The sequence below is a fragment of the Aotus nancymaae genome, unplaced genomic scaffold (genome assembly GCF_030222135.1).
Source record: "Aotus nancymaae isolate 86718 unplaced genomic scaffold, 86718_ANA_hifiasm-v0.15.2.pri h1tg000059l, whole genome shotgun sequence".
Lineage (NCBI taxonomy): Eukaryota > Metazoa > Chordata > Mammalia > Primates > Aotidae > Aotus > Aotus nancymaae.
In genome coordinates, this window is record NW_026988473.1 from 42,793,477 (window position 1) to 42,897,871 (window position 104,395).

Sequence of the window (104,395 nt, forward strand, 5' to 3'; positions counted from 1 at the left end):
TTTAGAATGACACCTCTGGACCTGTGGAACATAAGAAACAAAGTCAGTAAGCTACCCTTATTTATTTATTTATTTATTTTTATTGCATTTTAGGTTTTGGGGTACATGTGAATAACATGCAAGGTTGTTGCACAGGTGCACACGTGGCAGTATGATTTGCTGCCTCCCTCCCCTTCACCTATATCTGGCATTTCTACCCATGCTATCCCTCCCCAACTCCCCACCCCCCCACTATCCCCGCTCCCCGCCAACAGACCCCCGTGTATAGTGCTCCCCTCCCTGTGTCCATGTGTTCTCCTTGTTCAACACCCGCCTATGAGTGAGAACATGTGGTGTTTGATTTTGTGTTCTTGTGTCAGTTTGCTGAGAATGATGTTTTCCAGGTTCATCATGCCTTATTTAAAATGTTCTCGTTTTCAGCGGAACCTAATCCTAATCACTACAAATGAGTAAAGGAGCTGAGCCTGTTTTGCTTGGAGTAGACTGGGGGTTTAAGACGTGGACTAGTCTTGTAAGTCTCTGAAAAGCTAACACCTGTGAATGTGAGTACACGTTAGGTGATGTTTTTGAAGGCAAAAGCAAGTTGGAGAGAGATTTTGGCTCAGTATAAGAAAAGCTTTCTGCCGGGTGCAGTGGCTCGCACTGGTAATCCCAGCACTTTGGGAGGCCAAGGCAGGCAGATCACCTGAGGACAGGAGTTCGAGACCAGCCTGGCCAACATAGTGACCCCTGTCTCTGCTAAAACTACAAAAATTAGTCAGGCAAGGTGGTGGATGCCTGTAATCCCAGCCACTCAGGAGACTGAGGCAGGAGAATCACTTGAACCTGGGGGGTGGACACGGAGGTTGCAGTGAGCTGAGGTCATGACACTGCACTCCAGCCTGGTGACAGAGTGAGACTCTGTCTCAAAAAAAAAAAAAAAACCTCCCAAATTTGATAATTATGTAATGGTTATTATTAAAAAAAAAAAAAAAAACTGTTCATAAGAGATGCTCACTCACACATTTAGGGTAAGGGATCACAATGTTTGCAGCTTAATTCTGAAATGCTTCAGTCAAACAAATAATTGTACAGAAAGAGTGAAAGCAAGATATACCAGAATTTGTGAAAGGAAAATATTTTGGGCCCCCAAAATCACTAAGGATAACTCAAGCTGGCAACTGCTTAGGGCAAACCTGCCTACAATTCTATTCAGTCACTCTGCTCACTGAGATAGATGCAGATCTGATTTGCCTCCTTTGGAAAGGTAGCAACTCAAAATCAGAAACTCAAAAGAAGATGGTTAACCCTTTTGTGTATCACCTGTCTGTGACCTGGAAGCTCCCGCCAAGCTTAGAGCCTTCCTGCCTTTGCTTCAAGTTGTCCTGCCTTTCCAGGCCAAACCAATGTACTTCTTACATATATTAATTGAGGTCTCATGTCTCCCTAAATGTGTACAACTAAGCTGTGCCCCAACCACTCGGGCGCATGTCATCAGGACCTCCTGAGGCGGTGTCACGGGCGCCTCCTCAACCTTGGCAAAATAAACTTTCTAAATTAACTGAGACCAGTCTCAAATTTTGGGGGTTCACAAATTCATTGTACTATTCTTGCAATGATTTGATTTTGTTTCAGACAAATGCATACAAAACTCAATGCAATGTTTGATCCCAGATTGGATCTTAGCCCAGAAAAAATTCATAGTAGGATAACTAGCAAAATTTGCAGGCTTATAGAATTGTATCAATGTTAATTTCCTGTAATACTTTTACTATAGTTATATAACATGTTAATATTTGAGGAAGCTAGGTGAAGGGCATATGGGAATTCTTTATACTATTTTTACAAATTTTTTGTAAATCTGAAATTATTTAAAGTTGAGCAGCTAAAAATCCTAACACCCAGTCCAGGACTTTCCACTATACCATCATCATGGACTCTGTCAGTGTGCTATCTTATTAAATGGTTCTTGAATTTAAATGGAAATATTTCTTATTTATTATACAACACTGAAGGGTAGGGAGTGTGGCTGTAAATGCTGTCAATCGCATCTAAATGCCTATTAGACTCTTCATAAAATCAGCCAGGTTTCCTCTTCTTCATAGATTCTCTAATGTTGAAAAAGATTGAAGTGCTTTTCCACATGATTTGCCAGTTCCCAAACTTGTCTTCATATTAGAATCACCTGGAGATGGGACCCAGGTACCAGTATTTTTTTTATCTCTTAGGTGATTCCAATAGGAATCACCTAGACAAGACTGGAAACCACTGTGATTTCCACTTCAATGCTATTACTGGAAGACTTGAAGCAGGAAGTGGATAACCACTTACTAGCCATTCTGGAGAAGTGGTTCCTTCATTGGAAGACAATATCTAAGGCCCTTACTCAGGCTTTATGTCTCTCGATTGTTAGTGTTTTACAAATAATTCATTCTATTAACATTGTCAAATCTCTTTTTCCCCAGAAAATTACAACAAATATTACATATTTTTCTAATTTTACCTTTAATGTAATTAGAAATAAACTTACACAAACAATGACTAGAATAATATTTTCCAAAAAATATTGCACGGGAAGAATTCTTACAATGTATATTCATAAAATGAATTCAAATGTGTAACAAAATTATGTAAAGTCTCCGTTTTTCTAATTCTTTATCACATTACAATCCAATTATGTATTTATAGTTTAAAAATAGGCCAAACAGCTAAATAAGGCCAGAAAAATTAAATCTAAGAACTTTTTCCAAAATTTAAAATTAACATCTTCAGCCACATATTTATAAAAGATTACTTTTTTTTTTGAGATGGAATTTCACTCTTGTTGCCCAGGCTGGAGTGCAATGGCTCAATCTTGGCTCACCGCAACCTCCGCCTCCTGAATTCAAGCGATTCTCCTGCCTCAGCCTCCTGAGTAGCTGGGATTACAGGCATGTGCCACCACGCCCAGCTAGTTTTGTATTTTTAGTAGTAAAGATGGGGTTTCTCCATATTGGTCAGGCTGGTCTGGAACTCCCGACCTCAGGTGATCCACCCGCCTCAGCCTCCCAAAGTGCTGGGATTACAGGTGTTTGAGCCACCACGCCCAGCCAAAAGGTTACATTTTTACTTCAACACTCAATTGAAAATTTGTCAATATTCTCCCCATAATTAATAATAACAAATAAAAAGGTCTTTAAATTTTGACTTTAAAATAGGATATGTAAACCATCATTCTTAAATGGTTTTAAGACATAATTAATATTGGTAAAATGTGGATTATGCAGCACTGGTTTTCTTCATTAAAAGAAAAAGCAATAATGGATAGGGGTTTTGTTGTTGTTGTTGTTTTCATGTTTTAGTTCCAGAAGACAGTTTTTCCAGAAGATACTGAATTGCCTTCCATCCAGAACTATTTTAGTCACAAGCTTACACACATTTTCCATTCAAAAATGTCTTTCAATTAAAAGCTATACAAATTGGTACACAGACAACATTTACTACACAGATTCTGTTTCTAAAGTTGCAAGGTTTCTAATTTTCATGTGTGCTAATAGCTACCAGACTAACAGCTTCAGGAAAGATTAACTCCCCTTTCACTGCCACTGAAATAGGGCTCCGTCCACCTTCCAGTGCTGGAACTGGACAGAGGGGCTCAGACAGAACTATCAAGAAGTCACCAGGGCCATCACAGAAGACTGAAACAGTCACTCTAGGCATTAACTGATTTCAAATTGTTGTCCTTACAAAAATACTTAGCCCTTGTTTGGTCATTTATATAAATCTTTTAGAAAATAACCCTGTTTTGGGAATCGCTTGAACCCGGGAGACGGAGGTTGCAGTGAGCCCAGATCGTTGCACTCCAGCCTGATGACAGAGCAATACTCCAACTCAAAAAAAAAAAAAAAAAAAAAGGAAAAAGAAAAAGAAGGCCGGGCGCGGTGGCTCAAGCCTGTAATCCCAGCACTTTGGGAGGCCGAGGCGGGTGGATCACGAGGTCAAGAGATCGAGACCATCCTGGTCAACATGGTGAAACCCCGTCTCTACTAATACAAAAAATTAGCTGGGCATGGTGGCGCGTGCCTGTAATCCCAGCTACTCAGGAGGCTGAGGCAGGAGAATTGCCTGAACCCAGGAGGCGGAGGTTGCGGTGAGCCGAGATCGCGCCATTGCACTCCAGCCTGGGTATCAAGAGCGAAACTCCGTCTCAAAAAAAAAAAAAAAAGAAAAAGAAAATAACCCTGTTTTAATATAGTAACCTAGTCTTAATTAGTAATACAAAAGACTCCCCTAGAGAAAGATGAATAGCTTGGGATTGTGAGGGAAGGGAAGAATTTGTTTTTAAAGCCTGATAATAGAGTCCCATAAAGCTGGTGGTTATAAAACTTTAAGACTGAAAATGGTGCTAGGACAGCCTACATCCCTCAAAGCTTTCTCCAGTGACTAGGGAGGTGCATTACAAATACAATAGTAGGAAAGTCAATACAAAAGTGGGAAAATGGGAGAGTGCGTATAGAGAGGAAAGAATTTGATTAAAACTCAGGTCATCCAGTCAAAATCAGTGAAGAAGTAATAAACTATGCTACTTTTCTCCTAACCAGAGATTGCTGAATTTAAGCCCTAGTCTTTCCTTATCAAAGATGTTTCTTCCTGTATTACCTGTAAGATGAATAATGCCTGCTGAAATCTATAAAGTACTATAGAAGGGCTTCTGCTTATGTTTAAAATTATTATTTAAGGAGGATACAAAAAAGTCAAAGAACTGAACAAGGACATTCATCAGAGCATCTGACTACTATGTATTTGCCCCAGATGCTGGTTCACTGTATGAGAAGTAAGGAGCCAGGAACCCACGAAACCACCCTATGAGTCAGAAATTCCCCTGCAGATGGCCGGGTGCAGTGGCTCATGCCTGTAATCCCAGTACTTTGGGAGGCCAAGGTGGGTGGATCAGCTGAGGAATTCTAGAGCCGCTGTGCCAACATGGTGAAACCCTGTCTCTACCAAAAATACAAAAATTAGCCAGGCATGCTCTGGTCGGCACCTGTAATTCCAGCTACTCCAGGAGGCTGAGCCAAGACAGTCGCTTGAACCCAGGAGGTGGAGGTTGCAGGGAATTGAGATCAAGCCATTGCACTCCAGCATGGGTGACAAGAGCAAAACTCGGTTAAATAAATAAATAAATAAATTCCCCTGCAGAGATACAAGCATTCTCCTTGGTTGAAACCATACCAGGAACGAGGGCCTAACTGCCTAACTGGCTCTAGAAAAACTGACTTTTTTGCAAAGGTGCTTTTCTTTCCCCCCAAAATCAACCTTGAATCTCAATGAAACATACTATGAACATCAAAGAGAATAAATACACACACATATCAAAAGAAATAAAAAATGATACAGGATTAGGACTGAGATTTAGAAAACAATTAAGATGAAAATTCTAAGATCTATTACTTAATGTCATAGAACAAGAAAGAATCACTACACAAAGTTGATAGAGATTTTAAATGGTCATGTTTGATAAAAATGTTTCAATAAATACCTCCATAAAAATGTTTAAAACATTAAAGGACATGATAAATATGTTTTAAAAAGGAAATCATCTATACATCACGACTTTATTAAGGAAATATTTAGAAAGCTGTCCCACCAAAAACAGAAAGGGTAAAATCAAAAAGTAAAGCAACTCCAAACCTAACAATGGAAGGTCAGCAAGGACAACAAAATAGGCCAAGCAACGCGGTACAAAACAAATACAGCATGGCGCAGACTGTGTATGTGCCTCATACTCCTTGCACAGAAAGCTAAAGCAAGGGCAGGGATTTAATTAAATGACACATACTGTAACATCACTAAAAATGCGCATTTAAAATGAACTAAAATTGGGCAGAAATAACATGTTAAATACAATGATTCATGGGAGATAGCAAAGATAACTAGATGCAATTTTATTATTTTCTCTCTCACTTTTAAATCACTTGGACAAGTCATAACTTTGAAATCATGTGGAAAATAAACCATTACTCTTTTTTTTTTTTTTTTTTTTTGAGATGGAGTCTCGCTCTGCCGCCAGGCTGGAGTGCAGTGGCGCAGTCTCAGCTCACTGCAACCTCTGCCTCCCGGGTTCAAGCGATTCTCCTGCCTCAACCTCCAGAGTAGCTGGGACTACAGATGTGCGCCACTACACCCAGCTAATTTTTATATTTTCAGTAGAGACGGAGTTTCACCATGTTGGCCAGGATGGTCTTGATCTCTTGACCTTGTGATCCGCCTGTCTTGGCTTCCCAAAGTGCTGGGATTACAGGCATGGGCCACCATCCCCGACCGATAAATCATTACTCATTTAAAAATTCCATGTAGCCAGGTGCAGTGGCTCACACCTGTAATCCCTGCACTTTGGGAGGCCAAGACAGGTGGATCACCTGAGGTCAAGAGTTCAAGACCTGCCTGACCAACATGGGGAAACCCCATCGATACTAAAAACAAAAATTAGCCAGGCCTGGTGGCACATGCCTGGAGTCCCAGCCACTCAGAGAACTGAGGCAGGAGAATCACTTGAACCCTGGAGGTGGAGGCTGCAGTGAAGCAACATTGCATCACTGCAGTCCAGCCTGGGTGGCAGAGTGAGGATCCATCTCAAAAATAAAAATAAAAATAAAAATAGGCAAGGTACAGTAGTTCACACCTGTAATCCCAGCACTTTGGGAGGCTGAGGCAGGTGGATCACCTGAGGTAGGGAGTTCAAGACCAGCCTGGCCAACATGGTGAAACCCGGTCTCTACTGAGAACACAAAAATTAGCCAGCCATGGTGGCATGCACTTGTAGTCCCAGCTACTCGGGAGACTGAGACAGAAGAATTGCTTGAACCCGAGAGGTGGAGGTTGCAGTGAGCCGAGATCGTGCCACTCCACTCCAGTCTGAGTAAAAGATCGAGACTCTTTCTCAAAAGTAAAATAAAATAAAATAAAAACAAAAATTCCATGGAATAACCAAAATTATGGGAATTATAAAATAAACGTTGTAACACTTTAATTCTGAGGTATATATTCATAAATCTTGAAAGGCTTGGGAAATATATTACTAATTATAAAATAATAAAAAGAGGTAAGCAGATTTTCCCAGCAAAACTTAAACTATTAACTGCAATTGATTATAAACAATTAGTAAAACAAATTAGTTGACACAGGCATGCAGAGCTTTGATGGAAACCAGAAGGGTGGAACACAGAGAGAAAGGTGCACCGTCAAGGACCAGCTGATAATCAAACTGCTACAGGGGCATTCAGGATCATCAAGAGCATGGCTGACATCAATGAAAATATAAACTGAAAGCTCTGCTGTGAAATATACATCTATAAATATGAAACCTAACTGTTTTTCTACATAATTCTATAGGCAATATTTGAAAAAAGTCTAAATCCTAAAACTAAATCAAAAGTTTGATTGGTTTTATTTTGCTTTGCTTGTCTCAATAAACAGGTTAGCAGTGCTAGAAACAGTGCATGCAAATTTTTCAATTTGGTGTCTTCACTACTTGCTGATGCTGCTTGTTCTGGCTCAATTCTTAGACTTTTAAAGAAGCAGTAACTAATTCATACCTAACAACTCATTTTTTAAATGAATTAAAAAGTGAGTAGAGAAAGGTTAGAATTCTACTAATGATATTATGTCTTTTTAAAAATCAAGGAAAAGACCGGATGCAGTGGATCACGCCTGTAATCCCAGCAATTTGGGAGGCTGAGGCAGATGGATCACCTGAGGTCGAGTTTGAGACCAGACTGACCAACATGGTGAAATCCCATCTCCACAAAAAATACAAAAAATTAGCTGGGTATGGTGGCAGGCACCTGTAAACCCAGCTACTTGGGAGGCTGAGGCAGGAGAATCGCTTGAAACAGGGAGGTGGAGATTGCAGTGAGCCATTGCACTCCAGCCTGGGCAACAGGAGCAAAACTCTGTCTCAAAAAAAAAAAATCAAGGAAAAGGTCTGATTTCCTTCAAATCTCACACTTCGAAAGCAGATAAGCAGATTGTCATTACAGTCTTCTCATTTGTCACTCATAAGGAATGAAAAACTAAATATTGTATTTTACTTAACACACTTTAGTCTCCCAATTCCATCAGAAACAAATGAATTTTAAAAGTATTAAGTTGAGGCACCAGTGATTAAGGGTGAAGGAATTATCTAGCAGGTTCTTCAGGGAATAAAAATACTGCATGACAACGATGAAGCTCATCATCTAACTCTGCCTCTTTTTCAATTTCTTCTTGATTGTACTGCATGGCTATAAAACAGAGATGAAAACTTATGCACTAACCAGAATCAGGGTTGTCAAAACTTTGTTCTAAGTTAACAGATTGTCTAACCCCTCTCTTAAAAATCACAGTAACAGCCAGGCACAGTGGCTCATGTCTGTAATCCCAGCAACTTAGGGGGCTGAGGCAGGAGGATTGCTTGAGGCCAGGAGTTTGAAACCAGCCTGGGCAACATAGAAAGACCACCTCTCTACAAAAATTTAAAAATTAGCCGGCCATGAAAGCATACACCTGGAGTCCCAGCTACTCAGGAAGCTGAGAGAATAAGATTGCTTAAGCCCAGAAGTTCAAGACTACAGTGAGTTACGATGGCACCACCGCACTCCAGCCTGGATGACAGAGAGAGACCCATCTCTAAAAGAAAAAAAAAAATGCCGTCAAAAAAATTTTCTTTATATTTTTCCTCATGAGAAAGATTTGCATTTACTTGTATATAAATATAAGACATAAAACATAAACATAAGACATAAACATATTTGTAGTATAAATAAGTTCAATGCACATAAAATAATGCTGTTGTAAACAAATCTGGGCATAAAAAACATATATCTATGTCTCAGAGTATTTTTTCACCACTACTTTTTTTGTGTGTGAGATGGAGTGTTGCTCTTATTGCCCAGGCTGGAGTGCGATGGCGGGATCTCGGCTGACTGCAATCCTCCATCTCCTGGGTTCGAGCAATTCTCCTGCCTCAACCTCCTGAGTAGCTGAGATTACAGGCATGTGTCACCACGCCTGGATAATTTTTCATCTTTAGTAGAGATGGGGTTTCTCCATGTTGGTCAGGCTGGTCTCAAACTCCCAACCTCAGGTAATCCGTCCACCTTGGCCTCCCAAAATGCTGGGATTATAGGCATGAGCCACCATGCCGGGCCCTTACCACTACTTCTAAATTGTAGTTGTCTTTAGTGATAATTAAATATTCTAGAGAATGATAATCTTTCAAAATCTAATTTTAATTGTATTTACAGTTTGAGCATTTCAAATCCAAAATTCTGAAACCGGAAATGCTCCAAAGTCTAAAACTTTTTGAGTGCCCACCTAATGCTCAAAGAAAATACTCATTTCAGTTGTCTAAATTTTGGATTTGGGATGCTCAACCAATAAAAGTATAACGCAGGCTGGGTGCAGTAGCTCATGCTTGTAATCCCAGCACCTTGGGAGGCCAAGGCAGGCAGATCGCTTGAGGTTAGAGGTTTGAGACCAGCCTGGCCAACATGGTGAAACACTGTCTCTACTAAAGGTACAAGAATTAGCCAGGCATGGTGGCGGGCGCCTGTAATACCAGCTACTTGGGAGGCTGAGGCAGAAGAATCGCTTGAGCCTGGAAGGTGGAGGTTGCAGTGAGCCAAGATCATGCCACTGCACTCCAGCCTGGGCAACAGAGTGAGACTCCATCTCAAAGAAATAAATAAATGAATGCATGCATGAATGAATGAATGTATAATGCAAATATTCTAGAAAACGAAAAAATCTGAAATCCAAAACACTTCAGGTCCCAAGCATTGTAGATAAGGAATGCTCAACCTCTACTTAAGTAAACTATAAAATGTACATGCTTCATGAAAATTAGTATGTGAAACAAAACTTCAAATTCCTAATAAATTCCACTAAGTCAGCTTAACCAAAGACACTTAATAACTAAAGAAATATGAAGAAGGGTATAAACACAGGACCAATACTTTCTAACAGAACTGAAAAGAATAGTGTTTGCACCTTTCTTAGAAATAACATTCATTCACAAATGCCTGGTACTCACAAAAACTAATTCCTTAATCCATCATTTTAGGCTTAGTATTTCTTTTCTGAATAATATGAATTATGTTAGTTTGCTGGAAACTGTGAAATATTTCTACATTAATATCCCTCATTTACTCATGCCAAAAAAGCATTTCAAGAAATTATGTCTTCCAATTAATTCCTTATTTATCCACAGTTTACCATCTAAAAACATTTACCCATAAGAATGTCATCAGTTTCATGTCACAGATAGTAGTCATCAACAAAAGGATATTCCAAACCATTTTTCTATATTGCTTATAATTTAAGCAATAGAGATTCTATTCTATTTCTTAAAAAAGCATAGCAAGCCCTATTACTACATCGAGTGGGTTCTGTTGCGTTTTTTTTTTTTTTTTGAGACAGAGTCTCACTCTGTTGGCCAGGCTGCAGTGGTGTGATCTTAGCTCACTGCAACCTCCATCTCCTGGGCTCAAGCAATTCTCCTGCCTCAGTCTCCCGAGTAGCTGGGATTACAGGACTGTGCCACCACACCCAGCTGATTTTTTTATTTCTAGTAGAGATGTGGTTTCATTAGGTTGGCCAGACTGGTCTCAAACTCCTGGCTCAGGTAATCTGCCTGCCTCCGCCTCCCAAAGTGCTGGGATTATAGGCGTGCACCACTACGCCTGGCTTTGTAGGTTGTTTTAAGCTGTATATAAGAATAACTTTCCTGAACTGCTATTTTTAATTTTGGGATCTATTAAGAAAAAAATCTGAAGTCTGTTTGGAGGAATATGCAATGATTATCTAAAAATTTATAAAATATAAACTAAGAGATTAAAAAATTATTAATATTAAGTGAAACAATGTAAACTTCTGAGGTGCTAGGGTAGGTTTCTTTTTTTTTTTTTTAGATGGAGTATTGCTCTGTGGCCTAGGCTGGAGTACAGTGGCATGATCTTGGCTCGCTGCAACCTCCACCTCCCAGGCTCAAGCGATTCTCCTGCCCCAGCCTCCTGAGTAACTGGGACTACAGGTGTGCACCACCACACCCAGCTAATTTATTTTTAGTAGAGATGGGATTTCACCAGGTTGGCCAGGCTGGTCTTGAACTCCTGACCTCAGGTGATCCACCCACCTCAGCTTCCCAGAGTGCTGAGATTACAGGCATGAGCCACCATGCCCAGCCTAGGGTAGCTTTTAACATGCATTCCTAACACACAGAGGTAGGAAAGTTGAACACTGTATTTCCCAACCTCCCTTGCAGCTAGGGTTTCAGATATGATTGGTCCAGTCAGTCAGATTCACTCACTTGAGACTTTTACTCAGAACCAAGTTACATGGGGACAGAGGCAGGAAGAGATGTATCTATTTTTGCTGGCATAAAGCAGGGCAGAGGTGGTGTGGCTCTGGAACTGGCAACTGTTCACAGCTTCCTAGTACAGCAGGCAGCTTCCTAATCCAGCAGGCGGCTTCTTGATTGTTCTAAAAGCAGCAGCTCCTTTGGCAGCCCACTCTTCTGATGTAGTTCCTAGCAGCTCAGCCTAGGTCTGTTTCTTCAGCCCTCCCATAGATTGTGTCCTATCTATACTTCTTCATCAATCCCCTTCTGTTTAATAGCTAAAGAAGATTTCATTGCCTATAGCCAAGAATCTTGACCTATACAGAATTCGGTAGCTAGAAGTAAGGCGCAGCAAGTCAAAGGCCCTAAATCTGGGGTTGGCTTAGTTGGAGGTAGGGCTTTGGGCAGTGAGACTTCTTGCCAACAGAGGTCAAGGTGAGGTTGAGACTTCCTGCCACAGAGATGAAGGTGGTAGAACTTCAGAGTGCTAGCATGTGTTGGCAGCTTCTTGCCTCTTTTCAGCAAAGCCCTACAAGAGAATTGTGACTTCAGCAAAGCCCTACAAGAGAAATGTGACATGGGCTAAGGTTAACAAGTCTACAGTGATGCAAGGGAAAATAGGTTTGTTGAGAGAATTGCTCTTTATCTGTCACATAAATTGACCAAGTCCCAAATCTGAAGCCCTGAAGAATTGAAAAAGTCAACTACTACTGTACTCCAAACTGAAACATTTATAAGTAAAGGCTCTGAGGGAGCTACTAAAACTTTCTCAACCTTTTTCAAGAAGCTTCCCTTAAGAATTTTCTGCCAAATAATGGAAGAGATCAGATTAAGACTGTTGCCATCCCATCCAAGCCTACCATCTCAAAGGATCACAAGGAGGTACCATTCCTGTAAGAACAAAGGGGATGGAGAGCGCACAGAGGTCAGCAAGTAAATGATGAAGTTCTTTGTTAAAAACAGTGCCTTTTAGCTTTCCATGGAAATGATTAAAGACAACAGTCCAAAAACTTGCTAAATTTTTAGGAATCCACTTGGCCAAGAAACAGAACAAAACAGTAACAAAAACGGAAACCTGGCCTGCAACAGCCTGTAGCTGTTACTGATCTATATATACTCTAATTCCAAAGCCTGCCCCCAGACTCACAATTATAGGAAGTAAACCGCTAAGGCTGCCCAGCTCCAAGAAGAGTATACTTTCCAATGCCCATTCAGATTGTATCTGAAAATTAATGTATAATAAAAACCTCCCAGAAAGCAAAACTAAGGCCCCCGAGGACATTAGATAAAGGAATTCCTCTTAGATAGGTGAATCAGGTGTTGCCTGATGGGCAAACCAAGGAATATATTCATGGACTATAGCAGAGAGATTTATTCATTTTTGGCAAGTGGTACTTTCAAATTGCTATGGATCAGTGACTGCTGTATTTCTAATCCTCTCCTTTTCTAAAAGGTCAATTTTAGAGTGCCTGGGCATGGTGGCTCACGCCAATAATCCCAGTGCTTTGGGAGGCTGAGGCAAGAAGATTGCTTGAGACCAGGAGTTTAAGACCAGCCTGAGCAACACAGCAAGACTCCATCTCTACAAAACAAAAAACAAAAAACAAAAAAAAAAGTTTAAATTAGCCAGGTGTTCATGGCATGTGCCTGTAGTCTTAGCTACTAGGGAGACTGAGGTGAAAGGATCACTTGAGCCCAGGAGTTCAAGGCTGTAGTGAGCTATGACGGCACCACTGTACTCCAGACTGGATAACAGAGTGAGACTCTGTCTCTAAAAAATTAAAACGGTCAGTTTTCCTGCACCTTTGCATTATGCATCTGGTGCTCTTGGGGCAGAAAACTTGTCTTTTAGTTTGCAGGTGGCCAGAACACAAGGAGCCACACCTTAACATGATGGGGAGGACTGTCCCCAGATAGTGTGGTCTTTCATCTAAGATGCAATAATGGGCTGGATTTCTGGTGGTTTCCCTTAGGGGAGAGAGGAGTCAGTGTTTTCTATCTCAGAAGAAGAACATACACAGAAATGTAGGTAGCCAACAAGGCTGACTGAGGTTAAAATTGAAAGCTGTCTACCTATCAGTGTAACACTCTTCCTTCCTTCCTTAGTAAAAGAATCCAACTTTTAGCTGGTCACATTGCCACATGGACTTCTCAGTCTCCCTAGCAGCTAGGTGTTGCCATCAGTGTGACTCAATTCTGGCTGAGACGTAAGTTCATGTGCTGCTGGTTCTGGAAAATGGCCTCAGGGAAGCTAATTCAAGTAGAGAAAGTCCAATTTCTTGCCTTCCCCACTCCCTCCAGGAGCAAACTTGAACAGTGAGAGTGACGTAACCTGAGGATAAAAATCATGCACTGAGGATAGAGCAGAAAGATAGGAACTTGGACACCACCTACTTCTAGACTTCTTTTATGTAAGAAAAAAAACTCCTATTTAGTTTAAACTACTGTTATCTTTGGCTTTTCTGTTGTATATAATAAAACCTAATCTCAAATGATAAAGTATAGAGCAAAATAAAGAAGAATGAAAAATGACCTAAAGTGATAACAAAGGTTATTCAGGTGAAGAATTTCTAGCAGTTGAGGTTGCCAAAAGTAGAAAAAGGTTACCAGGAAACACAGGGAAATGCTATGGACTTTTCATAATTGTTAGTGTCGAAGAGCCATTTATTAAAAGAAGGAATGATAAGCACCCATAAAGAACATCTATGTTTATGAGTAAGTGAGAGCACTCTAATTTAAAAGCAATAGGCAGAGTTTTCTCACTTAAATAGTTCCTAAAAGTTACACTAACTTATGGCATAAAGTCACTGAATTAAATCACTAAAGGAGAACAGAAGAAATAGAAGAGCCGTGTGAGAGTGAGAGCAGAGAGCGGATAGTGAGTTTGTGTTCTTCCTGGTTGTGACAGACTTCAATCCTTTAATATCTGTGTCCAAGAAAAAGTGTTCTCATTTAAAAAGTATTTTCCTTTATTCCAAATATGCTTTTAAAATATTTATTGAGCAGAGAAAAAGGAAGGGAGCTAAAAAGATGAAATAGATGTTGAGTTAACAGCTTTCTTCCAAGTTCTGGTGGACTTCAGACTTTAAATGTCTGTTGGAAAAAAAAAATATGTTCTTATTTTAAAAGTATCTTCCTTTATTCTGAATGTTCTTTCATATACAGATATATTTGTTTTTAAAAATATGCTTAGCTAATCATAGATTACAGTTTTTAAAAACATGTCCTCTGGTAAGATTAATATAATTAGAAAGAATTACAAATAATGTTGAAACAAATCAATTAACCATAAATATGGTTATCAAATTATATAAATGATATGGCTGGGCACAGTGCCTCATGCCTGTAATCCCAGCACTTTGGGAGGCCAAGGTAGGCATTCCAGACCAGCCTGACTAACATGGTGAAACCCCATCTCTACTAAAAATACAAAAATTAGCTAGGCACAGTGGTGGGCGCCTGTAACCCCAGCTACTCAGGAGGCTGAGGCAGGAGAATCTCTTGAACCCGGAAGGCGGAGGTTGCAGTGAGCCAAGATTGCACCATTGCACACCAGCTTGGGCAACAAGAGCAAAACTCTGCCTCAAAAAAAAAAAAAAAAAAAAAAAAAAAATATATATATATATATATATATATATGTATACACACACACATATATATTCTACATATATAAATGATACAGCACTTAAAATTTGCTGCTACATAAAACTTTTGGAGGCATTTTCATTTTTCTGTGATCCAAATTGCTCTAATACTACAAAAAATACACAAAAAATAACATATATCATCTTAATGATATATATAAATGAAATTATATTTGTAATAAATGTGGACTTCAATTGATACAATAATTTATTTTCCTAAATAACTAATCAAACAAAATTACATACGTGGCTCAAACTTCAATTCTCCAGCTGGCCCTGATGGAGGAATTCCTTGTTGTAATTTTTTTTGTTCCATCTGCTGTATGACCTGGTGAATGGAAAAAGAAAAGGTATAATTTGATCTTCTATCATATGTGTGACCTTTGACAAAGCCCAACATAGTAACTGAAAATTGTTTTCTAAAACAAAGATATGCAAACTATAAACTTTAGATTTGACCAGGTGCAGTGGCTCATGACGATAGTCCCAGCACTTTCAGAGGCTGAAATTGGAGGATCACCTGAGGCCAGAAGTTCGATACCAGCCTGGGCAACATAGTGAGACCTGGTCTCTACAAAAAAAACATTAACATTAGCCAGGCACACTGGCATGCACCTGTAGTCCTAGCTACTGGGGAGGCTGAGGTGGGAGGATCACTTGAGCCCAGGAGCTTGAGGCTGCAGTGAGCTATGATCATACCACTATACTCCAGCTTGGGAGACAGGCTATCTCAAAATAAAGTAAAATAAAATAAAATTTAGATTAATATTCCACAAAACAGTTTTAAAGTATTAAAATTTAAAATACTATAGCTACAGTACAATGAAATATGTTACAAAAACACAGGCTTTTAACAAAGCCCCTGAAATCTTTTTTAATGCCATAATCTTTTGACAAAATGCCACCTGATGATATTCCAGCTTCTGAGCCTCCAGTTGATCATGCTGACGCTGTAGCTCTTCTTTTTGTTTCTGAAGCTCATCTGCCTTCTTCTTAAGTTCATTTTCTTGTAAAGCAATAATATTTTCATATTCTTTTAGTTCTTCCTCTGTGAAGAACTGTTGCTGATCTAATGTCTAAAAGAAAAAATAGGAAAAAAAAATCTTAAAACTACAACAATAAAGTCTTATTTAGCTTTAGAATTCTATAGTTAGCAAAGTATAAAAGAGTATCTACAGGATTACGCCTGTGGGGTAAGAAGGAAGGGGAAATAAGTAATATATATTTATGTACTCATTTGAGCAAATGGAAAAACAGGAAGAGAAACTCAGAGATTCTCTTCGAGGAATGGTAACTAAAGGCAAAGAGTGAGAACTGGGCAGAAGTGACAAAGAGAACGTGGGAAAAGAAATAACATTTGTCATTCCCCCCAACTCTCACTGAAACACAAATTTTAACAGCTGTCTGCACACAGAAAAGCCCAAAAAGCAAACATCAGGTGAGCACTCATAGTACCTGGTTTCAACTTCATATCACTGACAAAGGCATTGACAAGGGCAAGAGAGACAGTTTTGAATCACCTATGCCACCTCTCCCCCATCCCCTCGCAGCAGACATGCAGCACAGAGAGTCTGTGCACTCCAGGGAAGGAGCATAGCGACAAGGGGACTTTACATTGAACTCAGTGCTGCCCTGTCACAGCAGAGAATAAAGCTGTGCTGGGCTTCACCAGTGCCCATGATGGAGGGAGCATTTGAGCCATCGCCCATCCCAGCAGTGGATACTGAATTTCCTAGCAACCCTCACCATGTGGGCTAAATGCTCTGGGGTCCTAGGTAAATTTGAAAGGCAGACTAGGAAAGGTGGACTATAATTCCTAGGCAACTCCTAGTGCTAGGCTGGGCTTAGAGCCAGTAAACTAGAGTAACAGGTAACCAGGGGAGACACCAGCTGGTGAGGCTAAGGGAAAGCTTGTGCTACCCCTCCCTGAACCTCAGGTGGTGCAGCTTATAGCTATGAAAGTGACTCCTTTATTGAGGAAAGGAAAGCAAAAAGTAAAGAGGGCTTTGTCTTGCATCCTGGATACCAGCTAAGCCACAGTAGGATAAGGCACCAGGCAGAGTTGTGAGACCCCAATTCCAGGCCCTAGCTCCCAGATGACATTTCCAGACATACCCTAACCCAAAAGGAAAACTGCTGCCTTAAGGAGGCAGTCCTGGCAGGCTTCATCATTTGCTGAGTAAAGAGCCCTTGGGTCCTGAATAACCAGCGGCGAGACCCAGGGAGTAGGCTCTGGGTCTTGGACTCCGAGACATGCTGGCTTCGGGGTGACCCAGCATATCCCAGCTGTAGTGGCTATGGTGAAAGGCCCCTGTTTGAGGAAAGCAGAGGGAAAGTAAAGGCAATTTTGTCTTGCACACTCGTTACCAGCTTGGCCACAGTAGGGTAGAACAACAAGCAGCTTTTGGGGTCCCTGAGTCCAGGCCTTGGCTCTTAGCATTTCTGGACTCGCCTTGGGCCAGAGGGGAGCCCATTTCCCTGAAGGGTGAGTCCCAGGCCTGGCAGCATTTACAAGGTGACAGAAAAGCACTTGGGCTTTCGGCAAATATCAGCAGTGGCTGGGAGAAGCCCATGTGGACCAGAGGTGGTGGTGGTGATGGCCACGGGGAGAGGGTCCTCTGCCTGTGGAAAGGGGAGTGAAGAGCAGGAAGGCCTTTGTATTGTGGTTTGAGTGCCAGCTTAGTCACAGTAAAACAGAACATCAGGTAAATCGCTAGGATTTTTATTAGAATCCCTGGCTTCCAGACAGCATCTCTGGACACACCCAGGGTCTGGGGGATCTCGCCACCATGAAGGAAAAGGCCTTGGGCAAGGCCCAGTGCCATGTTGGCTTCAGGACTGACCCAGCACAGTTCCAGTGCTGATGGCCACAGGGGTACTTGCATCAAAACACCTCCAGTTCCAGGTGGCTCAGCACAGAGAGAGAGAGAGAGACTTCATTTGTTTGGAAGAAAGTAAGGGAAAAGAACAAGAGTCTCTGCCTTGTAACCTAGAGAATTCTTCTGGATCTTATCCAAGACCACAAAGATGGTACTTCTATGAGTCTGCAAAAATCACAGAATTACGGGACTTGGGGCCTAAATCCCATGGAATATCTGGAAAGCTTTTCGAAGAAGGACATGCACAAACAAGCCCAGACTGCGAAGATTACAATAACTAACTCTTCAATGCCCAGACACTGACGAACATCTGCACACATCACCACCACCCAGGAAAACACGACCTCACCAAATGAATTAAATAAGGCACCAGGTTCCAATTCTGGGGAATCAGCGATACATGACCTTTCAGATACAGAATTCAAAACAGCTGTGTTGAGGAAACTCAAAGAAATTCAAGATAACAACACAGAGAAGGAATTCAGAATTCAGATAAATTTAACAAAGAGATCAAAAGAATTACAAAGAATCAAGCAGAACTAGAGTTAAAAAAATGCAACGAACATGCTGAAGAATGTATCAGGGTCTCTTAATAGCAGAACTGATCAAGCAGAACAAAGAATTACTGAGCTTGAAAACAAGCTATTTGAAAATACAGTTAGAGGACTCAAAAGGAAAGAGAATGAAAAACAATGAAAGCACGCCTACAAGATCTAGAAAATAGCTTCAAAAGGGCAAAGCTAAGAGTTTTATTGACCTAAAAGAGGAGGCAGAGAAAGAGATAAGGGTAGAAAGTTTATTCAAAGGGATAATATCAGAAATATTTCAACATTCAAGTGCAAGAAAGTTATAGAACATCAAGTAGATTTAACTCATGTCAGACTACCTCAAGGCATTTAATAATCAAACTCCCAAAGGTCAAGTAAGAAGAAAGGACACCATCTCTGGACACACCCAGGGTCTGGGGGAACTCACCACCATGAAGAAAAGGGCCTTGGGCAAGGCCCAGTGCCATGCTGGCTTCAGGGCTAACCCAGCACAGTTCCAGTGGTGATGGCCATAGGGGTACTTGCATAAAGTTGAGTGTGGTGGCTCGCACCTGTAATCTCGCACTTTGGGAGGCAGAGGTGGGCGAATCACTTGAGGCCAGGAGTTTAAGACCAGCCTGGCCAACATGGAAAAACCCCATCTCCACTAAAAACATAAAAATTAGCCAGGTGTGGTGGCACACACCCATAATCCTAGCTACATGGCAGCCTAAGGCACAAGAATTGCTTGAACCTCGGAGACAGAGGTTGCAGTGAGCCAAGATCATGACACAGCCCTCTAGCCTGAGTAATAGAGCAAGACTCTGTCTCAGGTGGCAGATTTTTCAGTGGAAACCTTACGGGCCAAGAGAGACTGGCATGACATATTTGAAGTACTCATGGAAAAAAAAAACCCACATTTACCCTAGAATGGTATATTCACTGAAAATATTCTTTAAGCATGTAGGCGAAATAAAGACCTTCTCAGACAAACAAAAGCTGAGGGATTGCATCAACATCAGACCTGTCCTATAAGAAATATGGAAGGTAGTTCTTCAATCTGAAATAAAAGGATGTTAATGAGAACAAAGAAATCATCTGATGGTATAAAACTCACTGGTAACAGTAAGCACACAGAAAAACACCGAATAGTGTAACACTGTAATTGTGGTATATAAACCTCTCGACTTAAGTAGAAAGACTAAACAAGGAACCAATCAAAAATAATAACTAAAAACAAATAAAATAACTACAACTTTTCAAGACAGACAATAAAATAAGATGTGAAAAGTAACAATGAAAAGTTAAAAAGCAGGAGGATGAAGTTAAAGTGTAAAGTATTTATTAATCTTGCCTTTTGTTTATGCAATTGGTGTTATCATCAGTTAAAAATAATAGGTTATATTATTTGCAAGCCTCATGGTAACCTCAAATCTAAAAACATACAATGGATACACACACAAAAAAAGCAAGAAATTAGAGCATGCCACAAGAGAAAATCAGCTTCACTAAAAGGAAGACAGGAAGGAAAAAAAAGAAGACAGCAAAACAACCAGGAAAATAACAAAATAGCAGGAGTAAGTCCCTACTTACCAATAATAATAACTTTGAATGTAAACCAACTAAACTTTCCAATTAAGACATAGGGTGTCTGAATAGATGAAAAAACAAGACCCAATGATCTGTTGCCTAAAAGAAACACACTTCACCTATAAAGACATGGAGACTGAAAATAGAGAGATGGAAAAAGATATTCCATGCCAATGGAAACCAAAAAAGAGCAGGAGTAGCAGGAGCAATACAAAACAGAGGTCAAGATAAAACTGAGGTCAAGACAAAAACTGAGACAAAGACAATAATAAATGGGTCCATTCAGCAAGAAGATATAATGATTGCAAACATATATGCACCCAACACTAGAGCACCTAGATATATTAAGCAAATATTATTAGAGCAAAAGACAGACCTCAATATGATAATAGCTGAAGACTTCAACACCCCACTTTCAGCATTAGACAGAAAATCAACAAAAAAAATTGGACATAATCTGCAGTATAGATCAAATGGATCTAACATATATTTAACGAACATTTCATCTAACAGCTATAGAATACACATTTTTCGCCAGGTGTGGTGGCTCACGCCTGTAATCCCAGCACTTTGGGAGGCCGAGGCCGGTGGATCACTTGAGGTCAGGAGTTTGAGACCAGCCTGGCCAACATGGTGAAACCCTTTCTCTATTAAAAATAGAAAAATTAGCCGGGCATGATGGCAGGTGCCTGTAATCCCACCTACTCTGGAGGCTGAAGTGGGAGAATCACTTGAATTGGGGAGATGGAGGTTACAGTGAACTGAGATTTCGCCATTGCATTCCTGCCTGGGCAACAGAGTGAGACCCTGCCTTAAAAAAATAAAAAATAAAATAAAAAAATAAGAACACACATTTTTCTCCTTAGCACATGGATTGTTCTCAAAGATAGACAATATGGGACGGGAGCAGTGGCTAACGCCTGTAATCCTAGCACTTTGGGAGGCCAAGGTGGGTGGATCACTTGAGGTTAGGAGTTCGAGACCAGCCTGGCCAACATGGTGAAACCTTGTCTCTACTAAAAATACAAAAATTAGCAGGCATGTTGGTGCATGCCTGTAGTCCCAGCTACTAGGGAGGCTGAGGCAGGAGAATCACTTGAACTCAGGAGGAGGAGGTTGCAATGAGCCGAGATCATGCCACTGCACTCCAGCTTGGGCATCAGAGCAAGACTTTGCCTCAAAGCAAACAAACAAACAAATAAAAAACTACAATGAGATACCATCTTACCTCGGTTAAAATGGCTTTTATCCAAAAGACAGGCAATAACAAATGCTGGCAAGGATATGGAAAAAAGGGAACCCTTGTACACTGTTGGTAGGAATGTAAATTAATACAACCACTATGGAGAACAGTGCAGAAGTTTCTCAAAAAATCAAAAATAGAGTTACCATATGATGCAGCAATCTCAATGCTGGGTATATACCCCAAAGAAAGGAAATTAATATATCGAAGAAATATCTGCATTTCCACGTTCGTTGTAGTACTGTTCACAATAGCTAAGCGTCCATCAACAGACGAATGGATGAAGAAAATGTGGTACTTATACACAACAGAGTATTATTTCAGCCACAAAAATAAAGAATGAGACTGTCATTTGCAACAACATGGATGGAACTGGAGGTCATTATGTTAAGTGAAATAAGCCAGGCACAGAAAGACAAATATCACATGTTCCTACTTATCTGTGGGTTCTAAAAATCTAAACAACTGAACTCATGGAGATAGAGAATAGAAGGATGGTTAACAGAGGCTGGAAAAGGTGTGGAGTGGGGGAGCGGTAGGGACAGTTAAGGGGTACCAAAAAAAAAGAATGAATAAAACCTAGTATTTTATAGTACAACTGGGGGACTATAGTCAATAATAATTTAATTGTACATTTCAAAATAACTAAAAAAGCATAATTGGATTGTTTGTAACATAAAAGATAAATGCTTGATGGGATGGATACCCAATTTTCCATTATGTAATTATTACACATTCCATACCTGTACCAAAATATCTCACCTACCCCTTAAATATATACATATACTATGAATGTGCATGCATAAAAATTTAATTATAAAAAATAAAGAATACACCTTTTTCATACAGATTCAATTTTTTAGAAATGTGTTAAGGTTTCACATATTTAAGAAAATAAAATTAAAATCCACGAGACAGAAAAATCCTAAAACTTGAATAGAAAAACAGAAGTCAATAAATAGTACTTTTATTTTAAATTGATGAGATAACCCACAGAATGGGGAGGAAAAAAATGAACTAATCCAAGTAATTTTTGATCATAGTATTTGGACAATATGCCCTTGAGTTAAAAATAACAACAACAATAATTTTTTTTGTTTTTTTTTTTTTTGAGATGGAGTCTTGCTCTGTTACCCAGGCTGGAGTACAGGGGTGAGATCTTGGCTCACTGCAACCTCTGTCTACCAGGTTCAAGCAATTCTCCTATCTGAGTCTCCCAAGTAGCTGGAATTACAGGAGTGCGCCACCACTCCTGACTAATTTTTGTAATAGAAACAGGGTTTCACCATGTTGGCCAGGTCTCAGACTCCTGACTTGAGGTGATTCGCCCACCCTGGCCTCCCAAAGTGCTGGGATTACAGGCGTGAGCCACTGTGGCGGCCCCAACAGCAACAAAATCTAAACAAATTTTAAACTCTTATTTTACAGAGGCATGGATTAGTATTCTGAAACTCCTTGTACATTCTAGGATTGAGCAAATAAACGAATTATTTTTAAGGAAAAGGGAGTTAGGTTTTGCATGAAATATGGCAAAAGACAGACTGCTGTGTTGAAATCAAAGTTGTTGCATATATGTTCATTGCAGCACTATTCACAATAGCAAAGACATAGAATCAACCTAAATGCCCAACCTAAATGATTAGATAAAGAAATGTGGTACATATATACCATGGAATACTATGCTGCCATAAAAATGAACGAGATCATGTCCTCTGCAGGAACACAGATGAAGCTGGAGGCCATTATCTTTAGCAAACACTAATACAGGAATAGAAAACCAAATACTGCATGTTCTCACTTATAAGTGGGAGATAAATGATGAGAACACATGGACACATAGAGGAGAACACATACTGGGGCCTATGGGAGGACGAAGGGCAGGAGGAAGAGGAGGATCAGGAAAAATAACTAATGGGTATGAGGGCTTAATACCTGGGTAATAAAATAATCTGTACAACAAACCCCCATGACACAAGTTTATATATATAAACTATATAACAAACCTGCACACGTATCCTTGAACTTCAAATAATTTAAAAAAAAATTAGAGGTATTGGGATTGCAATTGGAGATACCAGTGTAAACTTATGAGTTTTAATATATATTGATAGATATATAAAAATGAATATAAATGTGCACAGGTGTTGTATATGTGTGTATACGTGCACATATGTGTATATATATACATATACATATACACATCTATATTACATATACATATTATTTTAATTCCCGAGCTCTGCCATCTGACAAGACCTTGGAAGCAATCTCACTGCAGTAGCAAGGAGCACATCCAGGGCCCAGATCTTGGTCTGCAGTATCAATCTCCACTAAAAGGAACTAGGGCTTCTCAGAAAAATGGTTCATTCCAAATTGGGTCAGGGAAAGGGTAAGATAAGCCTTGAACATCCTGATATACTAAAAGTAAGGAAGTCTCCAAAGAATGATTCAGACATGTCAGAAGGAAACAAAAGCCAGTCTGAAGAAACTGCCACTGGCCAAGTCTGGGACATTTTGAGCATGGAAATAATGATGGTAAGGATTAGAACTTACTGAATAAAAAAAGAAGACACGAGCCTACACTGATAAACAGAAGGTCAGGGGAAGGAATAGCTTTTCCTTACAGTAGAAAACCAACTAACAAATGTAGAAGGGATGATCAGATTAGAAAATCACCATTTGTTGGCCAGGTGTGGTGGCTCACATCTGTAATCCCAACACTTTGGGAGGTCAAGGTGGGCAGATCACTTGAGGTCAGGAGTTCAAGACCAGCCTGGCCAGCATGGTGAAACTCCATCTCTACTAAAAATACCAAAATTAGCCAGGCATGATTGCACATGCCTGTAGTTCAGCTACCTGGGAGGCTGAGGAAGGAAAATGGCTTGAACCCAGGAGGCGGAGGTTGCAGTGAGCTGAGATCATGCCATTGCTCTCCAGCCTGGGCGACAGAGTGACTTTGTCTTAAAAAAAAAAAAAAAAAAGAGTATCTCCATTAGTCAACCATTACAGTAATAACTCTAGCCAGAATCATCAATGGACATAATAATACATTCGCATTTTCTCAAAGTATAAGCCCACAAGATTAAAAAAATTTTTTTTTTAATTTTTAGAGACAGGGTCTTGCTACATTGCCCAGACTGGTCTCAAACTCCTGGGCTTGAGTGGTCCTCCTGCCTCCTAAGTAGCTGGGCCTACAGGTGGGCACCACCTCTGATACATTTAAAGAGTACACACACTTTTTAATGGTGGAAATATAAATTGGTATAATGCTTTTGAAAAGAAATTTTGCAAAAGAATTCACCCTTCTCTCTCTCTCTACTTATATCAGTGCAGACTTGTGGCTTCTTGTTTTATTCAATAAGCTCTAATCCTTATCCTCATTATTTCCATGTTCAAACTGTCCCATATTTGGCCAGTGGGAGTTTCTTCAAACTGGCTATTGTGTCCTTGTGACATGTCTGTATCACTCTTTAGGGACTTTCTTACTTTTAGTGTATCGGGACGTTCAAGCCTTAAAAACAGGCTTAAAAATATTCCCTGGGTCCTGGTGATGCTACATTGAGAAGCTACCCTATAAAACAACCCTAATCACATAAAAAGCTTTATACAAAAATGTATTTGTAGCAGCATTTTCTTTTTAAAATAGCAGTAAAAAACGAAGTAATCTAAATGTCTAACCCTAAAAAAAGTTTATATACTTCCACAGCTGTTAAAATAAGGCTTACAAATACGTGAAAATACTTTTGATATGATGTTGAATTAATTTTTCTTTGAAGCTGACTTCTGTCTGGGCATGGCGACTCACATCTCTAATCCCAGTACTTTGGGAGGCCAAGGCGGGCAGATTGCTCGAGCTTAGGAGATAGAGACCAGCCCGGGCAACGTGGAGCGGTCCTGCCTCTAGTAAAATACCAAAAAAAGATCCAGAAGTAGTGGTACACACCTGTGGTCTCAGCAACTCAGGAGCCTGAGGTGGGAGGATCACTTGAGCCCGGACGGGTTGTGGGGGTGGGGGCAAAGGTTGCAGTGAGGTGAGATCACATCACTGCACTCCAGCCTGGGTGACAGAGTGAGACCCTGCCTTTTAAAATTTTTTTCTAAAATTATTAAAAAAAAAAAAAAAGCTGACTTCTGTCCAGACACAGTGCCTCACACATTTTGGGAGGTTGAGGCAGGAGGACTGCTTGAGCCCAGGAGTTCATGACCAACCTGGGCAATATAGTGAGACCCTGTCTGTATTTACAAAATAAAAAAAAAGAACAAAACCTGACTTCTGATTCTCTCACTGTGGTGGGTTAGACAAGATACTTTTTAAAATACAAAAGGTAAAATAGTAACTTTACATAGAAAAATATGGAAATATGGTAGACATCACCTCAACAAAATTATCAAAGCTACCATTACTAGTGATGGGGATCATCAACATGTGCCTTCTGATAGGATACACTAAGCATCCTCTTCTGTGGTATTCAAGGGACGTTATACAACGTAACGGTCTGTCGTCTTGAAAAACTGTTTCAGATCAAAGGAGACTAAAAAGACATTACAACTGAATTCAATGTATCATCTTGTATTTACTTTTGTTATAAAGGATATTATTGGGAAAACTGACAAAATTTCAATAAGTCTAGAGATCGGGAAAGAGTCCCATATGTGTAGTACTGACAATTTTACTGTGATTATATAAGGTAAATCCTGTTTGCAAGAAATACACACTCAAGTATTTTAGGTTAAAGTGTTATGATGTGCAATTTACTCCTAAGCAATTCAAAACTTTATATATATATGTGCATATATGTTTATATATACACATACATATACATACATACATTACATGTTTATATGTTATATATACACACATATACAGATTAAAAACGGGGGGATAACAGAAAGATAAAGCAAATGTAGTTAAATCTGAAATTATGTCAAAAATTTTAAAGTATGTAATTATCTATGATCTAGTCTGCCAGATGCACTAAAGGGGATGTATATTCAAATAATCTTAGCATCCTTCTTCTTTACCAAAGTCCAGACACATTTCAAGACACATTTCCAGACAAAAACTCAATACAAGGCCAGGTACAGTGGCTCACACCTGTAATCCTAGCACTTTGGGAGGCTAAGGTGGGCAGATCATGAGGTCAGGAGATGGAGACCATCCTGGCCAACATAGTGAAACCCCATCTCTACTAAAATACAAAAAATTAGCTAGGCATGGTGGCGCGCATCTGTAGTCCCAACTACTCAGGACGCTGAAGCAGAGGAATCACTTGAACCCGGGGGGCAGAGGTTGCAGTGAGCCGAGATCATACCACTACACTCTAGCCTGGTGACAGATCGAGACTCCATCTCAAAAAAAAAAAAAAAAAAAAAGCTTCAATACAAAAAGAGGATGACTTTTCTGATATCAAATGAAAGGGACCAAATATCCCAATTTGCCCAGAAATGTCTGTTTTAGCAATGAAAAGTTCCACATCCTTGGAAATTCCTTAGTCCTGGGTAAACTAGAATAGTTGCTCACCCTTTCTCAAACTATTTTCTGGACAATTGAAATATTAATTTAAATATTAATCTTTTTAGTTTTTATGTAGAAAAAGACTATGTTCTTTCTTCAGTCTATTTTGGTTGGTGCCTCTCAGCTATTCTTTTCAAGCTGTCTGTGCACTCATTTATATACAGCTGACTGTGTTACAAATTGATATACTTTTCTGGAGCAATTTGGCAAGATATAATGAGAAATTTTTAAAATGTTCATAAATCTTAAGAATAGTTCTATTCCTGGGAGTTAATCCCGGGGAAATAACTACAGATTGCCCAAAAATGTGTGAAGAAATGGATAGTCATCATAGTGTCATTACAGTAAAATACTGGAATTTACCCAAAATGTCTAAATCTAGAGAAATGGATTTATAAATTATGCTACAGCCATATAACTGCATGCTAAGTAGTCATTTTTAAAATCATGTTTTTGAAGAATGACATTAAAAAGTGTTTGTGAAATATTGTTAAATTTTAAAAAGCATTTCATCAACATACAAAGTCATTTATATAGTATGAAGCCATTTTTAAATACATAAATATGAATATATATGTATGAATTTAAAATTAAATACATTGTTTACATACTGTATGCTACATGTGCATATACTATATATACAAACTGCATACTATTCCAAATTAACATAATACAATGCATAACTTAAGAGTCTACCTCTGAGTAGTAAAATTATGAGTGAATTCTAATTTATTCTTTCACTGTATCTACATTTCTAATATTCAATACTGAATCCTATTTTATACTTTGAAAAAAGTATAACTTTTAAAAGACTTCTAATTTTATGCAGTGTGATTATAAACAAGAAATAGAATTGCTACAAGCTTTCTAAGAAATCAAATTCATTATTTTATGGTGACATTTACAGAAAAAAACCCAAGATAGTTAAGACTATACATGAAAACATAATGGGGAATAAAAGTTAAAAGTAGAAAAGACTGATGTAGACTTTGTTGAACCATACATCTCATTTAGAGTAGGTTCTATTACCTCCCAGCTATCTGGCTCCAAGAATTCTTTTTTTTCTGTGGCTTTCAAAAACTCCTCCAGAGTCACCAATCGGTCTTTGTTAGTATCAACCTGATTAAGAGAAAATGTATACATAATATAAAGTAAATCTTTCTCATATTACTTAGACACTAGCAACTGTCTTGTAATGGATGCTATTACATAAACACACAGCAATTAGGACTCACCTAACATCCACAGAAACTAGAGGAAAAAATAAAAAACAGAGCACTCAACATTACACTAGAATTACAGAATAAAGACCTTTCTCCTATATAGAATTCAAATTGGAAAATATGAGATATCTATATACCTAACGCCCTGGAAACCACTAAGTTTCAGTCAGCTGATCTGAGTGGTTAGGTGGCTGGTATTATCGTCCTCCTTTACCATAATATGTATAATCCCTCTTGAAGCCAAGTTCTTGAGTAAGAAAAATAACCAATCCAGAAAGAGGACTGTTTTAGCCAAGAATAAAGGAGGTTAAATTAAAACTTTCTCAACTTTTTTTTAAAAAAACAATTACCTAAATCAAAACTAAAGTTGACAACCTCTCCAAATCCTCTTGCATAGCTGTGACAGCCTGTGGCAAATTTCATTACAAAGGTGTACTCTATAATGGTTAAAGAAATTCACTTGATAGTTGGGATGCCAGCAGTCAACAGAGATCCAAATTTAGCATTTACAGCTCAAAAATTCAGATGAAAATTAGTGAAGCAAAATAGTAGGATTCAACTACCCTGCAAATGATGCTTATATCAGAGATTTTTGCTTAAAGGGAGGAGAGGCAGAGCAAGAACTGCAGAGAAAGGCAAATATTTAAATGAGGGCGGTCATTAGATGGACCATAGACATTTAAGCACAGACTCAGTGGAAGTAAGACCTTGTGATGATCTAGAGAAGGTATATTCCAGAAAAAAAAAATTGAGTCCAAATGCCCTAAAATGGGAACAAGCTTGATAAGAGGTAAACATCAAAAGGCCAGTGTGGCCTGAGGAGAGAGAGGGAGAGAGTCGCAGAACATGGGATCAGAGAGCAAGGCAAGGATAAAGTCACGAATCTTTTGGAAACAGGAGGGATTTGGGATCATATCACAAGGAAAAATGCAAGCCATTGAAGTATTTCTGTGCAAGAGAGCACAAGACCTGATTTATGCTTTTAAGAGCTTACTCTGCCTGTTTATGGAGAAGTGTCTACAGTGGGGTAAGGAATAGAAGCAGAGATGCCAGTTAGGAGACTTGCTTGGACTTCACTGGTATTAAATAGTAGTGGAAGATGGGGGAAGTGGTCAAATTCTGCATCTGTTTGAAAGATAGATCAAATAGAACTTATAGAGGAAATGTAAGATATGAGGAAAGAAGTCAAGGATGACTTAGCCTGAGCAATTAGATGAATGATTCACTTGCTGAAATAAAGAAGGTTGGGGAAGGAACAGATCTGGGTCTGGAGAAGATGTGTATTAAATATGCAAAGAGAACTGTCAAGCAGATACAAGCCTGGTACTCAGGGAAGGGAGAGAGCTGAAGATAAAAATGTTGAATTCAGCAAACATGCTGATATAGAGCACATATAGAGACATGAGATTCCATACTATCACCTAAGCAAAGAATGAAGCTAGAAAGGAGAACAAGGCCAAGGGATAGGCCCAGGGCAATGCAACATGTAGAACTTGGAAAGAGGAGGAAGAGCCAGCAAAGAAGAGAAAGTGAGATATGAGGAAACTGAGCAGGTGTGGTTTTCCAAAAGCCAAGTGAAGGAAGCATTTCAAGAAAGAGAGGCATCGGCTATGTCAAATGTTGCTAAGGGGTCAAGTAAGATGGATTTGACAAGATAGAGGTCATCCAATGGGAGGATTTTTAAATGGAATGATGGAGCCTACAGCATTTTCAGCACAGATTAAGATGAAAATGAAAGAAGAAAAACAGGAAGAGGAAGAATAGACAACTCTTTGAAGAAGAACAGAGCAATGAGGCAGTAACCAGAGGTTGTTTTTTGTTTTTCAGTACTGAAGAAAAGGTTTACTTTGGTTTCATTTTGAGATGGAGTCTTGCTGTCACCCAGGCTGGAGTGCAGTGGTGCAATCTTGGCTCACCGCAACCACTGCCTCCTGGGTTCAAGTGATTTTCATGACTCAGCCCCCCAAGTAGCTGGGATTATAGGTATGCACTACCACACCTGGCTAATTTTTGTATTTTTAGTAGAGACAGGGTTTCATGATGTTTGCCGTTTGAGACCAGTTCGAGACTGGTCTCGAACCCCTGACTTGAAGTGATTCACCTGCCATGACCTCCCAAAGTGCTGGGATTACAGGCGTGAGTCACCACATCCAGCTCAAAAAAAGGTTTTATACCTGATATGCAGTAGCATCTTTATCTTTTAGAATGTTTTAAAGTAGTTACAAATTATTTTATTCATACTAAAGGCATCTAGTATAATAATCTGGATCAAAAATGCAAACTCCAGCCTGGACAACAGAGCAAGAACTTGTCCCTATAAAAACATAAAAAGTTAGCCGGCAGCCTGGGCAACATGGCAAAAACCTGTCTCTTAAAAAAAGAAAATCTGCCTGGTGCAGTGGCTCATGCCTATAATCCCAGCTAGCATTTTGGGAGACTGAGGTGGGCAGATCACTTGAGGTCAGGAGTTCAATACCAGCCTAGCAAACATGGTGAAACCCCATCTCTACTAAAAATTCAAAAATCAGCCACACGTGGTGGTACACGCTTGCAATCCCAGGTACTCAGGAGGCTGAGGCAGGAGAATTGCTTGAACCTGGGAGGCAGAGGCTGCAGTAAGCCAAGACCGAGCCACTGCACTCCAGCCTGGGTGACAGAGTGAGACTGTGTCTCAAAAATAAACAAGAAAAAGGCTGATGGCTCACGCCTGTAATCCCACCTATAATCCCAGCACTTTGGGAATCCGAGGCGGATGGATTACCTGAGGTCAGGAGCTCAAGACCAGCCTGGCCAACATGGTGAAATCTTGTCTCTACTAAAAATACAAAATTAGCCAGGTATGATGGTGGGTGCCTGTAATGCCAGCTACTCAAAAGGCTGAGGCAGGAGAATCACTTCAACCTGGGAGGCAGAGGTTGCGGTGAGCCAAGTTCGTGCCACTGCACTCCAGTGTGGACGACAGAGACTCCATCTCAAAAAAAAAAAATTAGCTAGGCATGGTGGCTTGAGCCTGTGGTCCCTCCTCAGTCTCAGGAGGCTGAGACAGAGGACTGCTTGAGCCCAGGAGGTTGAGGTTACAATGAGCCATGATTGTACCACTGCACTCCAGTGCAACAGAGCAAGACCCTGCCTGAAAATTAAAAAAGCAAACTCCATTCCAATACACATTCAGTATATTTTCCATCTTAAAGTAAGATTTATTGCAATATAGAAATAATATATTATCTTAAACTTTTAAAACATACCTCATTCATTACATGTTCCCTCATTCTAAGCCTTTCTTCTTCCATTTCTACCATATCATCCTCTTCATTTTTAGGGTCATATACTTTCTCCAACTAAAAAGAAAAATTTTTTAAATTTTAATTACTTTCCATGAAAGGAAAGAAAGTAATAGAAGAAAAAAAGAGAACAAGAACACTGAATACTTAATAAACTTATTTACCTCTTTAGTAAATAGGGCTTCTAATTCTTGTTCATCCAGGAATCCATCACTATTGACATCTAAAGTTTAAAAGTTACAGATGCAAAAATAGATTTTAATACCTTAGAAAATAAATAATTAAAATTCAATGATTTATAAAAGGTTTACAAAAGTAGTACAGATGTGAAGCATCAATAGATTGCAGAAAAGCATTTCTTCTTTTTCGTGAAGCTTTATATCAGCTCAATTGATAAATATGCTGTATTTATTTGCAATTCATAATCATTTGTGAAGAAAGCATATCTTGACCATTTTTTCCCAAAAATATAAAGTAAAGCAATATTCTATGAGAGAAGTAAAATTTAATATTGTAGTATAAAGCTTATTAGATATAATTTAGCTAGTCACAGTTTACAGTTTTCAGTTTACAGAGAACTTTGCAATAATTTATATAATGACTCAACAGTAAAAGCAGGGATAAAGAACCTAAAATATTTTATACTGAAGGTGAGCAATAAGACTATCATATTAGCCGGGCGAGTTGGCTGACACCTGTCATCCCAGCACTTTGGGAGGCCGAGGTGGGTGGATCATGAGACCAGCAAATCAAGACCATCCTGGCCAACATGGTGAAACCCCGTCTCTACTAAAAATACAAAAATTAGCTGGGTGTGGTGGTGTATGCCTGTAGTCCCAGCTACTTGGGAGGCTGAGGCAGGAGAATCACTTGAACCCAGGAAGTGGAAGTTGCAGTGAGCCGAGATCACACCACTGCACTCCAGTCTAGTGACAGAGTGAGGCTCCATCTCAAAAAAAAAAAAAAAAACCTATTATATTACCCTAGAAAAACTCTAACCATGGCCAGGTGCAGTGGCTCACGCCTGTAATCCCAACACTTTGGGAGGCCAAGGCGGGTGGATCATGACATCAGGACTTCAAGACCAGCCTGGCCAACATGGTGAAACCCCATCTCTACCAAAAATACAAAAATTATCCAGGTGTGGTGGCATGGGCTTGTAGTCCCAGCTACTTGGGAGGCTGAGGCAGGAAAATTGTTTGAACCCAGGAGGCAGAGGTTGCAGTGAGCTGAGATTGTGACACTGCACTCCAGCTTGGATGACAGATGAGACTCTGTCTCAAAAAAAAAAAGAAGAAAAAGGAAACTCTAACCATTTACTCTCACTAGAACTCAATAGCAGACCTTGGGAGAAATTAAGAGGAAAGCAAATATTTTTTCAAACAGCAGATATAAATATCAAATATACATCAAATATATTTGTATCAAATCTGTTATCAAATTTTATCTATTTGTATCAAATAGATACAAATATCAAATATATTTGTATTAAATCTGTTACCATGTAATTTGAAAAATGTCTTGGGGTCAAAGTCATTAGGATCCAATCCATCAGTCTCTTCCCATACCTCTTTTAGTTGATCTTTGCTTCCCTGTGAATCAATTTAAAAAAATTGCTCAAAACAAAATATAATATATCTGTACAAACTCAAAATATAAATTTGAGGAACTCAGGAGAATTAAGAATCAAGATTTAAGTACTAATAACATGATAAAATTCTGCTAATACAAAGAAGTATCTTTATCTAAAAATGGTTTCATAAAGTCACAATCCTTACTGGATGATTAACTTTAGGGTGATTTTCATGCTTTTTCTTCATTTCTTCAAATTTAGATTCTTCTTCTTTCCTCTTTTCTTCATTCAGTGTTTTTAAATATTCTCTCCTTTCATGTTCCTTCATCATTTCATATTTTTTAAATTCTTCATGTCGAGTCTTGTCATAGTGTTCCAGATCACTTGTTGCCTGAAATGCAATAATGCATTTAAGTTAAATAAAAACATGGATTTGAAAAATGTAAATAAAGCCATTCTTGAATATAGAAATTCTTGAATAGAAGAGGTACAGGAGGGCAAAAACATACTGGACTCCTCTTTTTTATTTTTGAGATGGAGTCTCGCTCTGTCACCCAGGCTGGAGTGCAGTGACATGATCTTGCCTCGCTGCAATTTCAGCAGCTCCCAGGTTCAAATGATTCTCCTGCCTCAGCCTTCCAAGTAGCTGGGACTACAGGCATGCACCACCACGCCTGGCTATTTTCAGTAGCAGTGGGGTTTCACCATATTGGTCAGGCTGGTCTTGAACTCCTGACATTGTGATCCACCCACCTCGGCCTCCCAAAGTGCTGGGATTACAGGCAGGAGCCACCACGCCTGGCCTGGACTCCTCTTTTTTAATTCTACCATTTAATTTTGTCAAGTTTATTTTTATTTTTTTATTTTTTATGAGACGAGTTTCACCCGCCGCCCAGGCTGGAGTGCAGTGGCACGATTTTGGCTCACTGCCACTTCCATCTCCTGGATTCAAGCGATTCTCCCACCTCAGCCTCCTGCAGCCTCCTGAGTAGCCGGGATTACAGGTGCTCACTATTTTTAGTAGAGATGGGGTTTGACCACATTGGCCAGGCTGGTCTCAAACTCCTGGCCTAAGGTGATCCACCCACCTCGGCCTCCCAAAGTGCTGGGATTACAGGCATAAACCACCACGCCTGGCAATTTTAGTCATTATTATTACCAGAGATGTAGGTATTCAAAGAAACTAAAAGTTCAAAGCCAGCTCCAACTTTAGGAAGCTCCTCATAAGCAAGCAATATATAAGTTGATTAAAAAAAAAAAGAAGAAGAAGAAAGGAACTATATCAAATCTAGACAGTTTAGAAAATTAAAATGGCTTCTAACCATTTAAGTAAGCTAATACCTGCCAGGTTGGAACTAATTCTATTCACACGAAATGTGAGAGGTCCACAAACTCTTATCTAAAATCCCCGAGGCCAGATGTGCTTCATAATTTTCTACCTTAAAGAAAGGGAACATGGCACATATGCCATGTTATAGAATATCCCTGTAGCATATGTAATCAAACAGACTAGTATTTCTTAAGCAAAATCTATAAATATTCACACTAAGTAGGCTAAATAAAAACTGTAAATGGTATTACTGTAATTGGTTCATTCAAGCCAGATTTCAGTTTCTACAGCTTTTGGATTTAGGAATTGTGGATAAGAGATTTTAGACCTGTATGTCCCTATTAATATCTATATTAATAAAGGTTAAGCTACCTTCCTTTAAAGATCTTCTACAGAATATATAGAAGTTAATTTCCATTTCATTGAGTTTACTTGTCAAATAGCAAAACCTCAAAGGCACAATAAACACAATGCTTTCTGGAGTTATTCTCACCGCTTTGATTAGCATATCTAAATCTGTGGATTCAAACTTGTCAGGATTCAGGTGGTTTAGGTGATCAAATTGTTTTAGAAGAGCTTGGTGGTCCATGCCTATATCTGAAAGTAAATGAGAAAACTGTAAATGATCAATTACTAGAAGCTAGAAACATTATAAATGATAGATAAGAAAAAGATTTCATATTTATACCTATAAGATTTTATAGGGAAATTCAAAATTTTAGAATAAAGGTTTATATTTACTTTATGAATACTGCATATGTTATTCTAGGCAAAGGTAGTGTCCTTGAACCTAGAGTGGAATACAATGGAATACAATTTAATATGTATATATTTTTTTAATTCTCTTTTGTTTTTTGAGACATGGTCCTGCTCTGTCACCCAAGCTGGAGGGCAATGGTACAATCATGGCTCACTGCATTTTTTATCTCCTGGGCTCGAGCAATCCTCCCACCTCAGCTTCCCAAGTAGCTAGGACAACAGGCATGTGCCACTATGCCTGGGTCATTTTTTTTTTAATTTTTGGTAGAGATTGCCCAGGCTGGTCTTGAATTTCTGGCCTCAAGTGATCCTCCCACCATAGCTTCTCAAAGTGCTGAGATTACAGGCAGAACCACCATGCTTGGCCTTTTGCATACTTTAATGTTATATCTAAAATGACTAGTTTTAATTATTGGCATAAGTAATAACAAACCCTTTTTGAATATCTTGAAACTACCAAATATCCTGCTTTTAATTAGATAAACTCTAATATAGTGTCCCTAGCAAAGGTTAAAGTAGAATTTCTAAAAGTAAATGCTCTAAAGCTTACATGAAAGAATTCCCTGCATATTGTGCCAATGAATCCTTTATGAAACAATAAAAATCTAATGTAGGTAAATTCCTTTGAATTATGACTTACTTTTAAGGAAATACCAATTTTTTTTAATTTTTAAAAAACAAGTTACAGTTTACTATAATGAAATGGGTAAAGTGATGCTGGGTTGTTTCAGTTGTATTACATAGTGGAGACTGTAATGGGTACGTAGTGGATATACATATAAAACAGCTCACCAGAAACAACCCAATATGAGCCCTTATAGAATTCAGCAAAACGGGTACATGTGTTGAAGTTGTTGGAAATCAGCTTTCATTTAGGAAGAAGGAATATACAAATATGGAATGGTGAAAGGCAAGAAAGAAATGGTAGAGATGAATGGGAGTTAGCACTATCTGTGTGAACTCAGCATTTCTAAAATAGGTACATTTAACATGTATATGCAAATATTTCATATGTATATGAATATGTATGTGTGTATATATGTGTATATGCATGTCTATGTGTATAGACACACATATTTCCTAACTCCATGGGATTAAAGTGCCAAGAAAATACATTCTAGTAGCAAGGAGCATACCTAGTGCCAGCTCTTGATCCAAAATATAGTTGCCCATTGGCCAGGCGCAGTGACTCATGCCTATAATCCCAGCACTTTTCGAGGCCAAGGAGGGCAGATCACGAGATCAAGAGATCGAGATCATCTTGGCCAACATGAAACTTCATCTCTACTGAAAATACAAAAATTAGCTTGGCTTGGTGGCACATGCCTGTAGTCCCAGCTATTCAGGAGGCTGAGGCAAGAGAATCGCTCAAACCCGGGAGGCAAAGGTTGCAGTGAGCTGAGATTGCACCACTGCACTCCAGTCCGGTGACACAGCGAGACCCTGTCTCAAAAAAATAATATATATGTCATATAATATATATGTTTAATATATATTAAAAAAATAATATATATGTTTTTTCTTAATGGGCTTATGTGCGCATGCGGGCGCGCGCACACACACACACACACATCTATCTATCTATCTATCTATCTATCTATCTATCTATCTATCTATCTCTCTTCAGAGAAATGGCTCATTCCAGAGCTGGGATAGGGTAGGTACAAGTTGATCCTGGAACATATCGTTATGCCAGGAAGTGAAGAACTGCTAAATCTGGTTCAACCAAGTTTTCACTGAATTCTAAGTGTGGCACTGTACTAGCAGTTCTACTTATGAAGAAAAGGCTTGTTTTAAGACAGCCATAAAAAAAAAATATAACCAGACAGTGAAATATATAAAAAGACCCTTAACCTCACTCTAAGAGAAATACATATTAAAACTGCACTGTTACGCTATCTAACAGAATTGGAAAACTCCTAAAGTTTGATGACACATGCCATTAGTAAAGCTGTGAGGATTTATTGATGGTGGGTACGTGTACTAATACAACATCTATGGAGGCAAATGTGGCAATATCTATCAAAATCATAAACATATATATATACATATATATATATATAAATAATTTGATTTGGCAATTTCACTGTGGGGGAAATTATCCTAAAGATAATCTTATAGGGATACACAGTGATATATGTACAAGACAGTTCACTAGAAATAACCTAAATATCAATTGACAGGGGCCTGGCTAAATAAATTATAGTATATCCATATAATGGAGTGCTATGCAGCTGTAAAAACAATGAGATGGTCTTTATGTACTAACACAGAAAGATATTCAAAATAAATTATTAAAAGAAAAACAATGCACAAAAGTGTATATTTCCTTTCGCATAAAAAGAGAGGAACGATTTAAAAAATTATTTGTATTTGCATATATACAAATAAAGAAACTCAAGAATCAGGTACAGTGGCTCATGCCTATAATCCCAGTACTTTAGGAGGCTGAGACAGGAGGGTCACTTGAGGCCAAGAACAGGAGTTCAAGACCAGCCTGGACAACATAGCAAAACTTCATCTCAATTTAACTTACAAATAAATAAATAGATAGATAAACCCAAGGAGGAGGATGTTAGAAGACAATAGAAATTGACAGGATACAAAAATATCAAGTAGATTTTGCTCTATATTTTCTATGTTTGAACCAGGTGAACGGGCCAGGTGTGGTGGCTCATGTCTGTAAACTCAGCACTTTGGGAGCCATTGGTGGGTGGATCACTTGAGCTCAGGAGTTCAAGACCAGCCTGGGCAACATAGTGAGACCCCATCTCAATAAAAAGAAAAAAAAACTGCCTACTTTAAAAATTACCCTCCTCCCCAAAATTAAGACTGTTTAAGTCCTTCCTCAAATTATCAGATATTTCAATTTATACTGAATCAATGAGAAAATATTCCTTAGTTTCTAAGTTATATCAGACTGTTTTGTTTTTCCTTGAGATGGAGTCTCACTCCATCGCCCAGGATGGGGTGTACTGGCACCATCTCAGCTCACTGCAACCTCCTCCTCCTGGTTTCACGTTGGGTACAGTGGCACTATCTCAGCTTACTGCAATCTCCCCCTCCCGGGTTCAAAACTTATCCAGGTGTGGTGGCACGTGCCTGTAGTTCCAGCTACTTGGGGGCCACCACAGCTGGCTAATTTCTGTACTTTTAGTAGAGACACAGTTTCACCATGTTGGCCAGGCTGGTCTCAAAGTCCTGACCTCAGGTGATCCACCCACCTTGGCCTCCCAAAGTGCTGGGATTACAGGCATGAGCCACCACACTCAGCCTAGACTGTTTTCTTTATGTAATAAAATTTAGTACCCATCTTGGAATAAAGAAGATACTGTTAAGACTGAGGAGATGGAAGTTGTCCCAGGCAGAGAAATCTCCACACATCTTAGGCCTGGCTTCAAGGATGGAATTACCTCAAGTAGTATGGCATGACTCAATTTACTTCTCATAGATATCCTTAATTTCGGGATGATGTGTATTTGGTATTTGTTTTCTAAGACTATATGTTTAAAATGTAGATTACTATACTCTTTCCCAGAGCCAGAATCTCTGGAGGTCAGATCTAGTAATCTGTATTTCTAACAAGATTTCTAGGTGATTCTCACGCAATCTGAAGTTTTAGAACTACCATTCCAGGAGTTGAATGTTCAGATGCTTATTAATGACAAAAAACCACCCAGATAACCAACCTATGGGAGCATATCACAAGGACACATGAACCAGCTTGAAAGCTCTCCCACTGGCTAAATCTGCTCCTTGATTCTGACTCATAATTAGAAAGTTCATTACAAGATAATACAAGAAGTTCACCTATCCTGTCACATAGTACTTTTATGATTTTATTTTCCTCACTTAAAATTCATTTACAATTATTCTGATATAGGATATAAGAAACATGGCTTTACTACACCTTTTTCCAAATGGCTAGCCAGTTATACCAACACTATTTAGTTAATAATTTGTTGGGTGTGGTGGCATACACCTATAATCCCTGTACTTTGGGAAGCCAAGGCAGGAGGATCACTTGAGGCCAGGAGTTCCCTCACACCAGCCTGGGGAACACAGTAAGACCTTGTCTCTACAGAAAAAAAAAAAAAAAAAAATTAGCCAGGCATGGTGGCACACTACTGTAGTCCTAGTTACTCAGAAGGCTGAAGTGTGAGACTCTCTTAAGCCCAGGAGTCTGAGGCTGCAATGAGCTATGATTGCACCACTGCACTCCAACCTTGGTGACAGAGTGAGACCTGTCTAAAAAAACTAAATAATAATAAAAAAAATAAAAACCTATCTTCATCCCATTAATAATGAGATACCACCTTTATATTAAACTAAATTCTGTTACATATTTAACCCTACTTCTGGAATTTCTATTGTGTTTCATTGGTCTTTCCACTTTTCTGCCTAAGTCATACAGTTTTAATGACTGAGGCTTAATGACATCATTTGATCTTTAATATTAAAGATTTAAAATATATTAAAGGTCCAATTTCTAATATCTAGTCCTTCATTGTTCCTTTTCAGAGGTTTTTAAGTTTTCTTACTTGTGTCCCTTTTCTTTTCTTTTTTGAGACTGAATCTCACTCTGTCACCCAGGCTGGAGTGCAATAGAGTGATTTCAGCTCACTGCAACCTCTGCCTCCTGGATTCAAGCGATTCTCCTGCCTCAGCCTCCCAAGTAGCTGGGATTACAGGCATGTGCCACCACTCACAGCTAATTTTTGTATTTCTAGTAGAGACGGGGTTTTATCATGTTGGCCAAGCTGGTCTTGAACTCCCGACCTCAGGTGATCTACCCACCTTGGCTTCCCAAAGTGCTAAGATTACAGGCGTTAGCCACCGTGCCCAGCCTACTTATGTCCTTTTTCATATGAGCTTGAAAAAATTCACTTGATCAATTCTAAATCTTCTGGAAAAAAACTAAATAAAAAAAATATATTTCACTTGCCTAGTGCCAGAAAAATAAATGTATATATTTTTATTGGGACTATATTTAAATTATACATTAACCTAGAGAAAACTGACATGTTCATAACATTGAATCTTTGTATCAAAAAGTTATTGTGTCTTCCCACTTGTGTAAGTATACTTTTGCATCCTTCATGAGTATTTTAAAGTTTTTGTCTGTCAGTTCTGCACATTTCTGAATAAGTTTATTCTGGGCATTTAATCTTTGTTGCTATTGTAAATAGAGTCCTTTTCTTCAATTCTACCTTCTAACTGGCTGTTGTGTACATATGGAAATATTGATTACTATCGATTAAGTTTACCATAATTTTCCTATTAAGGGGCTCAATTTTCCTATTGTTTATAGTAAGTTTTTTCATTAATTATTTTGGGTGTTCCACATATACAATCATCATATCATCTGTGAAAAAAGATGGTTTTATCACCTCCTTTCCAATTACTTTACCTCCAATTGTTTTTAATTTGGTTAGTTCAGGCGCAGTGGCTCATGCCTGTAATCCCAGCACTTTGGGAGGCTGAGGCAGGTGGATCACCTGAGGTCAGGAGTTCAAGATCAGCCTGACCAACATAGTGAAACCCTGTCTCTACTAAAAATAAAAAATTAGCCAGCTGTGGTGGTGGGAGCCTGTAAGCTACTCTGGACGATAAAGCAGGAGAATCATTTGAACCTGGGAGGCAGAGATTGCAGTAAGCCGAGATTTCGCCACTATGCTCCAGCCTAGGTGACAGAGTGAGATCCCATCTCAAAAAAAAATTAAAAATTAAAATAAAAAATAAAAGAAATAAATGTTTTGGGTAGCACCTCCAAAGCAATGTTATTTAGTGGTGGTTACAGTAGGCAACACTGTCTTGTTTCTAATTTCAGTCAGGCTACACACTTGTGCTTTCCCATCTTAGTATGATGTAAGTGAATTGGATATAGCTAATCGTGTTACAGAAGTATCTATTAATTAGCATTTTATTACTTTTTTAAAAAATCTTTTTTTTTTCTTATCTTCACTATGGAAGTATTTTATTACTTTAAATCATGAATTGGTGTTCAATTTTGTCAAGTGGATTTTCTGTATACATGGAGACAGCCATATGACTTATGAGATAACTTTAAGACATCCTTGTATTTCAGAAATTCGATTTCATAGCTATTTAATCTTCTCATAGTCTAAAAATACAAGAATACAGGATTCAAATATTTATTCTAATTTATCATTTTTCCTTTGACTTTACGGTTTTTTTGTTTTTTTTTTTTTTTTTTTTTTTGATTTTTAAAGAAACAAAATTTTAAAGACTTTTTTCTCCTTAGGACTATTTATATGATAATTTATAACATTAGATTTCCTAATATTAAGTCAATCTTATATTCCTGAAATAAATCCAACTCTGTTATGAGATATATTCTTTGGAGACATAATAATTTTGATTTTGGCATACTAACCAAAACTTAACAAGAATGTGGAAGCTTTCCTTCTTTTTCTATATAGATTAAATAGAATTGATTAAATAGAATATAGTATAGATTAAATAGAATTGACAATCTGCTCTTTAATGGTTTGACAGACTCACTCAAATCATTAAAGAGCAGACAGAGAGTTTCCTTTATGAAACTATCTCATTCTGAGAGTCAGGCAAGGTGGCTTGCATATGTTATCCAGCAACTCAGGATTGCTTAAGGCCAGAAGTTTGAGACCAGCCTGGGCAACACAGAGAGATCATGTCTCTAAAAAATATAATTTTAAAAAAATTAGCAGGGCATGGTGGTGTATGCCTGTACTCCTAGCTACTTGGGAGGCTGAGGTGGGAGGACTGCCTGAGCCCCAGAAGTTCAAGGCTGCAGTGAGCTATGATCATGCCACTGCACTCCAGCCTGGGTGACAGAGCAAGACTCATCTCCTAAAAGATTTTCTTTAAAAAAAGAAAGAAAAGAAATGGTCTGGATCTGGTGTTTTCTTCTTGGGGCTAGATCTCTGAAAAATTTTCTATTCCATTTAAGAAAATTATTCTAATTAGATTTCTTTCTCTGCTTTCCTTTGATATTATTTTTCCTCCTTTAAATCAGTTGTTTAATTCATTACTTTTCATTCTTCCTTTTCATTGTTGTAATTATGGCTAATTGCACTAACTTTTGAATGATATAAAATGTATTATCTATTCAAAACATTAAATTCTAAAAATTAAGAGAAGTCAAATCAATACCAACATAAAATTTTGACTAGAAAGACATAGATGGCACGTGCTAATATAAACTGACCTCGACAACAAAATATTAAAATTTTCTAGCCAGGCCTAGTGGCTATTGCCTGTAATCTCAGCTCTTTGGCCAAGGTAGGAGGACTGCTTGAGCCCAGGAGTTCAAGACCAGCCTGGGCAACACAGCAAGACCCTGTCTCTACAACTAATAAAAAAATTAGTGAGGTGTGCTGGCACACACCTGTGGTCACATATACACTCAGGAGGCTGAGGATCACATGAGCCCAGGTGGCCAACGCTGTAGTGAACTGTGATTGTGCCACTGCCCTCCAGCCTGAGTGACAGGGCAAGACCCCATTTCAAAGGGAAAAAAGAAAAAAAAAAATCCTACCTTTTGTTTAGCACTTACCTTGAAGGGAATCCAACTTAGCTTTAATTAACATTCTTAATCTTCCTACTTCTTGCCTTTTCAGTTCATCCAGTTTTGTCCTCACATGGTGACTTACTAAATCCAGCTCTTTGCTTAGCCTCCCACTCTGTAAACAAAATTAATAAATTAGTTTTACCTATTACATTCCATTTTGAGACAAATGCAACAGCTTAAAAACAGGGTTATAATACATTAGTGATAAATGCTTTGACTAATTTAGATAAATTTAATATTATAAAAAGAATTTCTTTCAAAAGGTATTAGCTTCAGGGTTGGGCACGGTGGCTCACCTTTGTAATCCCAGCACTTTGGAAGGCTACGGCAGGCGATCACCTGAGGTCAGGAGTCCGAGACCAGCCTGGCCAACGTGGCAAAATACCGTCTTTACTAAAAATGCAAAAATTAGCTTAGTGTGGTGATGCATGCCTGTAATCCCAGCTACTTGGTGGCTGGGACAGGAGAATCACTTGAACCCAGGAGGCAGAGGTTGCAGTGAGCCAAGATTGCACCACTGCACTCCAGCCTGGGTGACAAGAGGGAGACTCTGTCTCAAAAAAAAAAAAAAGATTAGCTTTAATTCTAAAATCAAGATATCTGAAAAACTATGTAATTTAGAAAAGCATCATTAAAGCACAATGCAGAAACTCAAAAGGTTAAATTGTAAAATGGTGTAGCCACTTCAGAAAACAGTTTGGCAGTTCCTCAAAAAGTTAAACATAGAGGTACCATGACCCAGCACTTCCATTCCTAGATATACACCTAAAAGAACTGAAATGTTAACACATAACTTAAACATAATGTTCACAGCTGCATATTCATACTAACCAAAAAAGCAGAAACCTAAATGTCCATCAACTAATGAATGGATAAACAACATATATCTATACAATGGTATATTATTTGGCCATAGGAAAGTATAAAATCCTGACATATGCTGCAACATGAACGAACCTGTAAAACATTATGTTAAGTCAGAGAAACCAGATACAACAAACCACATATTGTATGTATTGTATGAGTCCATGTATATGCAATGTCCGGAACAGGCAAATCCATAGAGATAAAAAGTAGATTTGTTGTGGTTGGGGGAAAGGGTACAATTAGGAGTTACAGCTTAATGGGCACACAGTTTCTTTTGGAGACAATGAAAATATTCTAAAATTAGATAGTGATGATGATTGCATGACTCTGTGGGTATATTAAAAAACTACTGAAATGGCTGGGTGTGGTGGCTCATGCCTGTTATCCCAGCAGTTTGGGAGGCTGAGGTGGGTGGATTACTTAAGCACTGGAGTTTGAGACCAGTCTGGCCAATATGGTGAAACCCCGTCACTACTAAAAATACAAATATTAGCCAGGCATGGTGGCACATGCCTGTAGTGTCAGCTACTCAGGAGGCTGAGACGGAAGAATCCTTTGAGCTGGGGAGGTGGAGGTTGTAGTGAGCCGAGATCATGCCACTGCACTCCAGACTGGGCAACGGAGGAAGACTCCATCCCAAAAAACAAAAAAGCAAACAAACAAACAAAAAAAAAAAACGAATTTTACACTTTAAAAAGATAAATTTTATGGTATATGAATTATATGTGAACAAAGTTTTATTTTATTTTATTTTATTTTATTTATTTTGAGACAGGATCCTGGTCTGTCACCCAGGCTGGAGTGCAGTAGCATGATCATGTCTCACTGCAACCTCAGCCTCCCAGGCACAAACAGTCCTCCCACCTCAAGCTCCAGAGTAGCTAGGACTACAGATGCATGCCACCATGCCTGATTAATTTTTGTATTTTTTGTAGAGATGGAGTTTTGCCATGTTGCCCAGGCTGATCTCGAACTTCTGAGCTCAAGCAATCTAGCCACTTCCGCCTCCCAAACTGCTGGGATTACAGGCATGAGCGACCACACCCAGTCTGTTATTTTTTAAAAAGATAAGCTGGTCAGCACCATTAGAGCAAAAAAGAACATTTAAATTAAATTAAAAGTCAGTTGGCCTCCATAAGCATTAGTCATTCCATATATAACAGCTTTTCAAAATTCATCTTTTTTAGGTCTCCTTTGGTTACTTTTTTCATAGATGAATGATTAGTAGGAAAACTAGGAGAATATACTGTTACAGAATCAAAAAGAGCAGTATATTTCAAGGAGAGAATAGTCATTATTATTAGATAAAACAATGGTTGTCAAAATGTAGTCCCTAACTGGAAGCATCAGCATCACCAGGGAATTTTGGAAATGCAGCCCCTACAGTTACTGAATTGGGCACCCTGAAGGCAGGAACCAGAAATATGTTTTAACAAACCCTGAAATCTGAAAACTATTGAGATAAAATAAAGGAGCCCAGTAGGATGAGGAATCAAAGGTGTTAGGGTGTTCACTGGATTTGGCAATTAAGAAGTCATGGACACCCTCCATGAAGGCATATTCAGTGGAACAGTGAGGGTGGAACCATACCCTTTCCAGTTAGGGAATGTTTGGGAAGTGAAGAAATGAAGTTTTATTCTCCTTTCAAAATGCTTAGCTGAAAAGGAAAGAGAGGCTGGGCACAGTTGCTCACGCCTGTAATCCCAGCACTTTGGGAGGCTGAAGTGGCTAGATTGCTTGAGCTCAGAAGTTCGAGACCAGCCTGGACAACATGGCGAAACCCTATCTCTACTAAAATACAAAAATTAGCCAGACATGGTATCCCACGCCTATAATCCCAGCTACTTGGGAGGCAGAGGTAGGAGGATCACTTGAGCCTGGGAGGCAGAGGTAGCAGTGAGCCAAGATCACGTCACTGTAGTCCAGCTTGGGTGACAGAGTGAGACTCTGTCCGCCCCCCTCCAAAAAAAAAGGAAAGAGAAAACTCTAACTTTTTAATGAGACAAGAGTCTTTGCTTGGTTATTTGTGATGATTCTATTAGTTTGGGTTTTATTGTCTAGTTTTACTCATTTTTTTTCTTTTTTAAGAGATGAGGTCTCCCATCTCATGTAGGCTAGAGTACAGTCATATAATCATGCCTTATTGCAACCCCACACTTCTGGGGTCAAGTGATCCTCCCACCTCAGCTTTCTGAGCAGCTGGGACTGTAGGCACACACTACCACACCCAGCTAATTTTATCTATTTTTGGTAGAGATTGGGGTTTCACTATGTTGCCTAGGCTGCTCTTGAACTCCTGGGCTCAACTGATCCTCCCCCTTGGCCTCCCAAACTGTTGGGATTAGAGGTACGTGCCACTGCGCCTGGCCTCAGACAATTTTTTTTACTTTGAAGGATAATTTTAATTAAATTAATTAATTTTAAATTTTAATTTTTTGTAGTGACAGGGCCTCTCTATGTTGCTCAGGCTGGTCTCAAAATACTGGCCAGAAGCCATCCTCCTGCTTCAGTCTCCCAAAGTGCTGGGATTACAGGTGTGAGCTACTGCACTCAGCTCCTCATTTCTTTTTTATTATATAACTATTTAACTTCATATTGCTTCCCCCAACACTTCACAGGAAACAGGAATTGAAAGTGAAAGAAGATAGTTATAAAAGTATTCCCTGCACCCATCCAGGAAGCTTATTTTCTTCTTTTGCCTGAATATCTCTATGTGGTATTTTCCATGATTCACATTTTCTGTGTTACCCCAAATAATGCTCTTACTCCTGATACAAGACATTAAGAATTCTACATCAGATATATTCACCATAGGAAATTTGTTCCACAGATCGAATTAATCCTTCAGAAGAGCAAGATTATTCTCAAAGACAATTCCGGAGGATTATTAGCATAACACTATTACCTTTTCCCCAGAAAAGCTCGTAGCTTCCAGGAGGAGAGCTGCAAACTAAACGCCAGACCTGAGCACTAACAGATACCACAACCTAACAGGAATCAGTCTTTCAAAGAAGTTCACACCCAGAACAGAAACTAAAATAAAAGGTTTGTTTGAGTCTTTCAAACACAGTTTTCTTACTCTGATTCTAGAAAAAGAAAAGTAAAAAATAAACAAATAAAAGTAACATAAGCAAACAAAATTATCTTATTGAAATTTTAAAATTAACTGGATTTTTTAAAATCACTGAGTCTAAGACAAACCCAGCTAAACTTACTCATTTCCTTTTAAGGAAAGACTTTACAAGAATTTCTCATGTCAGATCTTTACAACTCCCTTTCTTATTATCAGTACTAAAGAGCTGACTATGGCTGGAATTATATCAAATAGTGTTCTTAGTACCGGGGCAAATGGTTAAAACTCTCTGATTGATATAATACATAACCCATTATCTCTTCTGTTAATCTGGACCTGATTAAAACACCAGGACCTCGCCTATTCTAAACCTTTGAATAACTTCCTGCTCTTCTCAGATAATGACCCAAACTCCTTAACATGATACACAGGCCCTCTGTCATTGAGGCTGTGACTCTTTCCAAACCTCATCTTTTGGCCACTCAGGCCTCCACTTCCTACTCTGGGTTCTAGCAACAGTTACTGCTTCCAGTTTCCTATATACCTCTAGCGTCTGTACACTTGCACCTTTGTCTGGGATGCCTCCCAGTCCCTCTCCTTTTCTCAGTTACATCTTTAAGCTCTGGCATAATCTCTATCAGGAAGAATGACTTCTCACCTTGCCCCATGGTTTCGTATTAGATTATGTGTCTGTCTTCTGTATTTCCAGATTATATATTCCTTGTATAATCCATCCCACAATCTATTTCTGGATGATTTTCCCTTGAGGGTTCCTTAAGGGCTGGAAATAACTCTCATTTTTGTATTGCTAGTAATTAGCTCGGTGCCTGGCATGTGCAAATGTATGTTAAATGTTTAAGGCGAGTATGGTGGCACGCACCTGTAGTTCCAGCTACTGGAGAGGCTGAGGTGGGAGGATCACTTGAGCCCAGGAGTTCAAGGCCAGCCTGGATTATATGGAGCGACCTCATCTCTAAAAAAAATTTAAATTAATATATATGTATATATTACTTAATTGCATTTACCTTTATTTCCTCTATGTCTGCTTTCTGGAGCTTTTCTCTGAAGTGTTTATCTGTTTCCAGCACATCAATCACTTGCTTGAGATATTCATCATAATAAAGTCCAGTATCCTTCAAATTAGGAAACAAACAGTAACGCTTCTGCAGGTTTTTCCTTGTCTGAATCTAAAGAGGTCAATCCTGAAAAATAATTTCTAGCAAAATGGCATTGAGACATATTTACTTTGATAGTTTTAACAAAGCAAAAAGTTATATTTCTGAAATGGTTTTATATCAGAACCAATATCGTCTTTTATTGTTACATAAAGATAGATTTTTCTTTTTTACAACACTCTCTAGTACAGTAGATTTTCTATATAGTTCAGAAGATTTTACCATTTTGGTTTCTCCCCATTGTTATCTGTTTCTGCTTTGAATATAATACAGCATTTTCTTGGCAAGTTAGCTCTGCATTGGAAATGTATTATGATTAATTCTTCTAGCTAATATACTAACTATATTAAATAAATATTGTCTAATAGTAAACAGCATATGCTTGCCCAACACCCTTTCACTGCTATTTCAGAAATAGTTCCCAAGTGTACAATTTTATAAGTAATAAATATTAGCAATATTTTTGTGATAATTCCTCCCATTTCATTTTGTTATAATTTCACCTCATTTTACCTCATTTAGTTATAATTATAATTCATTTCATTTAGTTATAATTCCTCCCATTTCACTTCATTTCACTTACTGGTGGTTCTATCTTTGCACTTTCCACAGGGTGAATATTTTGTACTTTTGTCTTGTCTATGTCTATAGGCACAGCTTCAAGAGCAGTAAGTAGACATGTAATCAAGAGAAAGCAATACTGTAGCAGGAGAGTCCTCCACCTCATCTAAAATAAAGGAACAATTATGGTAAAGTCATGAAAAAATTTTTTAACACTAGAGACATGTATTCCATATGTCACATTAATAATATATTTAATTGGGGCTGGGTGTGGTGACTCTCGCCTGTAATCCCAGCACTTTGGGAGGCCAAGGCAGGTGGATCACAATGTCAAGAGTTCGAGACCATCCTGGCCAACATGGTGAAACCCCATCTCTACTAAAAATACAAAAATTATCTGGGCATGGTGGCACGAGCCTTTAGTCCCAGCTACTCGGGAGGCTGAAGCAGCAGAATTGCTTGAACCCGGGAGGCGGAGGTTGCGGTGAGCCAAGATCATGCCATTGCACTCCAGCCTGGGCAACAAGAGCAAAATTCCATCTCAAAAACAAAAAACATTATACACACACACACACACACACACACACACACTTAATCTCAAGAGGTTTAATACAACAAAAAAATTATAGGAAAGGGAAATAGATTATAACTTCTCAAAAATAATGTTTAAAATAGATCACTAAAGAAAATCAAGGGAGAAATGTTTTTTAGCCAAAATTAAAAAGACAGAAAACAATATTTTAAAGTTTAACCTGTTTTTATAGTGTAAGAAAACATTTGGTTAATTACAAAACCTTCAATGTAGTCATGGCCTTTTTTTTTTTAAGGTAACATGTTTACCCACAAAACATCATTTGGTAAAGAATACATAACCTCATTTTCACCACAACCCTAGATGGCACATACTACATACACAGGACAGTGACACATTGTACAAATGAAGAAATTAATAATTAAACCATTTCCCTTATGGAGCACTGTCTTGCCATTAACAAACACTAAAACCCACATTTTACTATCTTTATAGCAATGCTTTAGCATCTTTATTGAGATATATTACACATGTCATAAAATTCACCCATTTAAGTAAAGGATACGTCTAACCTAAAAAGATGCTATGCAAAATTTAGTTCTCAATCTTACAAAATCAGATCATCTGAAAGCTCATCAGAAATGCAAATTCTCAGGCTGTACCCAAAACCTCTGAGGTGGGGACCAGGAACATGTTTTAACAAGCTTTCCAGGGGGTTCCTATATGTACTAAAACCTGAGATCCACTCTTCTATAGGATACTAGAATCTCTAGTAGGATAGTACACTTCACAGAATGTCTTTGGCACTGTGAAACTGCTCCTCTTTCCCACAATTATTTTTAATAACAAAAAGGTTTATTACTCATTCATGCTTCATGTCCACACATATGGAGGTGTACATTTTGGGTTTTTTGAAGTATAACTCATAAGCCATAAAATGTTTTAAATTATACTATTCAGTGCTTTCTAGAATATTCACAAGGCTGTGCAACCACCTCTACTATCTAATTTTAAAACATTTTTAACATCTCAAAAAGAAACCCCATACTCATTAGCAGTCACTCATTGTTCTTTTTTCCCATACCCTGGCCACCACTAATCTACTTTCTTTTTTTTTTTTTTTTTTAAAAGGAAGAAAGAAAGAGAGAGAGAGAAAAAAAAAGAATGAAGAAGAGGAAGAAAAAGGAAGAGAAAGAGGCAGAGAGAACGGGAGTATTACTTTATTGCCCAGGCTAGAATGTAGTCTAAAAATGGGAATTGAAAACCTCTTTTATGCCAATAATTGTGCTTAACAATGGAGACAGGAAGGAATAAGGGAAGAAAATAACAAACAAGCAGCCAACCAATATTTCATTTAAACCTATGAAATGCTATGCAATTATTGAGGAGGGATTTACTTCCAATTATGTAGTCACTTTTGGAATAGGTGTGATATGGTACTGATAAGAATGTATGTTTTGTGTATTTGGAGTGGAGAGTTCTATAAATGTTTATGAAGTTTACTTGTTCCAGGTCTGAGTTCAAGTCCTGGATATCCTGTTAATTTTCTATCTCATTGATCAGTCTAATATTGACAATGTGATGTTACAGTCTCCTGTCGTTGGCCGTGAGATTGGCACTTCTGCCAAGGATCTCTTGACCAGCAAGAGGGTCCTAATACCTGGAAGAGAGAGTGCGCGGAAGAGAAGAGAGATAGAGAAATGGGTCTGGAGGTCTGATAAGAGATATGCTCAGATCAGCGATTTATTCTTTGTGCACATGTTCTTATATATGATTTTACATACAGTGACTGACGTCAGTCTTCTTACAGAATCATTATCGGGGGAAAGAACAGAAAGTTACAAAGTAACCAAAGGAGATACAAAATAACCAAGGAAGGGGGACAACATACAAGTTTACCTAAAGGTCACAAAAGATTCTTATCCTCTTATTCATTGTTACAGAAAATGACGTTAAGACAGGTGGGCAAGCAATAAATCAGGAGGGGAACAATTTTCTAGTGATTCAGTGAATGATCTCAATGCTTCTGTGACTACAGGTAAATAGAGTCATAGAACTAGCCCAGAACATTGACTTCAGGAGAAAAACAATAATCTGGCATTACTTCAGTCATGCCTTAGAAGCAGTGAACTGAGAGTGACTCTCTGCAAGCTTAACATTTCCCACGTCTTCCTGTAGCCACCTCACTCGACTGCACCCAGTGGAGAGAGACGTGTCTGGGCTCAAACCCCGTCATGGCAGAGACACGGAGGGGCCTCTACGCTGGTGGGGGATCCCCACAGTCTCCCACTATTATTGTGTGGGAGGCTGTCTCTTTATAAGTCATTAAGAACTTGTCTTATGTATCTGGGTGCTCCTGTATTGGGTATGTGTATATATAGGATCGTTAGCTCTTCTTGTTGCATTGATCCTTTTACCATTATGTAATGTCCTTCTTTGCCTCTTTTGATCTTTGTTGCTTTAAAGTCTATTTTATCAGAGGTGAGAATTGCAACTCCTGCTTTATATTTATTTTTTTATGCTTGCTCTCCATTTGGTTGGTAAATCTTCCTCTGTCCCTTTGTTTTGAGTCTGTGTATCGTTGCATGTGAGATGGGTCTGGATACAGCATACCTATGGGTTTTAGCTTTTTATCCAGTTAATAACATATATGAGTTTAATACTGCCATTTGATGCTAGCTGGATATATTTTTGGAAAGGCTCATACTGGTTGCTCCTTTATATGTATAGTGCTTCTTTTAGAAGCTTCTGCAAAGCAGGCCTGGTGACGGTGAAATCTCTAAGTACTTGCTTGTTTGCAAAAGATTTTATTTTTCCTTCACTTTTGAAGCTCAGTTTGGCTGGATATGAAATTCTGGGTTGAAAGTTCTTTTCTTTAAGGATGTTAAATATTGGCCCCCACTCTTTTCTGGCCCGTAGGGTTTCTGCTGAGAGATCTGCTGTAAGTCTGATAGGTTTCTCTTTGTGGGTAACCTGACCTTTCTCTCTGGCTGCTCTTAGTATTTTCTCCTTCATTTCAACCCTAATGAATCTGATGATTATGTGCCTTGGGGTTGGTCTTCTTGAGGAATATCTTTGTGGTGTTCTCTGTATTACCTGGAGTTGAATATTGTCCTGTCTTACTAGGTTGGGAAAGTTTTCCTGAATAATCTCCTGAAGAGTATTTTCCAACTTGGATTCATTCTCTTCATCACATTCAGGTACACCTATCAAACATAGATTAGGTCTTTTCACATAGTCCCATATTTCTTGGAGACTTTGCTCATTGTTTTTTATCCTTTTTTCTCTAATCTTGACTTCTCGTTTTATTTCGTTAAGTTGGTCTTTGAACTCTGATATCCTTTCTTCTGCTTGGTCAATTCGACTGTTAAAACTTGTGCATACTTCGCGAAGTTCTCGTGTTATGTTTTTCAGCCCCATTAATTCACCTATATTCCTCTCCAAATTGTCTGTTCTCGTTAGCATTTTTGTCAAACCTTTTTTCAAAGTTCTTTGTTTCTTTGCATTGGGTTAGAACAAGTTCTTTTAATTCACAGAAGTTTCTTATCATCCACCTTCTGAAGCCTACTTCTGTTAATGGAACGCACTCATTCTCCATCAGGGCTTGTTCCATTGCTGATGAGGAACTGTGATCCCCTGTAGAGGGAGAGGCATTCTGATTTTGGGTATTCTCAGCCTTTTTACGCTGGCTTCTTCCCATCATTGTAAATTTATTCACCTGTCGTCTTTGTGATTTCCGACTTTCAAATTAGGTTTCTGAGTAGACATCCAACTTGTTGATTTCCAGCGCCGAAATCTGAGCAATCCACTGTGCTGGCCAAAACAGCAAAGATTGATGGTGCTTTTCTGCCCGGAAATCGGCCAAAAGGAAACCCAGTCCCGCTCACTCTGCACCAAGAACTGCCACGCTGAGGCACCAGCAAAACCGCCGCACCAGCCACAAGAGTCGTGCTGGTGACCCGTGGGGCTCCTCTGCTGAGAATCTCCCGGTCCATGAGCAACAAAAATTCATCTGAAAGTGTGGCGTCCTCTCGTTCTCTGCACTTTCACTGGGAGCTACAATCCCGAGCTGCTAGTGGTCAGCCATCTTGGATCTCTCGCGTCCCACTAATCTACTATCTGTATAGATTTGCCTATTTTTGACATTTCATACAAATGGAATTTTATGATATGTAGCCTTTTGTGTCTGCCTTTTTTCACTTAGCAGTATGTTTTCAGGCCCAACCACACTGTAAGAAGTATCGAGACAGGGTCTCACTCTGTTACTCAGGCTGGAGTGCAATGGCGTGATCTCAGCTCACTGCAACCTCTGCTTCCTGGGTGCAAGCGATTCTCCTGCCTCACCCTCCCAAGTAGCTGGGACTATAGGTGTGTGCCACCACGCCTGGCTAATTTTTGTATTTTTAGTAGAGACAGGGTTTTACCATGTTAGTCAGGTGGGTTTCAAACTCCTGACCTCAGGTGATCCACCCGCCTCAGCCTCCCAAAGTGCTAGGATTACAGGTGTGAGCCACTGCACCTGGCCAACTTTATTCCTTTTTATTGCTAAATAGCTATTCTATAGTACAGATATACCACATTTGTTTATCCATTCATAAATTGATGGACATTTGGATTGTTTCTTTCAGGCAGTTTTGAATAATACTTCAGAAACATTTGTGTTCAAGTTACTGTGTTAACATGTTTTCAATTTTTTTGGTTATATAAATAACTAGGAGTAGAATTGCTGAGTCAATTTGGTAACTCTATGTTTTAACTTTTTGAGGAACTGCCAAACTGTTTTCCAAAGCAGCTATACCATACATTCTCACCACCTATATATGAGGGTTCTAATTTTTCCATATTCTTCCATGTGTTTATGTCACTTCTGCTGTTCTCTTCCTCTTCTGCCAAGTCTAACATAATAAGAGGGCAAGTCAAGAGAATGTGTTTGTATGCATGAGTGTGTGTGTGTGTGTGTGTGTGTGTGTATGTCCTGACAACACCTGACAACATCTTTTTTTTTTTTTTTTGAGACAGAGTCTCACTCTGTCACCCAGGCTGGAGTGCAGTGGCAGCGATCTTGGCTCACAGCAACCTCTTCCTTCCAGGCTCAAGTGATTCTCCTGCTTCAGCCTCCCTAGTAGCTGAGACTACAGGTACCCGCCACCAAGCCCAGCTGAGTTTTGTATTTTTAGTAGAGACAGGGTTTCACCATGTTGGCCAGGCTGGTCTCAAACTCCTGACCACAGGTGATCCGCCTGCCTCAGCCTCCCAAAGTGCTGAAATTACAGGTGTAAGCCACCACTTCCAGCCACTAACAACATCTTGAAGTGACAAAGTCACAAAAAGTTTCCGAGAAACTACTTTAAAACACTAACTGAATTTATGTTTCCTAGAGATTTAATTGATCCCCATGCTTATTATAAATAACAATAGAAACCATCTATTGAATGTTTACTAGGTACCAAGTACCATGCTAAACTTTTAAAAAATATTAACACATTAACTCTTAAAATGACTCTGTGAAATCAATATTATTATCCCCATTTCAAAGTACAAACAACTGAGACATATCACTTCTAGTTCACACAGTGGTCAGTCACAGAGCCAGAGTGTAGACCTGAGAGTGACTGACTCCAAAGCTTTTGCTGCCTTTTCAGGAGTGGTTCTCAAAGTGTGGTCCATGGGCCAGCAGCACTGGCATCACCTGGGAATTTGTTAGAAATGTGAATTCCCAAGGCCTATTCCATATTTTCTAAATCAGAGACTCTGGGTATAGGGGCCTCGATCTGTGTTTTAACAAGCCCTATAGGGGATTCTGATACATGCCAACATTTGAAAACCACTGCCCTAGAACATACTGCCTCCCTTGGCTCTATTATTTACCAACCTCACCTACAATGAGAGACAAAGGGAAAGCCCATCTCAAAGGTAAACTTGGATCTTTAAAAAATAGAAAGTGGGAAAAAATAGAAATAGAAAGTGGGTTTTATATCAAGCAGTAAGGCAGAAATAAATTTAGGTCTATATTCTAATTCCAGCTGCAACACTTACTTGCTGTGTGATCACAGGTTCATCAATTAACTTTTCCCACTTCAGTTCTCTCATTTATAAAAATAAAAAAAAATTTTAAATAAGAGAATTTAGCTTGACCTCAGTGTTAAGTACTTAGATTCTATTATGTATTTATTCTTTTGAGTACAGATCTTCCTGTTACCTCATCAGAAATACTAAAAAAAAAAAAAAAAAAAAAAAAGTTGCTTGTACTCATGCCATTCATTTAAAATGATTAAATTATATGACTTGTAAATGCCTTTAAACTAAATACTGCTTATTCAGCCAGCTTAAAATTATATTGATAAAGCAAGTAGCAGGCCTGAGTGCTGAGATACAAAGATTAGTAACAAGGAAAATCAACTAGCAAAGAAAGTTTATATCTAGATACAGTAAAGCCAGGAAAGTGTCACACTTTGGAAACAAAATATGGAACATTTATCCCCTCTAACCAAATTTAGAACTTGCTTCTGTGGAAGTAGAAACAAAGCTCTTCCTTGATTTCAGGTTTAGAGATTGTCAGACTTACATTTCATTCAAGCTGGATTTATTTTTAACTTTTGCAAGAAAGAGGAAAATGAATTGTGACTGCCATTTCAAAGCCAAAAGTTTTCACTTTTTGATAATTTTAAAGGATAAAAGATTTTTTTTTTTTTGAGTCTCACTTTAGTCTCACTCTGCCACCCAGGCTGGAGTGCAATAGCACAATCTTGGCTCACTGCAATCTATGCCTCCTGGGTTCAAATGATTCTCCTGCCTCAGCCTGCAGGGTAGCTGGGATTACAGGCATAGGCCACCACGTCTGGCTAATTTTGCATTTTTAGTATTTGTATTTGTATTTTAGTTTCACCATGTTGGCCAAGCTGGTCTTGAACTCCTGACCTAAGGTGATCCACCCATCTCAGCTCCGCAAAGTACTGAGATTACAGGCGTGAGCTACGGCACCTGGCCCAAAATACTGATATTTTTAAGGAGAAATCTGTTTAAAAATCATATACAACAGAACTGATTAATAATAAATACAGCCAGAAGCAAGAGGATACATAGTATATGATTCAATTCATATAAATGTCAAAAACAGGCAAATCCAAAGAGAAAGAAAGCAGATTACAGGTGGTTGAGGGCTGCTGGCAGCGGGGAGGGGAAAATGAGAAATCAGTGCTAAATGGGTATAGGGTTCCTTTTGGGGTGATGAAAATATTCTGAAATTAGATAGTTGAGATGGTTGCATAACCTTATGAATATACTAAGAACCAGTGAATTGTACACTATAAAAGAGAGAATTGTATGATATGTGAATCATATTTCAATTTTTTTAAAAAGGAGTAAAAATAGAGCAAAAAAAATCTAAGCTTATGAAATGTAAAAATTTGAAAAAATACAATTTATGAACCACTATTACCTTTCTACACTAGTTATGTTTATAATTTTTCAAAATTATCCCATTTTTTATATTCTTAATGATTTTTGTTTGGTTGTTCTACAATCACTAAAAAAGCATGTGAAAATCTTACATCATGATTTTGTCTGTTTTCCTTATAATTCTGTTCATTTTTATTCAAATATCAGGCATGTACAAATTTAAGATTTTCTAGCTTTATTTAACCTTTTATCTCATGAGTGACCTTTATATCCCAACCATATTAGTAATTTTTAAAATTACTTTTTGGGGCAGGGTCTCACCATGTTGCCCAGGCTGGTCTCAAACTCTTGGATTCAAGAGATCCTCTTGCCTCAGCCTCCCAAAGTGCTGGGATTAGAGGCATGAGCTACTACACCCAGCCTCAATTAATGGAACATTAAAATTGTGATTGGCCACATGGCAACAGCAACATAGTCTTTGTTATGTACACATGCATGAACTTTATTATATTTATTATTATTGTCATAACTTCAGATTGAGTTTTTGCACTGTGGAACTTCTTGTCATTGTACATATCTTCATAAAGATTAAGCTGTGATTTGTCATTAAAATGAAAACTTATTTTGTAAGCATAGAAACAAAGCAGCTGATATTAGTGAAGCAAATACTTGACATTAGAGGAATAACAGCAATTTTACTTTTTCTTATCAAGGAAAAACTAAGTGCTTTACCTGACTTTAGACAGGAAGATACCTGCAGGTAGATAAAGCCATGTTACATTTTGTTAGTGGAACACAACAGGATTACCTATCAGCAGCCAAACAATGCAAACGAAGACAGCAGAAACCAATGATGCCTCCAATAAACATAAAAATCTCAAGGAACATGAGGCTAAATTGATGGACTCATGCAAATGTCAATTTGTCATGAACTTCCTAAAAATACCTTGCTGCATAACCTCCAGCAAAGTATAGTTTAAGGAAAAAAACAAAGCTGAGTTTAGTCAACAGAAATGTTGACAAGATCCTGGTGTTCTTTTATATGCCTCAAAATCTACATTAATGCTAAAGGTGATAAAGAGACTGATATAAGAGAATGGTTACAAAATAAGAAATCACTGTAACATTGCTGTAAATGCCTTCAGCCAAAAGTTGTTGCCATATTAAACATTAAATTATAAAATGATTTCCCCCAAGATATTATATTATTTTTAAGAAGTAGGGGGTTGATGGATGATGGCTGAGCTAAAGGAAGAGCAGCTAAATCTGACGTGAATGTTGAAGAGTCCTACATAACCTGACAAGTATGTTCATTAGTTTAGTTTTTGATGCATTCTGAGAGTGTGTATCTGAATAAAGAATAGGTTGCCTGAAAAGTAATACAAGTTGGTGTGATTCATGAAGGCCAGCCCTCCAGGACTTCATCAACAAATCATTTAAGGAGAGTCTGAGGAAAGAATACAAATCTGAAAACTTCCTGTCATCATGTTCTGATAAGATGAAGAAAGCACCAGCATCAAGCTTGTAAAATTAGTATAGCGGGCTTGGAAGAAAATCTCCGGCAAAAGGGCTTGAAGAGGCCAAGCACAGTGGTTTACGCCTGTAATGCCAGCACTTTGGAAGGCCAAGGCAGGCAGACTGGTTGAGGTTAGGAGTTCAAGACCAACCTGGCCAATGTGATGAAACCCCATTTCTACTAAAAATACAAAAAATTAGCCGAGCATGGTGGGACACGCCTGTAGTCCTAGCTACTCAGGAGGCTGAGGCAGGAGAATCACCTGAACCTGAGAGTTGAAGGTTGCAGTGACCTGAGATTGCACCACTGCATTCCAGCCTGGGTGGCATCTCAAAAAAAAGAAAAAAAAGAAAAAAGATATGTTATTAAATAGACTTTAAGGAAAGGGCTGGGAGAGGTGGCTCATGCCTGTAATCCCAGCACTGTGGGAGGCTGAAGTGGGTGGATCGCCTGAGGTCAGGAGTTTTCGACCAGCCTGGCCAACATGGTGAAATCCCGTCTCTACTAAAAATATTAAAATTAGTCCAGCATGGTGGTGCATGCCTGTAGTCCCAGCAACTCAGGAGGCTGTGGCAGGAGAATTGCTTGAAACTGGGAGGCGAAGGTTGCAGTGAGCCAAGATTACACCATTGCACTCCAGCCTCGGCAACAGAGCAAGACTCTGTCTCAAAAAATAAATAAATAAATAAAAATAAACAGACTTTAAGATTCCACTGGGCTGGGTGCAGTGGCTCGCACCTGTAATCTCAGCTATTCAGGAAGCTGAGGTAAGAAGATTCCTTGAATCCAGGAGTTCTAGGCTGCAGGGAGCTATGATTGTGCCACTTCATTCCAGCCTAGGTGACAGAAACCCCAGGGTAGGGTAAAAGATTCTACTGATATTAAGACACACCACTATATACCATATAGAAAAAATGCTGCCAATTAAACTACACCACTGTGCTTTATCAGTTACGATTCTATTTTATGTTTGCTGAAAGTATTTTTAGGCATATCATAGATTTTTTTCACATCATTTGTATGCACACATAAAGAAATTAAATGAAATAAACTGATTAAGGTATTCCAAGGACTTCTTTACATTTGTAGTCTGAGTCTTTTTAAACACTTTCTTAAATTGTTACCTTTTGTGTTTTCCCATACAACATTGTTCTCCCTACCTGGGAGAGGAATGGTGATTTCTTCCAGCTCTTTCTGTTTTTTTTTCTTTTTTAGACAGAGTCTCACTCTACTGCCCACGTTGGAGTGCAGTATTGCAATCTCGGCTCACAGCAACTTCCGCCTCCCAGATTCAAGTAATTCTCCTGCCTCAGCCTCCCAAGTAGCTGGGATTACAGGCGTGTACCACCAGGCCCGGCTAATTTTTGTATTTCTAGTAGAGACAGGGTTTCACCATGTTGGCCAGGCTGGTCCCAAACTCCTGACCTCAAGTGATCTGCCCGCCTTAGCCTCTGAAAGTGCTGAGATCACAGGAGTGAGCCACCACACCTGGCCCTGAAAGCCTACTTAATAACATACCTTTTTTTTTTTTTTTTGAGACAGAGTTTCGCTCTTGTTACCCAGGCTGGAGTGCAATGGCGCAATCTTGGCTCACCACAACCTCTGCCTCCTGGGTTCAGGCAATTCTCCTGCCTCAGCCTCCTGAGTAGCTGGGATTACAGGTACGTGCCACCATGCCCAGCTAATTTTTTGTATTTTAGTAGAGACGGGGTTTCACTATGTTGACCAGGATGGTCTCGATCTCTTGACCTCGTGATCCATCTGCCTCGGCCTCCCAAAGTGCTGGGATTACAGGTGTGAGCCACTGCGCCCGGCTTTTTTTTTTTTTTTTTTTTGAGATGGAGTTTCACTCTGTCACCCAAGCTAGAATGCAGTGGTGCAATCTTGGCTCACTGAAACCTTCACCTCCAGGTTCAGGTGATTCTCCTGCCTCAGCCTCCTGAGTAGCTAGGACTACAGGCATGCACCACCATGCCTGACTAATTTTTTGTATTTATAATAGTGACGGGGTTTCGTCATGTTGGCCAGGCTGGTCTCGAACTCCTAACTTCAGCTAATATGCCAGCCTCTGCCTCCCAAAGTGCTGGGATTACAGGCGTGAGCCACTGTGCCCGGCCTTAATACCATATCTTGAGTTTTAAATCTACCACCTTTTATATGGCTTTTTGGTTTTTTTGAGACAGGTTCTCATTCTGCTACCTAGGCTGAAGTACAGTGGTGAGCTCACAGCTCACTGCAAGTTTGATTTCCTGGGCTCAGAAGATCCTCCTACCTCAGCTGGGACCACAAGCAAATCACCACGATTGGTAATTTTTTTTTTTTTTTTTTTTGGTAGAGATGGGATTTCATTATGTTGCTCAGGCTGGAGGGCTTTCTATTCATCCTGCCTCTTTGACATTTATTTCCTCTCCTTTCTCATCTTTTTTATTTATTTTTAATGATGGAGAATGTTTTTGATATACTTTTCCTCCTCTACTAGTCTCTAATCTGTTAGTGCTTATTCTAGACATAATTAGTACAATTAATTTAAATATTTACTCTGCTTCTTAATAATGCCTCAGTAACCATCAACTGTATTATTTTTAAAAAAAGAATGGTAAGTATTCTAGCACATTAGGCAGAAAAGTAATGACACAAAAATCTCTTTAAATGCCAAGATGTCAAATGTGTCTGCATTAAAGGAATAACAGCAAGTTTACTAGGTTTACAGATTTTCATGAACAGGAAAATATACAAATATCCATATAAAAGAAAGAGAGATGAGTGATAAGGACAGGCATAGGGAAGAAGAAGGTGGCCTAACCTGCTTTTCTACCACTATCAGGTCAGTAAGAATGGCTTTCTTCTTTCCTTTATCACCCTCTTCTTTCCTAAGAAAGATACAGACCTAAAGAAGAGACACTGGGCTGAACTAAGCTGAAACAGTATCCAAACTAGGAGGGGCTGGTAATTTACTTTCTAAAGTAGGATGATATGAAATTCTATATCACGTAGTCATCTCAAGACAGAATGGGAGGCACTGACCCCAAAGGCATCAGAGCCTCAGGCAAAATTACAAAGTAGGCAGAATTTTTAAACTTCACTTAGTATTCAGTAGATATAATTTCCCTAAATTTTGAAGTCCTAAAAGAAAGCTAATCTTTCTTCCCCTATCTCAACCAAGTCAAAATTTCTATTCTGCTGGTCACTATGGTTCATGCCTATAATCTCAGCACTTTGTGAGGACAAGGAGGGCGGATTCCTTGAGCCAGGAGTTCAAAATCAACCTCAGCAACATGTTGAAACCCCTGTCTCCACAAAAAATACAAAAATTAGTTTGGCATGGTGGCACATGCCTGTAGTCCCAGCTACTTGGTGGGGGATGAAGTGGGAGGATCACTTGAGCCCGGCAGGTTGAAGCTGCAGTGAGCTGTAGTCACTCCACAGCACTCTAGCCAGGGTGACAGAGTGAGAACATGTGTCAAAAAATAAAATTTCCATTCATACACAGAGGCAGGTTTCTTAGCTACTGACTTATACCAGTAGACACACAGACTTAGGTTTGCTTGTTATATGTGTGCGTGTGTCTGTGTGTATGATGGTTTCCTGTTTTGACTGTTGAGCAGGATATCCTGGAAGTCGTTAAAAATAATTATCACAGATAACAGGGGTGAAAAGAGTATAGAAAACTGAAAACATTCTCCTTCCTTGAAAGTAGTCTCTGTTCCTCCCTTAGGTATCTTTTTCTACCATCCTCAACCCTCCTCTTTTGCCCCTCTTCCTTTTCAATTAAAAGTTGAATTGAAGAATGTTTCCTTTAAGCTATTATAAGTATGTATCTATGTATGTATTGAGACTTTATTTCTAAAAACTAAACTGAACTAATATTTATGTATTAGGTACCAACTATGGTACCAGATAGTATGTTAGAAGACAAAGGTAAGTGAGATCAACATAGTCCTTACCCTGACAGGGCTTCAATCTAGTAAGGAAGATAAGCTATTAAATACAATTGCAATTTTTAAAATGCTGCTTATAAAACAATGCATAGCATGATCCTTTTCTATTAATTAAAAAAAATGTAAAAGTCATGAAAATGGTATTCACCAAACAGACATTCTCGGTCAGGAGGTTTATAATGTTAAATATCTCTTAAAAACAAAACTGGGCTTTTTTTTTTTTTTTTTTTGAGACAGAGTCTTGCTCTGTTGCCGAGGCTGGAGTGCACTGGTGCAATCTCGGCTCACTGCAACCTCCAGGGTTCACGCAATTCTCCTGCCTCAGCCTCCCGAGTAACTGGGATCATAGGTGCACACCACCATACCCAGCTAATTTTTTGTATTTTTAGTTGAGACGGGGTTTCATTATGTTGGTCAGACTGGTCTCGAACTCCTGACCTCGTGATCCGCCCGCCTCAGCCTCCCAAACTGCTGGGATTACAGGCATGAGCCACCTCACCCAGCTAAAACTGGGCTGTTTTTATGGTCACAAGGCTCCTGATTCTTTAGTTTATTTGAGGTCAATGAGTCTAGATCAGAAAAAAGGAAATTGAAGCACTAACAGCAAAAGAATTACTGTACTTTGTGCCTACATAATACAGCCAAAAAAATGTAAAAACCTTCAAAACTATAAACATACTGTGCAGAAATAAAATTTTAACTTATTCCCTATCTCCCTTCTAGAAACTCTTAAAGATTGACTGTATCTTTAGACTCTTTCTCACTCTAATTTCATTCCCTGAATTTCTTTTTCTCAATGCTATTTATTTCAGTTTACTTTATGAAATAAAAATAATGACAAATGAATCATTTTGCATGCCAAGTATAGGGTATATTTTTATAATATTCACAAAGAAAAGTCTGAAATGGGGCGGGTGCGATGGCTCACGCCTGTAATCTCAGCACTTTGGGAGGCCAAGGCTGGCAGATCACTTGAAGTCAGGAGTTCAAGATCAGCCTGGCCAACATGGTGAGACCCTGTCTCTACTAAAAATACAAAAATTAGCTGGGTATGGTGGTGTGTTCCTGTGATCCCAGCAACTTGGGAGGCCGAGGCAGGAGAATCACTTGAACCTGGGAGGCAGAGGTTGCAGCGAGCCAAGATTGCACCATTGCCCTCCAGCCTGGGTGAAAGAGCGAGACTCTGCCTCAAAAAAAAAGAAGAACGTCTAGAAGGAAATAAAATATTGGTGTGGCTAAATAAGTTAAGCAAGAACTAGCAGTAATTTTCTTTTTTTTTTTCTTGCAAAACCTATGTGCAAAGAGAAAATTTCAAGACCACTAACAGTTAAGCAGTTAAAAAAAAAAAAAAAAAGGAAGGGGCTAGGTGTGGTGGCTCATGCCTGTAATCTCAGCACTTTTGGGAGGCCAAGGTGGGCGGATCACAAGGTCAAGATATCGAGATCATCCTGGTCAACGCCAACATGAAACCCTATCTCTACTAAAAAATACAAAAATTAGCTAGGCGTGGTGGTGCATGCCTGTAGTCCCAGCTACTTGGGAGGCTGAGGCAGGAGAATTACTTGAACCCAGGAGGCAGAGGTTGCAGTGAGCCAAGATTATGCCACTACACTCTAGCCTGGTGGCAGAGCAAGACTCCATCTCAAAAAAAAAAGAAGAAAAAGAACAAACTACTTTTAGCTAGCAAGAAAGGCAAGTGTTAGTGAAATGTATCTTGAGATGAATTACATTTACTTTCAACATAAATTTACTTCCTGATGATTAGTTATGTGATACCCTTGGGATAACTTATCTCTGTCATTTAGTGCCTTGTTTACAACAAGTAGCTCAATAAATGTTAACTCTTTTTAACACAACCATAAATGTACAACAAATGTCTATTGAGCATTTATGGATAATTTTTTTAAATAACCAGAACAAATCCACAAACAAGACAGAAAGGCTTCTATAATGAATTAAGGGCTAAAAGTAAAAACAGAAACACAATTTATTAGATGAAGATTATTTCCTTCTGTAGTTAACAGTCAGACTTAAATCTCTGCCATGGCAAATTACAGAAGCTTCTATAAGTGGTTATCATGGCTTACAGATTTCAGAGCTGAAAGATAAAAAGATTCATATTGTGTCAGAGACATCTATTTGTTTGCCAATATCCAAATCTTTCCTTTCTCCTCAGTAACAAAAGCCCAATTTTATAGAGGGTAGCCATGCATTCAGCTACATTTCCCTGCTTCCTTATAGCCTCAGACTTGGTTCAGGAGTTCTCCTTAAAGGAAGAGGATGAATCCTTCTTTGTCTATGCTATGCTGCCCGGAACGTGGCAATGAAGGCTAGAGCTCTGGCAGCTATCTTGGGCTTACAAGAACCAGTGCTACAAGAACATTTTAGGGATCATTGATAAAAGAACTGAAAGAAGCTTAAGTCTCTGATAACTCTATAAAGCCACTATACCCATCCTAGAGTGCTATTTCTAGTGCTTTAAGAAAATAAATATTGCATGTTTAAGCCATTTTTAAATCCATTTTTGGTTTTCCCTGTTTTGTATTTTGGTGGTGGTGGTAGTGATAGTCATTTTTCTTTGCAACCAAATGCAATTCTTAACTGAATACTTACGTTCAGGCAGGTAAATAATTTTTATCTCCTTTTTACAGATGAGTCAACTGAGATCCAAAGAGATAAGATGACTTGCACAATACCAAAATAGTGAAGAGATGGGTCTTGGCTCCTAGCCCAGTGTTTTCTCACTAAAAACTGACTCGTAACAGGTTCTAAATATAAACACATAAAAAATAAATAAATAAAAGACACAAAATTACAAATTTTAGCCTTTTTACAGTGGCGATGGTACATGATAGTATATGCATTTGTCACATAATGTGACAAGTACCAAATTTTTATGTGTAAGGAGACTAAATTATATCATATTCCAGTAAGGAGGGGAGAAAGATATATGAAATAACAGAATCAAAAACCAGAAGATACTGGCTGGGAGAGGTGGCTCATGCCTGTAATCCCAGCACTTTGGGAGGCCAAGGTAGACAGATCACCTGAGGTCAGGAATTCAAGATCAGCCTGCCCAACATAGTGAAACCCTGTCTCTACTAAAAAAAAAAAAAAAAAAAAAAAAAAATGCAAAATTAGCTAGATGTAGTGGCAGGTATCTGTAGTTCTAGCTACTCAAGAGGCTTAGGCACAAGAATCTCTTGAATCCAGTAAGTGGAGGTTGCAGTGAACCAAAATGATGCCACTGCACTCCAGCCTGGGCGGCAGAGCGAGACTCTGTCTTGGAAAAAAAAAAAAAGATATTGATTTATTATGCCCAAATTTTACTGTATTCCTTCCCTCTTGAATAACTAATAGAAATTCAGATTAAAAGCTTATTTTTTTCAGCAATGAGACTTCAAGATATAGGGCAACTTTTCCTGTTAAATCCTTAACTGGAATTTTTCTTTACTCTTACCACCACTTTAAAAAAATTAACTTTGTTCTCAGTTTGTCAGAGATCAGTAATAGACGAAATTTCTCAAAATTCTTTTTTGAAAACCCACCAAGTAACATGTAAAATACAAAGCAGCTCATGTGCAAACTCATTAGTGAACATAGCAGTTATTTCTAAGTAGTCTGTTTAAAAAAAAGGCGAATAAAATATTTTCAAATGTCAAGGACACATGTATTTCTTTTCTTTTTTTTTTTTTTTTTTGAGATGGAGTTTCACTCTTGTTGCCCAGGCTGGAATGCAATGGTGCATTCTCGGCTCACCGCATCCTCCGCCTCCTGGGTTCAAGCGATTCTCCTGTCTCAGCCTCCCAAGTAGCTGGGATTACAGGCATGTGCCACCACACCCGGCCAATTTTTTGTATTTTTAGTAGAGACGGGGTTTCACCATGTTGGCCAGGATGGTCTCGATTTCTTGACCTCGTGATCCACCCGCCTCGGCCTCCCAAAGTGCTGGGATTACAGGCGTGAGCCACCACGCCCGGCCATATTTCTTTTTTTATATGGTATATTTAACATAAAATAATCTATGCAGGAGAGTAATGATAGGCATGTTGTATTTTGGAAAGGTATATGACTTTTACTGACACAACATGGTAAAAAATAAACACACAAACAGCAATTAAATCCTAACTTCTCCCATTTACTCGCAAGCTACTTGCCTCTGAGTCTTGATTTTCCGACCTATAAAATTGAACTCATACTTCTTCACAGGTTCGTTGATGGGAGGAAAATAAGAATGAATACAAAGTAACTAGCATAGTGCATGACAATGGTAATTGCTCAGTAAATATTAATGCCCTTCTTGTCTTGAAAATGAAACATAGAGAAATATGAAAATCTATTCGGTAAACATCCGAAGTGGTAGAACTTAAAAAGCAAGACCAGGCTGGGCGTGGTAGCTCATACCTATAACCCCAGCACTTTGAAAGGCTGAGGCGGATGGATTGCTTGAACCCAGGAGTTCAAAACAAGCCTTGGCAACATGGTGAAACCCGGCCTCTACAAAAAAATCAAAAAATTATCTGGGTGTGGTAGTGTGTACCTGTAGTCTCAGCAACTCAGGAAGCTGAGGTGGAAGGATTGCTTGAGCCCAGGAGGTCGAGGCTGCAGTAAGCCATTCACACCACTGTACTCCAGCCTGGGCGACAGAGAAAGCCCCTGTCTAAAAAATAAAAATAAAAAAAAATAAAAGTCTTTTTTTTGTTCGTTTTTGAGACAGGGTCTGACTCTATTACCCAGGCTGGACTGTGGTGGAGTGATCTTGGCTCATTACAACCTCCAACTCCCAGACTCAAGCCATCCTTCTAACTGAGCCTCCTGAGTAGCTGGGAGTACGGGCACACACCACCACATCTGGCTAGTTTTTATATTTTTCATAGAGATGGGATTTCACTATGTTGCCCACGCTGGTCTCAAACCTCTGAGCTCAAGTGATCTGCCTGCCTTGGCCCTCCAAAGTCCTAGGATTACAGGCAGGAGCCAACATGCCCAGGCTTAAAGTCATTTTTGAAAGGTCACATTAGGGCTCTTCCCTGAACATTGCCAGAACCAAAGTCCTGATGCAGTTACAAACCAATGAAAGAAATGTATCCAAAATAATCTCTTGATATTAACTTTTTCTATACAATTAAAGGTCTCAAAAGGAAAAATTTGTTATTTTTATATTAAATATATGCAATTAGTTTATAAACTTTAAAAAACAGGCTCCTGGGCTGGGCGCAGTGGCTCACAGCCCAGGCAGGCAGATCACTTGAGCCTAGAAGTTTGAGACCAGCCTGGGAAACATGGCAAGGCCTCTTATCTATAAAATAAATATTTGAAAATTAGCAAGGTGTGGTGGCATGCACCTGTAGTCCTAGCTCCTCAGGAGGCTGAGGTAGGAGGATCACTTGAGCCCGGCAGTTGCAGGTTGCAGTGAGCCATGATCACACCACTGTACTCCAGCCAGCCTGGGCAACAGAGTGAGGCCCTGCCAAAAAAAAAAAAAAGTAGCTCTGCCAAAAACAAAACCGAGTAACTGCTATCTGAACTTCTATTAGGCTGCTTCACAATTTTAGAATCAAAGAATTCTAAGATCAGAAATAATCTTGGAGATACATAGTCCTCCCTAATCTTTGATATCACTTTCTGCAGTTTCAATTACCTGAGTAGAAGATATTTTGAAAGATCACATTCATATAACTTTCATTACAGTGTATTATTATATTCATTTTATTATTATATATGTATAGCAAAAAACATAGAGTATATAAGGCTTGGTACTATCTGCAGTTTCAGGCATCCATTGAGACCCTTGGAACATATGCCTCTAGGACAAAGGAGGACTACCATAATCTAATTCAGCCCTACTTTTATAAAAGGTTATAAATACAGAAGGAAGTTAACTGACAGGCCAAGATCAATTGGCAGAGCCAAAACTGGAATCTGGCCATGAAATTCTAAGTAAGTATATTTTTTACCACATCAGTTATAAAAATTTTTTTTGATTGAAAATAAAGTGATTGAGGTTTTTCCTTGAATAAATTATTTGAAATTGTGAGGAGCCTGCTTTTTTTTTTTTTTTTTTTTTGTCTTGTTCTGTTTTGTTTTGATTTTTTGAGACTGAGTTTCCCTCTTGTTGCCCAGGCTGGAGTGCAAGGACATGATCTCAGCTCGCTGCAATCTCCATTTCCTGGGTTCAAGTGATTCTCCTGCTTCAGCCTCCCGAGTAACTGGGATTACAGGCACCTGCCACCATATCCAACTAATTTTTGTATTTTAAGTAGAGACGGGGTTTTACTGTGTTGGCCAGGCTGGTCTCAAACTCCTGACCTCAGGTGATCCACCTGCCTCGGCCTCCCAAAGTGCTGGGACTACAGGTGTGAGCCACTGCACCCAGCCCAGGAGCCTGTTTTTTAAAGTTTGTAAACTAATTGCATATATTAAACATAAAAATAATAAATTGTCCCTTTTGAGACCTTTAATTGTATAGAAAAAGTTAATAATCTATCATGCCAAATATAGTCAACTTAATTATTCACAATACTTCAAAGATTATCATTTAAGGGATTTTTTTTTTTGAGATGGAGTCTTGCTCTGTTGCCCAGGCTGGAGTACAGTGGTATGATCTCAGCTAAGTGAAACCTCCGCCTCCCGGGTTCAAGCCATTCTCCTGCCTCAGCCTCCCAAGTAGCTGGGAATTACAGATGTGTGCCACCATGCCCGGCTAATTTTTGTATTTTTAGTAGAGACGGGGTTTCACTGTGTTGGCCAGGTTGGTCTCGAACTCCTGGACTCAAGTGATCCACCCACCTTGGCCTCCCAAAGTGCTGGGATTACAGGCATTAGGCACTGTGACCAGACTAAAGGATTATTTTCAATACATTTATAAATCCTGCACTTGATTCTGCCAGCTACCCAGTACTCAAAACAGCATTTTGTACACCCCAGCCTTCAAAAGCGTCCATAGAAAGTGGAAAGCAATTTCAATATTATTCTAAGTAACACAAAATTAGTTTCGTATGTGTACAGAGATTCATAACATATCCCAAAACAAAAAAGACATCTGAATGGATATTATTGATATTAGTGCCCATAATTAATAGTGTTTTGAAAAGTATCCTAATTGTTTTAATTGTGCATATTATCTCAACTGTTATTCACAGAGCACAAACCAACTTGGCAAAAAGCATGCTGAAAGGATATATACAAAATGTGTGATATGAATAATATATACTTTGGGAGAGCAAAGAAAGGTAAACACAGCATAGACAGATTCAAGACAGAAGATAGGTTGACCAGGTATGGTGGCTCACGCCTGTAATCCCAACACTTTGGGAGGCCAAGGCAGGTGGATCACCAGAGGTCAGGAGTTCGAGACCAGCCTGGCCAACATAGTGAAATCCTGTCTCTACTAAAAATACAAAAAAAAATTTAGCTGGGTGTGGTGGTGGGCCCCTGTAATCCCAGCTACTTGATTGGCTGAGGTAGGAGAATCACTTGAACCCGGGAGGCAGAGGTTGCAGTGAGCTGAGATCATGCCATTGCACTCCAGCCTAGGCAACAAGAGAGAAACTCTGTCTCAAAAAAAGGAAGTTGAGTAAAATTTGGATAGACAGAGAAGGGCATAAGTAAACACATGGAAACAGAAATGAATTTTTGACTCCTTTAAATTTCTATAATTGTCTAGTTAAAAAAATCTTTTTGCATGGTGAAACCCCGTCTCTACTAATACAAAAAATTAGCTGGGCATGGTGGCGCGTACCTGTAATCCCAGCTACTCAGGAGGCTGAGGCAGGAGAATTGCCTGAACCCAGGAGGCGGAGGTTGCGGTGAGCCGAGATCGCGCCATTGCACTCCAGCCTGGGTAACGAGCAAAAACTCCGTCTCAAAAAAAAAAAAAAAAAAAAAAGTTTTTGACCCCTTACTACAAAGGTAGATCAGATCCTGGAGAGCTTGAAGACCACAATGAGAAATGGAAGTTTCCAGGTTCATCCTAATAATGAAAGTGATGTTATTTGAGATTTCATTTCTAATTCTACATTTCCCGAATTTTATTTCAATTTTTGACCCTATTAGCTGGGGAAGATTTGTTGAAATATTTGTTTGTTCAAGTTTCAAAACATAAGAACATTCCTTAAAGCATGTATCTCATCAATTCTTTAAACTTTTCTATAGGGAAGTCCACAATCTCCCTCAAACAAAATTCACTATCAGAAATATTTGCATTTAAACTGTCCTTATTTTTAAACAAAGGTAATATCTTTTAGTGTTCATATTCGTCCATGGATTTAACAGAGCCTTAGTAGTAGGCTTAGATGGTAGCACTAGCTTATTCAATTGCATAAAATGTACATTATTCAATTTAGGAGTTTAGTGGACACAGAATTTCAAGAGGTTCTGTCTCCCAAAAATCATAATAGTTCCCGTTCATTCTCATTCCTTTATATTCCCTCTTTCTCGCTCCCTTTCCCTCTCTCTCCTAGCCCTTTGATACTGTAAAATAATTGCCATCTAAGACCGTTGCCAACACCAACCACAATAACCGCATTTTCTCACTGAGTTACCACTTAGCAGGTGCAAGGAGGAAGTACTCTCTTTCTCATCTCCTATAACCAAAAAGGCTCATCTCGCACCTAATTTGTCACTTAAGGGAAAAGGATATAAGGACTGGCACTAACTTTCTCCTAAGTGTCAGAGGTTGCCAGCTTAACCAGACAAGAGAAGAGCAGGATCCCCGGGCCTAGCTTTGCTCCGCGGCGCAGGCGAGTATCACCTGGAATTGGTAGGTGTCCCTCCTCACTAGTGGGCACCCCCTCGCCCATCGACCTGCCCAGACCCAGCGGGACCCCGCCCGGGTCTCGGTTCGGTACCTACCCTCTCCTGCTCCCCGCCAAGAGCAAGCCACCCTCCTCGACCCCGAAGAATGCTTGGGTGCACTGCTGCGAGTGGAGCAGAGAGAACCCCGCGCCTCGGGCTCGGGATGGGAGCCCCCTCCCCGCCGGTGCCCGCCCACTGCACGGCCACCCGCCATCCTCACTGCCCTGGCAAGGCAGGCGAAGACCTGAGCCTTATCTCTGGACACCCCGCCACCCGCCACCTTCCACCTCCTGCCGCGCCGCTTCGCACCCACCTCGCGGCCACCGGCCTTACCTGGCCGGGTCTCGGCGCGCGAGGTTGCGCCTGCTGCTAGCTTCCAGCGCACAGACCTGTGCTCGGGCCCCCAGCCCACAGTTCCACTCTGCCCCTCCTCCCGCCGCGCGCGCCCGCCCCCTGGCTGCCATGGCGACAGTTCCCAGCTCCCCACGGCCGCTGATTGGTCCGGCTCGGGATCGCGGAAGACGCCGATTGGCGGGAGCGGGGACGAGGCCGCGCCAGCGAACCTGGAGGCGGGCGATGGGGAGCGCAGAAGCTATGGAGCCTAGCGGGAGCCTGAGCCAGGAGGGACGTGGCGCTCTGGGATGCCGGCTGGAGAGGCCGCGCCTCTTCCTTCCCTAGCTTTCCCGGAGAAGCCTGTGGAGCAGGACTTGGGCGGGTGAGGTGTTGTCTCGAGAGCCGGGCAGAGCCGCAGGGATTGCGTCTCCCTTGGCCCCTGGCCTGCGCCTGCAGCGCCCACGCGGGTCGGAGAAGGGCTGTCAAGCCCATTCTCGCCCACAGGCCTCGCTCGGCCCTGACACCCGCGTCCTCCGCCTTGGCGGGAATCTTACCGGCATTTGCAACCGCACACACCCCGGTTATGCTGGGCTCTCTGTCACTGTGGTTTGACTGTGATTACCCCACCTTCTCTCTCCCCCATCCGCAGACAGCGTTTTCCTCTGCATCCTCCCTCAGAGAACAGACATCTACTCCAAACTGTTCATTTTAAAGATAGGGAAACTGAGGCTCAAAGATGCACATGTGTGTCTCGAGGGTTCCAGAAGCTTTTGGAACCACAGATGTTTTCGAAGTTTCATTCTGCCAATTAGTTTTTTCACCTGACAAACTGGTATTATATCTACCTTATGGTTATTCACAAAGATTGAATGAGATAACATTGCCAGAAAAACAGTACAGGACAGGCATGGTGACTCACCCTGTAATCCTAGCACTTCCGGAGGCCAAGGCAGGAGGATGGCTTGGGATCAAAAATTTGAGACCAACCTGGACGACAGTGAGATCCCATCTCTACCAGAATATTTTTTTCTTTTTTATCTTTACCACAATGATGTTTCAGTCTAAAGAAAATTTTTTAAATTGTAGTCCCAGCTACTCAGGAGGCAGAGGCAGGAGGATTACTTGAGCTCAGGAGGTCGAGGTTGCAGTGAGCCATGATCATTGTGCCACAGAGTGAGATCCTGTCTCAAAAAAACAAACAACAAAAACACACAGTACACAACCTGCCACATATTACGTTAGCAATGAAAGCTTCTGTTATCAGGAAGTACTACCAGCCAGGCTGTCTCTGTTGCACAACTGGACTCTGTGTGCCCCTAACTGTATGATTTGCCAGTTATTTAAGTGCTCTGTGCCTCCATGTACTTGTCTGTAAAATGAAAATAATAATAATATGCGCCTACTTACAGCATAGCAAATTAATTTAAAAAGTGACTGGCACATTGTAAATTTTCAATAAATGTTAACCATTCTCAGATTAGTGGCTGAACTGGGACTATAACTTAGGTCTCTGGATTTCAAGCCAATTGTACGTATGTATGTATATAGAGACAGGGTCTCCCTCTGTTGCCCAGGTTGGAGCACAGTGACGCAATCTCAGCTCACTGCAGCCTCAACCTCGCAGACTCAAGCAATCCTCCCACCTCAGCCTCCCAAGTAGCTGGGACTACAAGCACACACCACCACGCTTGGCTAATTTTTTGGCATTTTTTGTAGAGACAGGTTTTTGCCATGTTATCCAGGCTGGTCTCGAACTCCTGAGCTCAAGCAATCTGCCCGCCTCAGCCTCCCAAAGTGCTGGGATTAGAGGTGTGAACCACCACACCTGGCATCAGTTATCTTTACTAACACTTCTCATCCATATACTTAGATCAGTACCTCAACGTTAAACTCCTCTTTGAGGCTCAGGAGAAGAAGACACTTGTCCATTTTATTTAAATCAAGATCTTAATCTATCTGCCTTATCATCATGAAAGTCCAAGAATGTTGTGGCTCTGCCTCTGCTGAAGGTTAAGAGCAAAGGCAAATGTAAAGAAAATAGTGATATTTGGCTCTAATGGATCAATTAAAGAGTAAAGGCACTAGAGAAGAAAGGATATTCAGGAGAATATTCAGGTTAGTGGTGTAGGAAAACTAAATTTCAATTTGAAAAACATGGGAAATTTTATTATCTACGTATTGGTTATATATCATTAGTAACCATTGGTGGTGTCAGATCAGGAGACTATACCACATCCCAACACTGAAAAACACAGACTGTAAACACACTGAAGGCAGAAACTATCTTGTGCATGTTTATTACCTATTATCTAGCACAGATGAACACTCAGTGCCCGAATTAGGTGTTAAAATTTAGACTAGGCCAGGCAGGTGGCTCACACCTGTAATCCCAGCACTTTGGGAGCTGAGGCAGGCAGATCACTTGAGGTCAAAAGTTTGAGACCAGCCTGGCCAACATGCTGAAACCACATCTCTACTAAAAATACTAACATGGTGAAACCCCGTCTCTGCTAAAAATAGTTGAGTGTGGTGATGCATGCTTGTAATCCTAGCTGTCTGGGAGGCTGAGACAGAAGGATTGCTTGAATCCAGGAGGTGGAGGTTGCAGTGAGCTGAGATTGCACCACTGCACTCCAGCCTGGGCAACAGAGCAAGACCCTGCCTAAACAAAACAAAACAAAACAAAACCAAGCAAAACGAAACAAACAAAAACCTGACTTGTGTTGGACCCGGTGGCATACACCTGTAGTCCCACATACTCAGGAGGCTGAGGCAGGAGAATAGCTGGAAACCAGTTCTGGGCTGTGGTGTGCTATGACAACAGGGTGTCTGCACTGTTTGACATTAATAGGGAGAACTCAGCCAGGCGTGGTGGCTTACACCTATAATCTCAGCACTTTGTGGAGTCAAGGCCGGCAGATCACCTGAGGTCAGATGTTCAAGACCAGCTGAGGTGGAGGTTGCAGTGAGCTAAGATTGTGCCATTGCACTCCAGCCTGGGCAACAAGAGCAAAACTCCCACTCAAAAAAAAAAAAATGGGTGAACTTTTGGGAGCATGAGACTGATGCAGGACAGGAAATCCTCCAGCCCCGGGGATTTGTATACTACTCAAGGTCTGTCTATGAGTTATTCCATTATCCTCTCAATAAATCTCCAGCTGGAATTGGTTTCTGTGGATTTAAACCAGTGGTTCTCAACCAGGGGAGACTGTACTCTTCAATGGATATCTGGCAATGTCTGGAGATATTTTTGGTTGTCAACTGGCAATGGGTGTTAGTAACATAGAGACCAGGGATTCTGCTAACATCCTGTATACACAGAACAATCCCCTACAACAAAGACTTGCTCGACCTCAATGTCAATAGTGTTGAGAAATCCTGCTTTAAAACAAGAGTTGCTTAACTGATACAAAGAGGTTCTCAACAAAGCTGATTCAGGGTCACCTGCTGAAAATGAGTGTGAAGGAAGAATGGGAGGTTTGAGGAGCAAGGAAGGGTATGGAATGGTCATTATGGGTGTGGGAGAGAGAAAGTGGAAAGTTGCTGGGCAGTACTTAGGGTTTGTCTGAGATTGATGACCGTGAATTTCAAGAAGTGAGTCAATTGATTTTTCTCTTGCAATGTAGAGCTGCACAGGCATGGACAAGAAGAAGGTATATGTTGGGTTAATCCAAGGTTGGGTTTCTGTCAGGTGAGAGCAGCAGAGGGAAAGAAAGGCAAGGAAGTTGATATTTGTATGGAAGTGATTCTACTGATAAACCAGAGAAATTAAGCTGGTTAAAGGGGTGTGGGGTGGGGAAATGATGGGATCAAGTGGATTCAGGAAACAGCCTTATTGGTACCCCTCAGCGGTTGTCAGAAAACAGAATTTCAGGCTTTCTTGTAGATCTACTAAATCAAACTTTGCGTTTATTTTATTTTTTGGAGATAGGGTCTTACTCCTGTCGCCCAGGCTGGAGTGCAGTGGTGCCATCACAGCTCACTGCAGCCTCACCTTCCCAGGCTTAGGTGATTCTCCCACCTTAGCCTTCCAAGTAGCTGGGACTACAGATTATGCCACCACACCCAGCTAATTTTTTGTATTTTCAGTAGAGATGGTTTTGCCGTATAGCTCAAGCTGGTGTCAAACTCCTGGGCTCAAGAGAGCCACCTACCTCAGCCTCCCAAAATGCTGGGATTACAGGCCTGAGCCAACACACCTGGTTACATTTTAAAACATTTTGTTTTGTTTTGTTTTGTATTTCAGAGACGGGGTCTCTGTCGCTCAGGTTGGAGTGCAGTGGTGCGATCATAGCTCACTGTAACCTTGACTTTCTGGGATCAAGCAAGTGATCATCCTGCCTCAGCCTCCCAAGTTGCTGGGACTATAGGTGTTCAACACTAGACCTCTGGCTAGAATTTGCATTTTAATAAGTTCCTGCAGTGATTTTTATGCACATTAAAGATTGAGGAGCCATGGATTAGCGGATTTGATGAAGGTAACGAATTTCTGCACTGAGAATACTGAAAATATGATACTGGGTGAATTATCTAGTCCAGAGGTTAGTAATTTTTTTTTTTTGTAAGAAGCCAAAGGCCATACAGTTTCTGTCAGGTCTATTCATCTCTGCCATTGTAGTACAAAAACAGATGTTGAAAGTGGATGTGATCCAATAAGACTTTCAACAAAAACAAGTAATGGCAAGTAATGGGTTGATTTGACCCAAGGGCCATTGTTTGTTGATCCCTGATCTTGACCTTAATTTAAAAACAAAACAAAACAAAAAAAGAAAGCAGTAAGACAGTAAGTCTTGGCTCCCAAGAAAAGTTTACCCTGAGTTTTATGGATTCTGACTACTTACGATCTCTTGGGAGTAAGTATTCTGCCTCCCTTTTCCCTCTTACTTTTTTTTTGAGATAGAGTCTCACTCTGTCACCCAAGCTGGACTGCAGTGGTGCAATTTTGGCTCACTGCAACCTCTGCCTCCTGGGTTCTGACTCCTCTCTCAAAACACTTTCCTCTCTTAGCATCTGACACCACTCTCTTCTAGTTTTATTTCTACCTTTATAGATAATCCTTTTCAGGCTTCTTTGCCATCTTCTTTTTCTTCTTCTTCTTTTTTTTTTTTTTTTGAAAGAAAGATAGAAAAAGAATAAAGAAGAGGAGGAAGAAGGAAGAGAAAGAGAGAGAGAGAATGGGAGTATTGCTTTCTTGCCCAGGCTAGAATGCAGTTTAGTAATGGGTATTGAAAACCTCTTTTATACCAATAATTATACTTGATATAAACAGGAAGGAATAAGGGAAGAAAATAACAAACGAGCAGCCAACCAATACTTCATTTAAACCTATGAAATGCTATGCGATTACTGAGGAGTGATTTACTTCCAATTATGTAGTCACTTATGGAATAGGTGTGAGGTGGTAATGTATGTTTTGTGTATTTGAAGTGGAGAGTTCTATAAATGTTTATTAAGTTTACTTGTTCCGGGTCTGAGTTCAAGTCCTGGATGTCCTTGTTAATTTTCTGTCTCGTTGATCTATAAAATTGTTAGCTCTTCTTGTTACATTGATCCTTTTGCCATTATGTAATGTCCTTCTTTGCCTCTTTTGCTCTTTGTTGCTTTAAAGTCTTCTGTATCAGAGGCGAGAATTGCATCTCCTGCTTTTTATTTATTTGTTTATTTTTACTCTCTGATTGGTTGATACATCTTCCTCCTTCTCTTTGTTTTGAGTCTTTGTGTATCGTTGCATGTGAGATGGGTCTGGATGCAGCATCCAATGGGTTTTGGCTTTGTATCCGATTAGAATATATATAACTTTAATACTGGCATTTGATGCTGGCTGGCTGTTTTGCCCATTAGTTAGTGTAAATTTTTCGTTGTGTTAATGTTCTTTTCTCTTTGATATATTTTTGGAAAGGCTGATATTGGTTGTTCCTTTATATGTATAGTGCTTCTTTCAGAAGCTCTTGTAAAGCAGGCCTGGTGGTGGTGAATTCTCTAAGTACTTGTTTGTTCACAAAAGATTTAATTTTTCCTTCGATTATAAAGCTTAGTTTGGCTGGATAGGAAATTCTGGGTTGAAAGTTCTTTTCTTTAAGGATGTTAAATATTGGTCCCCACTCTCTTCTGGCTTGTAGGGTTTCTGCTGAGAGATCTGCTGTAAATCTGATAGGTTTCCCCTTATGGGTAACCTGACCTTTCTCTCTGGCTGCCCTTAGTATTTTCTCCTTCATTTCAACCCTAATAAATCTGGCAATTATGTGCCTTGGGGTTGGTCTTCTTGAAGAATATCTTTGTGGTGTTCTCTGTATTACCTGGAGTTGAATATTACCCTGCCTTGCCAGGTTGGGAAAGTTTTCCTGAATGATATCCTGAAGAGTATTTTCCAACTTGGATTCATTCTCTTCATCACATTCAGGTACACCTATCAAACGTAAATTAGGTCTTTTCACATAGTCCCATATTTCCTGGAGACTTTGCTCATTCCTTTTTATCCTTTTTTCTCGAATCTTGTCTTCTCGTTTCATTTCACTGAGCTGGTCCTCGACTTCTGATATCCTTTCTTCTGCTTGATCAATTAGACTGTTTAAACTTGTGCATGCTTCGCGAAGTTCTCGTGTTGTGTTTTTCAGCTCCATCAATTCACTTATATTCCTCTCTAAATTGTCCATTCTCGTTAACATTTCGTCAAACCTTTTTTCAAGGTTCTTAGTTTCTTTGCATTGGGTTAGAACAAGTTATTTTAATTCACAGAAGTTTCTTATCACCCACGTTTTGAAATTGCTTCTGTTATTGGAACACACTCGTAATCTATTAAGCCTTGTTCCGTTACTGATGAGGAATTGCGATCCCCTGTAGAGGGAGAGGCATTCTGATTTTGAGTATTCTCTGCCTTTTTACGCTGATTTCTTCCCTTCATTATCTATTTATCCGTCTGTTGTCTTTGTAATTACCGACTTTCTAACTAGGTCTCTGAGCAGACGTCCAACTTGTTGATTCCCAGCACTGAAATCTGAGCAATCCACTGCGCCGGCCAAAACAGCGGTGTTAAGATGGATGGTGCTTTTCTGCCCGGGAATTTCCGGACTCTGCACCAAAAACTGGCACGCTAAGGCACCAGCAAAACCGCCACGCCAGCCACGAGTCGCCCTGGCGACACGTGGGGCTCCTCTCCTGGGAATCTCCTGGTCCATGAGCAACAAATATTCTTCTGAAAGTGTGGCGTCCTCTCGTTCTCTGCGCTTTCACTGGGAACTACGAGCCCGAGCTGCTAGTGATCAGCCATCTTGGATCACTTTTTTTTTTTTTAAACGGAGTCTTGCTCTGTCACCCAGGCTGGAGTACAGTGGCACGATCTCAGATCACAGCAACCTCTGCCTCCCAGGTTCAAACAATTCTTCTGCCTCAGCCTCCTAAATAGCTGAGACTACAGGCATGTACTACCACATCTGGCTAATTTTTGTATTTTTAGTAGAGATGAGGTTTCACCATATTGGCCAGGCTGATCTCGAACTCCTGACCTTGTGATCTGCCTGCCTCAGCGTCCCAAAGTGCTGAGATTACAGGCGTGAGCCACTACACCCAGCCCTGGATGCCCTTATCTTTTCTATGGTAAATACTTTTTGATGTTCTCAAAATCAAAAGCAGGCTTCTATTGAATCAATGAAATGTGGGGACTAGACACCAACTAGTCCACTCCCTCATTTACAGAGAAGAAAACGGAGGCTAATGTTGATAAAGTGGTTCACCATAATTGAAATCAAAGTGAGGACTATGTGATGAAGAATTATGCTCTGCTGCTTGCTAGACCTCAAGCCATTATATGCCTGTTGGTTATTATGAAGCAGCCAACAATATTGTGCTTAGCTTATTACACAAGTTTCCTTCTTTATTTAGATAGTTCCCTCTGAAGAAAAGAAAGCCCTTGGATTTGTTGTGATTTGCTTTGAGAGATTACAAGCTTTTATCTTAAGTATTTTGTAATAATTAAAACTTTGAAACTTTGAAGAGCTTTAAACATTATTTGGGGGAATACAAAAATGGAGTAAAACTTTCTGAGATGAAAATTTTCTGTTCTATAATTCAACAAGACATTGAGCTTGCAGAAAAAGGGGATATTAAAATGCCTTTATTTGGATTTAAGAATTATAACAGGATTTCCTTTGTGAGAGGAAAAACCACAGGGGCAAATTTTGTGGACTTGAAGGATTTTATTTTATTTTATTTTATTATTATTTTTTTTTGAGACAGAGTTTCACTCTTGTTACCCAGGCTGGAGTGGAATGGCACGATCTCGGCTCACCACAACCTCCGCCTCCTGGGTTCAAGCAATTCTCCTGCCTCAGTTTCCTGAGTAGCTGGGATTACAGGCACACACCACCATGCCCAGCTAATTTTTTTTTTTTTTTTTTTTTTTTGTATTTTTAGTAGAGACAGGGTTTCACCATGTTGACCAGGATGGTCTCGATCTCTTGACCTCGTGATCCACCCGCCTCAGCCTCCCAAAGTGCTGGGTTTATAGGCGTGAGCCACCGTGCCCGGCCGACTTGAAGGCTTTTATATTTGTAATTAAGTGGTAGTTTATTAGCACGGTGGTAATTAAGTTTCCTCTGACACATTGTACTTTATTCTCATATAACACCATTCATCTAAAGACTATAGATGAATTTTAATCTTGTCTATAATTTCACAGAATCCATTCATTTATTTCCTTCCTTCCTTTCTTTTCTTTCTTTCTTTCTTTTTCTTTTTTTTTTTTTTTTGAGACAGTGTCACTCTGTTGCTCCAGGCTGGAGTGCAGTGGTGTGATCTCAGCTCACTGCAACCTCTGCCTCCCAGGTTCAAGCAATTCTTCTGCCTCAGCCTCCCAAGTAGCTGGGATTAAAAGCACGTGCCATGACACCTGGCTAATTTTTGTATTTTTAGTAGAGATGGGGTTTTACCATGTTGGCTGGGCTAGTTTCGAACTCCTAACCTCAAGTGATCTGCCTGCCTTGGCCTCCCAAAGTGCTGGGATTATAGGTGTGAGCCACCACATCCAGCCAACCCATTTTCATTTATCCCTCATTTTTTCAGATAAGCAAATATAAATTTTCAAAAATAAGATACTCTCAAATGCCCTGAATTGCCTGTCCCTTATTTCAGCAAATTCAAGTCTGAATATAGCTTATAAATGTTATCTATTCAACTTCATCCTCGCCTGTAACAGTAGCGATGACACCACTATGCTAATTTCCAGGTCAGGGTCTATCAGATTCTGCCTCTCTAAGCCAAATAGATTGAGGTCATCTGGTGCTAAAGCAATCACTCATTCTCCTCTCAGGCTCTCTTGTCACTCATCTAGCTCCTGCCCGGTAAGTTCACCAACCAGTTTCTTTTCTTTTTTTTTTTTAAGAGATGGAGTCTCACTCTGTCTCCCAGACTGGAGTGCAGTGGCTCAATCATAGCTCACTGCAGCCTCGAACTCCTGGGCTAAAGAGATCCTCTGGCCTCAGCCTCCCAAGTAGCTGAGAATACAGGTGCATGCCACCATGCCCAACTACACCAGCCAGTTTTGATTCAGCTGCCTCTGCTTTGCCTTTGAGCCTCCCTGAGGACCTGTGATTAACCACTCCTCTTTCTCCCTCAGCTTCAGTCTACCTCAGGCAGTATACCTGGCTTAAGGAGCCATTTAGCCAGTGCCGATCCTGTCCTGGCCCAGAGAGAGGGAGATTTGGACACCTATTACTGCCCTATCCTGACCCTTGTCTAGGTATAAAGGGATGAAGAAGGAAACAAGTCAAAGGCTTGCTCTAAGTCCCTAGATATAGAGTACCTAAACAGCAAGCATTAGGATCCGAATTGGAAATTTATGAGGGGATGATAAATATTATGAATGAAGCCTTGTTGAAAACAGAGGTATGGCCATGCACAATGGCTCATGCCTGTGATCCTAGCACTTTGGGAGGCCAAGGCCAGAGAGGATTGCTTCAGCCCAAGAGTTCAAGGTTGCAACAAGCTATGATTAGACTATGCACTCCATCCTGGGTGACAGGAAGGAAGGAAGGAAGGAAGGGAGAGAGGAAGGGAGGAAGGAAGAAAGAAAAGTAGAAGTGTAACTGGAAGTGACAATGGTTGTTTGCAGCATTGCTGCTCAAAGTGTGGCCCAGCAGCATCAGTATCGACTGAGAGCTAGTTAGAAATTTGGCATTTCAGGCTGTGAGCAGTGGTTCATGCCTGTAGTCCCAGTGCTTTGGGAGGCTGAGGCAGATAGATCACTTGAAGTCAGCAGTTCAAGATCAACCTGGGCAACATAGTGAAACCCCGTCTCTACCAAAAATACAAAAATTAGCCAGGTGTGGTGGCAGGTGCCTGTAGTCCCAGCTACTCAGGAGGCTGAGGCAGGAGAATCACTTGAACCTGGGAGGCAGGGGTTGCAGTGAGCTGAGATCTCACGACTGCACTCCAGCCTGGGTGACAGGGCAAGACTCTGTCTCCAAAAAAACAAGAGGCATTTCAGGCTCCCTCCTAGACCTAATGAATCCAAAGCTACATTGTAATAAGACCCCTCAGGTGATTTTTCTTGGCACTGTCTGTGTTAGTCTAGTAGGACCACTATAACAAAATTCCACAAACTTAAGTGGCTTAAACAACAGAAATTTATTTTCCTGAAATTCTGGAGGCTGGAAGTCAAGATCAAGTTATCAACAGGTTTGGTTTCTTCTGAGGCCCCTCTCCTTGCCTTGCACATGGCGGCTTTCTTTTTTTCTCTTTTTTTTTTTTTGAGACAAGGTCTCACTTCCATGCCCAGGCTGGAGTGCAATGGTGTGATTTCAGCTCACTGCAGCCTTGAATTCCCAGACTCAGGTGATCCTCCCACCTCCACTTCTGGGATAGCTGGGACCACAGGCATGCACCACCATGCCCAGCTAAGTTTTTGTACTTTTTGTAGAGACAGGGTTTCACCATGTTGCCCAGGCTGGTCTTGAACTCCTGGGCTCAAATGATCAAACCACCTCAGCCTCCCAAAGTGCTGAGGGCTCCAGGTGTAAGCCTCCATGCCTTGCTAAGATGGCTGCTTTCTTGTTGTGTCCTCACATGGCCCTTTCTCTGTGTGTGCGTCCCTAGTGTCTCTCTGTATGTCCTAATCTCCTCTTCATATGAGATCATCAGTCAGCTTGCACTAGGGCCCCCTAATCATTTCATTTTCACTTAATCACCTCTTTAAAGGTCTTATGTCCAAATACAGTCACTTTCTCAGGTACTGAGGGATAGACTTCAAAATATGATATGTCAGTGGGGATATAATTCTGCCCATAACACTGTCTAAAGCAAGTCTGATTGATCTGTCCTTTCCTTTGAAAGTCCCCAGCATGACCAGGGCCTCAGAGACAGACTTGGGCTGCCCAAAATACACAGGAGCCAAATGCCAAATGCCAAATGCTAATCCAGTCATCAACAGAGAGATACCACTCTCATAGGATTGATGTACTTGAAAGCTGCTGCCTTCATTTCTCTTTCTTTCTGTTGACTTACCTAGGAGGCTAGATTCTCCTCAGGTCACCAAGTAAACCCGGCATGTTTATGCCTTCTCAATGACACTGTATTTCTCTAGATAGCTTAATGTAATCTAAAAGCAACCCTATGTCTCTCATTTTCTCAGGTTGGGGCACATATCCTGGTAACCCCCAAACAATGTGATATAACTACACACCACTCACATGATCTTGTTTTTTGTTTTTGTTTTTGTTTTTTTTTTGAGATGGAGTCTCGCTTTGTTGCCTAGGCTAGAGTGTGGTGGCATGATCGTGGTTCACTGCAATCTCCACCCCCTTGGTTCAAGCAATTATCCTGCCTCAGCCTCCCTAGTAGCTGGGATTACAGGTTTGTGCCACTATGCCTGGCTAATTTTTGTATTTTTAGTAGAGATGGGGTTTCACCATGTTGGCCAGGCTGGTCTTGAACTCCTGGCCTCAGGTGATCTGCCCACCTCGGTCTCCCAAAGTGCTGGAATTATAGGCATGAGCCACAGCACCCGGCCATTTTGTTTGTTTGTTTTGAGATGGAGTCTCGCTCTGTCACTCACACTGGAGTGCAATGGTGCAATCTTGGCTCACTGCAACCTCCACCTCACAGTTAAAGTGTTTCTCCTGCCTCAGCCTCCCTCGTAGCTGGGATTACAGGTACATGCCACCATGCTCAGGATGGGTAGCGTTTTGCCATGTTGGTCAGGCTGGTCTCGAACTCCTGACCTCAGGTGATCCACCCGCCTTGGCCTTCCAAAGTGCCAGGATTACAGGCGTGACCCAATGCATGAAGTACTAGTTCAGAGTTAAGAACTGATTCTCTGGGAGGAAGAGCAGGAAAGTTCTGATTTGTAACATTTGCAGGGGTAAATACTTCCACCATTACCAATCTTGCCATGTCACTAAGTGCAGAATTGGGAGATGTGCAGTTACTGGACGCCATTACATAGGATTTCCACCATACAGATGTAGTAGATATAAATAACCTCAAAACATAGATCACAGTGAATTGTAGCAAAAATAAGAAGTGATAAGTTTTGGTTATGTTTTTGCCTTTGTTCTTAATTTGTTTCATTTTCCATGTATATAAGTTGATTTTTTGGTTTTTTTTGTTTTTTTTTTTTTAAGACAAGGTCTGGCTCTGTCGCCCAGGCTGGAGTACAGTGGCACGATCTCAGCTCACTGTAACCTCTGCTGCCCAGGCTCAAGCAATCCTCCCACCTCAGCCTCCTCAGTAGCTGGGACTACAGGTGTGCACCACTATGCCTGGCTAACTTTTGTATTTTTTGTAGAGATGGGTTTTTGCCATGTTGCCCAGGCTGGTCTTGAACTCCTGGGCTGAAACAATCTGCCAGCCTCAGCCTCCCAAAGTTCTGGGATAACAGGCATGAGCCACTGTACCTGGCCACATAAGTTAATTGTTTTTTAAATTTTAATTTTCATGTATTTATTTTTGAGACAGGGTCTTGCTCAGTTGCCCAGGCTGGAAAGCAGTGGTACCATCATAGCTCACTGCAGCCTTGAATTTCTAGGCTCAAGAAATCCTCTTGTCTCAGCTTCTCGAGTAGCTAGGACTATAGGCACACACCACCTTGCCCAGCTTGTTTTATTTTATTTTATTTTTATAGTAGAGATAGCGTCTCTCTATGTTGCCCAGGCCAGTCTTGAACTACTGGGCTTAAGTAACCCTCCTGGCTCAGCCTCCCAAAATGCTGGGAATCTAGGCATGAACCATTACACTCAGCCAAGAAGCTTGCTGTTAAGGAGATCCACTGTTTACTTTGTTGAGGGCAATCAAGAGGGAAAGTTTTTTACATAAGGAGGATTCCAGCCCTTTGTTAGAACCAGCAATATAGCCTGAGAGGTGAAGGGTTTAATATCTGAGGAAATGACTGAATCAGGATTCTGATCAAGAACATCTTAGCACACCCTCAAGGTTCTATATGTATTGAAAGTTCTATATGTGCTGTTGTGGTGATGCGCTCCTGAGAGAGAGAGAATAAAGATATGCCCAGAGCATAGGCTGTTTTCTTTGTGGTATGTCAGAGGACAGAGCACTTCTTACCTAAGAGGGCTGATAAACATATTTTGGTTTTTACCTGTAGCATTTCTGAACCATTTTAACCTGGGCATCTTTTAGGATTTTACATCTTGGAGAAACAGAGAAAGTTCACTTAAGAGGCTTCCTCTTTCTGTTGTGAACCATACATACTAAATCTGGATGGGTAGCAATTTAATCATTTCCCATCAAAGATGGCTGCATTCAAATGAAGCCACTAAAGAGTATGAAATACATCATGATCATTTAGGTATAAGAATTTCAGCCTGTGAGTATGCATCCTTAAAGAAACATTATATTTCATATCCTTAAAAATCTTCATATCCTTTGACTGTGTATAATTCTGTATAAAGGAGAGAATCCCAAATAAGTAAAAAGTTTTATGATGGCTGGGCACGGTGGCTTATGCCGTAAGCCCAGAACTTTGGGAGGCCAAGGTGGGTGAATGATTTGACTTCAGGAGTTCGAGACCAGCCTGGTCAACATGATGAAACCCCATCTCTACTAAAGACACAAAAATTAGCTGGGCGGGGTGGCAGGTGCCTGCAATCCCAGCTTCTTGGGAGGCTGAGGCATGAGAATCACTTGAACCTGGGAGGCAGAGGCTGCAGTGAGCCAAGATCATGCCACTGCACTCCAGCCTGAGCAACAGGGTGAGAATCTGTCTCAAGAAAAAAAAAGCTTTATGACAAAGTATTTACCAAAACATTATTTTTAATGGTAGAAAATTGGTAAAAACCTGAAGGTACAATAATAGAAGATCTATTAATTATGATATTTTAACTGGGTGGGCTATTAGGCAAGCATTTAAAAAGATGTTTCTGGCCGGGCGCGGTGGCTCAAGCCTGTAATCCCAGCACTTTGGGAGGCCGAGGCGGGTGGATCACGAGGTCAAGAGATCGAGACCATCCTGGTCAACATGGTGAAACCCCGTCTCTACTAATACAAAAAATTAGCTGGGCACGGTGGCGCGTGCCTGTAATCCCAGCTACTCAGGAGGCTGAGGCAGGAGAATTGCCTGAATCCAGGAGGCGGAGATTGCGGTGAGCCGAGATCGCGCCATTGCGCTCCAGCCTGGGAAATAAGAGCGAAACTCCGTCTCAAAAAAAAAAAAAAAAAAAAAAAAAAAAAAAAAAGATGTTTCTGAATAATTTATAAACCCCTAGAAAAACACTTAATATGACATTGTTATTAAAAATGTAAGACATAGGCTGGGTGTGGTGGCTCACATCTGTAATCCTAGCACTTTAGGAGGCTGAGGTGGCCAGATCATGTGAAGCCAGGGGATTGAGACTAGCCTGATCAACACAGCAAGACCCCATCTCTACAAAAAAAAAAAATAAAATTATCTGGGTGCAGTGGCAGATGCCTATAATCCCAGCTACTTGCAAGGCTGAAGCAGGAGGGTCACTTGAGTCAAGAAGGTTGAGACTGCAGTGAGCTATGATGACAACATTGCATTCCAGCCTGGGCCACAGAGCAAGACTCTGTCTCCTAAAACAAAATAAACCTGGGTGCGGTGTCTCACGCATGTAATCCCAACACTTTGAGTCTAGGTGGATGGATCACCTGAGGTCAGGAATTCAAGACCAGTCTGGCCAACAGGGTAAAACCCCATCTCTACTAAAAATACAAAAATTATCTGGGTGTGGTGGTGTGTGCTGGTAATCCCAGCTACTCGGAAGGCTGAGGCAGGTGAATCACTTGAACCCGGGAGGTGGAGGTCGCGATGAACTGAGATCACGCCACTGCACTCCAGCCTGGGTGACAGAGTAAGACTCCATCCCAAAAAAACCAAAACAAAACAAAACAAAAAAAAGCCTACAAAACATAAAATTGGATATATAATATGATCACAACACATACACACACACGCACATACAAACCTAGGCTTAATTTTTAAAAAGCCAGGGGGAGGAAATAGACAAAAATGTTAAGAGAGGTTACCTTTGGTTATGAGAATACAAGAGGATTGGAATTATTTCCATATGTATTTTACTAACTTTTTTGTAATGAGCTTACTGTGGTTTCCTGTTGTTTCTTCACCTGTTTTATTACCCTATGTAACTCTTAGAGCCCTGGGCAGCAGTGGCCTTGTGCAAAGCACCTGGGCTGTGGAGGATTAGTATAATACCAAAGGAATGGAGGCTGGAACTCACCATCCTAAGAACCCAAGGAGGACTCATCCAAAGCTAATATCAGACAATGCTTCTCATGTGAACTTTTGCTTATAATTTGTAAAAGTTACAGAAGTCCCTAAATGACAACTATGTAGGAGGCTTAGAAAACAACCTATCTACATTACAGGAGCCTAAGGACAGAGCTCCAAGATCAGAGCATCTCCAAGAAAACAAACTGTCTGATATGTTTGACTCTAAAAGGCTGCAGTGAGAAGCTGTTGGAGTTTATGGGAAGAATTAGCAATAGATAAACAGAAAATTAAGCCAGGCACAGTGGCTCACACCTGTAATATCAGCACTTTGGGAGGCTGAGGCAGATGGATCACCTGAAGTCAGGAGTTTGAGACCAGCCTGGCCAACATAGTGAAACCCCATCTCTACTAAAAATACAAAAAATTAGCTGGGCATGGTGGCAGGCATCTGTATCCCAGCTACTAGGGAAGCTTAGGCAGGAGAATTGCTTGAACCTGGGAGGCGGAGGTTGCAGTGAGCCAAGATTGCACCATTGCACTCCAGCCTGGGCAACAAGAGCGAAACACCATCTCAAAAAAAAAAGAAAAAAACATTAAGCAAATTTAAAAATGAGGCAATTATTAAATCTGGAGAAAAACAAATGTTAAGGAAACAATTTATGTACAATACATGGCTCAGCAGTAAATGATACTTAGTCATATTGAATTAACTAAACATGTTTACATAACTATATTGGAAAAAAAGGGAAGAGTGGAACAGAGCGATTGAGGATGCTAAATCGTTGTCTGCCACAATTAGAAAATAATAATAATTTTAGAAGATAAATTACTAGGTCGGGTGCAGTGGCTTATGCCTGTAATCCCAGCACTTTGGGAGGTTGAGGCGGGTGGAAATCCCGTCTCTATTAAAAATGCAAAAAGTAGCTTGGTGTGGTGGTACCTACCTGTAGTCCCAGCAGGGAGGCTGAGGCATCAGTATCACTTGAACGCTGGTGGCAAAGGTTGCAGTGAGCCAAGATCGCACCACTGCACTCCAGCCTAGGTGACAGAGTGAGACTTTGTCTTAAAAAATAAAATAGGCTGGGTGTGGTGGCTCACGCCTGTAATCCCAAAACTTTGGGAGGCTGAGGTGGGTGGATCACTTGAGGCCAGGAGTTCCACACCAGCCTGGCCAACATGGTGAAACTCCATCTCTACTAAAAATACAAAAATTAGCTGGTCATGGTAGTACATGTTTGTAATTCCAGCTGCTTAGGAGGCTGAGGCAAGAGAATTGCTTGAACCCAGGAGACAGAGGTTGCAGTGAGCCAAGATCATACTACTGCACTCCAGCCTCGGCGACAGAGTGAGACTGTCTCAAAAATAATATGTATAAAATAAAATAAAATCACATGATTAGCATATTACTTAAGAATGTGGGCTCATGGACCAGAAGGACAACTAAAAGTGTTGAAAATGGCTGTCTGTGGGGAGCAGGATTGGGTGATGAAGAGGATAGGATAGGGCTGAGGACATTCCAAACCTTGTAGAACTGCATTATTTGACTTTTTAACCTTATGCAGATTCCATGTTGATTAAAAAAGAAACCACAAAACCACAATGAGATACCACCTGATACCCATTAGGATAGCTACTATAAAAAGAAAAAAAAATAGAAAACAGTAAGTTTTGATAATTATGTAGAAAAATTTGGGCCGGGCGTGGTGGCTCACGCCTGTAATCACAGCACTTTGGGAGGCCAAGGTGGGCGGATCACCTGAGGTCGGGAGTTCGAGATCAACCTGACCAACATGGAGAAACCCCATCTCTACTAAAAATACAAAATTAGCTGGGCGTGGTGGCGCATGCCTGTAATCCAAGCTACTGGAGAGGCTGAGGCAGAAGAATCGCTTTAACCCAAGAGGCGAAGGTTGCGGTGAGCCGAGATTGTGCCATTGCACTCCAGCCTGGGCAACAAGAGCAAAAAACTCTGTCTCAAAAAAAAAAAAGAAAAATTGGAACTCTTATTTTCTGTTGGTGGGAATGTAAAATGGTGCAGCCACTATGGAAAACAGTGTAGTGGTTCCTCAAAACATTGAAAATAGAACTATTATACAATCCAGCAATTCCACTTCTGAGTATATACCCAAAAGAACTGAAAACAAGGTCTATACAAAAAAATTATATATCCATGTTCATAGCAGCATTACTCACGTTAGTCAAAAGGTGGAAGACAACCAAGTGTCCACCAATAGGTAAATGGATAAACAAAATTTGGTATATATAGGCAATGACGTATTATTTAGCCTTAAAAAAGAAAGAAATTCTCACACATGCTACAACATGGATGAACCTTGAGGACATAATGCCAAGTGAAATAAATCAGTCACAAAAAGGCAAATACTGTATGATTCCACTTACGTGATGTACCTAGAGTAGTCAAATCAATAAGAGACAGAAAGTAGAGTTGTGGTTGCCAGGGACTAGGTGGGAGGGGGAAATGGGAGTTATTTAATGAGTACAGACTTTCAGTTTTGCAAGATGAAAAGAGTTCTGGAGATAGATAGATGGTGGCAATGGCTGAAGAATGATATGAATGTCTTTAATATCACTGAACTGTACACTGAAAAGCGATTAAGATGGTAATTTTTATGTTATGCTTATTTTAACACAATTTTTTTTTTTGAGACAGTCTCGTTCTGTTACCTAGGCTGGAGTGCAGTGGCACAATCTCAGGTCACTGCAACCTCCGCCTCCTGGGTTCAAGCAATTCTCCTGCCTCAGCCTCCCAAGTAGTTGAGATTACAGGTGCATGCCACCACGCCTGGCTAATTTTTGTATTTTTAGTAGAGATGGGGTTTCACCATGTTGACCAGGCTGGTCTCAAACTCCTGACCTCAGGTAATCTGCCTGCCTCAGCCTCCCAAAGTGCTGGGATCAACAGGCATGAGCCGCCACGCAGGGTCCATAAATGGGTATATTTAAGCTGAGTCTTCAGCTTCAAATAATCTTTACACAAATTGACATTTTGTGCCTTGAAAGGGACTCAAAAAACTGAAAGCTTTCTATTGTGACCTGTCTCAACTTCAGATTTATCCTCTAAAGTCTCAGAGAGGAAAGAGCTGCCTAGAGATTCTAAAGGGAGGTGGAAATACAATACTTCGGGAATTGGAAGGCATTTTCTTTGAAAAAGGGATCTTTTCGCCTGAACCTCCCATTTTTGTTTGTTCTTTTTCATTCTTTCTTTTGTTTTGTTTTGGATTTTTTGTTTTGCCTTGAATCAACATGGACCTGGCTCCCCCTGCTGGAGCAAAAGTAAAATGCGGCTTTAAAAATCAATTCAGGGCCGGGCGCCTTGGCTTCCGCCTGTAATCCCAGCACTTTGGGAGGCCGAGGAGGGCGAATCGCTTGAGCCCTCGGGTTCGAGACCAACGTGGGCAACCTGACGAAACCATGTTTTGTCTTTACAACAAATACAAAAGTTCACCGGGTGTGGTGGCGTGCGTCTGTAATCTCAGCTACTTGGGAAACTGAGGCAGGAAGATTGCTTGAACTGGGGAGGCAGAGGCTGCAGTCAGCAGAGATTGCATCATCACACTCCAGCCTGGGAGACAGGATTGAAACCCTGTCTCAAAAAAATAATAATAATAATAACACGTGAGTCCTAGCTACTTGGAAGGCTGCGGCAGGAGGATTACTTGAGCTCAGGAGTTTGAGACCAGTCTGGACAAGATGAAGAGACCCCCATCTCTACAAAAAAGTTTTTAAAAAATAGCTGTGTGTGGTGGCAACTGCCTATAGTCCCAGCTACTCAGACACCATCTTGCTCTGGTGATTCATTACCATCGAATGTTTTGAATTATATCAGTAATCACTTGGGTGCTGACTGTCTCCTGTGTGTATAGCAATACTAAGGACCCTGGAGGAGGCCAATAACTGCCTTGTTCCTCCCCTCAGGATCTGTGGTTTTGTTTTGTTTTTGAGACATAGTCTCACTCTGTCACCCAGGCTGGAGGGCAGTGGCACAATCTCAGCTCACTGCAATGTCTGCCTCCCAGGTTCAAGCAATCCTCCCGCCTCAGCCTCCCAAGTGGTTGGGATTATAGGCATGTGAACCATGCCTGGCTAATTTTTGTGCTTTTTTTTTAGTAAAGACAAGGTTTTACCATGTTGGCCAGGCTGGTCTAGAACCCCTGACCTCAAGTGATCCACCTGCCTCAGCCTCCCAAAGTTCTGGGATTACAGGTGTGAGCCACTGTGCCTAGCCATGCATGCTGTATATAGTGATTAGCATGGTGTATGACATACAGTAAGTCCTCTGTGAATGTTCATTTACTTCCTTTTCCACCTCTGAATGTGGCTTCTGTTCAGGGCTAAAACCTCTGATCCAGGCCTAATAGAACTTTTTTTTCAGATGTATTCCTCCTGGCCTCTGCTAAACTGTCAATACCATGAGAACAGGAACCAAGTCTTATTCAAGCTCTATCCCTAGTTCTTAGGGTACCTAGCACACGAAACACACTCAAAACATTTCGTTGAGTGAATGATGTCTCAAGGAAACTCACTCTACCCTTTGCTTGCTCCCATTGTTTAAAAAAAGGGAGGTGAGGCCAGGTATGGTGGCTGATGCCTATAATCTCAGCACTTTGGGAGACCAAGCTGTGATTGTGTCACTATACCCCAGCCTGGGTGACAGAGAGAGACCCTATCTCAAAAAAAAAAAAAAAAGGAGGTGAAATATATCTTCCTATGACTTGTTTTGCCTAATCTAAGTGGCTCTCAATAAATGTAAGTTACCTTGCTACCATCCCTTCTTGTTCTTCTATCATCATTGCCCTTACTTAAAAAAAACAAAAAACAAAAAAGAAACAAAACCAAAAAAAACTTCTATCCTCTTCTTCTTCTTCCTTTTTTTTTTTTTTTTTTTGAGACAGAGTCTTGCTGTGTCACCCAGGCTGGAGTGCAGTGGTGTGATCTAGGCTCACTAGAACCTCCATTTCCTGGGTTCAAGTGTTTCTCCTGCCTCAGCCTCCCGAGTAGCTGGGACTCCAGGCATGCACCATCATGCCTGGCTAATTTTTGTATTTTTAGTAGAGATAGGGTTTCGCCATGTTGCCCAGGCTGGTCTCGAACTCTTGACCTTGTGATTTGCCTGCCTCAGCCTCCCAAAGTGCTGGGATTACAGGCATGAGCCACTGCACCTGGCCTCCTCTACCCTCTTCTATTCAATTACTGGAGGCCTGCAAATTAAACTGACAAAAGACAAATTAATAAGAGACTTTATGCATGCGATGCACACAAGTGTTGGATTGTTCAGTGTTGAGTAACACAAACAGTTGGTTAGAACTTGTGGCTTATATATCTAACATAGTAGGGGAAGGAGGAGGAAGAAAAGACTCCCATGGGAATAACAAATAGGTTTTTAAAGGAAATACAAGTGGGTTTTTAAGAGAATAAATGGGAGTTAAAGTTTATGATAATATTTGGCCATATAACTATGTGTGGTCTTTCTGCCTTCTTCAGGGCCGTACAACTTTCCTGGAGGGCAGATTCATGGTAGCCTCATTTCTCAGAAGTTGCTGCTCTTAGTCAGATAAGGGAAGCTCTGAGAAGGATTCTTTATGAATCTATTGAATCTCAAATGTGTTCTGCTTACAATAATCTTTATACTAACTCTGGGGTTCTGAGTTAATATAAAGGTTTTCATACCCTCATGAATATGAAACTATTTAAATCTCTTGCTGATATCCAGCTTCTACTGCCTGTACCTTCAGTATTCCTCTAATAATCTATTAGCCAAATAATTTCAAACTTACGAAGTAATTGGGGAAATCCATCTTGAAACATGAAACAAAGAGGTATCGAGGCCTTTAAATATGTTAAATGACTGTGTTCAGACCAGACAAGAGTAAATTCAGGAGTTTCACAAAGGGAATATTCCTTAGGGTATAGAAGAGGTAGAGGAGGTTTTCTGCAGTTGATAGGCACAACAATTTATTCATGCATCTTAAGACCTGGATTGCTAGGCACAGTGGCACATGCCTTTATCCCAGCTACTCAAGAGGCTAAGTAGGGCAGGAGGATGGTTGAGGACAGGAGTTAAAGACCAGCCTGAGGCCAGGCACAGTGGCTCATGCCTGTAATCCCAGGACTTTGGGAGGCTGAGGTATAAGATCACAAGGTCAGAGTTCAAGACCAGCCTGGCCAACATGGTGAAACCCGTCTCTACTAAAAACATAAAAATTAGCCAGCCATGGTGGTAAGCACCTGTAGTCCCAGGTACTTGGGAGGCTGAAGCTGGAGAATCGCTTGAACCCAGGAGGCAGAGGTTGCAATGAACTGAGATTGTGCCACTGCACTCCAGCCTGGGCAACAGAGCAAGATTCCATCCCAGGGCATTGTGTTGGGGGGGCAGTGCGGGGAGACGGGTGGAAGACCAGCCTGAGTGATACAGTGAGATTCTGTCTCTAAAAAAAAAAAAAAAAAAAGCAGGCCAGGTTTGGTGGCTCAAGCCTGTAATCCCAGTAGCACTTTGGGAGGCTGAGATGGGCTGATCACTTGAGGTTGGGAGTTCGAGACCAGTCTGACCAACATGGAGAAAACTGTCTCTACTAAAAATACTAAAAAATGTAGCTGGGCATGGTGGTATGCACCTGTAATCCCAGCTACTCAGGAGGCTGAAGCTGGAGAATCGCTTGAACCCAGGAGGCAGAGGTTGCAATGAACTGAGATTGTGCCACTGCACTCTAGCCTGGGCAACAAGAGTGAAACTTCATCTCATAAAAAAAAAAGCAAACAGTATGGTACTCACCCTCATGGAGTTCACCCTCTAGTTGAGTAGATATATAACCACCAAAGGAATTAAGATAATGATGACAGAATATAGTGAACAAAGTAAGCAGGGTGCTGTTTATATATGAGGTAGCGTGGGCAGGAGACAAGAGTCAGCTTTAGAGAGGATGAGGGTTAGAAAGTTTCTCTGTGTAGCTGGCAAGGAACTGATAAAAAGGAGTCTGTCAGGAAGGAACATTCCATGCTGTCAGAGCAGCTAGTGCTGAGGCCCTTGGAGGAAGATTTGGCAATGAAGAGAAAAAGGAGTGGGGAGTAGTTTAAGAAAAGGCAAGCGTGGTTGTGGTTTGCAGCATGGGTTGGAGGACGGAAGCAGTGGAATATAAAGAAAGAAACAAGGCCAGGCACGGTGGCTATGCTGTAATCCCAACATTTTGGGAGGCCAAGGTGGGTGGATCACCTGCGGTTGGGAGTTTAAGACCAGCCTGACCAACATGGAGAAAACCCATCTATACAAAAAATATAAAATTAGCCGGGTGTGGTGGCACATGACTATAATCCCAGATACTTGGGAGGCTAAGGCAGGAGGATTGCTTGAACCCGGGAGATGGAGGTTGCAGTGAGCCGAGATGGCACCCTTGCACTCCAGCCTGGGCAACAAGAGTGAAACTCCATCTTAAAAAAAAACAGAAGGCCGGGCGCGGTGGCTCACGCCTGTAATCCCAGCACTTTGGGAGGCCGAGGCAGGTGGATCACGAGGTCAAGAGATCGAGACCATCCTGGTCAACACGGTGAAACCCCATCTCTACTAAAAATACAAAAAATTAGCTGGGCATGGTGGCGCGTGCCTGTAATCCCAGCTACTCAGGAGGCTGAGGCAGGAGAATTGCCTGAACCCAGGAGGCGGAGGTTGCCGTGAGCCGAGATCACGCCATTGCACTCCAGCCTGGGCAATGAGCGAAACTCCGTCTCAAAAAAAAAAAAAAAAGAAACAAACAAACATGAATTCCAGTGCAAAATTTTTAATGAAAAATATGCAACAATAATATTTAAGGGAACATGTATCTAAACATCTTTTGTTATTCCAAATATTTGAGCATTACTTTATATCTAAGCATATACATGCAAGTACATGCTCAAACATACAGTTCCTATGTTTCTAAAGTCTTCAAAGCAATTAATAGAAATATAATATAAAATACATTAATGGGTTAAATAATTGGTGTGGAGGAAAGAAGTGAAGGCAAGCAGGAGAAGGAAAATAAGCTAAAACCAACTGTTACGATGACACACAAAAGTGCATATTATATAGTTCTAGACAACAGCTAGACCTGGGCTATAAATTTGATTCTGAGCTTCCAGGGACAAAGCAATAGGGAAATCTGAACAATGATGAAGTTTACTTTCCCTTTGCTAAAAATAAAGTAGCACTTAAGAGAAATATAGCTTCCTGGTAATAAGATCCGAGAGAATTTTTCCCTAATTATGAGTCACTCTACAACATAATGGTCAAAGTCCTCAACAATATTCTTATAATAACTACAACAGCAAGATTCCTAGGGCCATCTCTTACAACTAGCTTCAGTGTGTAAAACCAAAATGCAACTCAGCACAAGAAATTCTACAAGAGACAGAGGCAATCCAGGTACATAGCTTATTCTAGTAGTCATAAATCATGGATAACATTTAGATTGTTTAGAGAAGTGGATGGATTACTTATTCTTCAAGTAATCCCCAATGAATATTATTTTTTTTCACTTGAGCTTTTGATAAATAAAGTGCAGAGAAAGTTTGAAGTTGTAAGAAACTAGGATAGAAATTATTTTGCTGCTGAGTAATAGTTGATTTTGCACTCAACGGAGCTGAAGGTAGGACCGACATTCTTTCAGAGCAGTGAGGCATCTAACAGTGTGATAGTCCAAAAAAGAAGGCCATCCCATTGCCATTCAGAAATGGGCCTAAGAAATTATATGTGCAAAGACAAGACTTTCTTCAGAAAATAGATCCGGACTCACTTAAACACATGGACAAGTAATGTCTTAGGCCCCAAAGTTCTTCCACACAAAAGTAGTCAAGATCATTCTAGTTCCCAGAAGTCAAGAGAATATCTTAATAAATTAGTTAAGAAATTTATTTACTTTGGGAGGTCGAGGTGGGCAGATCACCTGAGGTCAGGAATTCAAGACCAGCCTGATCAACATGGAGAAACCCCATCTCTACTAAAAGTACAAAATTAGCCTGGGGTGGTGGCCGGCGCCTGTAATCCTAGCTACTTAGGAGGCTGAAGCAGGAGAATCACTTGAACCTGGGAGGTGGAGGTTGTGGTGAGCCGAGATTGCGCCATTGCACTCTAGCCTGGGCAACAAGAGCAAAACTCCATCTCAAAAAAAAAAAGTAAAAGAAATTTACTTACCAGATAAGCACATTATTTGTGTGCTATATAATTTTTTTGGCAATAAATCAATACAATGTTGGAGAACAGTTGCCAAAAACGGTATTTGAATGTAAAAAGAGTTGTTCTCAAGCCATGCTTTCTGATAATAATTATACAGAAGGACTGGATGGTAATAATACCATATCCACAACATAAAAACAAAAGACTTTCCCTTCTTAACAAAAGACCATGAACTAAGCTCATCTAAAAGTTTCAGTTTGTTAAGGAGCACATTTTGAAAAAAAAAGGGAAGCTCTCTGCTTGAACCAATCAAGTTATCTGATCTGCTGGCATGACAAAGACTGGCTAGCTGGTAACGAAACCATTTTTTTCCCTGTGGGACCAGAGTTCACCTACCTTTCCCAGCTTCCCCTTTAATTAGTCATAGGCAAGTAGTTCTGGCCAGTGGAATTTGATGCATTTAACCTTCAAATGAAGGTACAAGAAACCTCAGAGTGATTCTGATATTCTGAAGACAGCAGACTTTCATCATTGAGTTTCTCAACACCCAACCTCTTATTGGGCTTAGGTGGAGAGAAATAAACTCCAATATGTTAAGCCATTGAGGTTTCAAAGTTTATTTTTACAGCAGCTACCATACAGTCAATATAGCATTTAACTAATACAGTCAAGAATATGCTTCTAGGCCAGGCACAGTGGCTCACGCCTGTAATCCCAGCACTTTGGGAAGCTGAGGCAGGCAGATCATCTGAGGTCAGGAGTTCAAGACCAGCCTGGCCAACATGGTGAAACCTCGTCTCTACTTAAAAATACAAAAATTGGCTGGGTGCAGTGGCTCATGGCTATAATCCCAGCACTTTGGGAGACTGAGGCAGGTGGATCACCTGAGGTCGGGAGTTCAAGACCAGGCTGGCCAACATGGAGAAACCCCATCTCTATTAAAAATACAAAATTAGCCAGGCATGGTGGCACATGCTTATAATCCCAGCTACTTGGGAGGCTGAGGCAGGAGAATTGCTTGAACCTGGGCGGCAGAGGTTGCAGTGAGCCGAGATTGTGCCATTGCACTCAAGCCTGGACAACAAGAGTGAAACTCTGCTTTAAAACACACACACACACACACAGAAAAAAAAAATACAAAAATTAGCTGGGCATACTGGCGGGCACTTGTAATCTCAGCTACTTGGGAGACTGAGGCAGCGAGAATTGCTTGAATTGCTTGAACTCGGGAAGTGGAGGCTACAGTGAGCTGAGATTGCACCACTGCACCCCACCCTGGGCAACAGAGCAAGACTCTGTCTCAAAAAACAAAACAAAAGAATATACTTCTTACATTTCAACTGTTCTGTACAAAAAAAGTATTTTAAAAAAGAAAAAAATATACTTCTACTCTATCTTAGAATAAGTGTCTTCTTTTTTTTCCCCTGGCTGCTGGGTACCATGCAGGCCCAGATAAGTGTCATTTTTTAAAAAAGAATTTACTTCTACCTCTCTGTACTTCAGTCTTCTTGCTTGTAAAATGGAGATATTAACAGCACTTATTTCATAAGTTTACTCTAAGAATTAAATATGTTAATGCATGTAAAATACTGTACTTCTAACAGTGCCTGACAAAGAGTAAACATTCCATTCATATTAACTATCACTGTCATTATTACAAATCTTCCTGGTAGTATTCAGATGTAGCTTCCACGTAAGAATATTCCAAATTTTTTCTAACTCATTCAGACTGCAATTACAAATGATGTCACATTTATGTTTCTATCTGCATGCTACTGATTCATGCCTCCATCACTGTAGAGCTTCAGTACATTCCTCAGCACCTTGGGTTGTCCAATACATGCTCTGAAATTGTTCTTCTCCAACCTCCAGATTGTTGTCAGCCCACCATGTTTGAAGCTGCTGAGGCAGAACTGGGGGCAGAATGAGGACAGCTTGCTACCATTAATGTGCTGATCCTATCCAGGGATCCTGCCTCTCATTTTTCCAAAGCTGCAGACACTCGGAATGCCAAAAATAGACTTCCATCCACGTGTAACTGTTTTTTTTCCAAATTTGCTTTAACTTTAGAATTTTGTGTAATAATTTACTTCATTTGGGGAAATGTTAGAAACACATCTAAAGGATTATCTCAGATATCACAGAAACAAATTTTAAATTTTACTTCACTTATTTTTTTTATTGTCCTTTTTCTTTCTTTCTAAGACAGAGTTTCTCTCATTTCTTGTCTCCTAGGCTGGAGTGCAGTGGTGTAATCTCAGCTCACTGCAAGCTCCGCCTACTGAGTTCAAGCGATTCTCCTGCCTCAGCCTTCTGAGTAGCTGGGATTACAGGTGTGCGCCACCATGCCCGGCTAATTTTTGTATTTTTAGTAGAGATGGGGTTTCACCATGTTGGTCAGGCTGGTCTCGAACTCCTGACCTTGTGATCTGCCTGCCTCAGCCTCCTAAAGTGATGGGATTACAGGCATGAGCCACCATGCCCGGCCACTCATTGTCCTTTTTCAATCATCAGGCTTATGGGAAAGAGTGACCAGTTCACACCATTGAATTCCTCTTCTCAGTAATTCCTGGTCAATTGCCTGGGTTTACTTCTTGTCCATACACCAGGTCACTACAGTATACCCAGAAACTGCTCCCAGGTTTGGTGGCAAGGATTAATAACCTGAGGGTATATATACCTGTCTCCCCAAAAACCCCCTTCCCCAAAGAAATCCATGGATGGAATTCAAAAGGCCTATAAACTTGAAAGGGAAGAAAAAATATCCTCTTTATTTTCAGTAACCTCAAACAGAAATTTAGCAATTCCTTCCCTTACTAATATAGGCCACAAATCATAGTAGTATTAGCTGTATCTGTGACTTTGTCACTAACAGATATCCCAGATATTTCTTTTTTTTTTTTTGAGATGGCATCTCGCTCTTTTGCTTAGGCTGGAGTGCAGTGGCATGATCTCAACTCATTGCAACCTCTCCCTCCTGGGTTCAAGTGATTCTCCTGCCTCAGCCTCCTGAGTGGCTGGGATTACAGGTGCACACCACCACACTTCGCTAATTTTTTATATTTTTGGTAGAGACGGGGTTTCACCACATTGGCCAAGTGAAACTGTATTTCACTATAATTGGTTTCCAATTCTATTTTAGTTTGTATGTAAAAACATTATTCTGAGCAGAAGGTCTATGGACTCCCTGACTGCCAAAAGGGTCCATAGCATAAAAAAGGAAAACCTCTGGGATTTGGACTTGATTAGATTTGACACTTACCTCTAAACCCCCATGTATTTTTCCTTATTTACTCTCCTCTGTAGTCCCAAAGGACTAATGTGGTGACAGTCAGACTCACTGACATGCATTTCCCAGGGCAGCATGATAAGATGATTAAGAGCTGAGACACTGAAGTCAGCCTGCCCTGCTCTACCACTCATTAACCATGTGATGCAGGCAAGTTACTTAACCTCTCTGTGCCTCATATCTATTATATGGGAATTATAATTGTCACTCATAAGGTTGTTCTGAAGGTTAAATGAGTTAACCTATTAAATGTTGGCCAGGCACAGTGGCTCATGCCTATGATCACAGCACTTTGGGAGGCTGAGGTGGGAAGATCACTTGAGTCCAAGAGTTCGAGACCAGCCTGGGCAACATGGCAAAACTCCAAATCTATGAAAAAATTAAAAAATCAGCTGGGTGTGGTGGTGGGCACCTGTAGTCCCAGCTACTTGAGAGGCTGAGGTGGGAGAACCTGGGAAAGTCAAGGCTGCAGTGAGCCATGATCACGCTACTGCACTTTAGCCTGGGCAACAGAGTGAGACTCTGTCTCAAAATAAAATAAAATAAAATAAAATAAAATAAAATAAAATAAAATAAAATAAAATAAAATAAATATCTAGCACATAGCAAGCTCTCAGCAAATGTTAGTTGCTCTTCCAAGTACCTATTACCTGTTTCTTTATGATATTTCTGGGGAGGGGAGAGGAGGAGAGAAAAGAGTAGGTTGGCTATTCCTCTTGTGAGTCATAGCCTACACATTATACTTTTATGATGCACAAAATAGACATCCTTTTTAAAAGCACATAAAAGAAACAGTTGATAGTTCTTTGAAATTTTTCTAACTTAATTTTTGGTTTTATATAGTAACTCACAACTGAATTAAAAAAAATACTTCAGGCCAGGTATGGTGGTTCATGCCTGTAATCCCAGCACTTTGGGAGGCTGAGGCGGACGGATCACAAGGGCAGGAGATCAAGACCATCCTGGCTAACATGGTGAAACCCCATCTCTACTAAAAATACAAAAAATTTGCTGGGCATGGTGGCATGCACCTGTAATCCCAGCTACTCAGAAGGCTGAGGCAGGAGAATCACTTGAACCCAGGAGGAGGAGGTTGCAGTAGCCAAGATTGAGCCACTGCATTCCAGCCTGGGTGACAGAGCTAGACTCTGTCAAGTAGGGTCAGGTTTGGCTTTAGGATGTATTTTAGAGATAGAGCCACTAGGGTCAGGTTTGGCTTTAGGATGTATTTTAGAGGAAGTAGAGTCAGGTTTGGCTTTAGGATGTATTTTAGAGCAAGTAGGGTCAGGTTTGGCTTTAGGATGTATTTTGAGATAGAGCCAGTAGGAAGTATTGACTGATATATGGGAGAATAAGAGGAATCAAAGATGACTCCTGACCTTCTGGCCTATGTAACTGGGCTGATGGTGCCAATTCTTTAGGTGGGTAAATCTTGGGGGTGATGAGGGGATAGAGAAGTGGGTAACAGATACAGGGTGATAAATTGAGAGTTCTCAATTTGTGGTCATTTTAATTATGAGTTGCTTATCAAACATCCAAATGGAGTAGACACATAAGTCTAGAGTTCAGAGGACAAGTCAGAGGCTGGAGATATAAATTTCAGAATGATTGACCTAGGAATGGTACTTAAAACCATGAATCTTGGTGAACTCACCTAGTTGAACCGTAAAATCAAAGAAAAAAAAGAACTGAAGATGAAGTCTTAGAGCTCTTCTACCTTTGGAGGTCTGATAGAAAGGAAGGAGCTAAGTGGTAAGCAGGGAGGTAGAAGGAAAACTAGGGGGACCTAGTGTCATAAAAGCCTTGAGAACAAAGTGCTTCCAGGAAGGAATGGTAACTAAACTCAAACACTGCTGAGTGGTCTGGAAAGATGAGGACAGAGACTTGACTGGACTTGGGCAAGATGTGGGTCATTACTGACTTGATAAGAGACATTTCAGTATACAGAGAAGACAAAATCCCAATAGAGTAAGAAAGTAGGGTCAGCAAGTATAGGTAGTTCTTTTGAGTTTCATTATAGTAGGAAACTGGGAAGAAGGCAGAAGCTGGAGAAGGTGTAAGGTTAAGGGAGAGAGGGAAGTTATGTGTGTAAGGGTTAAAGGGGGAGAGACTGGGTGGGGAAGCTATGAGAAGAGAAAACACAGACATGAACTTTAGTTTTGTTCAGACTAAATATACTTCATACCAAAATCACTAAGCTCTCTTATACTTCTTTAGTTTTTTAAATTTTACTTTAAGTTCTGGGATACATGTGCAGAATGTGCCGGTCTGTTACATAGGTGTACATGTGCCATGTCCATGGTGGTTTTCTGCACCTACTCCAATACAACTACTTCAAGTACTGCCTCCTCTGTGCAACCTTCTGTGGTAGGCAGCCACTAAAATGAACCCCAGTGATACCCACCTCCTGCTATTCACACCTTTGTGTATTCCTCACCTTTGTGTATTTCCCTTTTCTTAAATGTGGACTGAATTTATTGACTCGACTCTAATAAATAGAGTACAGCAGAGATAAGACCATTTCTGAGATTAGGTTACAAAAAGACTGTGGTTTCTCTCCATGGGCACTTTCTCCCATGTACTCTTGGTTCTCTTGCTCTCTTTCTTGGTCACTCAAGTTGGGAAATGTCAGTTGCCATGTTGTGAGGAAGCCTTGGGGAGAGGGCTGCCTATGTTGGGAGAGATCAAGGCCTTCTAACGACCACATGAGTGAACTTGGAAGTGGATCTCCCCCCATTCAAGCCCTCAGATGAGATTGGCAGCTGACAGCTTGACTGCAATCTCGTGAGAGATCTTAAATCAGAAACACCCACCTATGCCATGCCAACATGCCTGTCCCACAGAAACTGTAAAAACTGTGATCTAGTAAATGTGTATTAGTTTAAGCTGCTAAATTTCGGGGTAATTTGATATCAGCAATAGATAACTAATACACCTTCCATCTTCCCTCTATCTTTTCTCTGAGCTTCCAGAGTTATTTGGAATTACTTCTAGTAATGCTCACAGCACAATACACTATTTTATTTCTAAGCTGCTTCCCCCTACTGGACTGTCTCTAAGGACAGGAACCCTGGCTCAGTCAGCTTCACATTTATCGGGTTTTGTTGTTGTTGTTTGTTTTTTGACAGAGTTTTGCTCTTTTTGCCCAGGCTGGAGCGTAATGCCTCGATCTTGACTCACTGCAACCTCCACCTCCTGGGTTCAAGTGATTCTCCTCCCTCAGCTTCCGGAGTAGCTGGGATTAAAGATATGTGCCACCACTCCTGGCTAATTTTGTATTTTTAGTAGAGATGAGGTTTCACCATGTTGGCTAGGCTGGTCTTGAACTCCTGACCTCAGGTGATCCACCCACCTTGGCCTCCCAAAGTGCTGAGATTATAGACGTGAGCCACCATGCCCAGCCACACATTTATTGTGTGTTATCCAAAATTCAAGGCATCATCATCATTGCCCTTCATAGTTGCAACAAGCTCCAGACTGGGCTACCCAAATTCTCTAGAACCTTCTAATTCTTTCTCCTCCTAGCTCTTTGAAATCTTTTAAAAATGTGACTTTGAACATTTGAAAGCTTAAAATCTTTCTCTTCATTCTTAAGATAAAGACCTAAATTCTTAAAACAGCCTCCCAGGCCTGTCATTATCCTCCTGTCTCACTACAGTACCCAAGATGCTTCTGGCTAGACACAGTGGCTCACCCCTATAATCCTAGCTTTTTGGGAGGTTGAGGCAGGCAGGAGGATTGCTTGAGGCTGGGAGTTTGGGACTAGCCTGGGCAACATAGTGAGACCCAGTGTCTAGAAAAAGTTTTTTTTTTTAAATAACAAAGATACTTCCTCCTTCTTTTCAGTATAACAACAACACTGGCCTCTCAGTTCCTTAGCTGAGTCATGCTCCTTTCTCAGTGTCTTTGCACACACTGTTCCCTCTGCCTGGTATGGTTTTCCTCCCATCCTCAATTTCTACTTATCCTTTAAATCTCAGCTCAATGTCACTTTCTCAGGAAAGGCCTTCCTGCCCTCTATTCTAAATCAAAGAACACTGTAGTTTTCCTTCAACTACTTATCATAATTGGGATTAAATAATTGGGGCTGGGCTCATGCCTATAATCCTAGCACTTTGAGAGGTTGAGATGGGAGAATCACTTGAGGCCAGGAGTTCCAGACCAATATGGTGAAACTCTATCTCTACTAAAAATGCAAAAAATTAGCCAGGTATGATGGTGTGCACCTGTAATCCCAGCTACTCTGGAGGTCTGAACTCAGGAGACGGAAGTTGTAGTGAGCTGAGATTGCCCTACTGAACTCTAGGCTAGGCAACAGAGTCAAACTCTGTCTCAAAAAATATCAATCAATAAATACATGAATAGTTTGGTATAGTACCCAGCAGAGTCCTACTTGGGTGGGGATATAGCCCTGGGGAAGGAAAGAGAAACCTAACTATTACATTCATTAATGACCTTTTGTAGATGTTAAAATCTCCTTGCCCTATTGGGGGAACTGTAAGATTAAAAGAGCATGAGTTGTGCAGGCAGACCCAGTATTGGATCCCAGCTCTACTATTTAGTAGCTGTGTGACATTGGGCAAGTTACTTTCCTCTCTATTCCTCAAATTTCTCAGCTATAAAATTAGGATATAATAATTATACCTTTTAGGAAGGCTGTTGGAGGAAATCAATGAGATGATACTCATAAAACACTAAGAACAAGACATCGCCTTAGCAAATGCTCAATCATTATAAGCCACTATATTTTATCTGTGGTTAAAAAAAAAAAACAAAAACAGATTGCCCATTTCTCATGTGGTACTGGAAGAGGCTGGGGAATATTTGTGGTGCTGGAAAGTTGTCTGTGGGAAGTTATGACTGAAACACTTAAAAATGTAAGGCCTCTGCCTGTAATCCCAGCACTTTGGGAGGCCAAGGAGGGCGGATCACCTGAAGTCAGGAGTTCCAGACCAGCCTGACCAACATGGAAAACCCCTGTCTCTACTAAAAATACAAAAATTAGCCAGACATGGTGGTGCATGCCTGTAATCCTAGCTACTTGGGAGGCTGAGGCAGGAGAATTGCTTGAACCTGGGAGGCAGAGGTTGCGGTGAGCCGAGATGGCGCCATTGTACTCCAGCCTGGGCAACAAGAGCAAAACACTGTCTTTATTTATTTATTTATTTTTAATGGTCCAGGAGAAAAAACACTGTCTTAAAAAAAAAAAAAAAAAAAGTAAGGCCTCTTCCTCAATCCTTTTTTCCACTTTGGGACTTAAAAGTGAAGCCAGTGGAAGAAAGGAAAGAGGAGAAATGGTTGCCAGTTGTGTTCTAGTTGGTTCCAAATGACAGCAGCACCAGTTAGTACTGTCTCCCAGAAGCCTGTGTTCCTAGTGTTTACACATGCATCTTCACAAGCCATTGCTGACAGAGGACATATGCTAAGAGAGGGCTACCTGTTCAGATTCTTGACACCTGGCAACTTGTGAAACCTGCTTTTTTTTGAATCTGGAAAACCATCAAACTCCTTTTCTTTCTCTTCACCTTATTGAGAAGCTTTTAGTTGATCAGAGCCTACCATGTATCAGCCATCCAAAAGCTATA

General features: G+C 40.3%; 1 protein-coding gene across 3 annotated transcripts; it reads right to left on the bottom strand.

The window, feature by feature from the left end:
• Positions 1-14,316: 14,316 nt before the first annotated feature.
• NUCB2 (nucleobindin 2) lies at positions 14,317-70,757 on the bottom strand. Of its 3 annotated transcripts, none has more exons than XM_021675170.2 (14): positions 70,662-70,757; positions 64,146-64,300; positions 48,171-48,314; positions 47,438-47,545; positions 42,458-42,584; positions 34,634-34,737; positions 33,016-33,201; positions 32,739-32,829; positions 31,402-31,460; positions 31,202-31,294; positions 27,763-27,852; positions 15,885-16,055; positions 15,226-15,307; positions 14,317-14,428 (listed from the first exon to the last, which is right to left on the bottom strand). In XM_021675170.2, exons 3-14 carry the CDS (start codon positions 48,312-48,314, stop codon positions 14,421-14,423), a joined length of 1,263 nt encoding a protein of 420 aa, XP_021530845.1. In that variant the 5' UTR covers positions 64,146-64,300; positions 70,662-70,757; the 3' UTR covers positions 14,317-14,420. The 3 variants fall into 3 exon arrangements, with proteins under 3 accessions (XP_021530845.1, XP_021530846.1, XP_064221204.1); XM_021675171.2 differs by having other exon boundaries at positions 70,642-70,752; XM_064365134.1 differs by lacking the exon at positions 70,662-70,757 and adding an exon at positions 66,073-66,089.
• Between the last annotated feature and the right edge of the window lie 33,638 nt (positions 70,758-104,395).

Coding starts and splice junctions, on each gene's coding strand:
- NUCB2 (XM_021675170.2), bottom strand. CDS start 48,314: ATGAGGTGGAGGACTCTCCTGCTACAGTATTGCTTTCTCTTGATTACA. Junction 32,830..33,015: donor ACCCTAAAGTTAATCATCCA/GTAAGGATTGTG, acceptor ATTGATTCACAG/GGAAGCAAAGATCAACTAAA. Junction 31,461..32,738: donor GACATTTTTCAAATTACATG/GTAACAGATTTA, acceptor TTTAAACTTTAG/ATGTCAATAGTGATGGATTC.